The 143,819-nt window shown below is 47.5% G+C and overlaps 1 protein-coding gene and 1 long non-coding RNA gene across 2 annotated transcripts; one reads left to right on the top strand and one right to left on the bottom strand.

The window, feature by feature from the left end:
* Nucleotides 1-18,617: 18,617 nt before the first annotated feature.
* Nucleotides 18,618-22,629, bottom strand: LOC129644993 (uncharacterized). The gene is made up of 3 exons (XR_008711108.1): nucleotides 22,535-22,629; nucleotides 22,277-22,440; nucleotides 18,618-18,809 (listed from the first exon to the last, which is right to left on the bottom strand). It is a non-coding gene; the product is annotated as an uncharacterized LOC129644993 (long non-coding RNA).
* Nucleotides 22,630-38,817: 16,188 nt separating this feature from the next.
* On the top strand, nucleotides 38,818-125,242 carry SPSB4 (splA/ryanodine receptor domain and SOCS box containing 4). Its single transcript, XM_055569526.1, has 3 exons — nucleotides 38,818-39,418; nucleotides 54,970-55,816; nucleotides 123,776-125,242. The coding sequence occupies exons 2-3, from the start codon at nucleotides 55,123-55,125 to the stop codon at nucleotides 123,901-123,903; spliced, it is 822 nt and encodes a 273-aa protein (XP_055425501.1). The 5' UTR covers nucleotides 38,818-39,418; nucleotides 54,970-55,122; the 3' UTR covers nucleotides 123,904-125,242.
* Nucleotides 125,243-143,819: the final 18,577 nt, after the last annotated feature.

Below are 143,819 nucleotides of genomic sequence, written 5' to 3'. Positions count from 1 at the left end.
TATGTCATTCTTTCAAAAGTTGTGCCCTGACCCTTTCTCTCCTGTTACAGTACTACACTTCGAAAGCATCAGTTCTTTGGTGCTCAACCTTCATGGTCCATCTCACATCCATACACAACTACTGGAAAAACCATAGCTTTGACTAGACAAACCTTTGTTGGCAAAGTGATGTCTCTTCTTTTTAATACGCTATCTAGGTTTGTCATAGCTTTCTTCCAAGGAAAAAGCGTCTTTTAATTTCATGGTGGCAGTCACTTTCAGCAGTGATTTTGGAGCCTTTGAAATTACCCAGCTCATAAGAACTTACCATGTCACATTTTGGGGCTCCACACTCATCCTCTGCAATGGCCCACACTCTATCTGAAGAGTGTACTTCTCTCTGACTCTGAATAAATCCACTTCTTACCTATGACTGTTTCTCACTGATTTCTTGCTGCAATGAGACATCAAGAACCTGAGCTTCATTAGGTTCTGAATCCAGGTCTGTGACCTCAGTGGGAAGACAGTGGGTTTTGGCCAGGTTTGAGTTCCAGCCACTGCGGTCAAGTCCCAATTTGAGGTAAACAGTTTCATACCAGAAGTGGAATTGCTGGATCACATGGTAAATCTATTTTTAATTTTTTGAGGAACCTCCAAACTATTTTCCATAGTGGCTGTACCAATTTACATTCTTACCAACAGTGTATCAGGGCTCCCTTTACTTTGGTGGATTTTTTCCAAGTTAGACTCAAGCACAAGGAGATCTTGTGAACAGAGGGAGGGACTGGAGAAAGGTAAGATGGAGAAAGAAGCAAATAGATTCAAATAACTGGTGGAGGGGAAATAGTTCCATTTTCATTTATTTATTTATTTTTTTGGCCTCACTGTGCAGCATTGCAGAATCCCAGTTCCCTGACCATGGACCAAACCCACATCCCCCCAGACTGGACACACAGAGCCTCAATGACTGGACCGCCAGGGAAACCCCTCTGTTTTTAATTATATACATAATATGAGGCTTTGAATGTTTAGATTTTAATATTTCAAATAAAATAAGTGAGGAAAGACACTCCCAAAGGAAAAAGATCATAAATAAGCAGATTTGTCTTCACAGAGAAAGACATCAAATGAGCTCCTTGTAGAAGAATTTTATCTTCACTGTGCTTTTGATCATCATTAATTGAGATGGTTGGATAGCATCACCAAATCAGTGGACATGAATTTGAGCAAGCTCCGGGAGATAGTGAAGGATGGGGAAGCCTGGCATGCTGCAGCCCATGAGGTCACAAAGAGTCAGACAAGACTTAGCAACGTAACACCAACAAGATAACCCTGGGCAGCAGGTAGTATTATCACAGCACAGCACAAGAAATGAAAGCTCAGAGAAGGTAAGTGTCTTGTCTAAAGTCACATGGCTAACCAGTAGAAGTCAACTCATATCTGAGTTTTTCTGGTTCCAAAGTCTGTGCTCATTTCAGGGCTCCTGGTCTCCCATGAGACATCAAACATCCTGTGATCAACCTGCTTGCTCACTTGATGTCAGTAAAGAAGGCCCTTAGGGCCAAAGTCTCCATCTCGTGAAGTGAGGAGTTCTCATCCCACTGCGCAAGGCAGTCCTAAGGCTTACGTGAGATAATAGATATGGAAGCATTCTAAAAAATATAAAGAGCAGCTGTTCTCTGTACAGGTGCTGCTTTTATCCCAGGAGCCCTGTTATTGGTTTTAATTGGCAGCATTTACAGTCTAGGCATGCTCCACAGTGACTCAGGCCTCTCCCCCATAGACATGGGGAGGAATGCAGCAGCTCCAGTCAGAGTGCTGGTAGCTGATGTAAAGCCCCCAAGAAGGAAGGGATGAAGATAAAGAGGCAAAGGCAGCCCCAGCAAGGGCAGGAGGGATGATGAGCATCCTAGCGGCAGAGCCAGAGAGGAGGTCTGACAGCAGAAAGAGAAAATATGCACACAAATGAAAGGAGGGAAGCCATAGGAGAGAAGCCATTTTAGCATCTTGACCTTCTAGTGACCTTGGATGCTCACAACACACACACACACACACAAACACACACCCCATTGAGTGTCCCTACTCAGCGTGTGGTCCAGCATGTGCTTTTTCTACTATTAAATAATGATCTCCAAGATCCTTCTTTATTTTCCCTTAAGTATAAAAAAGGCTGATTTATACTTCTATTAACATTCTGTATTTGTGTACAGATACCAATTTTATTGCCCATATTTTAAACTGATTTACTTATTTTCTTATTATTGAGCTGCGAGAGTTCTTCATAAATTCTGAATATAAGTCCCTTTTCAGATATGTAAATGGCATGTATTTTCTCTGCATTGTGGCTTGGCTTGTCATGATTTTTTTTAATGTTTATTGATGCACCATGTCTTAGTTGCAGCATGAGGGATCTTTGGTTGCAACATGTGAGATCTCATTTCCTGACCAGGGTTTGAACCCCTGGTCTCCTGCATTAGGAGCACAGGGTCCTAGCATCTGAACCATCAGGGCAGTCCTGTCTTTTCGTAATCCTAACAGTCTTTCAAAGAACAGAAACTTTTCATTTTGAGTAAGTCCAATTGACCGATTTTTCTTGTAGGGTTCAGGCTTTTTGTGCTCTCTTAAGAAAAGACTTTTGGCTTAGGACTTCTCTGGTGGCTCAGTGGTAAAGGATCCACCTGCCAAATGCAGGAGACATGGGTTCAATCCCTAATTCTGGAAGATCCCACATGATGAGAAGCAACTAAACCCTGAGCCACAACTATTGAGCCTGTGCTCTAGAGCCCAGGAGCCAAAACTAGCAAGCCCTTGTGTTGCAACTACTTACAAAGCCTGTGCACCCCAGAGCCTGTGCTCCCTAGAGCCTGTGCTCCCTAGAGCCTGTGCTCTGCAGCAAGAGCAAACTCTGCAATGAGAAGCCCGTGCAAGCAACTGCACAGTTAGTACCCACTCTCAGCAACTAGAGAAAAGCCTGAGCAGCAACGAAGACTCAGCACAGCCATAAATAAGTTGATTAATTAATATAATTAAATATAATAGAAAAGAAATCTTGGCCTAAATGTTAAGTCAGAAATATTTTACATTAACTCTATGATTCATTTTGGATTGATTTTTGTATTTGGTGCAAGTTTAAGATCATGGTCCTGTTTTTGGTGTTTGTTTTTTAAAAATAGTGTTTTCTCCATTGAATTACCTTAATAATTTTGTTGAAGAATAATTGACTATATACGAATGGGTCTATTTCTAGGCTCCATATGTCTGTATGATCTGTGTGTGTACCAATTTCACACTGTCTGAATTATGATAGCTTTATAGAAAGTTATGAAACCAGGTAATATGAGCTGTTTAGATGGGTTAACTATTACAGATTCATTGTTTTTCCATATGAATTTTAGAATCAGCTTGTCAATTTAAAAAAGCCTCCTGTAATATCGATTGGGATTGTATTCAGTCTATACATCAATTTGAGGGAACTGAATCTTAGTAATGACACTTTTAATTTATGAAGATGGTGTATCTGTTTATTTAAGTCCTCTTTACTCTCTCTCATACAAATCTTGTGCATTCTTTAAACATTTTGTCCCTATGTATTTTGTTTTTTATGCTCTTATAAATGGCACTATTTTATAAATTTTGATGTACAATTGATCATTAATGTTATGTTAAAATACAATTGATTTTTGTATTATGACTTTGTGTTTTCTGATTTCACTTATCTCAGTTAATAGACTTAATAGATTTCTTTGTTGGTTCTTTGGGATTTTTTTCCTGGATGATCATGTCATTGGCAAATAAAGATAGTTTTGTTTTTTTATTTCTGATTTAAATGACTTTTGTTTTTGTTTGTTGCCTCACTGCTCTTGCTAGGATCTCCAGTATGATGTTGGTAGGAATGATGAGAGTGAACATTCTTGTTCCCATTCATAGAGGAAAGACTTCAATTTTTTACCAAAGGTATGCATTTGCTTATTTAACTTATATGCAGAGTACATCATGCGAAATGCCCAGCTGGATGATGCACAAGCTGGAATCAAGATTGCCAGGAGAAATATCAGTAACCTTAGATATGCAGATGACACCACCCTTATGGCAGAAAGTGAAGAGGAACTAAAGAGCCTCTTGATGAAAGTGAAAGAGGAGAGTGAAAAAGCTGGCTTAAAACTCAACATTCAAAAAATGAAGATCATGGCATCTGATCCCACCACATCATGGCAAATAGATGGGCAAACAATGGAAACAGTGAAAGACTTTATTTTCTTGAGCTCCAAAATCACTGCAGATGGTGACTGCAGCCATTAAATTAAAAGATGTTTGCTCCTTGGAAGAAAAGTTATGACCAACCTAGACAGCGTAGTAAAAAGCAGAGACATCACTTTGTCAACAAAAGTCTGTCTAGTCAAACTTAGGATTTTTTCAGTAGTCATGTATGGATGTGAGTGTTGGACTGTAAAGAAGGCTGAGTGCCGAAGAATTGATGCTTTTGAACTGTGGTGTTGGAGAAGACTCTTGAGAGTCCCTTGGACTGCAAGGATATCAAACCAGTCAATTCTAAAGAAAATCAATCCTGGATATTCATTGGAAAGACTGATGCTGAAGCTGAAACTCCAATACTTTGGCCACCTGATTCGAAGAGCTGACTCATTGGGAAAGATCCTGATGCTGGGAAAGATTGAAGGCAGGAGAAGGGGTTGGCAGAGGATGAGATGATTGGATAGCATCACCAACTCAATGGACATTAGTTTGAGGAAACTCCGGGAGATGATGATGGACAGGGAGGCCTGGCATGCTGCTGTCCATGGGGTCACAAAAAGTCGGACACAATTGAGCAACTGAACAGCAACAAATCAGTTTAGCTGTAGGTTGTGAAATTTCCCTTTGTCCCCTTCTAATTCTTGATTTGCTGAGCATTTTTATCCTAAATAATTGAAAAAAAAAAAAAAGAATTTTCAAATGCTTTTAGCGTCTACTAAGATGATCACATGGTTTTTATTTTTAACCGGTTGATGTTGTGAATGATCTTGATTGACTTTTGAATGTCCAGCCAATCTTATATTCCCGGGACAAACCTCACTTGGTTGACTTGGTTGTGATGTAGTCTCTTCTTTATATATATATGTGTGTGTATATATATATAATTTTATTTCTTTATTTATTGGTTGTGCTGGGTCTTCATTACTGCACAGAATTTTCTCTGATTGTGGAGAGTGGGGGCTACTCTCTCTAGTTGAGGTAGGTTGGCTTCTCTTTGTGGTGGTTTCTCTTGCTGCGGAGCACACACTCTAGGGAAGGTAGATTCCATAGCTGTAATTCCTGGGCTCTAGAGCACAGGCTTAATAGCTGTGGCACATGGGCTTAGTTGTTCCATGTCACATGGGCTCTGCCCAGATCATGGATCAAACCCATATTTCCTGCATTGGCACTCACATTCTTTTCCACTGAGCCACCAGGGAAGCCCCTGCAGTAATCTCTTCTTTAATAGAGTGTTGCATTAAATATGTTCATTTTTTAAAGGATTGTTTATGTTCATATTGGTCTGTGGTTTTCGTTGGTTTCTTTTGGCCATGTCTTGGGCTTTGGTATCAGGGTGATGCTGGACTGGCTCCTAGAATAAGCTGGAAGAGTTTGTGTAGAGTTCTAACATACAATTATAATAGCTGCTTTTAAAATCCTTACATGCTCATTTGAATATCTGAGTTATCTCAAGGTAGGTCTTTTTTCTTGATAATGGGCTAAATTCTCCTGACCTTCATATTTCAAACACATTTGGATTGTATCCCCAACGTTGTGCACCTTATTTTGTAGAGACTCAAGATTCTGGTTTGTATATTTATTCATTTGTTTCTTAGCAGATGATTATCTTTGTTGGATCCCTCTCTTAAGTAGTAGCTCAAATCTCAGTTCACTTCTTTTTCCCCGATGAGGCTGCTCACCATCTGCCCTAGGCATATATGGGTCAGTGGTTCTAGAGATGTGAGTGGAGATTGGCACTGAATTTGGGACTTCCTCTCCCCAGCTCTCTCCTTTACAGGATCTGCCTTCAGTTTTCAGTAGCTAGTTGCCTTGAACTCTATCTTCTACTTTTTCAGGCCCAAAAGTGCAGGCTTTCTAGCAGAGATTTACCTACCTCATGTGGAGCTGACTTAGGCTTACTTTAAAGCTAATACCAATAAATATGTGTAACTCACCTTGTGCCACGCATTTTTTTCTTAGATTCATCCTCAGAATCTTCCTGCTTTGGTTCATTCTTCAGTGTCTTCAGACCTTTTTTTTTTTTTTTGGTACATTTTTCTGAAGTTTTAATTGTTTTCTCTGGAAGGATCAAGTCCTTTGGCCCTATTGGCAGGGAAAATATCCTTTCTTTCTTTGTCCATATACTTGTTCCTTTTAATTTATTTTAAGTTTTGTAAACATACATCTCGAAGAAGGCAATGGCACCCCACTCCAGTACTCTTGCCTGGAAAACCCTATGGACAGAGGAGCCCAGTGGGCTGCCGTCTATGGGGTCGCACAGAGTCGGACACGACTGAAGCGACTTAGCAGCAGTAGAAGCAGCAAACATACATCTGACAAAATACTGCCCAGTTTAAAATGAAATTTTCATTTTGCCGAATTCTAAAAACCATGACATCAACAAAAATCTAAGATATAAAAAGGCCTGTTGACAGCCCTTCTGCTTTTCCACAAGAAAGTGTTCATTCTTGTGTGTTCCAACAGTGCTGAGCAGGAAGCCTTTTGTGGAATGCTTTTCCGTGATGAAGGCAAATTCTTTAAAACAAATGTTTTTTAAAACTTTATTTACTTATTTATGGCTGTGGCGGGTCTTTACTGCCACGTGGGCTTTTCTCCAGTTGCAGCAAGTAGGAGCCACTCTCTGGTTGCGGTGCTCAGGCTTCGCACCGTGGTGGCTTCTCTTGCGGTGGAGCACAGGCTCGAGGGTACACAGGCTTCAGTAGCTGTGGCACACAGGCTTAGTTGCTCCATGTCACGTGGGATCTTCCTGGATCAGGGTTTGAACCCGTGTCTCCTGCATTGGCAGATTGATTCTCTACCACTGAGCCACCAGGGAAGCCCCGAAGGCAAATTCTTTAGCTCATATCGCATTGGAAGAACAGAGACGGGCCATGTTTGGTAAACAAGGCCATGCTTCCACAAGGGAAGACACCCCCGACCCTCCTACCCTCCCCTGGGTAGGAGCTTCATTTACTCATTAAATATTTACAGAGCACCTACTGTTTGTCAGACAAGGTTCTGGAGACAGAGATGTGATTATCAGTGACTTACTAAGGGAGCCAGGCATGAAACAACACCCAGGTATAGGATTTGAAACTGTGATTAAAAGTTATGCCCTGAGTTAAAGCATAGGAAGTTACTAGAGTGAATAACAGGGTGCTTGGTACAGCCTGAGAGGTCTGGGAAGGCCTCCCTCGGGAATGAGAAATCATCAGAAAGAAGAGTAAAACTTAATGAAGTGTGTGTGCTAGTGGGCCTAGTTCCAGGAAGAAGGAAAAGTACATGTGAAGACTCGAGATGGGAGAGGGAATTGGAAATGTGCAGGAGGGAGAGACCCAGGTGAGCTAGATTGTAGAGGACCAGGAGGGAACGGAGTATAAGATGAAGGCTTTAAGCTCATGAAAGTGCACAAACTGTGATCTGATCACTCGAACTCAGTGTTCCAGTTTTGTTGTTTTTCAGTCACTCAGTCATGTCTGACTCTTTGCGATCCCAAGGACTGCAGCAAGCCAGGTTTTCTTGTCCTTCACCATCTAACGGAGCTTGCTCAAACTCATGTTCACTGGGTCAGTGATGCCATCCAACCATCTCATCCTCTGTCCCTTCTCCTCCTGCCTTCAATCTTTCCCAGCATCAGGGTCTTTCCCAGTGAGTCAGTTCTTCCCATCAGGTGAACAAAGTATTGTAGTTTCAGCTTCAGCTTCAGTCCTTCCAATGAATATCCAGGATTGATTTCCTTTAGGATTGACTGGTTTGTTCCTTGCAGTCCAAGGGACTCTCAAGAGTCTTCTCCACACCACAGTTAGAAAGTATCAGTTCTTCGGCTCTCAGCCTTCTTTATGGCCCAACTCTCACATCCATACATGACTACCGGAAAAACCATATCCTTGACTAGACGGACCTTTGTTGGCAAAGTGATGTCTCCGTCTTTTAATATGCTGTCTAGGTTGGTCATCGGAGAAGGCAATAGCAACCCACTCCAGTACTCTTGACTGGAAAATCCCATGGGCGGAGGAGCCTGGTAAGCTGCAGTCCATGGGGTCGCTGTGTCAGACACAACTGAGCGACTTCACTTTCACTTTTCCCTTTCATGCATTAGAGAAGGAAATGGTAACCCACTCCAGTGTTCTTGCCTGGAGAATCCCAGGGACGGGGGAGCCTGGTGGGCTGCCGTCTATGGGGTCGCACAGAGTCGGACACAACTGAAGCAATTTAGCAGCAGCAGCAGCAGGTTGGTCGTAGCTTTTCTTCCAAGAAAAAGCATCTTTTAATTTCATGGCTGCACTCACCATCTGCAGTGATTTTGGAGCCCAAGAAAATAAAGTCTGTCACTGTTTCCATTGTTTGCCCATCTCTTTGCCATGAAGTGATGGGACAGGATGCCATGATCTTCGTTTTTTGAATGTGGAGTTTTAAGCCAGTTTTTTCACTCTCCTCTTTCATCTTCACCAAGAGGCTCTTTAGTTCCTCTTCGCTTTCTGCCATAAGGGTGGTGTCATCTGCGTATCTGAGGTTATTGGTATTTCTCCTGGAAATCTTGATTCCAACTCATGCTTCATCCAGCCTGACATTTTGCCTGAAGTATTCTGTGTATAAGTTAAATAAGCTGGTGACAATATGTATATTGTCACCTTGATGTACAGCCTTGACATACTCCTTTCCCAATTTTGAACCAGTCCATTATTCCATGTCTGGTTGCTTCTTGACCTGCATACAGATTTCTCAGGAGGCAGGTCAGGTAGTCTGGTATTCCCATCTCTTGAAGAATTTTCCACAGTTTGCTGTGATCCACACAGTCAAAGGATTTAGCTTAGTCAATGAAGCAGAAGTAGATGTTTTTCTGGTACTCTCTTGCTTTTTATATGATCCAACAGATGTCGGCAATTTGACATCTGATTCCTCTGCCTTTTTTAAATCCAGTTTGTAAACTTGGAAGTTCTCGGTTCACATACTGTTGAAGCCTAGCCTGAAGGATTTTGACCATTCCTTGCTAGTGTGTGAAATGAGTAAAATTGTGCAGTAGTTTGAACATCCTTTGGGACTGGAATGAAACTGACCTTTTCAAGTCCTGTGGCCACTGCTGAGTATTCCAAATTTACTGGCATATTGAGTTCAGCATTTTAACAGCATCATCTTTTAGGATTTGAAATAGCTCAGCTGGAATTTCATCACTTTCACTAGCTTTGTTCATAGTGATACTTCCTTAGGCCCACTTGACTTCGCATTCCAGGATGTCTGGCTCTAGGTGAGTGATCACACTATCGTGGTTATCCAGGTCATTAAGAGCTTTTTTGTGTAGCTCTTCTGTGTATTCTTGCTACCTCTTCTTAATACCTTCTGCTTCTGTTATTCTTCTTAATATCTTCTGTTTCTGTCCTTTATTGTGCTCATCTTTGCATGAAATGTTCTGTTGGTATCTCTAATTTTCTTGAAGAGATCTCTGGTCTTTTCCATTCTATTGTTTCCCTCTATTTCTTTGCATTGTTCACTTAGGAAGGCTTTCTTATCTCTCTTTGGTATTCTTTAAAACTTGCCACTCAATGGATATATCTTTCCTTTTTTCCTTTGCCTTTCATTTCTCTTTTGAACTGTGATGTTGGAGAAGACTCTTGAGAGTCCCTTGGACTGCAAGGAGATCCAACCAGTCCATTCTGAAGGAGATCAGCCCTGGGATTTCTTTGGAAGGAATGATGCTGAAGCTGAAACTCCAGTACTTTGGCCACCTCATGTGAAGAGTTGACTCATTGGAAAAGACTCTGATGCTGGGAGGGATTGGGGGCAAGAGGAGAAGGGGATGACAGAGGATGAGATGGCTGGATGGCATCACGGACTTGTTGGACGTGAGTCTCAGTGAACTCTGGGAGTTGGTGATGGACAGGGAGGCCTGGCGTGCTGCGATTCATGGGGTCGCAAAGAGTCAGACACGACTGAGCGACTTATCTGATCTTATCTGATTTCTTCTTTTCTCAGCTATTTGTAAGGCCTCCTCAGACAACCATTTTGCCTTTTTGCATTTCTTTTTCTTGCAGGTGGTTTTGGTTACTGCCTCCTGAACAATGTTACAAACCTCTATCCATAGTTCCTCAGGCACTCTGCCTATCAGATTTAATTGTCACTTATATTGTATAATTGTAAGGGATTTGATTTAGGTCACACCTGAATGGCCTAGTGGTTTTCCCTACTGTCTTCAACTGAAGTCTGAGTTTTGCAGTAAGGAGTTCACGATCCGAGTCACAGTCAGCTCCTAGTCTTGTTTTGGCTAACTGTATAGAGCTTCTCCATCTTCAGCTGCGAAGAATACAATAAATCTGATTTCGGTGCTCACCATCTGGTGATGTCCATGAGTAGAGTCGTCTCTTGTACTGTTGGAAGAGGGTGTTTTCTATGACCAGTGTGTTTTCTTGGGAGCACTCTGTTAGCTTTTACCCTGCTTCGTTTTGCACTCCAAGGCCAAACTTGCCTGTTACTCCAGGTATTTCTTGACATCCTACTTTGCATTCCAGTCCCCTATGTTGAAAAGGACATCTTTTTTGGGTGTTAGTTCTGGAAAGTCTTGTAAGTCTTCATAGAACCGTTCCAACTTCAGCTTCTTCAGCGTTAGTGGTTTGAGCATAGAGTTGGGTCACTATGATAAGGAATGGTTTGCCGTGAAAACAAACGAGATCATTCTGTCCTTTTTGAGAATGCACCTATGTACTGCATTTCAGATTCTTTTGTTGACCATGAGGGCTACTCCATCTCTTCTAAGGGATTCTTGCCCTCAGTAGTAGATATAATGGTCATCTGAATTAAATTCACCCTTTCCCATCCATTTAGTTCACTGATTCCTAAAATATCAATGCTCACTCTTGCCAGCTCTTGTCTGACCAGTTCCAATTACCGTGATTCATGGACCTAACTTTCCAGGTTCCTGTGCAATACTGTTCTTACAGCATTGGACTTCACTTTCACCTCTAGAAACATCCACAACTGAGCATAGTTTTTGCTTTGGTTCAGTCTTTTCATTCTTTCTGGAGCTATTTCCCTGCTCTTCTCCAGTAGCATATTGGACACCTACCAACTTGGGGAGTTCATCTTCCAGTGTCATATCTTTTTGCCTTTTCATACTGTTCATGGGGTTCTTGAGGCAAGAATGCTGAAATGGTTTGCCATTCCCTTCTTCAGTGGACCACATTTTGTCAGAACTCTCCACCATGACCCGTCCGTCTTGGATGGCCCTACAGGGCATGCCTCATAGTTTCATCGTTAGACAAGGCTGTGACCCATATCATCAGTTTGGTTAGTTTTCTCTGATTATGGTTCTCATTTTGTCCGCCCTCTGATGGATGAGTATAAGAGGCTTCTGGATGCTTCCTGATGGGAGGGACTTGCTGTGGGGGAATCTGGGTTTTGCTCTGGTGGGCAAGGCCACACTAAGTAAATATTTAACCCAATTTTCTGCTGATGAGTGGTGCTGTGTTTCCTCACTGTAGCTTGGCCTGAGGCCAAACTATGGTAGGGGTAATGGTGACCTCTTCCAAAAGGACTTATGCCAGCATGCTGCACCTCCCAGCATTGCTGCGGTCAGTGCCCCTGACCCCGAAGCAGGCCACTGTCAACCCGCTCCTCCACCAGGGACTCTCAAACACTCACAGGCAAGTCTGGCTCAGTCTGCTGTGGGGACACTGTCCTTTCTCCTAGGTCCTGGTATGCACAAGGTTTTGTTTGTGCCCTCCAAGTTTCCTCAGTCCTGTGGAAGTTCTGAAATCAAATCCCACTGGCCTTCAAAGTCAGAGCCCCTGGGTGTTCTCAGTTCCTCTGCCAGATCCCCAGCTTGGGAAACCTGTTGTGGTCCAGTTCAGGAATTTGTTTTTTCCTTCTTCTCCTGTTCCCTAGTCTCCTCCCTCTTTTACCCCTTTTACCCTTTTGTTAAGTCATTAAGAAAATGACTCATGAGTTACAGTCAAAACCTCAGTGTCCTCTCCCTGTCTCTGCCCCAGGCCATTGCGATGACCATTGTCAAGGTTTCTCGTATATGCTTCTAGAACGATTTCACAAACATACGTCTAATATACTGTATAGATATTTCTAAGAAACAATGGGTATATGAGGGGAAGGCAGATGTGGTTTTACTTGCAGTATTTCACACTTTCATTTGTTTCACTGGACAACACATGTAGAGACTTTTCCAGGTCAGCACAGTTGGTCACACACAGGTTTTTTTCCAAGGGTTGCACGGTACCCCAATGCATAGATGTGACATTATGTATTTACTCAATCTCTGATTGATGGATATTTTAAGCTCTTACTGTTTTTCATTGTTAGAAACACTGCAGCCCGAAACACTCTTATAAAGACATATTTGGGCACGTGTGTGAGTATATGTATAGGATAAATTCACTTCTGAAGAATTTCTTGGTGAAAAGTGTGCACCTTTATAATTTTGAAAGGCATTATCTAATTGTCCTCTGGAGATATTTGTCCAGGGCCCTTTTACCATTAAAATGTTCTATAGACATAGCTTAGTGTCAGGGGCCTAGGAAAATGTCTGAGCACTGAACAGTATAGATTAGCTTTCTGACACAGGAAAACTGCAAATTTGAAATCAATAAATATTTAATTAAATATCTCTACAATGTATTACTTGTAATGCTATTATTCATACAGAGTTCATTATATTTGAAAACAATTTGTAGGTTATATATTTTGCTTACTTTGCAAAAATTCACAACTATGTATAATGACTGTTGAGAAATAGGCTATTATAAATTAAATAGCTTATCATAAATTGAACAACTCATCATAAGGATTACTTCAGTTCAGTTCAGTCGCTCAGTTGTGTCTGACTCTTTGCAACCCCATGAACCGCAGCACGCCAGGCCTCCCTGTCCATCACCAACTCCCAGAGTCTACCCAAACCCACGTCCATCGAGCTGATGATCCCATCCAACCATCTCATCCTCTGTCATCCCCTTCTCCTCCTGCTCTCAATCATTCCCAGCATCAGGGTCTTTTCAAATGAGTCAGCTCTTCTCATCAGGTGGCCAAAGCATTGGAGTTTCAGCCTCAACATCAGTCCTTCCAATGAACACCCACCTAAAGGACTGATCTTCTTTAGGATGGACTGGTTGGATCTCCTTGCAGTCCAAGGGACTCTCAAGAGTCTTCTCCAACACCACAGTTGAAAAGCATCAGTTCTTTGGCGCTCAGCTTTCTTTATAGTCCAACTCTTACATCCATACATGACTACTGGAAAAACAATAGCCTTGACTATACGGACCTTTGTTGGCAAAGTAATGTCTCCGCTTTTTAATATGCTGTCTAGGTTCAAACGGTAAAGTGTCTGTCTACAATGTGAGAGACCTGGGTTCGATCCCTGGGTTGGAAAGATTACCTGGAGAAGGAAGTGGCAACCCACTCCTACTCTTGCCTTGAAAACCCCATGGACGGAGGAGCTTGGTGCAGGCTACTATCCATGGGGTCACAAAGAGTCGGGCACGACTGAGCAACTTCACTTTCTAGGTTGGTCATAACTTTCCTTCCAAGGAGTAAGTGTCTTTTAATTTCATTGCTGCAATCTCCATCTGCAGTGATTTTGGAGCCCAGAAAAATAAAGTCTGACACTGTTTCCACTGTTTCCCCATCTATCTGCCATGAAGTGATGGGACCGGATGCCATGATCTTTGTTTTCTGAATGTTGAGCTTTAAGCCAACTTTTTCACTCTCGTCTTTCACTTTCATCAAGAGGCTCTTTAGTTCCTCTTCACTTCTGCCATAAGGGTGGTGTCATCTGCATATCTGAGGTTATTGATATTTCTCCTGGCAATCTTGATTCCAGCTTGTGATTCTTCCAGCCCAGCGTTTCTCATGATGTACTCTGCATAGAAGTTAAATAAACAGGGTGACAATATACAGCCTTGACGTACTGCTTTTCCTATTTGGAACCAGTCTGTTGTTCCATATCCAGTTCTAACTGTTGCTTCCTGATCTGCATACAGATTTCTCAAGAGGCAGGTCAGGTGGTCTGGTATTCCCATCTCTTTCAGAATTTTCCACAGTTTATTGTGATCCACACAATCAAAGGCTTTGGCATAGTCAATAAAGCAGAAATAGATGTTTTTCTGGAACTCTCTTGCTTTTTCCATGATCCAGCGGATGTTGGCAATTTGATTTCTGGTTCCTCTGCCTTTTCTAAAACCAGCTTGAACATCAGGAAGTTCACGGTTCACATATTGCTGAAGCCTGGCTTGGAGAATTTTAAGCATTACTTAACTAGCGTGTCAGATGAGTACAATTGTACAGTAGATTGAGCATTCTTTGCATTGCCTTTCTTTGGGATTGGAATGAAAACTGACCTTTTCCAGTCCTGTGGCCACTGCCGAGTTTTCCAAATTTGCTGGCATATTGAGTGTGGCACTTTCACAGTGTCATCTTTCAGGATTTGAAATAACTCCACTGGAATTCCATCACCTCCACTAGCTTTGTTCGTAGTGATGCTTTCTAAGGCCCACATGACTTCACATTCCAGGATGTCTGGCTCTAGGTGAGTGATCACACCATCGTGATTATCTGGGTCATGAAGATTTTTTTTTTTTTTAAGATCTTTTTTGTACATTTCTTCTGTGTATTCTTGCCACCTCTTCTTAATATCTTCTGCTTCTGTTAGGTCTCTACCATTTCTGTTCTTTATTGAACACATCTTTTCATCTAACACAACTGTGTAGAGAGTTGTCTGAATCTTAATACCTTCATCAGGCTTCCCAAGGAGTTCCAACGATAAAGAATCTGCCTGCAATGCAGGAGTCCTGGGTTCAATTTCTGGGTCATGAAGGTCCCCTGGGGAAGGGCATGGCAACCCACTCTAGTATTCTCACCTGGGAAATCTCATGGACAGAGGAGCCTGGTGGGGTACAGTCCATGTGGCCACAAAGAGTCAGACACAACTGAGCACTATACCTTCATCAACATTTTGTGTTTTCTTTCTTTTTTTTAATTTGTGTATTATTTTTGGCTGTGCTGGGTCTTCGTTGCCACATGCAGACTACTCTCCAGTTGCAGGGAGCAGGCTTCTCATTATGATGCCTTCTCTTTTTGTGGAGCCCAGGCTCTAGAGTGAGTGGGCTTCATTAGTTGCTGTTCCTGGTCCCTAGAGCACAGGCTCAACAGTTGGGGTGCACAGGCTTCATTGTTCACTGGCATGTTGGATCTCCCCAGACCAGGGATTTAATCCATGTCTCCTGCATTGGTACATTCCACTGTGCTACCAGGGAAACCCAACATTTTGTGTTTTCAAAATTATGAATCTATGTCAACCTGATATGTAACATTTTTGTTCTTTAGTTTCATATTTATTTAATTATGAGTGCAGTTGAGCATCTTTTCTGTGTATTTCTATGCCATTTTCCTCTTTACTGTGAGCTAAATTGTTGTGTTCCAGGTCCATTTTGCTATTGGAATTTGATCCTTTCTGTGTCTATTTGTTAGGTCTTTTATATAATGAGGACTATAGCTCTTTGTTACTCACATGGTGTTGCGAATATTTCCCTCCAATTTATTCTTTGTTTTTAGCCTGCTTTATGATCATTTATGTGTGTTCTCTTTTAGCCTCTTTTATACATTTTCCTAGTTAAATTTAAAGTTTTCCTTTATGGCTTCCTGCAGGAAGTCCAAGAACAAAAGGAAGCATTGAATGGTTTTTAAGCAGGAAAGTGATATAATCTGATTTGTATTCTAAATGTGGCTGCTGCCCAGGGAACTGAAGATTGGACTCTCAAGAGGGCAAGATTAAATCCAGGGAGAGTGGTTAGAAGGTGAAAGGTGATGGCGACCTGGCTTGAAGAGGATAAATGGGAGAAAGATCAAGAGGCAAAACCAGTGCAGCTGAAGATGGAGAATAAGGCAAGGGCGGCAACAAGGACGAGTCTCAGATTCCGGTTCTGATTTTGGAAAGGAATGGAGCAGCCACTCTCTGACATAGCAAACACTAAAGGAGGACTAGGGATTTATGTACTTATTGTTTGTTTATTTCAGTGAGGGTTGGGGCTTAGGTTGCTGAGACTGTGAGGTAGGATTAGGACATGATGAGTTGAAGTGTTGTTGACATATCTGGTGGAGAAGGAGAAGAGGCAGTTGGATCCACGGTGATGGAGCATAGAAGTGAGACATGTAACAGGTGTGTTTCCACTTTATGAGTTTTGGTTTCCACATTCAGCATCAAAGTTCAACAAACCCCTTTGTGGTCTTGACTCACCAGGTTTCACTCGAAAAGTTCAATTTGGGTCTAGAAGTTGGCATAGATTTAAGGAATTGCTAAATGATTTTCCTGCTGAGAAAAAAAGAGCTTTTGGTTTAAGCAAAAATACACACCCATCTTAACAGTGAACTGATGGCCCTAAATTTTTTTAAATTTAAAAATAATATCAAACATACAGAAAAGCTGTGAGAACAATACAAAGAATGCCCTCTTTAAAAAAGTCACTCTCCCTAGTGCTAGTTACCTGTTTTTGGGTTTAAAAACAAAACAAAAGAAAACTGCTGCCAAACTTGGTGGCTTAAAACAGCAACCATTATAGAAGGTATCATGATTTTCTGTGTCAAGAATTTGGGCAGAGCTCAGCTGGGTGATTTCTGTTCCATGCGGTGTTGACAGAGGTCATGGAATGCTATTTAGCTGGTGGACAGAATGATCTAAAGAATCTAAGAGCGCTTCACTCACAAGCCTGGCACCTTGGCGGGGAGAGCAGCAAGGCTGAGCTGAGCGGGAAGTGTCAACAGGAGCACCTATGCATGGCCTCTCTAGTGCGATGGTCTCAGGGAGCTGCTAGATGTCTTATAGCAGCTCAAGGGCCCTGGAGAGAGCTTTCCAAGAGGCCCAGACTGAAAGGGCAAAGCTTCTCATAACATAGTCAAGGAAGTCCCAGAGTCGCTTCCCACCAGCCTGGTGGTCTAACAACTGACTAAGACCAGCTCAGATTTAAAGATAGGAATTTGTCTGTCTCCCCAGTGGTTCAGCAGTAAAGAATCTGCCTGCAGAGTAGGAGAGGTGGGTTTGATCCCTGGGTCAGGAAGATCCCCTTCAGAAGGAAATGGCAACCCACTCCAGTGTTCTTGCCTGGAGAATTTCATGGACAGAGGAGCTCCGAGGGTGGGCTACAGTCCACAGGGTCACAATGAGTCAGATACGACTGAGCGACTAAACAACAAGCAACCCAATCAGAAGAGTAGCAATAAGGGTGTGGGCATCTCTATTGTACCACAATTCACCAGTTGTTGGTATTTTGCCATGTTTGTGTCATAATTTTTCTTTCTGAACTAGTTGAGAGTAAGTTGCATACATCATGCTTCTTTATCCTTGAATACTTTCCTATGTATTAATAATTGCTAAAAATAAAATAGTCTTTTTTTTTTTTTTTAGCTGCACTGAGCAGCATGCAGGATCTTAGTTCCCTGACCAGGAGCACTTTTCCTGTGCTCCCTCTGCATTGAAATGCAGAGTCTTAACCCCTGGACCACCAGGGAAGTCCCAAACAAAAAATTCTTTGATGGATCTATAATCCATATGATAATTGTCCAAATATTATAATTTATAACAAACCTTTTTCTGGTCGAGGATCCAATCCAAGGTTGTATGTTACATTTAGTTATCAGGTCTCTTTAGCTTCCTTTAATCTGGAATGTTTCCTTACCCTTTCTTTTTCTTTTATAACTTGGACATTTTTAAGAGTCATGCCAACTGTTTTGTAGGATACCCCTCAATTTAGGTTTGTCTGGATATTTCCTCATTATTAGTTTTAGGTTAAGTACTTTGGGCCAGAACACCACAGAAGTGCAAAATATAAAGAGGCAGCAAGGTTAATTTGTCCCATTATTGGTGGTGTTAACTTTGATCATTTTATTAAAAGGGTGCTTGCCAAGTTCCTATTTTTCCTTTTCTAATTAATAATTACTTGGGGGAGAGATTTGTTGAGACTGTAAATATCTTGTTCCTCATTAGACTTTCAACCACATGTTTTAGCATCCCTTGATAATTTTTGCCCAGCTCTTTTACTAGGATGGTAGCAAAACAGTGGTTTTCTAAAACTGTCATTTCTTCTGCATTTTTCTACAACAGGGGAGAGCTGTCCCTAGTGCATATATATACGGACTTGGATGAACTTATAGATTCTAGTTATTAATATATTCCGTTGGTTATAACCCATAACTGTCATACATTTGGATGCTTACTGCCTTTGGGTGTCTCCTTGTACTTTTGATCTATTCCTATTACTAATATGTCTTATTTTCTGTCACAGTCCACGTTGCAGACTCACCTTGTACTTTCCCTGCCCCAATCCTTGAATCAGCCATTACTTCAAGGACCCCTGCTTTTTTTTTTTTATAACAAAGAATGCTCTTTATTTTTAAATTTTATTTAAAAAAATTACCTTTAATGAGAGATGCCTCATGGCTTGTAGGATCTTAGTTTCCAGACCAAGGATTGAACCTGCACCCCCTGCCTTGGAAGCACAGAGTCTTTGAATCGTCAGGAAGTCCAAGAATGCTTTTCAGAAACGAAAACTGTGTGCTGGAGTGTGCTCATTGCCAATTATGTTGACACTTCAAGGTCCTTTCACTGGGCAAAGCTAGAAATACAGTGACGTGAAAGTGTTAGTCAGTCGTTTCCAACTCTCTGCAACCCCATAGACTAGCCCACCAGGCTCCTCTGTCCATGAAGTTCTTCAAGCAAGAGTACTGGAGTGGGTTGCCATTCCCTTCTCTGGGGGATCTTCCCCACCCAGAGATGGAACCCGGGTTCTCCATCACCTGCATTATAGACAGATTCTTTACCATCTGAGCCACCAGGGAAGCCCAAAGAGTCATGCTCTAGTCTCTAATTCCCATCAAACTCTGTGGGGCTTTGCTTGCTTTACTCCATTTCAGGTTTGTTTCTTCCATAGTGAGAACTCTGATTCCTAACATTAGTATATTCATTTATTTGTTCAGATCTAAAAACATAGAAAATAGTTTCAGAATCCTTGTACTCATACTATTACAGCAAACCAAATCTACTAAGTAAAAGATTGTTGCTGCTGCTAAGTCGCTTCAGTCGTGTCTGACTCTGTGCAACCTCAGAGACGGCAGCCCAGCAGGCTCCGCTGTCCCTGGGATTCTCCAGGCAAGAACACTGGAGTGGGTTGACATTTCCTTCTCCAACGCATGAACGTGAAACGTGAAAGTGAAGACGCTCAGTCACGTCAGACTCTTAGCGACCCCATGGACTGCAGCCCACCAGGCTCCTCCATCCATGGGGTTTTCCAGGCAAGAGTACTGGAGTGGGGTGCCATTGCCTTCTCCAAAGTGAAACGCAAGACTTATTTATTTATGTGCGTAGTTGCAAAGAGAGGCTGAAACCTATCAAGATTGCTCCTTGGATATATTGTTACTGGATTAAAACTATCATTCTGGTAATGCCAAAAGGATGGGGGACCTTTTTGGTGGGCAACCAATAATGATTGCCACAGTCTATCAGGGTGTTATTTGGAGAACATTGTGGGAAGGGAGTGAGGTGAGTGAGAGGAGCCTAAACTGCTAAGGGATTTCCCTGGTGGTCCAGTGGCTAAGACTGTGCTGCCAATGCAGGGCCTTGGGTTCAAGCCCTGGTTGGGGAACTAGATCTCACATGCCACAATTAAGAGTCCGCATGCCACAGCTACAGATCCTGCATGCTGCTACAAAGATCAAAGATCCCACGTGCCACAACTGAGACCTGGCACATCCAAATAAATGAATATTAAAAAATGAATAAATGAACTGCCAAAGTCCAGCGACAAGATGGTAAATACTGGAACCAGGGAAGCCCACCATTGCCCATGAAATCATCTAACCCTTCGAGAATCTTACATACTCTAGTCTGTGTCAGGTCCCTGGATAATACATGTCAAATGTATAGCCTCCTATGTCAGAAGAACGCTAGTTGTGTGACCTTGGAGAAGTCATTAACCTCTCTGAGCCTCGCACAAATCACTTTGGCTCCAGGAGAAAGGGTGTCAGCCTGTACATGATGGTGCACAGAAAATTCCTCCAAATTTGCTTTTAATCAATTGTTTGGGCCAATAGCATGCTTTTCTTTCATCGGCAATTACATATTGTTTTAAACGCTGCAGGAACCCCAGGTCCTTTTCATAGATGCCACTGTAATTGCAGTTTTCATCTTAAACCATTTTATTTTCAGAGAGAATGAGAGACTATGTCAAGAATGTAATGAGATGATTCAATGAAAAATATGAACTGCTTGACTACCACACAGGTAATAGCTGATAAAAAAGTCTCCAGTGGCAATGGATCAGGTAGTGTGAAGCGGGTAACTTTTAGTTGTGTGGGTGGAATATATTCTGTTATTTAATCCCCATGTGCTCAAGGCCAGCCAGCCTCAGTGATGACCTGACCTGGCTTTCTCTCAACGGAGGGAGTGGTATCCATGTCAGTAGTGGGGTGTAGAGGCAACCATCGGAGCTTTGAAGTCAGTCAGACCGGTATTGAGATTCCAGATTATTTATTACTGTCTGATACTTAGCTGGTAAAGAATCTGCCTGCAATATGGGAGACCTGGGTTAGATCCCAGGGTTGGGAAGATCCCCTGGAGAAGGGAAAAGCTACCCACTCCAGTATTCTGGCCTGGAGAATTCCATGGACTGTATAGTACATGGGGTTGCAAAGAGTTGGACACGACTGAGTACCTTTCACTTTCTCTTTTCACTTGGCTGTTAAATGGAGTTAAGAAATCTGAGCCTGTAAGATATTATGTGCCTTTGATGAGATAATAAATGGTGAAAACCCAGCACAGAGACACACAGTAAATGTGCTTTTCCCTCTACCTCCACAGCTTCGTGGATTTCCTTCTGTGCCCTGACAAAGTCTTATTTATCATATCTTCTCATCCCCACAATGCCCTCAGCCAGCAATGAGGATTAGACCACCAAGGGATGAGAGCAGAAAGGAGAAATACTTTCTCCTGAACCACACCTGGTATGTTTTTCAGGACTCGAGGAGCACTGAGTCATTAGCTTTGCCCTTTAAAAAAAAAATTTGGTTTTTTTAATTTATTTCTTTTTGTCTGGGCTGGGTCTTTGTTGCTGCACAGGACTTGCTGTAGCTGCGGTGAGTTGGGGCTACTCCCTAGTTGTGGTGTGTGGGCTTCCCACTATGGTGGCTCCTCTTGTTTTGGAGCACAGGTTATAAGCATGGGCTTCAACAGTTGTGACTTGTGGGCTCTAGAGCACAAGCTTAGTAAGTGGGGCTCACAAGCTTAGTTGCTCCAAGGCATGTGGAATCTTCCCGGATTAGGGATCCAACCATGTCTTCTGCATTGGCAGGCAGGTTCTTCACCACTATGAACCACCAGGGGAGCCCTGCTTCTCTCTTTATAAATAAATTTAGTAATGTTTTTAAGCACCTGTACAGTGCGCAGTCTCTGTATTGATCTTTATGGATGAACCAAAGAAGCATAAGATGTAGTCCTTGCTTTCCAGGAACAAAAAAATCCCACTAAGGGCCCAAAATAATTATTATAAAACAAAAATAAATAATTATAACCCAAAGCACACACAGACCTAAGTTCAAACCCTAGCTCTGCCACTTATTAGCTTTGTGACCTTGAACAGTCACTTAGCTTCTCTGTACATCTATTTCCTCACCTGTGACACAGAGCAACCTGGTGAGGCCATCACAAGGTTTAGAATAGCTGCTCCATGTAAGGGACCTGGCACAAGGAAGGCCCTTAGAAAATCCGAGTTCCTTTGTCTTCAAACCATATGGTAGATAAATAGAAGTTAAACTGAGGACCTGTTACAAAACTGCCTGTAAGTCATTGTCAAGTGAAAGGCCCTGAAATAAAGGCTCTTGGAGTTTGGGGGAGGAGAGAACTGTTCAAGTTGAGGTGGGTGGAGGATATTCTTTCATGAAGAAGGGAAGTGCCTAGCATCCTGTAAGGATGGACTGATTTGCTCAGATACATCATGGGAGCCTTGTTTCCTGCACAAAGATAAGGGATAAAGATTTGGATGCCTAAGACAAGTGGCACATGGAAGACTGAAGAAAGTCATTCACTTACCCACCCAGTGCCCAGACTACTGATATTGTTTGTCCTTGAGCTGCCAGTTCTCACTGTCCATCTGTCTCAATGCCTTTGAGTCCACTTTGAATGCATTGTCCCTCCTCATGCAGTAATCAGAGTCCACTGGGCAATAGCAAATGAGCCAGAGGACAGGTATGTACCTAGGAGAAAGGAAATGCTAATGGACAGAGATGTGTTCACCCCAGTGCTCTTCACAAAGTATTGCTTTGAGCAAAAATATACAGAGAAACTTACTTGCAGATGTTCATAACAATCACCAGCTATTGTAAATTATGTTTTGTTCCCAAGTATCAGCTCCTTCGGGCTTCCCTGGTGGCTAAGATGGTAAAGAATCTGCCTGCAAGGCAGGAGACCCGGGTTTGATCCCTGGAAGGGGAAGATCCCCTCCAGAAGGAAATAGCTACCCACTCCAGTATTCTTGCCTGGAGAATTCAATTGACAGAAGAGCCTGGAGGGCTACAGTCCATGGGGTCACAAACAGTCAGACATGACTGAGCGATTTCCACCACCATCACCATCAACTCCCTCTTCTGTAAAAGAATCATACCTCTCTTCTTTGCCAGAACTCTCCAAGGATGGAGTATAGTTGTATCCCATTGACTTTAGGATAGCCAATCGAATGTGAGAGGATGTAACAGGCAGCACATCAGAGCATAAACATTAAATGCATCTCATGATTTATTTGGTCTCATGTTCTTGTCTTCTTAGATGATGCTACTGTCAATCTGCATCCTAGAATAAGAAAGCTTGGTGCTCAAGGGGAGCTAAGCACAGCCAAGTCATGACAGATAAAGACCAGTAGACCAGAACACCCGTGAGCTAGATGTGTTTGTTATTGTAAACCGCTGAGGTGTGGAGGTTGGTTGTTGACACAGCAAAAGCCGACAAGTACATCAACATTAACTGAACACTTGTTCAGTGCTGACACTATCCTGAGCATAGATGTGTGTTCTCTCATTTAATCTTCACATTAATCACGCAAGGTAGTGTTTCATCCAGTGTTTTCTATTGTAAACATCAGAAAATTACTCTGGCTGTGTACAAAAGGAAGTACAAGGGGAAGACTTCTGCTTCCAGCCAAGAGGGAACAACAGAGGCTGGATGTGCTCTCATACCCGAAAGAACTAAAAAGGATATGAAATATATAAAACTGTGGTTTTTAAGATATTAGATGATAGGCAGTGAAGGAGAGTAATCTCTGAGACATGGGAGCTTTCAGGTCATGGTGCAAAAAAAGGGGAAGCCTGGCAGAGCTTAGTGATCTCCTTGGTTTGGGAATATGGAGCTGAGAGCAAGAAGGCCAAGGCAACTAAAATTTTCAGGGAAGCATACTGGAAAGGAGAAAGCTACACAGAGAGAGAACCAGGGAGATTTTCAAAAGGTGCCCCTCAAAGATGCAGTTGAGCACAGGTCAGAGCACGCATAAGAGGAAATTCTGTAAGGCGTGGCAAGTAATACCAATGAAACTAGAGGGAACAATCCCTGGAGCTCACCTAAAACTAGAAATAACACCTCTCCCCACCAGCCAGAGTGGACATCAGGCAAAATACAAAAAGGGTCTTACTCCACAGTGGGAAAAAAATTACCAGGCATGCCAAGAAGCAGGTACCTACAATCCCATAACCCAAAGGGAGGAGAAAAATCAATCCACTGAAACGAACCCAGAAATGACCCAGATAACAGAAGTAGTAGATAAGGACATTTTGAAAAGTATTACTGTATTCATATGTTCAAGATTCTAGAGGAAGGATTGAATATGTTAAATAAAGACATGGGAGATATAAAAAAGGTCCAGGTTGAATTTCTCTTTTTTATTGGAGTATAATTGCTTTACAATGTTGCATTAGTTTCTGCTGTACAACAAAGCGAAGCAGCTACATGTATACCTATTCCTTTTCTCTTGAACCTCTCTCCCACCCCACCCCCATCTCACCTCACTAGGTCAACACAGAGCACTGAGTTGAGCTCCCTGTGCTAGATAGCAGCTTTCCTCTAGCTAGCTATTTTACACATGGTTCAGTTCAGCTCAGTTCAGCCGCTCAGTCGTGTCCGACTCTTTATGACCCTATGAATCACAGCACACCAGGCCTCCCTGTCCATCACCAACTCCCAGAGTTTACTCAAACTCATGTCCATCAAGTCAGTGATGCCATCCAGTGATCTCATCCTCTGTCGTCCCCTTCTCTTCCTGCCCTCAATCCCTCCCAGCATCAGAGTCTTTTCCAATGAGTCAACTCTTCACATGAGGTGGCCAAAGTACTGGAATTTCAGCTTCAGCATCAGTCCTTCCAATGAACACCCAGGGCTGATCTCCTTTAGGATGGACTGGTTGGTTCGCCTTGCAGTCCAAGGGACTCTGAAGAGTCTTCTCCAACACCACAGTTTAAAAGCATCAATTCTTCGGCGCTCAGCTTTCTTCACAGTCCAACTCTCATCTCACATCCATACATGACCAATGGAAAAACCATAGCCTTGACTAGATGGACCTTTGTTGGCAAAGTAACATCTCTGCTTTTCAATATACTATCTAGGTTGGTCATAACTTTCCTTCCAAGGAGTAAGTGTCTTTTAATTTCATGGCTGCAATCACCATCTGCAGTGATTTTGGTGCCCCCCAAAAATAAAGTCTGACACTGTTTCCACTGTTTCCCCATCTATTTCCCATGAAGTGATGGGACCAGATGCCATGATCTTTGTTTTCTGAATGTTGAGTTTTAAGCTAGCTTTTTGACTCTCCTCTTTGACTTTCATCAAGAGGCTCTTTAGTTCCTCTTCACTTTCTGCCTTAAGGGTGGTGTCATCTGCATCTATGAGTTATTGATATTTCTCCTGGCAATCTTGATTCCAGCTTGTGCTTCTTCCAGCCCAGCGTTTCTCATGCTGTACTCTGCATAGAAGTTAAATAAGCAGGATGACAATATACAGCCTTGACGTACTCCTTTTCCTATTTGGAACCAGTCTGTTGTTCCACGTCCAGTTCTAGATGTTGCTTCCTGATCTGCGTATAGGCTTCTCAAGAGGCAGATGTAGTGTATCTATTTTACACATGTAGCTATCTATTTTACACATGATACCACTATAATGGCAGAGAGAAAAGAGGCCTCTTGATGAGGGTGGAAGAGGAGAGTGAAAAAGACAGATAAAACTCAATATTAAGAAAACTCAAATCATGGCATCTGGTCACATCATTTAATGGCAAATAGAAGGGGAAAGGGTGGAAGCAGTGACAGATTTCCTCTTCATGGGCACTAAAATCAACGTGGATGATGACCACAGCCCTGAAATGAGAAGACGATTGCTTCTTAGAAGGAAAGCCATGAAAAACTTAGACAGTGTATCCAAAAATAGAGTCATCACTTTGCTGACAAAGGTCCATATAGTCAAGGCTATGGTCTTTTCAGTAGTCATGTACAGATGTGAGAGCTGGACCATAAAGATGGCAGAGCACTGAAGAACTAATGCTTTTGAACTGTGGTGCTGGAGAAGACTCTTGAGAATCCCTGGGACAGCAAGGAGATCAAGCCAGTCAATCTTAAAGGAAATCAACCCTGAATACTCATTGGAAGGACTAATGCTGAAGCTGAAGCTCTGGTACTTTGACCACCTGATGTGAAGAGCTGACTCTTTGGAAAAGATCCTGGTGCTGGGAAAGATTGAAGGCAGAAGGAGAAGACGGCAACAGAGGATGAGATGGTTGGATGGCATCACTGATTCAATGAACATGAACTTGGACAAGCTCAGGGAGATGGTGAGGGACAAGAGGGCCTGGCATGCTGCAGTCCACAGGGTCACAAAGAGTGGACATGACTTGGTGACTGAACAACAACAATAAGTGTATACGTGTCAATGTTACTCTCTCAATTCGTCCTACCATCCCTTTCCCCAACTGTGTCCACATCCAGGCTGAATTTCTAGAAAGAAATCTACAATGTACGAGATGAAAATACACTGGGTGGGATTAATTGCAGATCGGACATAGTAGAAGGAAAAGTTAGTGAAACTGAAGACATAGAAGCGGTTGAAAATGAAGCACAGAGAAAAAACAGATGAAAAATCTAAATGGAATAACAGCTAGCTGTGGGGCAATTTCAGGCAGCCTGTGCAAGTAGAGTAGGGGTCCTTGAAGGATATTTGAAGAAATAAAAGCCCCCATATTTCTCAATATGAAGAAAACTCTAAACACACAAATCAAAAAAGTTTAAAGAAACTCAAACATAAGACACATAAAGAAAACTACACCAAGGCACATCATAATTGAATTGATTAAAACCACTGATAAAGAAAAATAATTGAAAGTAGCCAGGGAAAAGGAGGGAACATATTACATACAGAGGAACAAAGAGGATAACAGCAGGTTTTTTGTTTTTTTTTTTTGGTCAGAAACAATTTAATATAAAAGACCATGCAGCAACATCTTTAAAGCAATGGAAGAAAAAATCCATCAACCTAAAATTCCTTACTAAGAAGAAAGCTTTCAAAAGTGAGGATAAACAAGGCTTTTTCAAATAGACAAAAGCTTTAAGAACTCACCACCATCAGACCTGTACTATAAGACCCATACAGGTTAAAAGTAAAAGGATAGAAAAGATATATTATGCTAACACTAATTTTAAAAAGAAATGAAAGCATATTTAACAATAGCAAACAAAAGACATTTCAGAGCAGTGAGTATGAGCAGGCAGAAAGAGAGTCGGTTCATAAAGAAACATAACACCCCAAAAGTATATGCGCCTAAAACAAGGCTTCAAAATACATGAAACAAAAAGAGAGAGAACTGTAAGAAGGTGCAGACAGATTCACAAGTATACTTATATACCCTCTCTTAATGATTGACAGAACAGATGGGCAGAAAATAAGTAAGAATATAGAAGACTTGAATAACACGGCTAACCTAATGTCATTGGTATTTCCAGAGCAGTTCACGCGATAGTAGCAGAATACACATTCTTTTCAAGGGCACTCAAAACATTTATAAATATTTATAAAGCTCAACTGTATTCTGAACCATAAAATAAATTTCAGTAAATTTAAAACTATTCAAGTTATAAGAAGAATGACCACATAGAAATGTTAGGAACCAATACTGGAATGATGTCTGGAAAATCTTCAAATATTTGGAAACAAAATAACTAAATTCTAAGTAAGCTATGTGTCAAAAAGAAAAAAAATTACCATGTTTTTTGAACTGAATGTAAATAGAAATACTATGTTGCAAAATTTGTGAGATGCAGTATTTAGAAAACAATATATGGCACTAAAGGCCTGTATTAGACTAGAAAAATGGTCTAAAATAATCAGCTTTGCACCTTAAGGGAAAGAGCAAATGGATGCCAAAAGTAAGCACAAGAAAGGAAAGAGAGCCAAAAAAGCACAGAGAAAATAAATGAAAACAAAAGTTGATATTTGAGACCATCAATAAAATTGATAAACTACTAGCCAAACTGAACAAGCAAAATAAGAAAGAAAAGGCCCAGAATACCAGTATCAGAAACAAGAAAGCTGACATCACTACAGAAATTCTCATGTAATAAAAAGATAATAAGGAAAAATTATGAACTCAATGCCAATATAGTCAACAATTACCTGACATGACAAATGTCTTGAAAGATATAAACTACTATAGTTCATTCAAAAAGAAACACAATAGTTCTGTATCTATTTCAATATAATTGAATTTCTGTTTAAAACTCTCCCCGTAAAGAAAACTCCAGGGCCAGATTATTTCACTGGTGAATTCTACAAAACATTGAAGGAGAAATATTATCATTTCTATATTTATTTTTTCTTAGAAGAAAGAAGAATGTTGTTAACTCATTCTTTTCTTTCTTTTTCTCTTTCCTTTTTAGTGCAATTTGTTAACTTATTCTTGAAATCCAGTCTTCGTTTGGTGTCAAAGCAAGACCAAAATATTACAAGAAAATAAAAGCACAGACAGTATCCGCATGAATATAGACACTAATGGAAATCCAACCATGTAGTAGAAGGACAATATATCACAGCTAGGTGGGATTTATCCCAGGAACGCAAAGCTAGTCCCACATTCGAAACCCAATCAGTGTAATTCACTCTATGACTAGATTTAAGAAGAAAGAAAATTGGGAAATCACAGAATGACTGGGAAGGCTAGAGAGCAAGATCCAGGAAAAAGATACCATAAAAAAAGGCAGGAACAACAAAATTAGCAACAAATGCAGGGCTCAGAAATACAGCTGGAATCACACTCCAAACCCAATCTACTGAGCTGCCATTGACAGCCCTGGTCATTGGATGTAGGAGTGGGTACCACAGCTGATGGCATCCTTGGGGGCTGGATGTTGCTGCTGCCAATGCTTCCATCAAAATGAATTCTCCGCCCTCTTTGTTTTTTTTGGAATAGCTGGTTCCAGCTTTGAAAACCCAGGAGGAAGGGTGTGATTAGCCAAGCTGTCAGGAAGACTGGAAAAGGGAAGGTAACAGAAGGAGTTCTTAGTTGCCAACAGTAGAATCCACTCCACCTATTTCATGCAGGTGAGGACTTAGTGAAGCAGAATAAATAGCGTACAGAATCATTGGGATTGTTGAAAACTAGGCTCCGGATGGAACTTTCAGGAAAATAATTCTGTCGACAGAATGGGTCTGGTAAGGGAACGTCTGCCACAAATGAGATGAGGAAGCTGCCACTCTCACTCCAATTCCAGAAAACAGCTTCCTCTACTTTCCCAGAAGTACCAGCCAGAGGGGATTCCGTAGGCCTAGAGAATGTTCTAGAGGAGCGAACTTCTGAATCTGACTGGTATGTTTGTCTGGCAGAATCCAGATCACAGCCGCATCCAGGGCAAGGGAGGCTAGGACATGAAGGGGTTTTATTTGCTTGATTTTACCAAAAATAAAATGCAATGAGCAGTTGCAAGAAATTTGAGAGCTATGAGTGGGAACTGGGCATTTTTTTTGCCACGCAGCCTGGCATGTGCAGTCTTAGTTCCCCGACCAGGGAAGGAACCTGTGTCCTCTGCAGTGGCAGTGCAGTCCTAACCACTGGACCACCAAGGAAGTCTGATGGGCACTGGGCTTTTTGTTCATCTGTAGGAAGCAGAGTTGTTTGAATTCATGTGGAGGGGAACTTCTCAGGCTTGGAGAGGTGGTTCAGCTGCTCAGTATTTCAATGTGAGAAGTGCCACTAAAGAAAGGTACTTTTAAAAAAGTCTTTCTTGAACTTGTTACAATATTGCTTCTGCTTTATGTTTTGGTTTTTTGGCTACAGTCATGTGGGATCTTAACTCCCCAACCAGGGATGGAACCCACACCCCCTGCATTGCAAGGCAAAATCTTAACCAGTGGACCACCTGGGAAGTCCCCTACATAAAGGTACACTTATTAGTTCCATTTTCCAGGCATTTGGTAACTCATGAGAGATCACAATATGAAGAAAAAACATTTGCCAAGCCCTTATAGACAGCACCTCCTTTAATCCTTACAACTCTATGGGGTAGACAGTATCTCTACCATTTTATATAAACATGAGGATTACAGAAATTGATTAAAAGGCTAAAACCCTGTGGTGTGACCCTGCTGTGATCTGTCCTCTGTCTGCCACCTTATTCCAGTGTACCAGGGTCCAGGACTCTGGACATAGCTGTGCATATGCATGCCTGTGTGTGTCCTTAATACCTTATCCTGCACCAAGTTCAGCATTCACTGGATGAATTTGGGTGTCTGTCACTGAGTCACACCTGTCTACTTTGTCTACTTTCTTGCTACAGATTAACTATGGGGTGCTCAGTCCTCTGGACACCAGTAGCTCTGCTTATCTAGGAGAAGGGGAATGGGATAACCTGAGATCTGCAACTATGTCAGTATGCAAATCATTTGTATGCAAATGAGTCCAAGGAAATAGTGTTGGGGATCCCTAGGTCAATCATTGTGGTAACCTGTAAATGGTGCAAATTATTTTCGGTGCATTTGACCCTTTGTGGTTGGACTGAAACAGTTAAAAAAAACAGACTGTATTTTTAGAGTAGTTTTAGGGACACAGAAGAGCAGAGTGGAAGGTACAGAGATTTCTCATACACTTCCTGCCGTAACACATGCAAAGCCTCCCGCATTATCAGCATTCCCCACCAGAGTGGTACATTTGTTACAGTGATGAACCTACACTGACATATCATTAGCACCTAAAGTCTATAGTTTGTCTTACGGTCACTTTTGGTGTACATGCTGTGGGTTTTGACAAATGCCTAATGACCTTTATCTACCATGATAGCATCACACAGACTGGTTTCACTGCTCTAAAAATCTGTGCTCCACCTATTCATCCCTCCCTCCCTCCTAACCATTGACTAACAGTGATCTTTTTACTGTCTCCATACTCTTTTACCTTTTCCAGACTGTCATATAGTTGAAATCATACTATATGTAGCCTTTTCAGACTGGCTTCTTTCACTTTGTAAGAAATACAAATTTGAGTTTCCTCCATGTCTTTCATGCCTTGAGAATTCGTTTCTTCTTAGTACTAAATAATATGGCTTCCCTGGTGTTTCTGACAATAAAGAATCTTACTGCAATGCAGGAGACCCAGGTTCAATCTCTGGGTTGGAAAATTCCCTGGAGAAGGAAATGGCAACCCACTCCAGTATTCTTGCCTGGAGAACTCCATGGACAGAGGAGCTTCACAGGTTACAGTCCATGGGGTGGAAGAGAGTCGGACATGACTGATTAATATTCCATTGTATGAATGTACCACAGTTTGTTTATCCATTAGCCTACAAAAGACATCTTGTTTGCTTCCACATTTTGGCAATTATGAATAAAGCTGTTATAAACATCCATGTGCAAGTTTTTGTGTGAAAACTTCAGTTCCTCTGGGTAAATACCAAGGACTGTGATTGCTGAACTATATAGTTAAAGTATGGCAGAAAGTGAAGAAGAACTAAAGAGCCTCTTGATGAAAGTTAAAGAGGAGAGTGAAAATGTTGGCTTGAAGCTCAACATTCAGAAAACTAAGATCATGGCATCTGGGCCCATCACTTCATGGCAAATAGATGGGGAAACAGTGGAAACAGTGGCAGACTTTACTTTGGGCTCCAAAATCACAACCATGAAATTAAAAGATGCTTGCACCTTGGAAGGAAAGTTATGACCAACCTAGACAGCATATTAAAAAACGGAGACATTACTTTGCCAATAATGGTCCATCTAGTCAAGGCTATGGTTTTTCTAGTAGTCATGTATGGATGTGAGCGTTGAACTATAAAGAAAGCTGAGCTCTGAAGAATGGATGCTTTTGAATTGTAGTGTTGGAGAAGACTCCTGAGAGTCCCTTGGAGTGCAAGGAGATCCGACCAGTCCACCTTAAAGAAAATCAGTCCTGAATATTCATTGGAAGGACTGATGTTGAAGCTGAAACTCCAATACTTTGGCCACCTGATGCGAAGAACTGACTCATTTGAAATGACCCTGATGCTGGGAAAGATTGAGGGCAGAAAAAATAAAAATAGAAAAAATAAAAAGATTGAGGGCAGGAGGAGAAGGGGACGACAGAGGATGAGATGGTTGGATGGCATCACCGACTCAATGGACATGAGTTTGAGTAAACTCTGGGAGTTGGTGATGGATAGGGAGGCCTGGCATGCTGCAGTCCATGGGGTCTCAAAGAGTCGGACACAAATGAGCTACCGAAATGAATGAATGAATGATAGTAAGAGTGCTTTCGTTTTATAAGAAAGAACCAAAGTGTCTTCCAGTGTGGCTCTACCATTTTGCGTTCCCCACAGCAGCGTGTGGGAGTGCCTGTTGCTCTGTATCCTGGCCAGTACTGGTGCCATCAGTGTTCTGGATTTTGCCCGTTTTAATAGAGCTGTAGTGGCATCTCATTGCTTTGATTTGCATCTCCCTGATGACATTTGATGTGGAGGATTGAAACGGTTTTTAGAACTTCTTTGGATGGGCTGGCCCATGCTAGACAGTGCATCAACAAGTCCACCTATGAACAGGCCCAAGAAAATATTAGCATGGATGCAGGGGGGAAGCTGTTTGGGAATGTTCATAGCAGCACTGTTCCTAATAGCCCCCAGACTAGACTCAACCTCAACATCCCTTGAAAGGACCATGAAAAATAAATTGCTGGCAAAGATGCTTTCTTTTGACCAAACTTGAATGTCTCCTCTGCTCATCCAGGCCCGGTCTTTGGCTTCCCTCTCCATCCCTGTAGAGCTTGAGTAAGAATCTTACTAAATCAGTTGAGCAAAACCCTCCCACACTTTTGTATCTGACAACCCTCAGTATCTGATCAAAGACCTCATCCCTCAGGCTGGTCTGCCTTCAACAAGGACCCTGTTGAGTCAGTCTAGCAAGAATCCATCTTACCTCTGGGTTTGCTTCCAGCAATTTTCCATGCATGGACCGCACCCTCCACCTTGCTCCTTGGCTGTAAATCCCTACTTGTCCTTGTTGTACTCAAGTTGAGCCTGATGTCCCTCCCTGGCTATGAAACCCCACTGTAGTCCACACATCACCACCCACACATCACCACCCGCCCACCCCCCCAATTCCCACCAAAGAGTCTTCCTTACCATCTTCAGCAAGTGTCATGAATAATTTTTTAACATTGTGTTTATTCACATGATAAGCTACCATAGCCAAGAAAATGAATGAGCTACAGTTGCGTGCATATCATTATGGATGAATCTTGTTGCGTTCAAAAAGCAAGTCCTAGAAAACTACATACAGTATAGCATCTTTTGATAACAGTCAAAAAACAAGTAAAACTGAATAATGTTTAAGCAAGGGCTTCCCTCGTAGCTCAGTTGGTAAAAAATCTGCCTGCAATGCAGGAGACCCGGGTTCAATTCCTGGGTAAGAAAGATCCCCTGGAGAAGGAAGTGGCAACCGACTCCAGTATTCTTGCCTAGAGAATTCTATGGACAGAGGAGCCTGGTGGGCTACAGTCCATGGGGTCACAAGGGTCGGACAGGACTTAGCAACTGAACCACCACCACCATACAAATATATGTATATACACAAACTGGCCTTTCCAGGTGGCACGTTGGTAAAGAATCCACTTGCCAGTTTAGGAGATGCTAGAGACTCACTTTCCATCCCTGGGTCGGGAAGACCTCCTGGAGTAGGCAATGGCAAGCCGCTCCAGTATTCTTGCCTGGAAAATTCCACAGACAGAGAAGTCTGGCAAGCTACAGCCCATGGGGTCACAACGAGTCAAACACAACTGAGCAAATGAACACTCACTCACATACACACACACACACACACACACACACACACACACACACACACACGACACACACACCCAGTTGACCCCTGGGATTGATCCATACAAGTTCACTTATGTGTGAATGGTTTTCAACAAATATGTTCTACGAAATCTGTGGTTGGTTGAACCTCTGAATGTAGAACCTCAGACACAGAGGGCCAACTCTAAAGTTATATAAAGATTTTAAACTGTGAGGAGATTGGCACCCCTAACCCCTGGATTTGTTCAAGCATTAACTGTATAGATATTTGAAAAAAATAATCTAAGAAAATGAAAAGTCTTAACAATCAGAAGAGTAGTTTTATGTGACAAGGAGGCAGAAAGATGGGCTAGGATAGTAGCACATGGGAGATGTAGGTGCCTTGGGTTGGATACCACGTGCTTACATATTTAATATTATGAACACATATGTAAATACATAAGGGCCATGCATGGGTTAATGATGAAAGTGTGTCATGAACCAAGGACTATGATTAATTCAATTCTCAGCACTGATCTCAGAAAGAGAGGGAGGGAGGGAGAGGAAGGAAGGAAGTGGGTAATGGAGATAGGTTTTCTTCCTCCCAGCCTCTTTCTTTCCTTCTTTCTGTCCTGCCTTCAGTCATTTCTTCCATGAACATCTATTGGCTGTCTGCTGCATACCTGGCATTAGGTTGGGTGCCAGGAGCACTGGGGTGAAACAGACACAGTTGTGCCCTTAGCAGAGCCACTGTCTGCTGCGGGAGTCTGACAGTTCCCAAAGGGTTTGCAAAGTGCAGTGACAGAGGGAAGACAACACGCTGCTGTGGGGCTCCAAGAAAGGGGCCCTAATCCACAGGGGGAGGGGTCCTGGGGAGGACCGTGTTGCTTAGAGAAATTAGTGAGATGTAAATGGAAGAGAAATTAGTGAGATGAAAATGGAGATGGGAGGTGGGAGTGCAAAAGCTATAAAGAAGAAAAAGACAGCTCTGCCCTGGAAGTGCTCACATCTTGGGGGAGGAGAGGATGGCAAGAAAAGAGGCAGCAGGAACAGTGGAATGGGGACCCTGGGTGGGGGACCAGGCAGGAGGGCACACACAGGACAGCGGACCCTGAGCCCATTGTGTTGGGAAGGCTTCTTGGAGCAGAGGTCGTGCAGACAGGCAGAGAATCGGAGTTACCTAGGCAAAATCCGTGCCAGGGAGCAAGGTCAGCGTGTTCGAAGGCTGGTGTCAGGGAGGAAGCGTGGCTCGCTGGAGTAGCTCAGGGGGTCTTGGTGTGGCTTGGCCCAGAGCAAAGGTGCAGGAAACTGAGGCTCGTGCCAGATTCAGCTAAGAAGTGGGAAAACCATCCTGCGGGCCATTCTCTGAAGGGGGTGGCACGGGTGACTTTGAGAAGACAGCTTTGGCTGCAGAGCAGAAGTGAGAAAGCAGAGCCATTAGGAAGGAGACAGTGGTGCATAAGCTGCAGAGGGGCTTCCCAGGTGGTGCTAGTGGTAAAGAACCTGCCTGCCAATGCAGGAGACTTAAGAGACTAAGGTTCGATCCGTGGGTTGGGAAGATCCCCTGAAGGAGGGCATGGCAACCCACTCCAGCACTCTTATCTGGAGAATCCCATGGACAGAGGAGCCTAATGGGCTACAGTCCATGGGATCGCAGAGTCAGACAATACTGAAGTGACTTAACACGCATACAAGCACTAGAGGGGACCAATCTCAGACAGGACCGACCCACGCCCTAGGCTAGGCTCAAACGAGGTTTCCTCTGAGGGAGGGCGGAAGACACGCCACCTGCACACATCAGAGTCCTCCTCCCTATACACCTCCTCGGAGCAAGCCTCGCTAGCCAGAATTTCTCAGGTCTGAGAGTTTTTCCTCAACTTCTATTAAACTACAGTTGATACTGCGAAGGAGACCATGTTTGCTGAGACCTAGTAAGTGGATTCCAAGTCAGCTGGGAGAAAGAGGCAGGCAAATGGTGGGGTTCACAGCTTTGTATTAAATGTATTTAATTAGTTTCCTTTTGGTTGCTCTGGGTCTTGGTTGCTGTACGAGGGCTTTCTCTGGTTGCAGCAAGTGGGGGCACTCTTCATTGTGGTGCACAGGCTTCTTATTGAGGTGGCTTCTCTAGTTGCAGAGTTTGGGCTCCAGGTGCATGGGCTTCAGTAGTTGTGGCCCACAGGCTTAGTTGCTCTGTGGCATGTGGGATCTTCCCAGACCAGGGATTGAACCTGTGTTCCCTGCATTGGCAGGTGGATTCTTAAGTATTGGCCCACCGCAGAAGTCCACAGTTTTGCATTATAAACAGCGATTCTGGACCCCTGACAATAGCAGCCCCTCCGGCGGACCTTCTGCTCCAGGCCTAACTTTGCCTTAGCCCAAGAATTCCAAGAATGCTGCAGATCTTTGTCTACTGCTGAGAAGTGGAAGAAAAAGATTTATTGAGTACCTACTCTGTATGTAAATGCTACAACACATGACCATACTCAGGAAATCCTTCTGTCCCCATTTTATAGTGAAAAAGCTAAGACTCAAAGAGCCTGAATTGAAATTAAACCCAGAGGCTGCCTAGCCATACCTGTGAAATATGTGTTTTCTTTGGAGTGAGACTGGTTAGTTCTTCAAGGGTTTATTTTTTGAATCGCCCTTGGGTAGTTAAGAACATCTTGCATGAGTTATCTATTGGTGCACAACAGATTACCCCCGAAAAAGAACAGCTTAATACAATGAACATTTATTCTTTTACAGTTTCCGTGGTCAGGAATCTGGGCACAGTGTAGTTGAGTTTCTCTGATTCAACGTCTCCCATGAAATTGCGGTCAAGGTGTCAGACAGGGCTGCCTTCTCATATGAAGGCCCAGCTAGGACTGGAGGGTGGGATCAGCTTCTAAGTTCACTCGCACGGTTGCTGGCAGTCTCTGTCCCCACCACACGGGTCTCTCCACAAGGCTGCTTCAGCACACAGCAGGTGGCTTCTTCCAGAGAGCTAATTCAAAAGAGAGAGAGAACATGCAAGACAGAGCGTGCATGCTCAAAGCCGAAGCCACGATCTTTTATAACCTAATCTTGGCTGGGCCATCCATTACTTCCACATTATTCTCTTGGTGAGAAGCAAGTCCATGAGGCCGGCCACACCTAAACGGAGTGGTTACACAAGGGTATGAAACCAAGGGGCAGAGATTGCTGGAGACATCTTAGAGGCTGCTTACCTCAACGTGAAGTTTTATTAAATAACACCCAGGCTATTCTGACTTCTCCCAAAACGACAAGTCATTCTGCTTGGTATACAAGGGCAGGAGTATTTTAGGGACACTTGGAGGGGTGGTGTGTCTACATCTTTGGGCCTAAGGCACATCTGGAGAGGTCAGCAGGTTGAACCTATCTGGATCCCCCAGGGAAAAATTAGTTTCTCAAACTGTGACCATTGTTCATTCCCTATCTTGTCCTTGAAGCTGTTGTGATATTTCCTAGCAAAGAGGGCAAGAGATGGGCATATCCCTCCCTCCCCCACCCAGTCAGCCAGGTGGAGAAACCACTGAAAATCTTTCAATTCCCTTTGGCTTCTGTATCTTTTCCCCAAAATTTTCTCTTCTTGCCCCGCATCTGTGTCTATTGCCCCCTCAGTAGCTTGCAGAATAGGTGCTCCAGGAGTTTCCTGATGGGGGATAGAAAGGACTGCTGTGGAGACCCCCCAAATACAGTAAATGTGAGTGCAGGTCAGAATGCCACTCAGGTCAATTCAAAGTACATTTATTCAACATCTGTTCTGGGTGGGTATAGAGAATTCAGGCACGTATAAAAAGCGTTCTTGCCCTTTGAAGGGGTTCACAGCTTTAGGAGGGAGACACGTACAAACAGGCAATGACAGAACAGTAGGAAATAAATACTTGATCAATACCCCCTTTGGCTGTCCACCCAATGGCTAAACTGGTTTGTGAAGCGCCATCTTTTGCTTGGACTGTATCAGGAGTTCCAAGCTTGCTTTCCTCCATCCATTCACTCCGCTGAGAGATCTTTGAAGAATGTAAATCTGGTAATGCATTACTTTGATTAAAGGCCTCAACTAATCTTGAGGAAAGATCAAACTCTAGTTGACTTCCAAGACCCTAGCCACTGTCCATCCCTCCAGCCATATCTTACCTTGTCGTTTACACTCCCGTCCATACCAGAGGCTCCATGCTGTATGGTATCTAGAGAGATGACCACCCTTCCCCTGTCTCCAGGGCTAATTCATGTAGCCCCCTCTACTAGGAAGCATTTACAGATTGCCCTTCCCAGCCTGAAAAAGGAGCCCCAGAGCTGCCATCTGTTTCCCTAGGTTGAGTTACCTTTTACTTGTCTGTGTGGCAACCCACTCCATTGTTCTTGCCTGGAGAATCCCAGGGACGGGGGAGCCTGGTGGGCTGCCGTCTATGGGGTCGCACAGAGTCGGACACGACTGAAGCGACTTACCGGCGGAGGTCCCATATGAACCGGCGCTTTGCCCCTAGGCCGTTTGGTATCCGGCGTAAGAGAGGGCTGAGGTCAGACCAGATCATTGTGGAATGAACTAAGCTCACCTCTGGGAGCACAAAAGGCACCCAGACCCGTAACTGTCAATTTTCCAGAGAGAGCACAGATGCTACAAGCACCCTCCTGGCCTCCGCTCTGGCCACGCCCTCTTCCTCCGCTTCAGGCTGGCGGGCAATCGGGCGGCCCACCTCCAGTCCTGGCAGCAGGCCGAGTAGAAACACCTCTTTGCTCCTCGAGTGGTCGGGGTAAGGCTCCGAGAAGCAGGAGAGGTATGAAATTGTACTTTAGAAGATGAGCTGGAATCTGATCTTTAAAAAATAAAGTGTAGACACGCTCCTGAGGAAGAGGTCATTAAACCAAGATCTTTCCCCGGCTGCTATTTCCCACACAAGATGCGTAAAGACAGCAAAGCTGCCGAAAGACTGTCTCCTCCGGCTCAGGGGCACCCACCCTGGCGCTCCCGGCGCGCTTGAATGAATGGGGGTGGGGGGGCGCGCATGAATGAGTGCGTGAGTGAGGGAGTGCGCGGGCTAGCGGGCGGGTGAATGGCGACCGCGCCGACTCGGCACGCGGCCGCGGGCTCCACTTCCCTCTCCCGCCAGCTGGTGGCCTCGGAAAGGTGGCGGCTCCGGCAGCGGCCCGAGCTGGGACGGGCCGGGGCGCGGGATGGTGGGGGAAGGGGCGTTCCCGGCGGCCGCGCCTTCCGCGGCTATTGGATTAGTGGCCTTCAGGGATGAGCTCAGCCGGATCGGCTTTCAGCTGCAGCCTCTGGGCCGGCCGGGAAGGCTGGGAGCGGGCGGCGGCGGAGGAGGAGGGGGAGGCGGCGGCGGCTGCAGCATCCAGAGCTGGCCGCGGCGGCCGGCGCGCCCCGCGCACAAAGACGCCCAGCCCCTTGGGGAGGGCGATGAGCGCACCGTAGCCCGGACCCGGGCCCCAGTTTCGAACACCAATGCGTGCGCCCAGGGCGAGGGGGAAGACGCCGGGCGCGCCAGGGGCGGGCGGCAGAGGCGCGGCCCGTGCGCCTTGAGCTCGGGACTCGCCGCCCTCCAGGTCCAGCGCGGAGCTTAGGAACCGCTGGAGCGCAGGCCTTGGCGCGCCCCCGGGATCCGCGCAGAAAAGACGCTTCCCCTCTCCCACCCGACCTCCTGCGCCCTCTCGCCGCGCTGGAGCGCCAACTTCCCCAAGAACGCTCCAACTCCGGGCCACCCTGCTGGGCAGAGGGGGCGCTGCTGCGGGGCTCGAGCCGTGAGGACGCGCCCCTGGCCCCGGGGAACAAGCCGGTATCTTCGGGGTCGCTCGGGCGCCCCTGAGCTGGTGGCAGCGCCCGCAGACGTCTCTCCTCGGAGTCCAGGACCTGCCAGCGCTGGCGATTCCTCCAGGGCAGGCGCTTGCCCTCTCTTTTATGGTGAGTATTCTCCATCTTCTGGTGAGAAGCGCGCGGGAGCCGAGGTCTGGCCGCGCGGACCTCGTGCGGGCCGGCACTGGCCACAGTCCGCGCTCCTGGCGTCGGTCCGGTCCAGATCCCCGGGAATTCCTCTCTGCGGACTGTGGCAATCCGAGCTGGTTAGTTTGCCTTTGGGCGTTTGGGGCCGGCCCCTGGTACCATGGGTTCGAAGCCCGCTGCTTTTCTGCGTAATGGAGACAGCACAAAAAACTAACCCCCCCCCCCACCCCGCCCCCGCCGGAGTCACCCTGCCTGGGTTTAGGTCCATGATATGTCATTCACTGAATGAGTGACCTTGGACAAGGAGCCAAACCTTGATTTCTTCATCCGTAGAATGGGGGTGATAATGGTACCCTTTTAATAGGGCTCTTAGTAGCATCTATGGGGTGGTTGTCGTAATGTACGTAGACCTGTTCCTGACACATAAGAACCACTCGATCAAACGTTAGCCAGCATTATTATTAGCTGTGTGAGCCCAAGCGTGTCATCCAACTTTCCGGAGCTGCAGCAGTTCTTTCGTCGATGTATTGGGGACAGTAATTTCCAGGAGTCTGTTCGTCCGGGTTGGGGGGCGGGGGCAGTTCAGAGCGATGGAAATCAAGCGCCTGGCACGCAGTGGATACTGGTGAAATGGGGGCTGTTGTCACTGTTTACTCTTGACGCTGGATAGTGAGGCTGGTCGCCCGGTCCGAGCGCTGCTTGGGGCCAGCTCCTGGCCTTGCTTGGAGACAAACTTGGCGATGCTTTGGAAGGGAGGGGGTCGCGTGCAGAGTGAGTCACGGGCAGGGGAGGGGGGTGGGGTCTGGGAAGAAGGGAGGAGGCCAGAGCCTGGAGCGCGGCAAATGTGTCCGCCCTGGTAGGGCAAGACGCGCCACGGGCTCAGAACCAGGAGGGGACGCCGAGCCCAGGACCTCTCCCTGGAGGGAGAAGAGGGCTTGAGGGGAGAGGGGGGGAAGTGGCCGCTCCCGCGTCCGGGATGCAGGAGCATGGGCTGTTACGGACTGGCAGAGAGAGGAGGGCACTTGTGGGCCGTAGCGCTAGGAGACGGAGAGCTCTCTGGAATAAGCTTGATTGAGTTCGAATTCCGCCTCCACCATCAGCCCGCAGTGTGACCTTGGACAAGTACTCTAATCTTTCCTAGCTCAGTTTCCTCGTCTGCCCCAGCCTCCTCCCGGGGGAGTTTAGGGGTTGAAGGAGTTCTCTCCTCTCTAGGAATCAGAGCCTCCATCCTCCATCCACCTTCCGTCCTCCTGCAATCGATGAACATAAATCAGGAAGACGTGCCTGAGCTTGGGGGAAACGCTATTAAAAGGAGAATACAGGAGCTGCCCGCCCCTCCCCCTCCAGGCGGTCATTGCACCTAAGGAAGCAGCACCCGTGCAACACATCTCTCCCGCCTCTCCCTCTCTTTCCCCCTTGATGCCCCTCTCCTCCAACCCAGTTCTGCAATCTCTGTCACTGAGACTGATGGGGGATCCTTCTTCATCCTCCACAACTCCATTTTTCCAAAAGTGCTGCTGATTAATGGAGTTTGTAGAAAGACACGGTGTTGGTAGCTTGATACAAACATGTTTGACACAAGACACCATCCTCCTGAGACACATACCCCTCTGATAGATTCCACTTTACAAACTTCCTTTAAAAGTACCAATAAAAGGAATTTAAGCCACCTTGGGCAAACAACAAACAAAATTCTGCTTGCTGACCATTCTACTCAAATATCTCTCCAGGCTGTATTTCTATTTTGCTTAAAAGACTGGTAAACTCAGTTATATGAGAAGAAAATCTACAGGGACATCATCAGAAACAGTGAAAAGACATGACAAACTGGGAGAATTGTCACTCCTGTCACAAAGGGCTCATCTCTTTAATGTGTAAAAATGTCCTCAAGTCAACAAGAAAAAGACCATTCACAGTTCACATGCACAAAGTAAAACTGAAATATCAAGCATATGACAAGTTGCTCTACCTCATTTTTCTTGAATAAGAAAAATTTAAGTTCAAACTACAAGACAATTTTCACATATCACATCAGCAAATAATAATCATTTATCAGAAACATCTTTTAAAAATATAATATAGATCAAATCCCTCCTAGTCTTAGAATCTCCTTGAGGCTGCCCAGGAGTAAGATTAAGGTGCCTCCAAAGATCTTCACGACCCAGATAATCACAATGGTGTGATCACTGACCTAGAGCCAGACATCCTGGAATGTGAAGTCAAGTGGGCCTTAGAAAGCATCACTACGAACAAAGCTAGTGGAGGTAATGGAATTCCAGTGGAGCTATTTCACATCCTGAAAGATAATGCTGTGAAAGTGCTGCACTCAATATGCCAGCAAATTTGGAAAACTCAGCAGTGGCCACAGGACTGGAAAAAGTCCGTTTTCATTCCAATCCCAAAGAAAGACAATGCCAAAGAATGCTCAAACTACTGCACAATTGCACTCATCTCACATGCTAGTAAAGTAATGCTCAAAATTCTCCAAGCCAGGCTTCAGCAATACATGAACCGTGAACTTCCTGATGTTCAAGCTGGTTTTAGAAAAGGCAGAGGAACCAGAGATCAAATTGCCAACATCCACTGGATCATCGAAAAAGCAAGAGAGTTCCAGAAAAACATCTATTTCTGCTTTATTGACTATGCCAAAGCCTTTGACTGTGTGGATCATAATAAACTGTGGAAAATTCTGAAAGAGATGGGCATATCAGACCACCTGACCTGCCTCTTGAGAAATCTGTATGCAGGTCAGGAAGCAACAGTTAGACCTGGACATGGAACAACAGACTGGTTCCCAATAGGAAAAAGAGTATGTCAAGGCTGTATATTATCACCCTGCTTATTTAACTTATATGCAGAGTATATCATGAGAAACGCTGGACTGGGAGAAACACAAGCTGGAATCAAGATTGCCGGGAGAAATATCAATCACCTCAGATATGCAGATGATACCACCCTTATGGCAGAAAGTGAAGAGGAACTAAAAAGCCTCTTGATGAACGTGAAAGTGGAGAGTGAAAAAGTTGGCTTAAAGCTCAACATTCAGAAAACAAAGATCATGGCATCCAGTCCCATCACTTCATGGGAAATAGATGGGGAAACAGTGGAAACAGTGTCAGACTTTATATTTTTGGGCTCCAAAATCACTGCAGATGGTGACTCCAGCCATGAAATTAAAAGATGCTTGCTCCTTGGAAAAAAAGCTATGACCAACGTAGACAGCATTTTCTTTCTTTCTTTCTTTTTTTTTTTTTGATAGACAGCATTTTCAAAAGCAGAGACATTACTTTGCCAACAAAGGTCCGTCTAGTCAAGGCTATGGTTTTTCCAGTGGTCATGTATGGATGTGAGAGTTGGACTGTGAAGAAGGCTGAGCGCTGAAGAATTGATGCTTTTGAACTATGGTGTTGGAGAAGACTCTTGAGAGTCCCTTGGACTGCAAGATCCAACCAGTCCATTCTGAAGGAGATCAGCCCTGGGATTTCTTTGGAGGGAATGATGCTGAAGCTGAAACTCCAGTACTTTGGCCACCTCATGTGAAGAGTTGACTCATTGGAAAAGACCTTGATGCTGGGAGGGATTGGGGGCAGGAGGAGAAGGGGATGACAGAGGATGAGATGGCTGGATGACATCACTGACTCAATGGATGTGAGTCTGAGTGAACTCTGGGAGTTGGTGATGGACAGGGAGGCCTGGCGTGCTGCGATTCATGGGGTCGCCAAAAGTCGGACTCGACTGAGCGACTGAACTGAACTGAACTGAAAGACCTACAGGTCTGGTTCCTGCTACCTTTCACGCCTTTCTCACTGTTTTCCTCTCTTATTAACCTCTACTCCTGACCTTTCTGCCTTTGCTCCAACACTTAGAAGACTTTTTCCTTGGCTTTTATCAAACCTGGCTCCTCCTCACTTGGACAGGCCTGTCCTTGGGGAGCTTCACTTCTACTCCAGAAAGTGACCAAGACCTGGGCCAGTGCTGAGTTCCCCTCCTCTCTGGGAAAAGACCTAGTTCCCTTCACCCTACAGGGGCTACTTGATTCTCCCCGAGAGAATGATGCCTGACGTGGTTACATAGCCAGGGTCTTCAAGCGCCCCTTCTTTGTTGGTATAGGAAAGAAGGGTCTCAGGCAACCTCGCAGCTAGAACAGGCCACAGGGTGCAGAAAATCAGGGGGTGTGGAAGTACCTGAAGCAAAATTACCAGACGTCTCTGCCTCAGAGTCATTTTTAAAAACTAAGTATATGAGTGCATACACACAACTGATGTGAACATAGCCATACACACTTGGCAAGAAAGATCAACAATAAAAAATAAAATAGCAACACATTTGATTTTTCTTTTTCAGTTTTTATTTATTTTTGGCTGCCCTGGGTCTTTGTTGCTTTGCACGGGCTTTCTCTAGTTGCAGTGAGTGGGGGCCACTCTCGGTATGGTACGTGGGCTCCTCATTGCAGTGGGTTCTCTTGTTGCAAAGCACAGGTTCTGGATGCGTCGGCCTCAGTAGTTGTGGTGCGCAGGCTTAGTTACTCCCTGCCATGTGGAATCTTCCCCAACCAGAGCTCGAACCTGTGTCCTCTGCATGCGCACGCGGATTCCTATCCACTGCACCACCAGGGTAGTCCTTTATTTTTTAAATATTTATTTATTTATTTGACACCAGGTCTTAGTTGCAGCATGTGGAATCTTAGTTCCCTGACCAGGGACTGAACCCCGGCACCCTGCATTAGGAGCTCAAATTCTTAACCACTGGACCACCAGGGAAGTCCCCAGCAACACATTTTAAATAAAATATTTTGAATAAAATATGGTCCGTAAATAAGGCTCACAGGGGGTACCTGTTCTGAAGCTGTAGGAAAAAGTCATCTCTGTTGAGTCCTTTGGGAAAGAGGATTGAAGACCCAAATCAGGAGTCATGAACCTTCCTGGGCGGTGTGGACTGCGTGTGATTTTTTTGCTATACATATTGAGTTAATCCCCATTTAAAATGTGTACTTTAATTATGAGAGAACAATGTTGTTTGTTGTTGAAAAGGCAAACTGTACAAGAGGTGTGGAGCGGAAGTGTCTTCTGCAGCCCGATGTAGCCAGTGGTAGCAGGTGCTGGTAGGAGGCAGAGGCTGGGGGGTGGGTGCTGGCCTCGCCAGCAAGAAACAGAGCCCATGGTACAGAAGACAGCTGGGGATGCAGGATGAGGCCACAGGGCAATGGAGGAATGCCACAGAGGGTGCCCAGCCCCACTTGGAAGTATGAGGAGAAGGAATATCAGTCAGGCCAGGGAAGGTGAGAAGGATCCCAGGAAAAAGGATGGGCAGGATAGGATTTGTGAGAGGAGTCTACTGTGACCGCTCTGACGGGGGCCATGCTGGGAGACTGACTGGTATGGGAGAAATAAGCAAGGACAGGTCTTGGGGATCCTTATGTATCAAGGAAAGGGGTACAGCTTCTCCCTGGTGAAGCCACCTGGAGAGCTGAACAAAAGGTGAGTGGGTGCCTCTGTTAGATTCACCCTGTGGCAGCATGGATGGTGGCTTGGGGCACCACTGGGAGACCCTTGTAGTAATCCAGGCAAGATCTGAACTAAGGGAGAGCCAAAGGCACTGAGGGAGACCGAGAGACAGGGAGATCCACGGCAGAAAAGAGGACGAGCAGAGAGGAACCAGGTTTGCCAGAGAAGAGAAGAAAGAGGCTGCTTTCAGCCCTGGGCGTGTAGATTCTGAGGTGCCTGCGGCCCCTAAGCCGCCATATCTGCTATCTAGGATGGGTGGGCGTGTCCACAGGGAAAGAGGCCTCCTGGCTTTACAGCGTCATTTGAAGGAACAGCTAGTCTGGGGTGATCTGGGGTGGCCAGAGGCTTCCGAGTAGGTGGGTCTGGTGCTGAGGAAAGAGAGCAAGGCTGGAGACCCAGTTTGAGAGAATCCGCAGAGGGCTGGGAATGCCAATCACGAGAGAGGGGGCACGCAGAGAGGGAGCAGCAGAACTGAAGAGGCAGCAGTGGGGGAGCCCCATTTATGAGGCAGGCCAGGTGCACCCTGGAACAGAAAGCTGCAGGAAACTGCCGGAGCTCTGCACCTCCGTGTGCTGGTGTGCGCAGAAGGAGGGGCCCAGAGCAGCTCCCAAGTCCTCCACCCGGCTTTCAGAGGTGTGAAAAGTCACTGATGGGTGAGCCTGGAGCTCTGCCTTCTCCAGAAACCAGTCTGTGGCTTTGTTCACAGAAACGTCTCGCCTGTCAGCCACATTCTGTGAGATGCCACGTCCCATGGCTTTCTGGGGCCATAGTGGCTCCCTGCTGCCTAGGGCTCCCTGTCTCTCCTCTCTCTCTCTCTGGGTCTCTCTGTCTCCCCATTTCCTTCCATCCCCTCTTCCTCTCTAGTTGCGCCCCCACCCCACCCCAGTATCTCAAAAATGCTCCCAGAGACACCTGAAGCTTAACAGAAGGACCTTCAGAAATTCCAGCAGGTTCCTATTATGATCTCCTAGACCAAGCCTGAGGCACGCAGTTTCCATTTTCATTCAGGCATTGAGATTTCAGACAACCAGTTATACCAAGCGAGCAAAGTTCGGTTAGGGAGATAAATGACAGGCTAGACATGAAGGTCACTGTGTTTTCTTTCTTGAAGTTTTTCCTTGAGGGTCCTGTTACACCTCACTCACCCCCAGCCACTTTCTCCTAGGTAGGTCTGCTGCAGCCTTACAGAGGCCAGCTGTCCCACAGAGCCACCCACACATGCTTGGGGCACTGGGGCAGCTGGAGCAGGAACCAGACTCTGCCAGGAAAGCACCTGGATGTAGGGCCTCTGGCCTCGCTGCCTTAGAGGTGTGTCTCTTTCAAGTGACCTTGCAGAGCAAGCTGGCTTGGTCACTGCCTAGCAAACCTTCTTCATCCCATCTCCTGCGCTCTTTGCTGACTGACAGCCTGAGCTTCCGCCTTGGGGGCTCCTGGCTCTGTCACATGTGGGAGGATTCCCATGGAAACCCCACAAGAAGGAGAGGCGCAGGGAAGCCTCATTGATTCATGCTCCCAGAGGACGGGCGTGAGACGGTTCCACCTGGAGCTGGACAGATGGCTCTCTTTGTGAGCTCCTGGTAAGAAAGGGCCTGCCCCAGCCAAGTGTCGCTTGAGCTCCATGCATGTCTAGAGAGAAAAGCTAATGGACGCCAGTGAATAAAAGCTTGGGGGTTCTTTGGCTCATTCACTATTGGCAGGTTCACTCTCAAGGAGCATCTTTTAATAGAATAGCCTCTTTGCTTAATATTTATACCAAGAAAATCTTAGGAACATCCCCGTCGAACCAGGTCCAAGTAGGTACCATTGGCACCATTAGGCAGAGGTGAAAACTGAGGGCTGAAGATGTAAGTGATTGACTCGCCCAAGCTCACGGTGCTCTGCTCTCTCAGTCATGCCTCAGTGGAGGCTCTTTCCGAGGCAGCAGGTTGCTTTTATTTCTGTGCTCATGCTTTCGCTCCCACTACTTTCCCTCTGAGCCAGAGCCCTGCAGAGTCCCAAGGACTCTGGTGGCGGACCCAGCCCCTGCTTTTGAGTTGTCCCCTGTCTCAGAGGGAGGGAGGTGGCTGAGGAGACATCAGTGATAAGTCTGTGATGGAGACAGGTGCAGGGGCTCTCAGAGCACAGGATGACGAGCTCCCCAGAGGCACTGATACCCGAGTTGAATGAATTACCCAGGTGAGTATATGTGGGAGGGGTGTGCAAGGGAGAGGGAATGGGTGAAGGCGGCAGAGGTTCAGGACACGAGTGTGTGGGCCCCTGTGGTGCCTGTGGGGAAATTCACACAGCTTAGTGGGAATGCTGTGAGGGGCTTCATAGAGGGAGATGGGCCAAGAAAGCATTGTGGAGCTTTTGTGGGGGGAAGGGTTAGGAGAGGCTTCCCTGGTGGCTCAGTAGTAAGAATCTGCCTGTCAATGCAGGAGAGAGCAAGTTTGATTCCTGGATCAGGAGGATCCCCTGGAGAAGGAAACGGTAACCCACTCCAGCATTCTTGCCTGGGAAACCCCATGGACAGAGGAGCCTGGCGGTCTACAGTCTGTGAAAGAGTCAGACACGACTTAGCAACTAGACAACAATAAAAAGGGTTAGGAGTTTGTACTTTCTTCTGAAAGCCCTGGAGAGCTGTGGGGGATTTTAAGCAGGGAATGTGATTAGATCAGCTTTGCATTTCACAAAAGCTGTCACATATGTTTGAAAGCAATAATCAGTCTATTATAGGGATTCAAGTGGTATCAAAATGCACTTCTTTTTACAGTCCTTGTCATTATTCAGACTTGTCACTGAGTCCGACCCCTCTGAGCTCTCCTGGACGGGAAGTGATCAGGTCTTACACTTTCCTGAAGCCTCACATCTCCAGGGAGGCACCGTTACCACTGGTTAAATGAAGGAATGAAATCCACCCCCAGCCCCTTCCCTAGCAAGTCCAAAGCCAGAGGCCACATTGAGGGGAGGGCATTTCACCCAGTCATCATCAATCCTGCAGCAGTCCTGTCTCTTGGGAGACCCCATGCCTGACTAAGTCCAGCAGACAAGACTCCGAGAATGGGATTTGGGGTCCTGGGCCTCTGAAGAATTGAGTATCACATTTTGCAAACAGCTGAGGCTCCTTACGAAGTGCGACATCCACGCTTTGTGTCTCCTCATTTCCCTCTCGGGCTGCAACACCCGCCAGGGTCCTGGGAAGGGCAGCTGACAATTTGAGTTTTTGTTTTCTTGCTCAGCCATCACTGAAGCCCCAGGGCAGATCCTTCCGGATAATGTCATTAAGCATCCCCATTCAAACATGGCCTAAGAAATTAAGTTTGGTTTGAGGAAATGTGATGGAGGCACTGTTCAGTATGCCCTCCGCTTGCTGGGTTGAGAGCTGATGTTACTCCTACCAGGAAGTTAGACCCTGTTGTATCTTGTCTATGCCTAGTCCAGTGCCATGTGCTGTGGTGGAGATGAGAGGAGAGATGTGACAAGCCCTCACTCCCTCTGGCTGGAGAGAGGGGGCAGGGGCTGAGCCCGACTTGTCCACTACTGCATGCCCCTAGCTCTCAGCAGTAAAGAACCTGTCACATGGTAGCCATCCACCAAGTCTTTGTCGAATGAATAGATGAGAGCTGGAAGCAAGAAGGGAGCACAGCAGTATCTAACAAGGGGCAGACTGGATGTGACCCAGGCCCAGAGACTCAGAGATGGTGACTGTGTTAGTGGGGAACAAGGTCCCGTGTTCCCATCTTCTGACTCCAGCCCTGGACCTTTTCCTGCCAAATCCTCTAGAAAGAACAGAAAGCGAGACCTTGCCGAAGGCCAGAATCTCCTCTTCACACCATACATGTACTCTGCCCTGTCTTCAAAGCACCATGCTTATATGTGTGCTTGGGGAGAGGAGGGGGGTTATGAAGAAGCCCAGGGGAAGCTTCTTGTCCCCAGAGCAATGTCCCTTGAGGTAGGAAAAAAAAAAAAAAACAGGATAGTGGACCAGAAAGTCCTGGCTGACTTAGGAGGGACAGGCACCTAGAGGCCTGGAGGATCAGGGCAGGCTTCCTGGAGGAGGTGGGGCTCTCGGGCAGAATTGGGAAGGTGAGGAAGGAAGGTCTGGGGCCGCAACTGTGCATGGACAAAGACATGAAGATTGACGTGTCACCCTGGTATAGAGGTTGGGACTTTGCGTTAGTAACTTTCTGTCTCCCAGCTCTGGCCTTGGCCCTGTCTTTAGCTGGTCATGCTGATCCTGACCTCTGCCTCTGACAGCTTCCATGGGAATAAGCCCAAGTAACTCAGCCCCTCTTTTATTCATTTGTTAGTTTAGTCACAGTTGTAGGAGACTGCAGGAGCTGGAACTTGTCTGGGGCGAGGACTGCAGAGGCAATGTCCCACTGGGGTGCTGGACAGGTATGGGCAGAGTGGATCTGGCTGGGAGCTGGGCACCCGAGAGAAAGTCAGAACCTCCTATTGTGAGCATTTACACTGATCTCTGTCCTTTGTTGCTATGAACCACTCTGCCCTTTGCTTCTGTAGCTAAATCCTAGCGCATACCCTTTTTCCTTTTTTTGCTTTTTATTTTTGGCTGTGCAGGGTCTTCAAGGGGGAACATCAGCTTTTTCAAGTTCGGCGCTCAAATTTAGTCATGTCCGACTCTTTTGAGACAGCATGGACTATAGTCCACCAGGCTCCTCTGTCCATGTGACTCTGCAGGCAAGAATACTGGTGTGGATTATTATTTCCTTCTCCAGGGGCTCTTCCTGACCCAGGGATCAAGCCCACATCTCCTGCACTGCAGGTGGATTCTTTACTGCTGAGCCACCAGGGAAGCCCTTGGGATGCATTCAGGTGGTTAAATGGCTAGGGCAGAGGACACGCACAATTTAAAGAAGCATGTAACATTCACCCGGTGCCTCCCAGGTACCTGTGCCATTCCAGACAGGTGTCTCCCCTGATCCTTGCAAAGACAGGCAAGGTTAGCCCACAGAGTGCTTTTCAAACCCGTCTCAGAGAGGTTAAGCCCTTACGCAGGGCCCAGTGGACAGGAAGGGATTGAACCCCTGCCCTTTGTTATATTGTGCTGTCACTAGCTTTCCTTAGTGAAAGACCATTAGTGGACATGAGCACTCTGCTGTGATCCTGTCTTGTGGGGAGCAGCAAAGGGGTTGCTGTGTGTCCACCTCACTATTGCCAGTGGGAGTAACTTTTGAGGTCCCCACCTGCCACTAATGGGGCAGAGGCTTCAAGGCCAGAAAGGAAAGCAGCCAGACCTCCATGACCTGAAAGTGACTACTTTCAAACCCAGTAAAGGTGTCTCTTCAGCTGTTCCAAAGTTGGCCTAGTGTACATAGGATAAAGCCATTTGCCTTAGAAATGTCCTGCGTGGGCCACGGAGCTGCTTATAGTCCTGCACCACCAGAGGCTCTGTTCTTTCCATTTGTTGTGTTTTAGTTGCTAAATTGTGTCCAATTCTGCAGCCCTGTGGACTGTAGTCCACCAGGGACCTCGCCCATGGGATTTCCCAGGCGAGAAGACTGGAGTAGGCTGACATTTCCTTCTGCAAGGGATCTTTCCGATCCAGGGATTGAACCCATGTTTCCTGCATTGGCCAGCAAATTCTTTAACACTGAGCCATCAGGGAAATCCTGGTTTTTTATTAGATCTTTTTCTATTTTATTATGCTTAATTTATATATTTTCACTCTTCTTCATGCACTAATATGAGTACACCAGCCGTGATTTCCTCTGAGCTCTACTTTAATAGGATCCCTCAGATTCTAATATATGGAATGTTTTCTATATTTTATTTTCTAGATACTCTTCAGTTTTTATGTAGGGCTCTTTTTGATCCAAGTTGTTTAAAATAGAGTTTTTAAGAATGTCCAAAGATAGAATTTTGTCATCCATAATTTTGTGATTAATTTCTAGCTTTTCTTCTGTATTCAGTTCAGTTCAGTCACTCAGTTGCGTCCGACTCTTTGCAACCCCATGAACCACAGCACGCCAGGCCTCCCTGTCCATCACCAACTCCTAGAGTCCACCCAAACCCATGTCCATTGAGTCGGTGATGCCATCCAACCATCTAATCCTCTGTCATCCCCTTCTCCTGCCCTCAATCTTTCCCAGCATCAGAGTCTTTTCAAATGAGTCAGCTCTTCGCATCAGGTGGCCAAAGTACTGGAGTTTCAGCTTCAACATCAGTCCTTCCAATGAACACCCAGGACTGATCTCCTTTAGGATGGATTGGTTGGATCTCCTTGCAGTCCAAGCAACTCTCACGAGTGTTCTCCAACACCATAGTTCAAAAGCATCAATTTTTCGGCACTCAGCTTTCTTTATAGTCCAACTCTCACATCCATACATGATCACTGGAAAAACCATAGCCTTGACTAGTTGGACCTTTGTTGACAAAGTGATGTCTCTGCTTTTTAATATGCTGTCTAGGTTGGTCATAACTTTCCTTCCAAGGAGTAAGCGTCTTTTAATTTCATGGCTGCAATTACCATCTGCAGTGATTTTGGAGACCAGAAAAATAAAGTCAGCTTCTGTATTATCAGACTGTATATTATTTCTGCTTTTGGGGAGAGGTTTTATTTGTGGCCTAATATATGGGAACTCTTTTAGAAATGTATATACATTAACTGGCTTTCCTGGTGGCTCAGAGGTAAAGAATCCACCTGCAGTGCAAGAGACTGCCTGCAATGAAGGAAGCATGGGATCAGTTCATGGGTTGGGAAGATCTGCTGTAGGAGGGCATGGCAACCTACTCCAATATTCTTGCCTGGAGAATCCCATGAACAGAGGAGCCTGGTGGGCTACAGTCCATGGGGTCACAAGGGTCGCACACAACTTAACAACTAAACTTCTTCCACTAACTACTACTATACATAAATTAAATCTGTCTTATTAAGTATGTAATTTTGGTTTTTCTATGTTTTTACTTAGTTTGGTCAGTTACTCTGTCATGAGCTAAAAGAGGTGAATTAAAATCATCTGCCTCTACTGGGTATCTGATCTTCCTTGTATTTTCTGTAGCTTTTGCTTTGAATTTTCGTGTTGTTATTTAACGTAGTCAGTCTTCAATTGTGGATTATATTCTTTCTTGTTATAAAGTGTTCTTTGTCTCATTTAAAATCATCTGCCCTTAATTAACTTTAGTTGGAGAAGGAAATGGCAACCCACTCCAGTATTCTTGCCTGGAGAATCCCAGGGACACAGGAGCCTGGTGGGCTCCCATCGATGGGGTTGCACAGAGTTGGACATGACTGAAGTGACTTAGCAGCAGCAGCCTAATATTAAGGTTACAGTACCTGCTTAGTTTGAGGTTGCTTTTATTTGGTATATATTTGCTTTTCCTATTATTTTCAACATTGTTGAATTACTTTGCTTTGGGAGTGTCTCTTAAACATGGCATATGGTTGAGGGTTTTGTCTTGTTACCTTAAAATCCTTAAAATCTTTTCTTTTTAGGAGTTTCCTATGGCCATTCATTGATATATATATAGGGTTTTGGTCTTAGTTTTATGTCTTTGTGTTTTTGCTTCTATTGCTTTTTAAAGCAAAATCTTTCGGTGTATGGTCTGTTTTATTTTGTGCTGTGTTTTTTATGACAATTTGGAAGGTTTGTGTTTTATTTTGAGTTCTTCTGGAGGTTGCCTTTGAACTGTGTAAAATGTATTTAATCTTTTTTTTTGAAGCCTGTACTAGTTGCCTCCCTTATGAAATAAGTGATCACAAAATTAGTTTACAGATTTGGTCACAGTTTTCATCTGTTTTGTGACAGCTTTTTTCTGGTGAGTTTTCTTGGTTTGCCATCTTTTTTCCTGTTCTTTTCCTCATTTCTTTCTTTTCCAGTATCTTTGACTATGTCATGTGCTGCTTCTCTTTGGAAGAGGTGAACCTTCCTGATCAGCATTTTGCAGGCGGTGTGTGTAGAGGAAGTGCTGTGAGGTGTTTTAGGAGAGCAGGATTGCTTCCTGGTTCGTGGTAACTTTGTTCACAGGCCTGTGGCAACGATTTGTTCTAGCTTCTACCCAGTCAGCAGGGCTCTATAGCCATGGGCTTCCCGCAGTTCAGGCCCTTCTGCTACTCGGCCTCACAGCACACTGCTTCCTGTGAAGATGGCGGACGGTAGTTTTCTCCATTAGTCCCATCCTCCTTTTTCCCCTATAGTGTCAGAGGCAGATCCCATCACTGGACCACACACCCTGTACCCATTGGTCTTGATTAGGAATCTTCGTTTTCCTTCTTCAGGGAGTGCCAGCTACTGGCTGACTCTGCCATCTTCATCAGCCATCTGCAGCCACAGGTATCTTCTGGAGGTGTTCACTCACACCTCGTTTGATCTTCACTGCTTTTGGCAGCCCTTAACCGGTTTTTTGGCAGCCTTTCCTTATAAGTTGTGGTTTGGATTACAAATGTGTTCTGGTTTTGCTGAAGATAGAATCTGCATTCCTGTTTCTGTTTCTCCTTTATTTTGGGTGATTTTGGATATGAAGAGGAGTAACTATTTTGCTATCTTAGAAATGTCTAGTGTTGCATATTTTTACGTATGCTGGTATCCCCTTAGATTAAACATTAGCCAGAGCTCTCTGGATAAGGTTGGCATGTGCTGAAGCTGAGGTCTGACAATAGAAAGGAAAGAACATAGAGCTGAGAATAAGATTGGAAGGTTCAAAAAGCAATGCTCACTATTGCAGCCAGTGCTGTATGGCACTTTGGCTGGGACTGTACCACTATTTGGGTGCGATGGCGTGGCCAGGCAGAGCAGGGCATGGGAAATGTCTGCCTCCTGGTCTGTCTCAGGGGAAAGTGTTCTGAACCTAGCAACTCTCAGACCAGGGAGGGGAAGACGCATGCCTTTGCTCTAGATGGGCTGCAGGGCTCAGCTCTCCATCTCTCCCCACACCCAGGGTCCATCCAAACACCCCAAGAACCCTGAACTCTGGCTGGTCTCTTAGTGATGGTGGCCAAGTTCTCCTCCCTGAAAACCAGGGTCTTGTCTCAGAGGAGGTTGTCCAGAGTCAATGTTGTTAATGGGGTTTATACGCCCAAAGACAGAGCTTGCCCATCCAAAGGGAAGTGGTACATGCAAGATGTCTAGAAGACAGAGCCAGAAAGGAAAATCTGCCGGCAGAGTCTCAGGTTTGGCTTCTGATATTGTCTCTTAGCTTCCCATACCACTTGGAGGGAATATTTTATTCCCATTTTATAGACTGGAGTCTTAGACAGGCTAAGAGAAACTTCCTGTGGACGCACAGCTAAGAGATGGAGAGAGGGATTTACATATAGTTCTCTCTGGCTCCAGAGCCTGAACACCAACTCTCTCATCACCTTGCTTCCAATTCACCTTACCATGGAGACCTCACCCTATCCTCAGATGCTTGCCTTATGTCCTTGTTCATGTCCCTGGGTGACCTTGATGAATCTTTGCTCAGTGTCTAGTTTCTCAAGACTGATTGCACTTGAAATGCTATTTAAGCTCCCCAGGGCAGCCAAGGATAGGAACCAATGGACCATACCCTAAACATCTCCGATGTCCCTGTCTTGAGCACCCTGTTCCCCCTACCTAGGGCACAGGGCTTGTTTCTTGGGACCAAGTGCACTGGAGTTCTCTATGATTTTGAGCAAATCACAACTTCTCTGGGCTCAGTCCTTATTTTGAAAATAAAATAGCCTGTGATTTCTCCAAGAGCAGAACACAAACTCTGAAGCCAGATGGCCTCAGTGTGGATCTTGGCTCAGCCCCTTCTTAACTGTGAAACGTTGGTTAATTAGTTATCTCCTCTATGACCTATGCGTTTCTCATCTATAAAATGGGAATAATAATGAATGTCTTATTGGGAGGGCTTAAGGATTAAATGAGTTAATAAATGTGAATCATTTAGAGCAGTGTCTGGCAAATGGTGAATTCTAGATAAGTGCCATATATCATTCTATTCATTAGTTATTATTATGAATGCATGCCCAGGGCCCAGCCAAGTCATGGGCATAGATGGCTGTCGAGGCTGCTGTTATAACCCGTGTCCTTTGCTTCCTTCCAGGAGCTTGGTTCCCTGCCCCAGCCCCGTGGAGGCTGTGGGCGTGTCCGGTCCAGACGCCTGGTTTCCAGCCCCGTGGCCCATCCCTGGCTGCGGGGAGCGGAAGCTCCCAGGAGGTAGCGGTGGCCCGCAGCGGCCCCTTCCCGGCAGCAAGCCATGGGCCAGAAGCTCTCGGGGAGCCTCAAGTCGGTGGAGGTGCGGGAGCCGGCGCTGCGGCCGGCCAAGCGCGAGCTGCGGGGAGAGGAGCCGGGGCGGCCGGCGCGGCTGGACCAGCTGCTGGACATGCCGGCGGCGGGGCTGGCAGTGCAGCTGCGGCACGCGTGGAACCCCGAGGACCGCTCGCTCAACGTGTTCGTCAAGGATGACGATCGGCTCACCTTCCACCGGCACCCGGTGGCGCAGAGCACGGATGGCATCCGCGGCAAGGTGGGCCACGCTCGTGGCCTGCACGCCTGGCAGATCCACTGGCCTGCGCGGCAGCGGGGCACGCACGCAGTGGTGGGCGTGGCCACGGCGCGGGCCCCCTTGCACTCAGTGGGCTATACTGCGCTGGTGGGCAGCGACGCCGAGTCCTGGGGCTGGGACCTGGGCCGCAGCCGCCTTTACCACGATGGCAAGAACCGGCCCGGCGTAGCCTACCCTGCATTCCTGGGGCCTGAGGAGGCCTTTGCGCTCCCTGATTCACTGCTCGTGGTGCTGGACATGGACGAGGGCACACTCAGCTTCGTCGTGGACGGCCAGTACCTGGGTGTGGCCTTCCGTGGCCTCAAGGGCAAGAAGCTCTACCCGGTGGTGAGTGCCGTGTGGGGCCACTGCGAAGTCACCATGCGCTACATCAATGGCCTTGACCGTAAGTGCAGCCTGCTGTGGGGGATTGTGTGGGTAGGGGCTGGGCAGGGATGGGTCCAGAGGCTGCCAGTCCCTAGTGGAGCTGGAGAGGGAAGGGAGTTTGGAGGGAGGGGAAGCAGGTGAGGCCCCATCCGCCGTCAGCACTTGGGATCATCTTGCAGCATGGACTGGTGGTGAGGATGTGGACCCCGAGGCCAGGCTCCTGGGTTTGGATCTTGACTTTTTTCTGCTCACTTGGTGATCTTGGGCTGTGCCTCAGTTTCCCTCTCTGCAGAAGTGACTCAATGAGAGTAATCTAGCTCAGGGTTGTTATGAGAAATCAAATAAGATAATAATAATGTGAAGTGACCCTGATGCTGGGAAAGATTGAAGGCAGGAGAAGGGGGCAACAGAGCATGAGATGGTTGGATGGCATCGCCGATGACATCAATGAACATGAGTTTAAGCAAACTCCCTGAGAGGATAAAGGACAAGGAATCCTAGCACATTGCAGCCCATGGGGTCACAAAGAGTCGGACATGACTGAGCGGCTGAACAACAACAACGAACATGAAGTGCTTAGGACAGTGCTTAGAACTGTCGGTGCTAGTCACAAACCTTTCAGTCTCTGTAAAGTGAGAGTGAAATTGCTCAGTTGTGTCCTACTCTTTGCGACCCCATGGACTGTAACCTACCAGGCTCCTGTGTCCATGGGATTTTCCAGGCAAGAGTACTGGAGTGGGTTGCCATTTCCTTCCCCAGGGGATCTTTCCAACCCAGGGATTGAACCCAGATCTCCCACATTGCGGACAGTCGCTTTACCGTCTGAGCCACCAGAGAAGCCAGTCTCTGTAAGGATTGTGCCAAATGATGTCTCCTGTGTACCTGGCTTCAAGTTCACAGCAGGAGAAGAGAGACAAGTAGAAGACAGAGTCTCTGCACTTGAATCTCTTGCACTCAAGTTACTGATAAATAATAAGTATTGATAGTAACTATCATTTATTGAATACCTGCTGTATGTAGGGTCTGAACACTCAAATCTAGGTCTTCCTGCTGAACTCTCTCTTAAAGGGGGGCATCTCACTGACTATTGCCTCATGGGAATGAGAGCCAAAAGTTGTGGAATCTTCTGACTTCTTTCCAGAGGACCCAGCAATCTAGATTTTGTGCAAACTATTCCCATTTTTCAAGTTGGCAGCTGCTAAAGACACCGTGTGGACAAATAGAACTCCCTTGCAGGTTGCAGATAAGCCCATAGGCTGTTGGGTTTGACTCCTGACACCTCTAAGGCCTTCTCTCATTTAATATACACAGTCATCCTGTGCAGCTAGCTTTAAAAAAAACCCTGGTAACAAAAACGGTTGTTGATTTTAGGAGGGAGTCACTCAAGCAGGGTGGCCCCTGGACAGAGGTGCACATGACTGTCTGCCCCCCATTGAATTCCTGCTGAGTGGAGCCTGGAGTTGGGCACTTGTGGGCTTGCACATACCTTATCCACTTGACTTATACCCCTGATGAAGCTCCTGAGGTGGGCATTTAAAGCCAGAATTCCAGCTTATTAACTTTAAACCAGCAATATAACTGCCCCCTTTTAGAGAAGAGGAAACTGAAGAGCGGAGCTTTCCAAGAACAAGAACCCGGGCCTACCTAATTCTCTCAGCTCTGAAGCCCATTCTTTTCCCATGCTCCCCACTTTAGCTGAGGGACTGAGAGTAACACTCCAGGAAAGAGGTCAAGGACAAGATTATACTCAAGTAAAATTGACATTGACTTGAGCTAGGGTGGGTTGACCATTTTCAAGGGTGACAGGCCACCAGGACATGGTTGCTGTGCTCTATTCTGTGGTTTAATTGGCAACACTTTTGCTCACATTTCATTTCCGTGGTTGTTGAACTAAGATTGACATTGAATGGCAAAGTGTTGTTCTGTTTTTTCTCTGATTGACTGGTTAAATAAAGAAAAGATGAATATTTGTCCTGAGATGGGCTAGCTTAGTCACCACAGTGCCTAGTGGAGAATGCTGGGTGACATGGCAACCAGGCAAACCCCAGTGCTGAGAAAACCAACAGCAACAGCAAATTTTATTTTTGTTAACAAATACTCTTGTAAAATGGAACTGGGAAGTCTACTTGCCAGAACTGCTCACTGGACTAGAAGGATGGCCTTGATGTACCAAGGCTCTGGGTTCTGACATGCCTGGTTTCCCACTGCATCCTCAATGCTCAGTGGTTTTGTGTCTTTGGTGAACCACTCTAATGCCTCAGGACTCATTTTACTCATCTGTAAAAGGGAACAGTGTCAGGTCCCTTTCATAGCTGCTGTGAAATCTCATGCCGTGGCACCAGTAATATGATAGCTGGGATGAAAGGCTGGCATTGATACCCAGCAGAACTACCTGAGCCAGCAATTGGGCCCCCAAGGTGGGCTTTCCCTTGGGTATTGATTCCACTTGGGTATTACCTGCTGCTTCATTTTTAGCTACAAGCTAAGGTGCTAACAGGGTTGCAGCTAGTGGCTCCCCCACACAGGATAGGATCAAGAGCAGTCAGGCCTTGATGTTCTGCTGAGGGCAGAGTCTGGATGGGAAAGGATAGTCGTGTCCTGACATCTGGGGCTTTTGGATCCTTCAGGTGGCTGGAGACGCTTGGTGAGACTGAAACTTGGAATGTTCCATCCTCCCCTTTGGCAGTGATTTTTTTCCAGTTGGCAGAGGCTAGAATGCCCATCCAGGAGGCAAGGGGAGGCCAGGATGTCATGTCATATGAGCCTTGGGCATTTCGCATTGGGTAACAGGACTGACTTGAGTACTATGATCCTGGCCTCTTCTCAGATAGGAGTGATGTTTTCTATCTTGGGCAGGGTGTGATTCCCAAAGGGGGAGCTCAGCTTTTCTGGGCTTTGAAAGACCCATGGTCCATGGGACAAGACCTGACTATAGTGTGGACCACCAAAGGACAGGCCAAGGGGAGTCTGACAGGGACTGGTGGGGAGGGGATTGTGCAATGCCTATAGCTAGTAACCTGGGCTGAAGTCCAGTGGATTCCTGGGACACTGAGAGGGGTTTGGCCCTAGGGAGTCCCTGGGTGACCCAAGATGGATTTCTGAGTATGAGAAGTCTGAGCAACACTGCTTGTGGACATGAAGGCAGGTCCCCAAATTCAGCCCTGACCAGGAGATTAGGGGACTGCAGTCACAGAGAGAGGTTATGGAGCAGAGAGGCAGATGGAGTTCCTCTCTGGGATGGATTGATTCCCCACAAGATCACGGTGGGGAGAAAAGATGGGCTTAGAGTCTGGCCCCAGCACTCACCAGGAGGCCGTGGACAAGGATTACCTCCTTCCTGTGGACCTCAGTGTTCTCCTTTGTGAAACAGCTGTGGTAAAGCTCGCCAGCACAGAGCAAGCCCACAGCGACGGCTGCTCACTGCTTTGATTAACTAGGTGAGCTGGGCCAGGTCTGGGGGTTCACCTAAGGATAAAAATCAAAGTGGCCTCAATAAGGCCTTCTCCAATATGTAGGAAGGAAGTTAATGGACATCATTTTCTCAGTTTTTTTAATTTTTACAACTATAAAAGCAAGACTTAGAAAGAGCTAACTGCTTGTGACTCTGAAGTATGTGTTTGTGGAGGCTAAGAGCTCCTGGAAGCGCATTTTCCTATTACAAATGTGTTCTTCGGCTACACCCTGGAGCAAAACAGATCAGCATCTGGGGTGGGGGGTTTACTATAAAGAACTACAGGATGCCCAGGGACTCTGCCATTTGAGTGAGTCGAGAAGCACAGAGCCGAGGCCGGGCAAACTGGCAAGCTGGCTCAAGGTACCTGTGTCCCGGGCCAAATAACAGCAGTGACGCCATCACCCATAACTGACACTTCTCTGGTACTTAGTGTGGGCTGGGCTAGATTCTAAGTACTTTGCACATTTTAATTCATTTAATGCTTGTAACAACTCTTTATAGCTAACCACCTATATGATCATCTTCATTTTCCCATAAAGAAACTGAAGCCCAGAGAGCTTGAGTAAGTTGCTAAAGGTCACATAGCTAATAACAGGATCAAACTGAGGCAGGCTGGTCCAGTGGGTTCCTTGTGCAGATGTTTACAGATAAAAGGGAAGGAACAGGAGAGGCTGCTCCATCAGGCTGGGTGGCTACTCAGCAAAGGATGGAACCCTTTCCTTTGGCAGTGAGTTCGGAGGAGGCCCTGAGAATCTGTCCCTCCCACTGGTTTCACCTCCAGCCCTCAAAGGTCTTGGCTTAGCACAGAGCTCTGCGGGATGTTCTGAAAAGTTTGTTGCATAAAGACAGCCCCAGCAGTGTCTGTGAATCAGGCGTGCTTTGGTCGCTCACAGGAGAATGTCACTGAAAGCATCCCAACCACTGTGAGGGTTGTCCCTGGAGTGGGCCCGGCCTTTGGAATCTGCTCCAGGCTGGTTTCCGGAATTGTTCCCCGGCCCCCGGCTCCTCCTTCCGCATGCTGGCGGCCAGGAGGCCTGACAGAACAGCTTTGTCTCCTGTCTTGGAATTCTTGGGTGGTAAGTAGCATGTGAGGGCTTTCCAGATGGCTCAGTGGTAAAGGACCTGCCTGCCAGTACATGAGACATAAGAGATGGTTCGATCCCTAGGTCGGGAAGATCCCCTGGAGGGAGAGCACGGCAACCCTCTCCAGTATTCTTGCTTGGAGAATCCCATGGACAGAGGAGCCTGGCAGGTTATAGTCCATGGGGTCACAAAGAGTCAGACACCACTGAAGTGACTTAACACACATGCACAAGTAGTACGTGAGTGACCGAGGAAGAGGAGAGGGGCCTCAGACACAGAAGCTTTGATTTGGGAGTCGTGTAATTCTATGTATGGAGGGGTACCAGCTAGGTTCTATGCCCTAGGCCAAGTGTTTTACTCACTTTTTTTTTTCAGTCCACACAGTGAACCTAGAGGCAATGTTATTGTTATTCTCCCCATCTTATAGATGGGGAAACTGAACCTTGGAGAGTTGAAGAGTTGGCTCAAGGCCCCACAACTAGCCACTGGCAGGGCTGTACTGAAGCCTGGGGCACTCCTGCACCTTGCCTCCTGCAGCCTGGGCCAGCCCTGCTTCCACTCTGCCTACCAGTTCCAAAGAACAGGTTTCGAGCCCGGGACTGACTTTCTGGGGGATGGGGGGCGGGAACCTCTAGCATCTCAGGCCTGATAAGCAGGGAGGGCTTGTCCACTTTCCTCAAACCAGAGACACTGTGGTTCCAGACGTCATTCCTAGATGGTTTAATTGATCTGCCAACAAGTATTTATTGGCGCAACAGCTCCTCAAAGAAGCCCTGGCGGCCAGCCAAGGCTTCTGGTATTGATGAAGGCCAGAGAGAGTTTTCTACCAGGATGACTGCAAGGACACTGTCCCCTTGCCAGAGCTGTCTGCTCTGTACTCACGACCTTCCTGCCCAACTCCCGTGTGTCTCCTGGTGGCACGGTCCTCCTAGCCGTCCTGACATCCGGACTGTGCTTCTCCTCCCTCCTGACTCAGGTCCAGGCCTCGTCTCCCCTTTGACCAGTGCCCTATCACTCTGCCCTGACTCCGTCTCACCCCAGCCCTCAGCCCATGGCTCTGTCCCCTGAGCCCCCAATTCAACACTGAGTCCTCCTCCCGCTTCACTCCACTCACTACTTTTCCACATGTGTATGCCTTCTTTCTCCAGGTGGGTGTGAAGTTCCCCAGGGCACAGATGGTCACCCAGGAGGCACGTGTGGGGAAACGGGCAGAGTGGGGGCTTTATTTACTTATCTTTAAAATAATTTTATTTAGTTTTGGTTATGCTGGGTCTCCATTGCTGCAAGGACTTTTCTCTGGTTGCGGCGAGTGGGGGCTACTCTCTAGTTGCTGTACTCAGGCTTTTCATTGTGGTGGCTTCTCTTGTTGTGGAGCACAGGCTCCAGGGAACACGGGCTTCAGTAGTTGTGGCATATGGCCTCAGTAGTTTTGGCTCCTGGGCTCTAGAACACAGACTCGATAGTTGTGGGGCGTGGGCTTAGTTGCTCTTCGGCATGTGGGATCTTCCCAGATCAGAGATCAAACCCGTGTCTCTTGCATTGGCAGGCAGATTCTTTACCACTGAGCCACCAGGGAAACCCCAGAGGGATTTAAAAATATGTGTGCATTTACTTTTGAAAGGTAAACGGTGCATGTGACAACAAATTTAAATGTTACAAAAGACTGGTAAAATACCCCCATCCCAAAGCTCCCCAGCCTCTTCCTGCTGGCAACCACTATCGTCACTCTTGCCCGTGTCCTTGCAGAAGCCTCACGCCGGCGTGATCTTACGGTGAACGTTGCTCTGCATCTCATTTCCCCTCTTAGTAGATCTTGGTGATTTTTAAAATATGATTAACGTAGCGCTGCCTCATTCCTTATTAACAGCTGCGTGGGTTTCTGTGTAATGGTTGTATCATAATTTGATTATCTAGACCCTTACTTTTGGACATCTAGGTAATTTCCAGTCTTTGAGGGTACACTTTTGATCCTGATTTGAAGTTTTATTTTTTACCCCTGCTGGCTAATTGACATCCTCGAGCCTTAGTTTTTTCCCCTCTGTGCAGTGGGAAGAATTAAATATACCTTGCAGAGTTGCTGTGAATATTAAGATTGATGCAGAAATGCAGCATGCACCAGCATGCAACTCACATTAGGTGTGGGATGGAGGGGAGCCTTTGATATGACAGTATTTCCTGTGTTACCCATCATGCTGTGCCAATGCTGAGCTCGTCTTTGGCAGCTGATGAATGCTTATGAATGGTTTGGTTTCTGGTTTAAAATATAGCACAGTTGCTTTAATTTTGTATTAAGATGGCTTCGAACTCATTGTTGGACCATGATCATTTGATTCAGTCAGTTCAATCAGTCTTTATATGGGATGCATGTCAGTACAGTGAGGCCACTGGGCCCTTTCTTGCACAGAGCCGGTCCATGTGCTCTGCTGTGCTTAGTCACTCAGTCGTGTCCGACTCTTTGCAACCCCGTGAACTATAACCAGCCAGGCTCCTCTGTCCATGGCGATTCTCCAGGCAAGAGCAGGTCCATAAGAAGTGTGTTTTGCTGATTTTTGTTTTAACCTTTCATTATTTTGTTATTATAGTTAGACAATGGAAACTCAGAAAAACAACAGGAGTTTCTCTCAAGTCAGTGAATAGCAGAATGAAACTCTTAAAAGATGTCTTTCTGGGCTTCCCTGGTTAGGAATCCAGCTGCCAGTGCAGGGCTCACAGGTTCCATCCCTGGTCCAGGAAGATCCCATGTGCCATGGAACACCTAAGCTCGAGCACAACAGCACCTAAGCCTGTACTCTGGAGCCCATGAGCCACAGCTACTAAGCCTGTGTGCTGCAACGACTGAAGTCCGTGCACCTAAAAACAGTGCTCCTCGACAAGTGAAGCCACCAAAATGTGAAACCCACAGATCGCAACTAGAGAGTAACCCCGGCTCACTGCAGCTAGAGAAAAAGCCTGCAGGCAGCAACGGCAAAAATAGATAAATAAATGAAACACGCCTTTCTTATCACAACATACTTTCTGTTTTATTTATTTACTTATTTATTTTTTTAACTTGCTTGTTTTGCTGTTTTGTTATTGCTGCTGCTGCCACTGCTAAAAGTGGCAGTTCTTTGAGGCCAGAAGTGCATCCTAGTCTCCTCAGCCACCCCTGCAGCAGAGTACATAGCAGGTGCTCAAGCGGTGCGTGTTACTGTGCTGAGCTCCCACCACCTGCTTGGCTTTTCTCTTCTCCACTGCGGTGAGGCTGGAGTCATAGTTGGTTGGATGGGAGTGAGCAGGGCTCAGAGCTGCCGCCTCCTTGAGGCCTGACCCCGGAGCGACCCATTTCCACCCCTCATTGTGCGTCATGCACCGCACATCTGTCCCCGTACCCAAGCCAAGCAGAGGCTGCGTGATGGCCCAGCAACTCAATTCAGGGTCTCAGCATTCAGAAACTGGCCCCTACCCTTTGTTTTCCACAAAAAGGAACAGACTTTCAGCTGAATAAAAGGGCTTCGCTCAGACAATGTGGCCCTGCTTTGAGAGTTCTTTTCACACTTCACGTAGTCATGAGTAGGGTCATGACTAGTAAGTCCTGCCTGCAGAAGGGAGCTTTTTGTTGTTGTTGTTAATGTTTATTACTTTATTTATTTGGCTGCATCGGGTTTTAATTGTGGCATGAGTGATCTTTCGCTGAAGCACACTCACTCTCTAGTTTTGGCATGTAGGCTTAGCTCCTCAACATGTGGGATCTTAGCTCCCCAACATGTGGGATCTTAGCTCCCCACCCAGGGATCAAACCGACGTCTTCTGTATTGCAGAATGGATTTTTAACCACTAGAACACCTGGGAAATCCCGGAAAGGAGCTTTGAAACGCAGGCCCATTTGGTACAAGGGTCACCATGGCCACTGGGGAGCTGCTGTCGGCTTTCTTGGGGGGCAAAGCCAAGGGTCATGGGAAGAACTGCAGCTTGGGTCTCCCAGCCTTGGCCTCAATTAGGACTTGGCTGCTAGTTAGCTCTGACCCAAATCACCACCCCTGAGCCATAGTGTCCTCACTGTAATAGTAACAGAAATTTACTTTGCCATAAGGCATCAGGTTCATAGGTCACATATAGAAAGTGACTGGACTGGTGCCTGGCCCATAGTATGTACTGAAAAAGGTGGGTTTAAAAATTACCAGTTTGGACTATTACAGCTCCCATGCTGCTGCTAAGTCACTTCAGTCGTGTCCGACTCTGTGCAACCCCATAGACAGCAGCCCACCAGGCTCCCCCATCCCTGGGATTCTCCAGGCGAGAACACTGGAGTGGGTTGTCATTTCCTTCTCCAATGCATGAAAGTGAAACGTGAAAGTGAAGTCGCTCAGTCGTGTCCGACTCTTAGCGACCCCATGGACCACAGCCTACCAGACTTCTCCGTCCATGGGATTTTCCAGGCAAGAGTACGGGAGTGGGGTGCCATTGCCTTCTCCCATAGGTTGGTAAAATTCTTTAGTGTTATTAGACGTAGAAGCAATTATTGTTGTTAAATGTGGATCCACGTTGTGAACACTGATGGATTCCACACAAGGGAGGTTTGGGGAAGTTTATGTCTCTTTTCTCTTTGAGATACGTGATGGAAATGCCACCAGAGGTTCAGAGGCCACTGTGAGTTTGTCACAAATGAGCTGGGAGCACTCAGCCTTCCTATGAGCAGTTTTAAAGGTTTCCAGGTAAAGTGTCTGCTTCACACACTCTGTAGCTTTCAGTGGTGAATTGCCCGGTGAGTGTTTTCAACACGGATGTCCAAACATGCAGTGTCCTCACCAGTTATGTCATGTGTATATTCAGCAGAGATGAGCTGTAAGGTGGTAGGCCTGAGGGGCAGCGTGTGCCTCTGAGCAGATGACTGCTAGGCCTGGCTGTGGACTGGGCACTACTGGACCTTGAAGGAAAGGGAAAGGGATGGGGCGGCCAGTCTTCACCTCTTAGGGACTGGCATAGGGTGAAAGCACCCCCACCTTGGGCGTTAGGGCTGGAACTGCCATTGGACAGCCCATGTAAGACCCACATTTTACAGATGGGAGCTGAATGGACCAGAGAGCTGGGAGGAGTTGCCCAAGGTCACCTGATAATTTTAGTGGCAGAACCAGAGCTAAAACCCAGACCTCCAATGCCCACTTGGCAATGCACCTCACCAGAAAAAAGAGGCTGAGATTCAATGCAGTTTATGAGCCTGCATTGAAAAGCCCAACATCAATGAAGGAGGACACAGGAGTTTAGGAGAAGCAGGATGGATGGGGGTTAAGGGCCTTTGGAGCTTGGGTAGAGTTTAGAATAGGTGCTCCCCCACCCCCACCTCCACCCATCGGAAGACCCTCCTTGGCCTCTCAGTCCCTCCTACATGTCAGACACCCGACCCCTGCTCAGACACAGACCAGGGGGTTCAGCACCATCAGGACGAGACGTAAGTGACTTCTCGACTGACTACCTGGATGGCCTGGGCGTAGGTTTCCTGACTTCTCAAACCTGTGCAGTGGATGTGATGCTGGGACTTTCCCATAGACTTGCTGTCAGCGGAGCATCTCAGACCTTCGTGTGCACTCAAGTCAGCTGGGGATCTTGTTAAAACCAGCTTCTGACATAGCAGGTCTGGGCAGGGCTCCGGGCTGTGCCTTTCTGACGAGCTCCTGGTGATGCTCATGATGAGGCATCAGGCAGTCTGTTTAGCAGAAGGGTTTCCTGAAGGAGGTGTCAGCAGCTGCCACTGTGTTTGAACACCCTCAACTACAGCACAGCCAGCCTGTTTGTTCTCACCCCTGCCGATGGGCATCGGTGAGACTGGGGTGGGTGCCACTGGAAGGGGCAGTGAACTGGGGGTATGGGCAAGGCCTCCACATGCAGGGCCCTCACTCCCCTTCCTCCCCATCCCCTCCCCCTGCCTAACCCCACTCTGATCCTGCAGCCCAGCTAATCCCCTTGGCCTATGCTGACCTCTTTTCTTTGTTGGAAATGGCCCACTTCCCCCGCCCCAGCAAGACCCAGGGTTGCCTAGCCTGGCTCTCTGCCTGCCGCCCTCCCTCCTGGCTGATGCAAGGGCGAGTCCTGTGCACCCTTCATCCCACCCCCGCTCCCAGCAGCCCAGCTGTGCCTGCTACATAAGACCCTTCCCCTTCCCGCCCCACTTCTCTCGTGTCCTTGTCTTCCCCCACCACTGCGGGACTCAGTTTATGTGTCCTGAGACCCAAATTTTCAGTTGCCAGCGAGATGTACCCAAGTGAATCCGCACTATCATCCATGAATTTCCCGTGAGGGTAACTTCTTTTGGGAAGGGGTTACTGCAAATAGAAACAGCTCTGTGTTAAACAGCCCTCAAGTGAGCACTTAACAAGAGACCAGACGCTGCTTAGCACAGCGTGTGCATCATCTGACTTAAACCACCACAGGCCCCTGCCAACAGCTAGTGAGCATCCCATGCACGTTATCCCATTTCATCCACGGATGAGAAGGCGTTGCTATCCCACTTCCCATGTGAGGAGACTGAGGCAAAGGGTCATGAAGAGCCTGCTCAGGGCAGGAGCTTGGGAGACAGCCAGCCTGCAGATTTGAACCCACACCTCTCACCTCCATGACGCTCGGGGTCATGTGAGTCTTCCGTAGCTCTGTGGGTGGTCCCAGACCTCGGTGCTCGGGTGCTCATCAGAAGGGTTTCCCGACGCTGGTGTCGTCCGCCCCCACGGCCCCAGCCTGTGAACACCCTTACACCGACAGCCAGACCATCCATCCTCACCCCTGCCCGTGGGAGTGGGTACAGTTGGGCTGGCAGTGGATGGAGTAAGCACGTTTGCAGGAGGGTATTTAAAACATGGGGAGAGCAGACAGCCTGCTGGGCTGTGCCTGCGGCCGGGGAGCCGGCTGACCCTCCCTGTCTCGTCACTTGGTTGGGGGCGGTTAGCATGAGTTACGGCTTAGCCCAGACACTAATAAGGCTGCTTGTCTGAGGCCTTCCATAATTCAAGTTAAGGCTGTGCCGTTTAATGGCCCTTCTTCATCAGATCTTCCAGGACTCGGTGCCTCCTTAATGATTTATTTGCTTGGGATGAAATTAAGCCGAGACAGCGTGAGCTTGGAAAATACCGCTGAGCCAGTTCTCCCCAGTTCTTCATCCTTCGCAGCAGCCACTTTCCATAAATAGAGCTGCGAGCCCCGCGTCGTGACCCGCCTGCCGGGAGCCCCATCCCCCTCCTCCCCCCACCGGGTACAGGCTGCCCCATCCTGGGCCCCCGGGACCACACTTGACGAGGCAGCCCACCCGAGGCTGTGACCCCAGCAGAGACGTGGTCCTCCCCGCGGTGGAGTCATTAGAGTAGAAGCATGAACCCATCCGAGTCAATCCATTAGAAGCCACAGCCGCCTTCCAGATCTTGTCCTATTGGTTGATGTTTCTCTCTCAAAATGCACCCACAGGGGTGTCCTAGGATTAGAGCAGTTTTGCCCTGGTGTTCAGTAAGGTGGACGATAGCTTTCTGCCTGTGTTCAGCCCAGGCTGGGAGGGCCGCATGGGATCTTCTCCTTGAGGGTGGCTACCTCTGGGACAGGGGTCAGAGTCACAGCCCAGGGCCATTCAGAGTTCACCTGGGGGCCAAGCTCTGAGAATGTGGGGGGGTGAGGGGAGATTTAGTTGAGGCTCCCTTGGACCGCCAGTCCTCAGGAAGGATCCAGGTTGCCTCCAGTAAGAAGGCAAGTGTGTGGTGGTGCGAGTGGTGGGTGGGCCCAGAAATGGGATGTTCTCCGGCAGCCCACTGCTCCCTCCACTGCACATTTGCCCCCAGACCCCTTCCCGCCCCACTATGCCCCACCTCTCCTGTGTCTTGTCTGTTCCCTCATAATTTGGGCATCCCTTGGGGTTAGCTCACCATGGCCCTGACACCGCCCCCTGGTCTCTGACCACTTCCGGCTCACTATTAGCCAACACGCTATCTTCCCAGGTCTTGGTTTAAAGTCCTGAGAGTCTCCGATGGGCTCAGCGCTTCTCAGGTGCAGATAGAGGTTCCCCCTAACCCTCTGATTGGTACTTCTGGCTCGGGTCCCACCTGCTGGTTCCCTTGGTTGTGGGAGTCCTGGAGCTGGTCACTTAGCGCATTTGCCTGACCTCAATGTCCCTCAGGGAGAGTGTGAAAACACGGATTTTGGCTGTCTTTCCTCTGCTGAATCCATGGGCCCTGGAAGGAGTATGTGTGTGTGTGTTACAAGCTTCCCAGTTGCAGTGGATCTTGCCATCAACCCAGCACTGGCTGGAAGTCAGCTGATCAGGATTCCTGGCTAAAGGAGGCTTCTTGGGTTAGTAGGGGTGCAGTCAAGTAGTGAGGGGATATGGATGGCTAAGCAGTAATGCCCCAGGTATACAGGTACTGGTTGTTGGGAGGTGCTTGGAAAAGAGGGAGGGCGGACTGGGAGCCAGAAAACCTAGCTTAGCCTCTCCAGCTTGGCAACCAACTGTGTGACCTTGGGCAAGTCACCTCCCCTCTCTGAGCCTTTGTTTCTCCATCACAAGAAGGAAGGGATTAGACAAGATGACCTGGAAGGGTCTCCATTATTCTTTGCTATCTAATATCCAGAGTGCACATTTGATTTTTTTTTTGATGACAGACTTTACATACCCTCTGGTCCAATACAGAAGCCACCAACCAGGTGTGACTATCTACATTTAAGTTTAAATTAATGAGAAACAAATTAAAAATCCAGTTTTTCAGTTGCACTTGCCACACTCAGTGACTCCAAAGCCACAGGTGGCTGGTGACTACCATGTCAGACAAGGTCAGCGTAGACCATTTCCATCATCAGGCCAAACTCTAGTGGACAGCGCTTCTTGAGTGCCACTGGGAGGACTGGGGAGCCCCATGGAGAGGGCATAGGCCACTGTTTCTGCATCCAGGGCTGCAAGGAGGTTCAGCTCTCCCATGAGCTATTCCAGGACCCAACTCAAGGATGGGGGTCAGGAAGGACGCTGGACTAGGCAGCAGCAGGAGGACCAGGAAGCCTTAAAGAATGTCGTAAGTCCTGGGTGGGGAAAGCCAGGAGTGGGGCACTGACAGGAGGTATGCCAGGAATGCGAGGAGGAGGGCCAGGGCGCAGCAGGGGTCAGGAGCTCTCTTGGGGGGAGGGACAGCTGCAACAGAGAGGCAAGAACCCAGGACCCCCAGGCATGGGTTGGGGGTGCAGCAGAGCCCCTGACTAGATCTGTGTCCTTGGAGCATCCCTGAGCCAGCTGAGCCTCCTCCTCCTAGTGGGTGAAAGGGGAGGAATGAGAAAGAGGATTGTTATGGAGATGAAATAAAACAGACTCTTGAGAGCCCTTTGTAAATGGTGGCCTGGATCAAGGTAGAGACGCTTCACAAGACGCTGTTGATGGTTCGCTTCGACTTGTAATAATCATAGCTGCCTCAGTGGTGGTTTTAAGGTTCTGAGGTGTCTGTCCTGTCTCTCCATCTGGGCAGCAGGCTCTTTGGAGAAAAGGAGGGTTTGTTCTTCCCTCGTCCCTGCATGCAGGCGGCTTCTGTCCACACCATCCCTCTGCAGCTGGGCAGAGCAGCCCTGGTGGCTGCTGCGCAGGGGCCATGGCTCTTGCTTCTTCCTCCTGACCTGGTGGCCTTTTGCCGGCATGAAGTCATTCCCCTGGAGTCTTCCAACAATTTTCCTTGTCCCTAACACACATGTGTGTCTGCCTGGATCTGGTTGTCGTTTTCTGAACCCATAAGCTCCTCTCGGCTCTGACCCCAGCCCCAGTATATAAACAATCCAAGGGCAGAGGTCAGAGGCCAGGGCAGGGGTGCACTTGGGGTGCTCTTGGCAGGAAGTGGCCTGGTGTCTAGTTTCACGATGAAGTGGACTTTCATCTGCATTCCTCACTGGGAGGTGACATGTCTGGCTGACTGTGGATAATGGATTGCCTGCTGCACCCCAGCCCTGGATGGGTTCATGGCTCAGGTCTGGCTCTGGCATTTCATGAAGTCCCCACCAGCACACACAGAACATAGAGATGGGAGTTGAACCCCCCCAGAGCCACTTGTCATGACACCCGATTGATGGGTTTCCTGACGGAAGTGTTCATGAAGATAAGTCAAAGTAAACATTTGCTGAACACCTCCTTGCCCCAGAAATGCTATATATATATATATATATATATATATATGCAGTTCCATTAACTCCTTTTTGGCAGGTCATGTTAACATCCCCATTTCATGGATAGGAAAACTCAGAACCGGAATGTGGACCCTAATCTGTCTGATTCTCAGGTTCAAATGTCCTGAAGGTCCCCTTTCTCACCCCTGGTATCTTCCATCTGATCACAGTGAGGTTTTTCAATGCCTGAAATGCTCCTTGCACTCCTTGCTTAGCCTCAGTGTGAGAATCTGAACTTCTCTGGGTGAAGGCTCAGGGCCAGATTTTGCAGAGCGCTATGACCTGGGCCAGACACACAATCCTTCTGAGCCCACGTGCCCTCACTAGACAGTGGGGGCACCTTACATATCCAAGGAGCTGGAGGGGTGGCATGCCAGGCACACGGCTGCCCCCAGGTTGTTTGGAGGGGTCCCAGGGAACTGTGCTCCATGGTTATCTGAGGAGACAGTCCCCATGCTACCCATTCCCACCACCCCCAGTAGAACCCTGGGCAGTACCTCTCTTGACCCAGGACATGTCCAGCAGAGGACATGGGGAAAGCATCAGCACCACAGGGGCCCATGTTCTCAGCCTTCTGAGAGTACAGATGGCTCTGCCCTGGGGAGTGGGGGCTCTTTGCTGCACCCCTTTCTCAGGGCAGACTCCAGGAGATGTACCTTATATGTGCCCTCTCTCACCAGAGCTGGCTTCTTACCACTCTGTTACAAGAGTTGGCCCTGGGTCCTCAGGCCAGCATCCGCATCTCACCAGGCAGATTTGACCTCCACACTTTCACCTATGGCTCCTTGCCCGGATGCCATCTTCTCCATCTGCCTAGTGCGATCCTTTCTCCAGGCTCTGAGAGATGCCTGCGTTGTTTGTAAAGTGCTCCTGGTGACCTCAGTTGGTACTAACAACTCTGCTCTGCACGGCTGGAGTGCACTTGGGGGCATGAGGGCCTGCAGGGCTTTCTAACTCAAAGTTGAAGGCACGACCACATTCTTAAAGACCAACGCTCCAGCGTCTTTCTCTGTGGCTCCCTCTCATTAGACTCTGGTCCCCACTTACCTCTCCACCTCTGGAACATTCTGGGGACCCCGCAGGACAGGGAAAAGCTCTGAGGTCGGGTAGAAAGCCCGGGTTTGAATCCTAGCTCTGCCTTTCCTGGCTGGAGCCTCTCTGTCCTTCCCATTGGTGTCATCATCTGGAAAGTGTGGCTGATGATGGCCATGGAGGGTGGCAGAGAGAGGGCAGGGGACCTGCCAGCTTGGCAAGCCCAGCTCAGCGCTGTGGGTGGGGCTGCACTGGGGTTCATTCCTTTGCTCTCCCAGATAACAGCAGCCCCACATACAGCCCAGACAGTGAGCACACAATAAACACTTCTTTGCTTTTCCAGTACTGTCTTTTTTAAAAAGATTAATTTATTTATGTAATTTTTGGCTGTGATGGGTCTTCCTTGTTGCACACAGGCTTTCTCTAGTTGTAGCGATCAGGGGCTACTCTCTAATTGCGGTGCTCGGACTTCCCATTGTGGTGGCTTCTCTTGTTGCAGAGCATGGGCTCCAGGCACGCAGGCTTCAGTAGGAGTGGACCATGGCTTAGTTGCTCCATGGCATGTGGGATCTTCCAGGACCAGGGATCAAACCAGTGTCCCTTGCGTTGCAAGGCTGATTCTCGACCACAGGACCACCAGGGAGGCTCTCCAGTACTTTTTTTTTGGCGATGTTTCTCTATTAAAAGCAACTCGAGACCCTCAAGGCTGAGAGCAGAGGCCCAGTGTTCACTCAGTCTCTGAGGGGCCCCTCCTGGCTCTTCCCTCCTCCTCCCCCACTCCCATGCCTTGGCCTCCCTGTGCCCTCCCTCCATGCCGCCCGGGTGGCTGCACCGGCCTATAAATCAAACCTGTCCCTGGAGACCTCTGACCCAAACCAGATGGCTGTACAACGCCGGCACAGAGGCGGCTCAGCTTCCAACGATGCCTGACCCCTCCCCTGCCCGACCTGGGGCCTCGGAGATTCTTCAGGCAGCTGCCCTGTCAATCACTACCAATTGGGGATTCAGGCCTGGCAGCAGCTGGGGGCTGTGACCTCTCAGAGACACTTAGAGACTATCTTGAAGACATTCCATTAAGCCATATAAAGAGCTCTTGACAGTTTGTGGTGTCTGCTTTCTATGCCACAGGTAGTCGCCTGGTCCAGTAGCCTGAGCTAGTATACTCTGTGCCATGGTCTTCCTCCTCCTCCAGGAAGCCTTCCCTAGCTACCGCCGCTGCTGGAGCTTCTGTGGCATAGAATGTCTGACCCTCCAGGCACTCATTCATACCGTGTTTATTCTGTCTCTAAGCATTCATTGTGCTTCCTCTGCCTGGGCTCATGGGGAAGCTTGGACATTGCCTTGCTGCCAGGACCTTGCTCCCTGAGACAGCTAAAGCTAATTACAAGACAGGGTGAGCAAGGGACGCAGAGCACCATTAGAATTCAGAAGGTGGAATAACCTTGATGGCAGTATAACCTTGGAATCCAGGACAACTTCCCAGACAGGAGCACTCGAGCTGTCTTGAAGGATGAGTTGGTGTTCGCCAGGTAGAGGAATGGGCAAGTGTGTTTCAGACAGAGAAATGTTTGCCGTGGGTACCAGCTCGGGGTGTGAGGAAGCTTGATATATTCAGCAGCCTACAAATTGGAGAGCAGGCAGAAAGTATACCTGGAGGATGATGGGAGCTTACAGCTATATCCATATGAATTAGGTTGGATTGTGTACAACCCCAAATTCCTAATATCCAGCTTAAACATGAGTAGAGGTTCATTTCTCTCTCACTTAAGACAAGTCTGGAAATAGGGAATCCAAGGATATTGTGGGACTCCATGAGGTAATCGATGCCTCAGGCTCCACCTGCTTGCTGCTCTACCTTCCCAGCTTGTGATTTTTTGTCTCAAAGGTATCTCCTGGTTCAGAATAACTGCCAGACCTCCAGCCTTGGCACCTGCATTCCAGGAAGTAGGATGGAAAAACAGCTGGAGAGCACACTGTCTCTCTTTAAAACGTTGTCTCAGAAATGCCCTACTATGCTTCTGCTTAAAGCTCAGTGTTTAAAACATTATCACATTCCACTCTTAGCTGCAAGGAAGCTGAGGAATGTAGTTCTGATCAATAGGTGCTGACTAGAACATTGTTCTGCAGAGGCTCTGGAGGCTCTACCTTGGTTTTGTGGGAAAGAACACTGCTCACTTAATGATGTCTCCCTTCATTGTGGGCATGGAGCCAACAGCATGCTTCCCAGTGTTCGTCTTGCTGGTCTGCTGCCAGAAGGTCCTCTCCCCAGGGATTCCCAAGGTGTTTGGTACAGTTCTTGCAAAAAGAGCCAGGCACATGGCCAGCCACTTTCCAAAGCCCCAGAGCTGAGCAGAATTCTAGGTGAAGGGTTTCTTGGTACTTTGCAGTCTGATCTTGTATCTGATCTATCGCATTCTCCAGACGTCCATTGCCCTTTAGCAAGCCTAGAGTCTGCAGGATGGGCTGTGCCATGAGAACATGGACTAGGAGGATGAGAAAGGAATACAGGGTCACCGAGGTCACTGCAGCCTCATCCCCCAGTGAGAGCTTTTCCAGAAGGTAATAATACAGAAAGAATTTGAGGAAAGTTCTGAGCTATTTTATTTTCACAGCTGGAAATGCATTGTCTCCTGGTTTAATTTTACACCCGCTGAGTGTCAGAGCCCTGGTTTCCTTAGCTGTGAACTGGGGTTAATCCTCCCTGTCTTGAGGGGTTGTTGGAAGGATCACAGGAAGTACAAGACGGCAGAGGAGGGAAGAGACAGAGGGCAGCACAGGCTCTGGCCTCAAACTGCCTGGGTTCCAGGTCTGGCTCCGCTGCTGGTTGCTGCGTGACCTTGTGTGTGTTACATAACCTCCCAGTTCCTTTGTCCCTGTATCCATGAAATGGGGATGATGATGATACTAGTACCTACCTTGAAGGGCTGTTGTAAGGCTCATACATATCATATTATGCAATAAAGGGCTTACACACCTGGCGCATTGTCTGCGCATGTAGGAGATAACAGGTCCAAAGGGCACAGTGTTTGGGGCCAGGCAGGCCTGAGTTCCCTGGTGGCTCAGCTGGTAAAGAATCCGCCTGCAATGCAGGAGACCCGTCTTCAATCCCTGGGTCGAGAAGATCCCCTGGAGGTGGAAATGACAACCCACTCCAGTAGTCTTGCCTGGAGAACCCATCGGCTATAGTCCATGGCATCTCAAAGAGTCAGACATGACTGAGTGACTAAGTGCCACCACCAGGCCTGGGTTAGTATTCTGGGTAAATGACTCCTTTGGGCTCTAGTTTCCTCATTTATAAAGCAAAAATAATAGGACCTGCCTTGCAGGGTGAGGGTTAGTGATGGAATCGCTGTAAAGTGACACGCAGGACACAGTCAGTACATCAGCACTATGCTGACGGTTATAATAATACCAGATCCCAGGCTCCGTTACATCTCTTCCTCTTCCTAAGAACACTAGACAGCTAGGTTGCTAGTGACATTCTTCCTGGAGAAAGGGAGACCTAGGGACTTGCCCAGGGTCACACAGCTGTGAAAATGAAGCTGAGATTTGACCTCCTGAGTTCGCTGACCCCCAGCCCAAGTGGCCCTGCATGGGGATGTTGGTTCTAAAAAGGAGGAAGCCCTGGGTTTAAAGGGAGAAAGGCTGGGGGTGGAGGCCACCCAGCTTCAGGGACAGCTGCGCCAGAGGTTCTAGGTGACACAGAGGACCAGAGCTTCCGAGCCCTTGTAGTCAGATTCGCAACCAGGACCCTGACCCTGACCCTCACCCACAAGCTCTCTGGGCCCGTCTTGGAGGAGGCTGTCCTTGTGGGGCTCCCATGGCAGGAGTGTGACTGTGGAAGGGAGACAGTGTGGGGCTTGCTCCCTCAAGCTTTAGATCTGCAGGTAGGTAGTGGGAAGCGTGGGAGGGGCTGGAGGAGCATGGTGAAAGCCAGGTTTCTGCAGGAGTCCCTGTTAGCAGAGGGTTGAGCGTGAGGATCATGGGCAGACAAGACTAGAGCAGAAGGTGGAGGAAGGCAGGCCGCGTAGGGAGGTGGACCCAGAAGGAGGGACCCAGCAAGAGTGGGAAGTCCAGGGTGTGCTGGTGGGGCCCCCAGTTTTGGGGTCCCAACAAGGTCAGGCACTGTGCCAGCTGCTTCACATCCATGATCTTGGTTGATCCTCAAATTGCGCTGGGAAGCAGGTGTGACGTACCCGTTTTCCAGATGGCAGAGCAGAGGCTCCAGAGGTGCAGGGGCTTGCCTGAGGTGATCGAGCCTGGAGCGGCAGAGCTGGATGGGGGCCCAGAGCCGAGTACTAAGCTGGCCCTGCCAGGCTGAGTGGGCAGGTGGCATGGGGCTGGGTGTGGGGGAGGGATGGTGAGCATCTCCAGCCACCTCCTTGAGGAATCCCCTTCCTTGTCTGTGGGGGGGATGGTGGTGGTGGGACTTTTCAGCACTTCCAACCTTAAAGGATAGACTGTTCTTTAGGAAGCAAAAGTTTGGTCGTGCTCAGTGAGCAGGAAAATGGAAGTGACCCTGGGGCGGAGATTTAAGGCCCTGTTGGCTGCCTGGGCAGCCTTGTTTAATAGCTGGATGGCAGCAGTGGCGGCAGTGATGAATCTGCTCTGCACTTTGGGGTGGGGGCCCTCCCTCCCCTCTGAGCTCCACCTGGACCCCAAACTCCTTACCAAGGCTGGCTCGGAAGTGCGCTGGTGGTTGCCCCTCCCCGCTCCTGACAGCAGAACTAATAGCACCAGCTCCCAGGGGAGGCATCACCTGTGTTCCGTGGGGACGCACAAAGAGGGCACAAAGCTATAGGAACTGCATGAATCCTAAAAACTAAAGCTGTAGGAACTTGGTGAGCACTAAAATACAACACTGGGAGGCGGTGCTCCAGGCTGGTTATCTCAGCGGCTGGAGAAGAGATGAATTCCCTGCATCTTTGTGCTTCCTTTCCTTTCCAAATCCACACTCACGAAAGGATAGAATTATGAAAAGTCCAGGCGTTCTCCAGCCATCCGCATTTCGTGTTTGATTCTTGGGGAGCCCACCCCATTCCCTGCGCCCCACACTGGTGGGCTGTCCCAGCCCGGAGCTTCCTGCAGGGCAGCATTCCTCTGCTCTCCCCTAGCCACAGGCGGCCACTCTGCTGGATGTGGGTTCAACCTCGAGGGCTCGCCTCAGCCACTGGGGGCACAGGGATCAGTGGATGCGTGTCCCCAGCCTCCAGTGGGACAGTTCTATACAGGCATGTTCTACATAGCTGCTCAGAGGCTCTGAGCAGGAGCCCCCATCTGTGTCCACTTATTAACACACCCTCTCTAGTCTTGCCTCCCTTTCCTGTTTCACTCTTCCCTCGCCAGCAATTTTATTTCCTGAGATCGCCTCCCCCTCCCCAAACTACCTGCACCCAAAGTTTCGTCTCTGGGGACCCCCAACTAAGACAGGCCCACTCTGACCACTTTTCTATAAAGCATCTCAGACGTGTTCTAGGCATATGCAAGGGCATCTGTGTCCGGATCCAAATACTGGTTTCCAGATTCATATCTTGTTCCTTTATGCTTGTCTTATTTCATGTACTCAATAAATTTACTAAAACTAAAAAGAAAAAAAAAATCATAAATGGGACCATTCTGCAATGTGCGTCCTTTTAACTGCACAAGACACTTCTGGGAGTTTCATGTGTCGCTTGGTGCACCTAGGAGCCCTTGCTGGTGATCTCAGGCCTGCTTATGGGGGCACCCACATCCCTTAAAAACAGGACCAGCTAGAAGTTCCTTCAAGGAAGGGGAGTGTGTGACAGATCCTTGTCCTCGTCCAGGGGTCAGTTTCACTCCATAAACACTGGCTGAGCGTTCTCCACCTCCCCCAGCAACCCAGACCTGGGTGGGGGCCTTGCAGCTGCAAAGATGGGCCAACACGGTCCAGCCCATATGTCCAGTAGGAGTGGAACCGTCTAGTAGGAGCCCCAGGTTCCCACAGACTGCAGACAGGGACAGAGGGCACACAGGAAACAAAGGTATCCAACCGGGGAGAGCCCTGCAGAAGAAGGGACTTATGCCAAGTAGGGCAGAGCCCGAAGGAGCAAGGCAGGCTGTGAGGACTGCTGGAGCAGAGGTGTGGAGATGTGAAAGCTCATGGGGGGGTGGGGAGGGCGGGACAGTGAGCCGGGGTGTTTGTAACATCTGAGCCGATCATCTTCTCGACTGCAATGAATTCTTCAGTTGCAGACTTCCACAAGCAGGCCTCTGTCTGCCAGCAGCCTCGGGGTCAGGAACCAGATGAGACGATGGACGCACTTGGACCGAAGCCCATACTTATCCCTTAGGAAATTTGTCAAAAGCCAGTTATCTATGAAAAACCAATTTTCAGGGATTTCACAGAAATCTTTTCAGAATTTGTGGGTGTTGACAGCTGTGCCATTAATCAGCTTGGGATGACCTTGGGAAAGTCACTTTAGAGTTTGCTTGGAACTGCTCTTTTTTTTTCTTTAAAGCAGCTAGTGAGATGTAGGTACATCCGCTATGTGGGAGGGATGGAAACGTGCATGAACACCAGTCTTGGGTGATGCTGACCACCCCCCCACTTTTTTTCTGCTCCTGCTGCCCTTCTGGACTTCTCTGTCTTTCTCTCCCACCGCCTCCCAGACTGGGAAGATACAAAGGGTCAGTCCAGAATTTAGACCCCAAGTCTACTACCGTATGACCCCAGGCAAGTAATTTTTTAAGAACTCATTCATTCTGCACATATTAATTGAGTACCTTATATGTGCCAAGTACTATTCCATGCCCTGGGGGTACAGAACTTCAGGGACAAAACAAATGAAAATTCCTATCCTTATGAAGCTTATATTTTAATAGGTGGAGACAAGAAGAATCAGCCAGTAAGTGGGACTTCCCTGGTGGTCCAGTGGTTAAGAATCTGCCTTGCAATACAGGGGACACAGGTTTGATCCCTGATCAGGGAACAAGGATTCCACATGACGTGGGGCAACCGAGCTTGTGTACTGCAACACTGCAATGAAAGATCATGCATGATGTAACAAAGAACCTCTGTGCCCCAACTAGGACTGGACGCATACAGATAAATAACATTTTTTAAAAAGAGATTCAGCTAATAAGTGCACTGTTTGTGGTGATGAGTGTTATGGAGAAAAATAAAGCAGAGATGGGGCTGGAGTGTGTTGGAAGAAGCTGGAGTTGTCAGTTTAAAGAAGGTGGTTGAGGAAGGCCTTGTTGAGAAAGTGACATTTGAATGAAGAACTTGAAAGAGGAGCAGGAATGAGCCATGTGGACATGTCCAGGAAGGGCTATCCAGGCAGAAGCAACAGCAGGTGCAAAGGCCCTGAGTCACATGGTCACCTGGAGAGAGGAGAAAGGAGGAGCAAAGTGAGGCCAGAGAGGAGCCAGGTAGGGATGGGCAGACCGAGAATGACCTTTGGCTCTCTCTGAGGTGAGGAGTCACTGCAGACTTTTGAGGAGAGGAGTGACCTGATTGTCTTAGGTTTTAACAGGGGCACTTTAATTGTATTCTTGGGAATCAATTGTAGGGGTGCAGGATAGAGGCAGGGAGGCCAGCTAGGAGGCTGTTTCAATACAAATGAGAGATGCTGGTGGCTTGGATCAGGATGGGAACAGTAGAGGTAATGAGACGTAGCTGATGCTGGATGTGTTCTGAAAGCAGGGCCAAGAGGATTTGCTCTAGGGGGTGAGGGAAGGAGTCAGGATGACCTCCAGGTTTGGGGCCCCAGCACCTAGAAGGATGAAGATACTTTTATTTGAGTTGGGCAAGACTGTAGGTTAGGGGTGGTGGTCAGGAGCTCGACTTGGGACCTGTGAGGGTTGAGATGCCCACAGGGCATCCAAGAGGAGGTGCTGCATAGGCCATGGTGTTTATAATCACGAGACAGTGTGAAATCTCCTGGGGGATGCATGTCACTACTGAAGAAAAGAGATTCCAGGACAAGCCCTAGGGTACTGTAATGCTCAGAAACCAAGCCTCAGTCTTTCCTTCTGTAAAACAGGGATAAAAACCATAACTACTGATACCTCCTAGAGGCTGTTGTGGAGATTATGTGAGATGGTACATGTAAAGCCTCTCATCCTCTGTTGCCCCCTTCTCCTCCTGCCTTCAATCTTCCCCAGCATCAGGGTCTTTTCCAATGAGTCGGCTCTTCCCATCAGATGGCCAAAATATTGGAGCTTCAGCTTCAGTATCAGTCCTTCCAATGAATGTGAAGTGAGTGAAAGTCACTCAGTTGTAGGAGATCAAACCAGTCAATCCTAGAGGAAATCAACCCTTCCAATGAATATTCAGGGCTCATTTCCTTTAGGATGGACTGGTTGGATCTCCTTGCAGTCCAAGGGACTCTCAAGAGTCTTCTCCAGCACCACAATTTGAAAGCATCAATTCTTCGGCACTCAGCCTTTTTTATGGTGAGATGGTTGGATGGCATCCACTCAATGGACATGAGTCTGAGCAAACTCCAGGAGATAGTGAAGGACAGGGAAGCCTGGCGTGCTGAAGTCCACGGAGGCTCAAAGAGCCGGACATAGCTTTAGCGACTGAACAACAACAACAAAGCCTCTAATAGTAAATAGCATAGTGTAGGAGTACCATAAATAAGAGTAGTTATTAATGATAGAAATTATTGTCTCAACAAACATAATTCATTTTATTTACAAGTGCATTTCAACTTTAAAATCCACTTTTTAAAAAATTATTTTTGACCCTCCGAAGTGTCCTGAGCAATAAGACAGGACGTATTTATCCCCATCTGGCAAGCAAGAAGCCTGGGGTTCAGGGAGTTTTAAGAGAGGTGCCCGGCTCTCTACCGCATGTTAGCGACAGAGCCAGGGCTCAAGTGCGGACCCCAGACTCCAGCTGCTCTGATCTTTTTGCCGCAGCCTGTTAATGCTGGCGAACAACTTAGTTAAGCAGAGCAGGTGCTGCGTGACTGCAAGAATGTGGATGCCAACTCTGCTCAGGACAAGCCCCAATGGCCATGCCCACTGCGAGCGGTGCCAGGGGCCCAGGCTCAGGCTGAAAGGCCGGGGACACGGGCTGAAACCTACAGCGATAGTGACATGGCAGGGCACCTTCCTTCTGTGGGAAGACTTCCTTTTTAAAAGCAGATGTAGAGGTAGAGCTCCTTCAAATCCCAGCTCCTTCAGCAAGCCTGGTTTTCACTGGAGCCAGCCCACCCCACTGCTGCTGCTTGTCTTAGGGGGTCAATATATCGTCCAGCCCAGCCGTAAACAAGCTTTGGAATAAGCCATGAACCCAGAGTTAGCCATTTGGGCATGAGAAGCCTGGGTTGCCTTTGAGTCGAGCTGTTATTATTCAGTCGCTAAGTCTTGTCTGACTCTGTGACACCATGGACTACAGCATGCAATGGTCCCCGTCTCCTGGAGTTTGCTCTGATTCGTGTTCATTGAATTGGTGATGCTATCTAACCATCTCATCCTCTTCCACCCCCTTCTCTTTTTGCCTCCAATCTTTCCCAGCATCAGGGTCTTTTCCAATGAGCCGGCTGGCTGTTCGCATCAGGTGGCCATAGTATTGGAGCTTCAGCTTCAGCTGAGTGGGGTTCAAATCTCAGCTTCCTTTGTCCCCAGCTTGGGAGGCCTTGTGTAGTTATTTCACCTCTTTGAGCTTCAGTTTCCTTTCCACATGGTGGGGAGGGAGGCTTGATTCTTAGCATCGTTCATGGACTGGATATAAAGTATGTGGCACAAAACAGGACTTGATAAATAGTAGACGATATCATTATTAGCAAACCAAAGGAAGACTTCCAGGGTGAAATCAACCTGCGTTCAACCAAGCCCTGCTCCGTCATTAAGCATATCTTCCGTTCTCGACTGTCACGAGGGGTTGATTCGGACATTCTGCGTGGAAGGCCTTCGTCACTGATACAGTTAGCACCTCTATGCCCCTGTGCACCAGGAGTGAGCCTGGAGACAGGGACGCGGCTAGACTCTGCTGAAGCAGCTCAGGCAGATCCTGGCTTTGCCCATGGGTCGGTCCTCTGGAGGAGTGGTTGGCCCAGGGTCTCAGTCCCCTGCTGTGGGGTTTGAAGCATTTCCAAGGGCCTCCCAAGTAGACTGACTGCTTGGAGTGAGCATCCAGCCCTCAGCTCCCCAGGAAAGGAAGAGCAGGGAGGAAAACAGGCAGGATGAGCGGCCTGGTAGTGACCCACAGCCGGGAGAGAGAGGAGGCATGCCCCCTCCATTGGGAGGGCGCCCCCTCCCATGTGCCAATGTATGCTCGAGAGTGTATCGGCTCCTTCACCCCTGCTCCACTGTAGGGAGGGGCTGCTCTCCCCGCTTTAAGGGGATCAGAGAAGTAAAGCAACTTGTTCAAGGTCACACAGCTATTTCCAGGACAGTCTGATACTCAGGTTTTGCTCTTTCTCCTCTGCCTCCCTCTCTCAGCCCTACTCAGAGAGGGCTGTGGGCCCCACTGTGGCTCTGAACAGAGGGAAAGTAGGGCTAAGCCTGACCTGCCTGGAGATGAAAGGTATTGGATCCCCACTCAGAAGGGGAAGAGGAGGGTAGGAGGCCAGGCAGCTCCACCGATGTGGGAACATTTGCAGAGGTCATGTAGGGCGATGAAGCTGTTCTTTTTCATAATAGAGTCTGTAGGGAGAAATCAAGGCTTCTTGGAACTTAAACCTAAAAATGCCAGCTGGCCATAATGACAACAACAACAATAATAAAATATGTAGTAATGCCATATATTGTGGTAAGCACTTTTCCTCTTGTAAATCGTCCCAGCGATCTGCCAAGCAGACATTACTCCCTACTTTACAGATGAGGTAATTGGGTTCAGAGAGGTCACTTAACCTGCCCAAGGTCACCCAGCTAATAAGTGACAGAGCCAGGATCCAAACCAGAGTCTCTGTCATTCCCAGAGCATGCTTATTCTGCTGGACGAACAGAGGTGTAATTTAATCATCACAAGGTTCCACCTTAGATGGCAAAGAGGAGGCCCAGAGAGGTTAAGCGGGGCTCGAGGCCACAGCAAATTAGTCACAGCTGGGGAAGCTTCCAGATCTCCAGAGCCACCTTGCCACCCTGCGGTACTGGAGAAGGGCCATGTGCCAGCTGCCGGGCCCCACTGCATACTCCGCTCCCCATCCCTCCCCCCACACACATCGATCACACACACGTACACATTTTTACCGGCAGCTCAGCTTCTTCCAGAGGCTCAGACCGGAAGCCAAGCTGAGTGTGAAGAGCCGTTTGCCCACTCCCTCAGTCACCCAGAGCCTGAGCCACCCCTTCAGAACCCCAGCCCCCTCCCTTAATCGCACGTGAACCTCCTGTGTGACCTTGAGCAGGCTCTGGGCCATGTTCTTCCTAGGCCATGTTCTGGGAAGTGGAGGGCAGCAGCACCCTCTTTCTGGGACATCAGGGGGCTTTGGTGTGGTGGTGTCTATAAAGAAGGCACCCGGGTGCCCGGCATGCCGTGGCTGTTGAACAAATGCCACCCTGGCCTGGCCAGGTTCCCTTTAGTTACTGATAGCTGGCCATGCTCACCCTGTGTCTGGAACAATCTTTGTGGTAGCCTGGCTGCCCAGGTCCAGCTGGAGTCCAGTGTCACCTTATGCTGTGGACACAATCATGCCCATCTTCCTCTTCCTCCTGTGGCCCCTCCGGTGGCAGCCTCTGTTCTCCCGCTGGCCAGCCCCAGATGACGGGCACTGTCCACTGCTCCCTCTACTGCAGAGTCGGAGTTTAGGAGCTCAGTGAATCACAGAGTTCATGCTCTGGCCTTGGGCAGGTCTGTGCTTCCCCCATGGGCACCCCGAGGAGCGACTCTGCCAGCCTTCACCAGGCCGGCAGGGCAGGACGGGGCAGCTCCTTGTCCCCACACTCACCTCAGAGGCAATGGGGCAGTAAAGCTGCTCCTTCCACACACTCTGTGCTCTGAGCTCAGGAAGGGCGGGCAGAACACGGCAGGCTTCTCGGAGGAGGCGATTTTTGAGTTGGCCTGAGGAGAGCATGACTTGGATCTTGTGCTTGCTCTTGGACTTTGCTTAGCCCACCCCAAAAGTCATATAAAAAAACAAGTAGAAACTCCTCTTTCCTCACAGGGTGAGACTAGGGGAGGCCCTGTGAATCCCCGGACCCTCTGTCCTCCATTTCCTGGCCCTGTCCTCCATTCCTGCACTGGCCCTGAAGGCTCCCTTTGGCCGTGGTAGCCAGCTGGAGCTCCAATACTTTAGCCACCTGATGCAAAGAACTGACCCGTTAGAAAAGACCCTGTTGCTGGAAAGATTGAAGGCGGAGGAGAAGGGGATGACAGAGGACAAGACAGTTGGATGGCATCACCGACTCAATGGACATGAGTTTGAGCAAGCTCTGGGAGTTGGTGATGGACAGGGAAGCCTGGGGTGCTGCAGTCCATGGGGTCGCAAAGAGTCAGACATGACTGGGTGACTGAGCAAACAAATTGCCTGCTCTCCACCCCCTGCGAGGGAGCAGCACAGTCACTTCTGGAAGTGGGGTGTGAGCACCCCTGCCCCTCATCCTCAGGTGGGGTCTCTCAACGCAGCTTCTGGCCCCGGGGTCCCGCTGCTGGCTCTCAGCAGTGGCTGGAGTGAGAACACTTTCCTAGTGTCACCTCTGCCCTCCTGCCCCTTGCTGTCTTGTCCCCACCCTACATGGTTTCCCTGCGGCTGCACTCTCCCTCTCAGAGAGCAAGGGGGCTTACGCAGTGGCCTCAGGGGCCAGCAGGGAAGCATTTTAGGAGAAAGCATGTCAGATAAAGTCTTGACTGTCTATCTATTCTGACTAGCCTGTTCCCACTTGAAGAATGCACACCTCTGCCCTGGGGCCTGCCTGGAGGTGGCAGTGGGCACAGCAGACCCGGCCCGTCGGGGTCCGCTGTACCGAGTGTTGCAGCGTGCGAGGGCAGCGCCCCAGGAGAGGCCTGCTCCGCCGCCCAGACTGCGGAGGGCATGTTCAGGAAGGGATTTCCGGGCTACTCTGAGGCGGAAAATTTGAGACTGTAAGCTCCTCAACAGCTGTGTCCTCTGTATTGTTTGGGCGGCTGCCTGGAGCACCATGGCTACAGGATGAATACAAATGCATAATGGAAGAGGCTGTCCTGGGGCTCAGAACAGACTTATTCATCCCTCGCTCCCCCACCTGCTCCCTTCCGGCTCCCCTGAGACTTTGCTGGGACTTGATGTTGTCAAAACTCATATAAATCCTAATGTCATCAGGCTCTGTTGGCTGTAGAGCCCCAGACATCAGGAGGAAGGAGGGAATTCTCACTTTTCTCTGCGAGGGGAGTGGCTGGGCATGGCCCCTGCCTACCCAGACTTCCTAGGAAGCAGCTGGGACCTGGAATGTGGGGATGGCTTGGGACCCTTGGCGCCCTGGCCCCCTGGACGATTTCAGGTAATCTGCCTACTGCTTTCTGCTTAGGAGGCTGGGCTGGCACTGAAGGCAGAGGGACTCCCAAGATAGGGAAGAACTAGGAGGCAGATGTGGCATTATTAAGATCTTGGGTTCAAACTAGAAGCAAGTCTGGACTGAGTCTGTGCCTGGATTCAGGAAGCTATAAGAAGAGCGTAGCGGAGGTAGAAATAACACCCAGGACAGAAGAACTGGAGGTGTCTTCTGCCTCAGCCGGAAGCTTCTTATATGCTCTCCTCTGAAAGAGGAAAACCTGGACTGTGATGACCACCCAGGGCCAGCGGTAGAAGCAGCTTAATAGGTTAATAAGACAGCGAGTGAGTTTAGTAACCAGAGGAGTTAGATGGTACACTGCCTAGTCAGGACTTCTCTAACACAAGTTATAGTGGGACCTCACCTCCTTTCTTTTGATACAGTCTCTGTTGTGCTCAGTCACTTCAGTTGTATCCAACTCTTTGTGACCCCATGGACTGTAGCCCGCCAGGCTCCTCTGTCCATGGAATTCTCCAGGCAAGAATACTGAAGTGGGTTGCCATGCCCTTCTCCAAGGGATTGTCCTGACCCAGAGATTGAACCAGTGTCTCCTGCATTGCAGGTGGATTCTTTACCACTGAGCCACTGGGAAAAAGCAGGCAGCTATCATTGTCCAGTCTCAGGGAGCTTGTGACTCTTTTGCAGAGAATTATGTCACAGAATAATATGTCCTGCCAGCTGGATTTACTTCCAAGGCCTGAAAGCAGGCCTTTATAGGCATCCTTGATGGGTTCCACCTTACTGCACTACACCAAATTTCCTAGAATATGGAGTGCGTTTGGGTTTTCTGTTTCTATGCTCTGTATTATCTGTCTTTTCCAGCTTGTGCTTGCTTACATGCATGGTAAAGTCCGTAACAAACATGTTAAAATGTACAACATCTTACACTACATACAATGAATGTGTGACTGTCAGTTGAGTTGCTCTTGACTTCTTGCCACTGTACTTTTTATTTTGGTAAATATTTGATTAAGCATGTGTTAATTTTAATTTTACAACTTTCTTTCAGTAGCTTTTGAAGCAATAAATTCACCCCAGGTCTCAAACTTTTTTTAAATCCCTTGAAAATTTTGTGGTTCGGAGCCTTGTGCCTGTAGTGCCCCAGTGATTAAAACAGGTCTCCCCTCTCCTGGGCAGCTGCATCAGCATCACGGATGGCCTTCCTTAACCAGGCGTCTTTGGTACCTGGCTTCCAGATTCATCATCCTGGAATATCATTTCTTTTTTTTTTTAATGAATTTTTTTTGGGGGGCTGTGCTGGATCTTCATTGCTTCTGGGGCTTTTCCCTAGTTGCAGGGAGTGGGGTCCATAGAGCACAGGCTCAGTAGTTGTGGCATACGAGCTTGGTTGCTCTTCGGCATATGGGATCTTCCCAGATCAGGGATCGAACCTGTGTCTCCTGCTTTGGCAGGCAGATTCTTTACCACTGAGCCCACCAGGGAAGCCCAGGAATACCATTTCTTTTTTGTTCCATTCTTTATTGAAAGTCTGCATAGTTAAGCAGAACCAGGCCAGACCACTAGCTCCTAGTCCCTGTGTGACCCAGTGGCCCCTGCCCTAATGTAGGGCATCCTTGAAGTCAGGCCCGGGCCTTTCTTAGCCCCCAGACCCACCATGCTGATTCCTCCATTTCCACCACTGTCACTGCTCTTACCCGCCCTGTTGCTGCTGCTGCTAATTCGCTTCAGTCATGTCCGACTCTGTGCGACCCCATAGACGGCAGCCCACCAAGCTCCGCCATCCCTGGGATACCCTAGGCAGGAACACTGGAGTGGGTTGCCATTTCCTTCTCCAGTGCATGAATGTGAAAGGGAACTCGCTCAGTCCAACTCTCCGCAACCCCATAGACTGCAGCCTACCAGGCTCCTCCATCCATGGGATTTTCTAGGCAAGAGTACTGGAGTGGGTTGCCATTGTCTTCTCCACTTACCCACCCTGAGAAGGGGAAAACTTCAGTGATCCTGTCCTGGGGCCACGACAGGCTTTTTAAACAAGACTATGTTTCCAAGGCTTCCCATGTTTCTTTCAGAAGACTCCCATTTCCCAAAGTATCTACCCTTTCTCAGGAGGTCTCCTAAGGACTCTGCTTGGACTCTCTGCTTGTCTCCCATGAAGGACAGAGGTTGGTCTCCCTCTGTTCAATGAGGAGGGATGGGTCAGGGGTGTGCAAGCAGCTGTATTTTGGAGGGAGAATCAGATGGGGAGCTGGGGTGTGGCTTCTGCCGCAGGACACAGGGCCCTAGGGGCTCTGATTAGATGGCAAAGTGGTATTAATAATATTGAAAAGTTAAAATAATTTTAAAGTAAAATAAGAATAAATTATTGATAGTAACTGTGACCTTTCAGTGAGTACCCAGTACGTTTGAGACCCTTTACCGAGCCCTTTGCATACATTGCCTTTTTTAAGTTTTCACAATATTCACATGAAACAGAAACAGGCTCAGAGCAAATGCCACCAGCATCCAAGGCCACACAGGCTGGGAGGACAGCCCAAGTCTGTCTGGCTCTCAAACCCATGCCCTTCCTTCCCCACCAGACCACTTTCCTACAAGAAGCAGCTTTTTTGCCAATTCTTGGAGAAATGCGGCATTCCATTGACCCGTGGTCTAGGCCTTCCCCAGGACCACATGGCTTTAATTACTGTAATGCCGTGATTAAAAATGTTTCAATAGCCAGTAGTACAGCTCCTGCCTCATTACTGTTTCCTCTAGTGTTTTTCTGTTTCTTCTTTTCTGTTTACTTTTCCAGACAAACCTTAGTTAATCATTTTGGTAAGGTCCCCGAAAATCCTATAGGTATTTTAATTGAGATCATACTGCATTCATAGATTATTTTAGCGGATAATTGGCATGTTTTGAGTTATTGAGTACGCCACTGCAAGCATAAAAATATGTCTTTCCATTTTTCCAAGCTTTCTGATACGTCCTTTCGCATGATTTCAATTTTTACTCTTACAGGCCTTACACACACCTCGTCGTGTTCAGCCCTAGGTAGTTCATCATTTTTGTTGTTGTTATGGAAGAAATCCTGTCTTCCATTATATTTCCTAGCTTGGTATGTGTCTATCGGGAAGCTGTTGATTTTTGATTACCAGTGATTTTCTGCCTCACTGAATTCTTGTGTCTCTAGTAGGTTCTCTTTTGCTTCTCTTGGGTGTTCTGGGTCTACAAGCATATTGTCTGCAGATAGTGACAATTTTTCTTTCTTTCTTTCTCTTATCTAGTTATTTGGCCAGTACTTTTAGAACAGTGTGTGTACAGGTAGTATTGGTGGGGTAATATAATTGTTAATGACTAAATAATTTGTCGCCATTTGGTTATGTCATAATATAATTAACCATCCTCACTCTCGTACATTTAGGTTGTTTCCAATTTTCCCTTTTACAAGTAATGCTTTATTTGTGCTTGCTGTCCTTTTTATGTATATCAGCAGGGTGGATCATTAGGAGTAAAAATAATGGCTCAAGAAATAAGACCTGCTTTTCAGATTGCTGATACTGACTGCCAGCTGATTTTCCAGGATTCTCTAATGAATTAAACTAATATATATATATATATATATATATATATATATATTTTAAAGCTTAGAACTTTTGGTTAGTACCTTGCAGAGTCTCAGGGACTGTATCCTTAGAGGAGATTTATCTTGTGAGCTTGGTTGTTAGTCCTGTTGCATAGGTATTTTATTGTGAACTCAGGTTTAGTTAAGAACAAGAGATTGGAGCATTAGAATGGGCTGGTGCTGAGGCTGTGGGCCTCTTGGGGCCCCCGATCTGAACCCACTACAGCCTATGTTTACCTTCTGCAAATCTCCTCTGTTAGAGTCTGTCGTAAACTATGCGCTCATCAGATATGCGCCCAACATTGTCTTGGCTGGTTTTGCCCTGGCCTGAGGAGCATACAGCAGCGCTGGCTGTCAGCCCCACAGCAGCCATGTGGCCCCTGCTCTGGCTCCCAGGGCTCTGCCCACCCACCCCGAGCTGCCTTTTGCTTGAAGTCTCACTTTCTTTCGTTGCTCTCCAGTAATGTCTTTAGGACCCTTGTCAACCCAATTGTGCTGCAGTCGGATGCTGGACTGTGTCCTTTTCTTCCCTATCACTCTGGTCTTCCCTCCTGGTCTTCCCTTGCATAAAGTAAAATAGAGCATTATGGGTTGGCTTGTGTCCCCCTAAAATTCTTGTTGTTAAAGTCCTAACCCCTCGTACCTCAGAAGGTGACCTCACTTGGAAGTAAGATGCAATGAAGATGAAGTAAGATGAGGTCATGAGAGTGAGCTCTAATCTAATATGACTGGTGTCCTTATAAAAAGCAGAACACAGAGACACAGCTGCTAGGAGAATGCCACGGGAACACAAAGACAGAGATCAATGCGGTGTGTTTACCAGCCAAGGACCACCAAAGGTCGGCAGCAGACCACCAAAGGTTGGCAGCGAACCACCAAAGGCTACGGGAGAGGCCTGGAACAGACTCTGTCTCTCTCAGTCTCAGAAGGAACCCACCCTGCTGACACCTGGGTCTTGGGCTTCCAGCCTCTGGAACTGTGAGACAGTACATTCCTGTTGCTTAAGCCACCCAGTCTGTGGCACTTTGTAACAGCAGCCTTAGCTAACTAATATGGAAGGTGAAGCCTTGTCTGCTCAACACAGGTCTCCATGTGCTCAGGAATGAGGCATCAAGAGGGCCTGAACAGGCAGAGAGGGACAAGAAGGGGGCAGAGCCTGTAGAGGGGGTACCCTGGCTCCCAGGACTTAGCTGGCCTGGGTGTGAGCCTGGAGCCTAAAGAGAGAAGGTGAGGGTGCCCTTGTTACCCACAGAGGGAACCACGGAGTATTTCTCTGGGGAACACCTGTTGTTCACGCTTGCTGTATGAACCATCAAGGAGTCCCTGTGAAGGGGTCAGAGGCCCCCCCTTTCCAGGGCGCAAGTCAACTAGCTGTTACCTTGGTGGTGGAGGTACATGGTGACCAAGCAGGGATGTAACTTCAAGGAGGCAGAGGATGGGCTTCAAGAGGCTGCAGCTCTGCAAGTACAAAAGGGCAGCTGGAAGGTGCATGGGGCTGCCCTTGTCCATGCCCCCCAGACTTTCCAAGGCTGGCAGTTGGGGAGGTCTCAGTGGAAAAAGATGGGGGAACTTGGAAGTCATCCGCCACCCCCCTCAGACTGACACATGTGCCCTAGTGGCCTGGTCCGAGTGGTCCAAGGGTGGCCCTTTCCTCTCTGGCCTCTGCAGACCTTCAGGCTGGGAGACTAGGGAAGACATGTCTAAAGACCTGGGAAGCCAACCTGGCAGGGCCGGAAGCTGGGAACTTTGTTTCCATGGCAGCAGTTCATCTTCAGCTTTGGGGACGCCTTCCCAGAGGCCCCTGCCCAGCACCTCGCTCTGCAACCTGGAAGTCCAGCTGCCTAGGGTCAAGCCCACCTCTGCCACAGCAAGTTCTGTAACCTTGGCCCAGTTGCTCAGCCTCTAAACTTCCATCTTCTCATCTGAAAAATGGACATAGCTCCCACTTTTCAAAGTTCTCTTGAGGATTCAATAATATAAGACATATAAACTGCCCAGCACAGTGCTGGCACCCTGATGTGGTCACTGCCAGGTAGCTCTTGTTCATGTTGCCCAGTCAGGTCCAACTCTTTGCAACCCCATGGACTGTAGCCTGCCAGGCTCCTCTGTCCATGGAATTCACTAGGCCAGAGTACTGAAGTGGGTTGCTATTTCCTTCTGCCCGGGATCTTCCTGACCCAGGGATCAAGGGAAGATCCAAGTTAGCAGCGGATTCTTTACCACTGAGTCACCAGGGAAGCCCCAGCTCTTATTACTACCTGCATAATACTCTTCAGATGACAGATACCGAGGTCCTTTCCACCTTACGGATATTTCCCCCTTCCTTAAGCTGAATAGCAAGCAGCACACTAAATACAAGATGCATGATGATGCACACCCATCTCAAGTTCATCACTGTAGGTTATCTGCTGTTCATTTCCACTCACCAGTCTTTGCTCACAAGAGATGTTTCAGGATTCTCCCAAAGCATTTTACAGGGATGCTTGTATGTTCATTGAGCTTTGTTGCAGGCAGTACTCCCACTCAAGGGCCTTCTCCTCTGAGAATACTTCTTTTGCCACACATTTAGTGCTTTTTCAGTTGTGCAGTGGCAGGCCTCAGAAAATATGAAATCTCTGAAATTCTGATAGTTTAGTGGTTCATTGATTTATTTACTCCTTCATCAAAGAGCGGGGCTTCCTTGGTGGTTCAGATGGTAAAGAATCTGCCTGCAACACAGAAGACCCACAGAAGATTGAACCAGAAGACCCAAGTTCATTCCCTGGGTTGGGAAGATCCCCTGGAGAAGAGAATGGCAACCCACTTCAGTATCCTTGCCTGAAGAATTCCATGGACAGAGGAGCCAGGTAAGCTACAGTCCATGGGGTCACAAAGAGTCAGATACGACTGAGTGACTTTCACCAAAGAGCAGGAATGACTTACGCAAGAAAGTTGTATACAGGGAGAAGAGCAAGAAATTAGTTTTGTTTTTTGGTCATTTTATTTTTTTTTTTGGCCATGCTATGCAGCATGTGGGATCTTAGTTCCCCAACTAGAGATCAAACTCATGCCCCCTGCATTGGCAGCATGGAGTCTTAACCTTACTGGATCACCGGGAAGTTCTGTAATTAGAGTTTTGAGAAGGATTGGGGTCTGGGGACAGCTCAGCATGGCTCGAGCTGGAATGAAGGGTGTGACTGATTAATAGCAAGTATTTACTCATCACGAACCATGTACCAGGCATGGTGCTAGGTACTAAAGATAAGGCCATGAACAGGCAGCTCAAGGCCCCACCCCATGGAACTTAGAACTCAGCATGGAGACATGTTACAGCCAAGTACAGAGATTATTCTGTGGTTCCTGTTGTGTTAGGTGGCACACCAGGGAAGCAGAGGGTGCTGAGAGTGTGAGGGGCCTGGTCTGTCTTAGATGTCAGAGAAGGCCAGTCTAGGGACCCTGTAAACTCAGAGTTGAAATTAACTAGCAAAGTGTCTGCTATGTGGTGAAAGTAAGATAGGGTGTTCCAGGTGGAAGGAACAGCATGTGCAAAGGTCCTGAGGCAGGAAGGAGCCTAGGACAGTTTAGGAATGGAGATCCAGGTGGCACACATGGAGTATGACAGGAAACAGAGCTGGTCGTGGGGGCAGGCAGGGTCTCACGAAGGTTAAAGGAAGCAAGCAGGAAGTAAAGCTTGATGTACCTAAGAATTTTGAATAACGATAATTTGGGGCTGTGGGCAAAATTGCAGGTTTACCAATAGTGCCCAAGGCCAGGTGGCCAAGTGTTACCTTTGAGATGCCTCATGGTTATAATGGCTGGAGGAAAGCAACATCATGCACTGCTTAGCAGAGCTCATCAACCTCAGGGCAGCCAGGCCACCCTGCCTGTGGGACAGAGGCCACACCTCTGCCTCCACGTCCCAGCTGGGCTCCAAGGGCCTCATAGGCCCTTCCTTCCTCTGTTCCCAGATCCTGACAGTGCTATATAGTCATTGCACCCAGCTTGCCCTTGGTGCAGCGCCCCTCTATTCCCAGGCCTTAAAAAGAGGATTTACTGCAGCCCAGACCAACTATAGTAACTTGCAAGAAACCAGATGTTTCCTTAGTAGTCACGCCTGTTCTGTATGCCACATAAAGTTGCTGGATATCTCTATTTTCCCACGAACCAGAGATCAGATGCAACAATTGTTTGCAACAAGGCTTTCGAGATCCTTACCTGCCCTAAAGGTACATCCTCTGGAGACAGCAGTCACTAGAGACCTGGAGCCACAGACACTGGGAGCCCATGTTGAGACCAAGCCTGCTCCACCTGCAGGCCCAGCCACCCCTTCAGGATACAGTTGATTCTGAAGTAAGAGCTGATGGTAGAGCTCTGGGATGAGCCACATCCAGGTCACACGTCCCAGAGCAGGTCAGCTGGGTCCTGTTTCTGAGCTTCCCTGGGTCAGGTTCTGTATGGGCACAGGGGACCCTACTCATCACCCCCAAGGACGCATCAGCACAGGAACAGTGCATTTATGTGTCACTCTCAGCTCTACATAACACCACCCCTGAGAATGAACAGAAAGACTTACTTAAGACCTTGAAAGGAACTCTTCTCAGATACTATTTGCTGTTCATCCACACGCTGCTTCCATTTACACAGGCTCTGCTGTCTGCCTCCCACTCCCTTTGCAGAATAGAAGCAGTACATGGGAGCCTGGGGGGTACGTGAGGTCAGAGAAAAGCACACTAAGGGTACCCCCGGCAGCATGGACCCCCTGCCCACATGGAGGGACACTTGGTCACAGCAAGTGAGAACTTCTGAAACAGCCATTTGGGGCCAGTCAGCAAAAGGGGTGGGACAACCCCCACCTTGGGAACAGAACAGAGCCAGGTCATGGTACCAAAAGTGGCATTTTCTTTTCTAATCCTGAATCCTCAAAAATGGATTCCATTACATTTAGGGATAAATCCATTAAGAGGAGGGCATAATACCATTTGGCAGTATCTACATGTATCAAATAATTGTGGTTCACCTTAAACTTATGCAATGGGTGCACGCGTGCTAAGTCGCTTCAGTCGTGTCTGACTCTTTGTGACCCTAATGGCCATAGGCCACCAGGCTCCTCTGTCCACGGGGATTCTCCAGGCCAGGATACTGGAGTGAGTTGCTGTGCCCTTCTCCAGGGGATCTTCCCAACCCAGGGATCAAACCTGCATCTCCTACACTGCAGCCGGATTCTTTACTGCTGAGCCCACCAGGGAAGCCCAAACTTATACAGTGCCATCTATCAATTATATTTCAATGAAACTGGAAAAAAAATTTTAATGAAGGCATACCAATGTATTTTAGAAAAACTGCCACCCAAAGAGATCAGACTAAAGGTAAACTGGTACTTAAATGGATAATTTATCAGAAAAATTTACTGATGTTGAAAAAGCGCCTTCCCTAAGTTTCAAATAAATGAGGTGTCAGTGAAATAAATCACTCCAGCATTAAATAATAAGAGGCACCCCAAGAAGGTATGATTCATTATCTAACAAGGGGCACGGGCAGGGAGTGCTGTCAGCTCCTGAAAGGGACTGGTTTCTGTGGGCACAGAGTGACAGAGGGGTTGGGTGAGAAGAGGACGTTGCGCGGGGCTGGGAAGGGGCGTGCATGGGTGGATGGGACAGGGAGAAGCGGTCCAGGCAGGCCAGATGGGGGAGCAAAGGCAGGGAGGCTGGGAAGCACAAAGTCAGTGGGCGGATTCCCTGAGGGAAGCCTCCTGGGGACAGATCACGACCCAGACACACTGCTGACATCTCCCAAGCGGGGTCTGCTGACCAGTCCACAGAAGCTTCTTTGAGGGCCTCCCTGCCCCGGAGGATCTCCCCTGCAGGGCCGACAGCTGGCGTTGTTTTTGGCAGCTCAGAGTCTGGAAGCATGTGGGAGGAGATGGCCAGGCCTCATGGCCTGCACACAGGTGGCTGGTGTCAAGCGAGCAGGGCTTGTCTGCAGACCTCGCTGCCCAGACCTGGGCAGGGCCACCCATCACAAGCAAGCCTTTGTGGCCCCGGCTTACAAAACCAGCCAAATATTTTCCCTGTTGCTTTATGAGGTGCTAGCTCTGCCCATTCAACCCGGGAAAAATAAAGCGTCACATAATTTGCTCCGTTGGAGTTGAGAAGTTTGAAGTTAAGAGAATTCTGTGCCCCTGGAAAGGCCTGTCAGCCCGAGGGGGAGGGGCGGTCCCAGGACCCCTGGAGGGGTGGAGGGCACCAGCCAAGCCAGCTGCAGGTTCTGCAGACAGAGAGAGTGAGGCCCGGAGCTTGGGAAGTCAGTCCTCGAGCCTGTGTTAGAAGAGGAGAGACCCTGTTCCCCAAGAATCCTTTTTTTTTAATTGGACTATAATTGCTTTGGACATCCCAGGTGGCGCTAGTGGGAAAGAACACCCGACCCCCACCCCCCACCAATGCAGGAGATGTAAGAGAGGAGGGTTTGATCTCTGCTTCAGGAAGATCCCCTGGAGCAGAAAATAGTAACCCACTCCAGTATTCTTGCCAGGAGAATCCCATGGACAGAGGAGCCTGTCAGGCCACAGTCCATAGGGTTGCAAAGAGTCGGACCTGACTGAAGTTGACTTAGCAGGCACGCACGTAATTGCTTACAATGTTGTGTTAGTTTCTGCTGTACAGTGAAATGAATCAGCTGTATGTATACATATATCCTCTTCCCCTTGGACCTCCCTTCCACCCCACCCGCACAGAGCACCGAACTGAGCTTGCTGCACTATACAGCAGCTTCCCCCAGCTCTCTGTTTTACACATGGTAGTGTATATATGTCAGTGCTCATCCCCCAGTTCATCCCACCCTCCCCATCCCTCACCCTGAGACTCTTTTGTACAGCCACACTTTGGGGACCGTTAGCCCGCTGCTCACCGGTGAGGTCAGGGAGCTCCCTGAGAAAGTGAATGGGGATTGTCCTGCAGACCCTCCTCACAGAGCAGAGAGGATTCTAGAAGGGCTTCAGAACCGAGGTGCATGATGGGGGGAATGATGTGCACTGAGGTTGAAAAGCATCAGACTTGGACAGCGAGCAGGTGGGCAGCCGCGGACATCCTGGCATTCCTGCAGGGCTTCCAGGGAGTTCTCACACCCCCTACAGACTCCCTACAGTTTCACTGGTAGACGTGCCTCCCTTCCGCCTCTAATACGAAGTGTCCTTTATCGAGCGTTTGCCATCTCATGCCGGGCACTTCAGTAGGTGCCTTCATTCCTTCAGCTGAGACCTACGGAACACTGCATGCTAGCCCTGGTGATGCGGCAAGGAAATTCCTCACAGCAGCCCTGTCCAGAGTAGGAGTGAACCCATGGTTACAGAGGGGCTGTGGAGCTCAAAGAGGAGTGACTTGCAGAGACACGCATCTGAGACCTCCACTAAGACACGGCAGAGCTGGGTTTCACACAGGCCAGTCTGACTTCAAAGCCTGGCTTCACTCCCTGCTCAGCAGGGTTAGAAAGAGGCAAGCAGTTGGTGAAGAGGAGACAATGTATGTAGCCTGCCTATAATCTTTTGGTTTGTCCCGGAGGTTCTATTCAAGTTAATCATAATTTTATATGCTGATTATCGTTTGAGACGATGCTTTTATGTAAAAGCAAATCCACGAGGCCCGCTTCCTGCCACACAGAAATGTGGTGACTCCATATCGCCACCTGGTGGCAGAGCCTTGTCATAGCGGGAAGAGATTTTGAAGAGCAAAGACTTAACCGGACAACAGCTGCTGAGAGTGGGCGGGACTCCTTGTTGAAAGTGAGAACTCATGGGCTCTAGTCCATCTCTGGACCCGCCTCGCTGGCACTGAGCCGCTTCAGCTCTCCGGACAGCAGATCCTTGGTTGTGCAGTTCCTGCATGGACTGGTATTCCTGGAGAGCCCCTCTAACAACAGACGTTCCGTGGCTCTTCTCTGTCTCTTTTTTAAAAAATGATAGCTGTATATATATTTATTTGGCTGCGCTAGGTTTTAGTTTTGGCATGTGGGATCTAGTGCCCTGACCAGGGATCAAACTCAGGCCCCCTGCATTGGTAGTTCAGAGTCTCAGCCACTGGACCACCAGGGAAGTTCCTGTTGTTGCTCTTATGTTGCAGTAAACTTGAAACAAACAAACAAAATGCTCAGGTAGTTTTTGAAGCACCAGAGGGGAAGCCGATTTGGGCAAGTGGGACTTTCTGGAGCCCTCAGGCCACTCTGTAAAGGTGGCACCTATTCCTACAAGTGAGCAGCTTGGCCCGCTGACGGCTCTCACTCTGGGATCCTCTCAGACTCCAGGCCATGATGAACACTGGGGTACATGTGTCTTCTTCAATTATGGTTTCCTCAGGGTATATGCCAGTCAATCTTAAGGGAGACCAACCCTGAATATTCAATGGAAGGACTGATGCTGAAGCTGAATCTCCTGTATTTTGGTCATCTGATGTGCACAGACAACTCATTGAAAAAATCCCTGATGCTGGGAAACACCGAGAGCAGAAGGAGAAGAGGGTGTCAGAGGATGAGATGGCTGGACAGCATCACCGATGCAATGGACATGAACTTGGGCAAACTCCAGGAGATGGTGAGGGACAGGGAGGCCTGGTGTGCTGCAGTCCATGGGCTTGCAAAGAGTCAGACTGGCCAACTGAACAACAACAGGGTATATGCCCAGTAGTGGGATTGTTGGGTCATATGGTAGTTTTATTCCTAGTTTTTTAGGGAATCTCCATACTGTCTTCCATAGTAGCTGTATCAATTTGCATCCTCACCAACAGCACAAGAGGGTTCCCTTTGCCTCACACCCTCTCCAGCATTTACTGTTTGTAGATTTTTTGATGATGGCCATTCTGACCTGTGTGAGGTGATACCATGGTGTATTTTTGTTTTGCATTTCTCTAATAATGAACAATGTTGAGTATCTTTTCATGTGTTTATTAGCCATCTGTATATCTTCTTTGGAGAGATGTCTGTTTAGATCTTTTGCCCACATTTTTATTGGGTTGTTTGTTTTTCTGGTTTTGAGCTGCATGAGCTGCTTATATATTTTGGAGATCAATTCTTTGGCAGTTGTTTAGTTTGCTGTTATTTAATAATGTGCTTTTATCACTGTGACTACTCCTGGGCTGAATCTGGCTTCAACTTCACCTGTATCCAGGGTTCAGACACTGTCACCAGGATCTAGATCGGGTTTCTATTTCTCAGCCTGATCTTGAGTGGCCTCAGCCTGCAGCAGCTTGAAACAGGATCTCAGTTTCCCAACCAGAGATTGAAGTCAGGCTGCAGCAGTGAGAGCGGTAAATCCTAACCACTAGAGTACCAGGGACCGTGGCCAGTGACAAGCCCCTGGCCCAGCAGCTTTGGAGAAATGAATTTCCACAAAGAGATGGAAAGTAGTAAAACAAATAAAGTGTTTATTAGGAGGAAAAAAAAAGAGTACTTGTGAATAGACACACATGGGCGGACTCAGAGAGTCATGTGCTGGTGGTAGTTTAAATCACTTAAATGGGGCATTGTTTCTGGATTTCCTTTGGCCAGTCATCTTACTTTGGCTATGAGTCCATATTTGGTCCTCACCTGTGTGTGTGCATCTCTTAACCAAGATGAATTCTAGTTAAGAGGCCGATGGGGAGTTGACATCACTTACTATGGGATGATGCCCCCTCCCTTGTTGACCTCAAAGGGCTTCCCAGGTGGTGCTATGGTCAAGAACTACTAATGCAGGAAACACAATAGACCCAGGTTCAATCCCTGGGTCAGGGAAGATCTCCTGCAGAAGGAAATGGCAACCCACTCCAGTATTCTTGCCTGAGAAATCCCATGGACAGAGGAGCCTGGCAGGCCACAGTCCATGGGGTCACAAAGACTGGAATATGACTGTAGCAACTTAGCCTTTCGGCACATGTGTAGTTGGGAAGGTCTCCTTCACCTCAAGAATGAGAAATGTGTGCTGTCTTGATCTTCTAGGGCTTCCCAGGTAGCACTAGTGGTAAAGAATCTGCCTGACAGTGCCAGAGATGCCAGACACGGGTTTGATCCATGGGTAGGAAAGATTCCTGGAGAAGGAAATGGCAAGTCACTCCAGTACTCCTGCCTAAAAATTCCATGGACAGCTCCAGTCCCCAGGGTTGCAAAGAATCTGACACAGCTGAGCACTTAGCACCTTTATCTTTTATCTGGACAGGACTCAGCTCCTCCTTGTTCCTGCTGTTATCTATATCTTGGAGTATCTATCCTCAGGGGACAAACTCCAGCTGCTCAGCCTGCGGCCCAGCTATGTCTTGTCTCAACCCCTTCTTCCTTCAAGCCTTAGGGGTGTCTTATGTGGCTTTAGGTCTTCATACTCTCAACCTACATGAAAAGACATGAAAAGTAAAGACAGCGATTCCACATCAATGCCACAGAGCATCATCCTTCAGCCCCTCCTACACACATTCTGGATGGAGGCCCATGGTTGGGCTCTTCTTTCTAGGGTCCCAAAACAACCACAGGAGCCCCTTGGGGGCACCCTTCCCTCCTGATCCAGCATGCTTATGCCCTGGAATGCATTCTGATTGGCTCCATTTGGGTCACATGACCCTCCCTCAACCAATCACATGGCCACTGGATTGGAATGTGCTCACTGTCTCAGCCCCTGTCAAAGGCTCCACCCATGGGGCTGGGAGGGGGCCAAGTCTCAGAAACAAACACACTCCACAAGGGAATCCAAAGATGTTTTACTAAAGGATGAAGTAAAGAATGCTGGAGGCAAAACCATCAGAAATCCATTAGTAACTAACGTAAGGGTTAGTAGAATGAAGGTTTACAAATGATTGATCTTTCAGATAAATCAGGGTGATTATCAGGGCTGTCTTTCTGATAGCATCACTTCATTCGCCTGGGAAGTTTCGTTTGGTAACAACTGTATCCTGTCCTCTCGTGCTGCCATTCACAGAGGACAGTCACTCTGAAGACAGATTTCAGTGGTGACTTCAGAGACCTGAAAGAAGAGAGGTGTTTCCTTAGGGTTTCAGGATTTACACATGGGCCTTGCAAGTGAATATCTTGGGCTTCCCTGTAGCTCAAACAGTAGCTCAATGCAGGAGACCAGGGTTCAATCCCTGGTTCAGGAAGATCCTCTGGAGAAGGGAATGGCAATCCGCTCCAGTATTCTTGCCTGGAGAATCCCATGGACAGAGAAGCCTGGCGGGCTACAGTCCATGTGGTCGCAAAGAGTCGGACACGACTGAGTGACTGACACACACACTTGCATGTGACTGCATGTGACTGTTTTGCTATAACCATTGGAGCTTCCTTACACGTCCTCCTCTGCTCTCGGACGTTCACTGGGAGACTTGTTTATCTAGAGTGGGCTTCTCTCACTGTTCTGCCCTGCTGGGGCTGATGTTTAAAATTCCAGATAGAAAATATAAAATAAAATTCCAGATAGAGTTCCAAATAGGCAAGGCTTTAGGGACCTGGTCCAAGCCCCCTCCACTGGTATACATGGGGACCAGAGAGGATCAGGGGGACCCTGGGCTAAGTCCCTCATGGGACTGTGGATGGGACCCATGAGGGTCAGGGCCTTGCTGAGTTTCTCCAGGCAGTTAAATTGCAGAGCCAAGACATTCCCTGGGAGTGCTTTCTCTGGGGTGCCTCATTAGCATGGGATTCCTGAGCGTGCAGGCAGGAAGGCAACTGAAGTGAAGGCCTGGATGACACCTTTGTGGTGAACAGTCCACAAAATCAGTTTTCCCCAGTCAGGCAGGCCCCTCACAGTGGGGTTGCTGGTACCTCTACTGCAAGTACTTCTTCCTACAGCTTCCAGATGGCGCTAATGGTAAAGAACCCATCTGTCAATGCAGGAGACATGAGATGCAGGTTCAGTCTCTGGGTGGGGAAGGTACCCTGGAAGGACAATGGCAACCCACTCCAGTATTCTTGCCTGGAGAATCCCATGGGCAGAGGATCCTGGAGGACTACAGTCCATTGTGTCACAAAGAGTAGTGACGAAGCACACATACTAAATATATTCATTAGGCTTAATTAAAACAATAATGGTAAGTCCCCTGCCCACCCGTTTCCAGCCACCCTCCCCAGAAGCAACCAGCGCTTGTCAGATTTCTCACATTTTCTTCTGAGATATTTTTCCAAACGATACAAACAGCAGCATTGCCCTCGCTGCTGCCCTGCACCCTGCTTTCTTCACTGCCTGGATCTTAGAGGTGACTCAGCACACAATGGGCATCTTCCTTCTTCTTGATGCTGGTGGGAGTTCCGATGCCCCGCCGGTGCATTTAGAATTTGGAGACCTTTCGCCCCCACTGCTGTTAGTGGAGAAGGCCAGAGGCCCAGAGGGTGGAAAGCTCCCCCTGCCCCACGTCTCCCAGCTGTCTAACGACTGATTCAGGACTGAAACTCAAATCTTCTGCCCTCCCATCTACCAAGGGCCAGCCAGGCCCACCTCTCTACCTCTCCAGTCCTCATTTGTCAGACCAGCGATTAGAAAGGGGTGGGGGTGAGGCTGCCGTTTGGGGCGGTCATTATAGACCATTGGTGGACTTAGCTCCACCTCTTACGGCGTGGTTCCAGACTTCCTAGGAACCTTCAGCCGTGTGCCCTCCCCACCGCCTGTCCCTTCGCCTCCTCCTTCCCACCTTTGCGGCAGCAGCCCTGCGTCCAGCCTCTGCCCCAATCCTAGCTCAGCAACGGTCACTATGACAACGCGGGCCTTCCTTCCAAAAGTGGCATTCCAGGTATTTTATTTTGAGCCCCAATTAAGCAGGGCAGGCTGCCGGCAGGGAGCGAAGCAGGGAAGTGTGTTTTATGGCCTGTGAGAGAGCCCAGGTGCTATTTATAGCTCCTTAATCGGTGTTGCTAAATGGGGTCTTAATACAAGTCCTGAGGCAACTGCGCATTCTCATCACGGAGAATCTCCTCCCCGCAGCCTCTCTCCCTCCGTCTGGTCCTTCTCGGAGGCACCGATGCCTCCTCTGTGCTCAGCAGCTGTCAGCAGGCTGCCTGGCCCTGCTGACCCCTTCTTGACACAGGCGGGCCCTTTACAGCCTTTGGAGATATTGGGTCCACAGCTGTCACTTCCATCAGGAACCTGGAGTCCTTGTGCAGCTGTTTGTCTCAGGGCTGGGATTCTGCCCCCCTCACCGCGCTCCCCGACCCCATCCTCTCCATCAATGCTCGGCTGGATCAGGGATACCTATGACTCAAAACATCAGCTGCTGCTGCTGCTGCTGCTGCTAAGTCGCTTCAGTCGTGTCCGACTCTGTGCAACCCCATAGACGGCCTCCTACCAGGCTCCCGTCCCTGGGATTCTCCAGGCAAGAACACTGGAGTGGCTTGCCATTTCCTTCTCCAATGCATGAAAGTGAAAAGTGAAAGTGAAGTGGCTCAGTCCTGTCCGACTCTTAGCGACTCCATGGACTGCAGCCCACCAGGCTCCTCCGTCCATGGGATTTTCCAGGCAAAAGTACTGGAGTAGGGTGCCATTGCCTTTCCTGCAAAACATCAGAAACATCCAGAAAATCTTTTCCATGCATACCTCATTGGTTAACAGTCATTTCAGTTATTTAAAAGGAGCAAGGTAGCTATTACTGCCTCCACCCACTCCCTCCCTCCCTGTCACCATTCTTTACCCCAGGGGAATTCATGCCCAGCATGGGAAAAGGTCAACTGATGTCACTGCCAGGCACCACTGGGAGTTTTACTTGTGCCACCTGATTCAGTCTTCACACTGGTTGTTTACAGAGAAGGAGCCTGTACCAGTCAGGATGGGCCAGGTCTTGCTGCTGTAATAGACAAGCCCCAAGTCACTAATGTCAAACAACCAAGATTTATTTGTCTTTGCCCTTGTGCATGCTCATCCCTGATCCCCTGGAAGCTCTATTCTGCAAAGTCTGTGTCCTCACTTCAGGTCCAGGGCAGAAGGAACAGCCCCTAATGGTCACCAACCAGCTGCTAAAGCTTCTAGCTGGAAGTGACACGCACTTCCACTTATTAGCCAAAGTAAGACTCATGGTCGCACCTAACTTCAGTAAGTGGGGAAGGGCATGGTGACCCTGTACGCAGAGGATGAGAGCTAGAAAATTTGAGAACAGTCCTCTAACAACCTCTGGAGAAGTCGAGGGGTCAGGGTGAAGCGATTTACCAGAGTCCACAGCTCATAAGTGGCAGAGCAGGGAGTTCAGCACTCAGCTGTTTCTCCCAGAAGTCTGTGCTGTTTCTCCATGTTTAGATGGGTGCTCTCAAGACAGACCTCTGGCTTGAATCCTATCTCCAGTACTCACCAGCTGCATCACCCTTGCTCAGCAAGCCACTCCTCCACTTAGAGCCTCATTTCTCTGTCAGATGAAGATGCTAGCACAGGGCGATGTTCTGAAAAAAACAAAACTTCATTTCTAAGTTTAGGGCAAACTCCTTTGACGGCCAGATCAACCAGCACTGATGTGAGGCTATTTTTAGTAATTTCTATTTCACTCAGCGTGAATATTCATAGGTTTTGCTGTAGAAATATCAAGGTGTGTGATTGCAAGCACTGCCCCAGTCCCCTGGGATGTTGGGCAACAAATGGCATGTGCCACCTAATTACTGAGCTCTGAAACTCTCTGAATTCCCAAACCACCTGTCCCAGGGTTTTGGATAAGGGACCACAGATCTGTCACACCTCCCTCAAGGGGTTGTTGTGAGCATGAAGGGAGAATGTGTGAGCATGTGTTAGAAATTCGGAGCACAGGCCCAGCACACATTTAAGTGCACACTCACCGGGGTTGTGCTGGGTCACTAGCTTGCACTGATGAGGCAGGAAAGAGCTGAAACCAAAGCAGGAGTACAGTGGGCGCTCCTGTTAGCACATGATTGAAATCCCTCCATCACCCTGTTCCTGAGCATTCTGTCCTAGTCAGTAGAAGTTTTTTAGGACCTCACAGATCCTTGAGTGTGCTTGTGGAAGGATTCATGCTAACAGCAAATAGGATGCTTGTGCAGGTCCCCAGAAAAGACAACATACTTTGTAAATCTAAGGTATTGTTCTCACTCATTAAAAGCAAAGGGTATGCTTTTGCCAGCCATGGGACGAGAGTCTGAGGTTTTGTCTTATCACTCACTTCTTAGTATCTCACTCAGAATCGTGGACTTTGCAAGAGGGTTCCAAAACCCTATTTCTCCAAAGTTCCCAAGGCCCCACCATAAGGTTGGAAACTGGAACCTCACCCTCTAAGCAGCTTCCTTCCTATCTGCTAAATAGACTGGGGTTCTGTGTAAAATTTCATTTGGCAAAAGGATTCTCATGCTTTGGCAAAGAGACCTGCCCTTCCCCTTCATAGAGGCTGAAAACTGTCATCGTGGGTGCCCCTTAGACTCGAGTTAAAACTGCCTGGGTTGGAATTTCAGCTCACTAGTTGTGTGACCTTGGCCTGTTATAATCCCCCTGTGATACACTTGCCTCATCTATAAAAGAAGATGTTGATGATTGTGGGAATTAAATAAGTTAATTTATGAAAGTTCTTAAAATAGTGCCTGGTACAGTACACACACTAGAAATGCTGTTATTATTATTATTATTATTATTATATATGTTATTATGTTATTAACATCACAATGAGTTTGTGGCAGAGTCAGACCTGGATAAGACTTCAAGAGTCTTATCCAACTTATTCCAAGTTTTTGAAAATAAGAAGTGAGGACATGGAGAAATTGCTGATGGGAATGTACAGCAATGTGACTGCCGTAGAAAACAGTCTAGCGGCTCCTCAAGAAATTAAACATGGAATCAACGTGACCCAGCAGTTCCACTTCTAGATGTATGTGTGTATGTGTGTGTGCATGCTAAGTCGCTTCAGTCGTGTCCAACTCTTTGTGACCCCATGGACGGTAGCTCGCCAGTCTCCTCTATCCATGGAGATTCTCCAAGCAAGAATACTGTAGTGAGTTGCCATGCCCTCCTCCAGGGGATCTTCCCGACCCAGGTATTGAACTCGCATTTCTTATGTCTGCTGCATTAGGAGGTGGGTTCTTTACCACTAGCGCCACCTGGGAAGCTCTAGGTGTATACCTGAAAGAAATGCAAAGATTCTTAAACAGATACTTATACACTGATATTCATAGAAGCACTGATCACAATAGCCAAAAGATGAAAATACACCCCAAAATGTCCATCAGTGGATGAGTGAATATGGGTATATCATACAATGGAATATTATCAATATTTAGCCATTAGAAGGAGTGAAATTCTGATACATGCTGCAACATAGTTCGGTTCAGTTCAGTCGCTCAGTCGTGTCTGTCTTTGCAACCCCATGAATTGCAGCACACCAGGCCTCCCTGTCCATCACCAACTCCCGGAGTTCACTCAAACTCATGTCCATCTAGTTGATGATGCCATCCAGCCATCTCATCCTCTGTCGTCCCCTTCTCCTCCTGCCCCCAATCCCTCCCAGCATCAGGGTCTTTTCCAATGAGTCAACTCTTCGCATGAGGTGGCCAAAGTATTGGAGTTTCAGCTTCAGCATCGTTCCTTCCAAAGAACACCCAGGAGTGATCTCCTTTAGGATGGACTGGAACATAGATGAACCTCAAATACATTATGCTGACTGAAGAAAGCCACATACAAAAGTCACGTATTGTATGATCCCATTTAACAGAATAGATCAGTTCATAGAAAAAGAACACAGATTAGTGATACCCAGGAACTGGGGGAAGGAGGACTGTGGAGGAAATGCCTAATGGATACAGGGTTTCCTTTGAGGGTAATGAGAAGGGTTTGGAACGAGACAGAGGTGGTGGTTGCATAACATTGTGAATATGCTAAATGCCACTGAGTCACTTTAAAGTGGTTCCTTTTATGTTATGGAAAAGTGTTAGTCGTTCAGTCTTGTCCGACTCTTTGCAACCCCATGGACTGGATTCCTCCTGGCTCCTCTGTCCATGGGATTTTCCAGGCAAGAATATTGGAGTGGGTTGCCAATTCGTACTTGAATGTTACGCAAACTTCTCCTTAATTAAAAAAATAAAATTCAGTGCAAGGAAGTTGTCCCCAGGCTTCAATCAACAGGCTAGCTGTGTGCATGCAGGAAATATCCCAGGGGTGAACTTAATCACTGTGAGCATGGTACGGGGGAAGCACCTTTCACTTCCCAAGACCCCCCGGAAGCTGTGCACTTCTCAGATTGAGGGCGTCTGACTCATTTCCAACTCTCCAGCACCTGGTTTGGCACACAGCAGTTCTTCAAGAAATGCAGGATTCCTGAGGATCATCAACAAAAACAGAATGCACAGCAGTCTGCCCTCCCCACCCTCTATGAAGTTTTGTGTTGGCAGCTCAGCCTCCGTGTTTGTTTTCCTCACTGAGAAATAACCCAGGACGTGGTACCATGTCTATACTCACTGAGTCGGCCCAGTGAGATGATACATCTAAGCCGGACCAGGCTAGGCTCAGCCCAGAGGCAGGGCTCAGCAGAGGGCAGCTGCTACTTGCTTTGGTTATTATTATTGTTATTTTAATCGGGGAAGAAATCTTTTAGTTCCCCACCTTTCAGTCAATTCAGTTCAGTCTCTCAGCCGTGTCCAACTCTTTGCAACCCCATGAATCGCAGCACTCCAGGCCTCCCTGTCCATCACCAACTCCCGGAGTTCGCTCAAACTCATGTCCATCGAATCGGTGATGCCATCCAGCCATCTCATCCTCTGTCGTCCCCTTCTCCTGCCCCCAATCCCTCCCAGCATCAGGGTCTTTTCCAATGAGTCAACTCTTTGCATGAGGTGGCCAAAGTATTGGAGTTTCAGCTTCAGCATCGTTCCTTCCAAAGAACACCCAGGACTGATCTCCTTTAGGATGGACTGGTTGGATCTCCTTACAGTCCAAGGGACTCTCAAGAGTCTTCTCCAACACCACAGTTCAAAAGCATCAATTCTTTGGTGCTCAGCTTTCTTCACAGTCCAACTCTCACATCCATACATGACTACTGGAAAAACCATAGCCTTGACTAGATGGACCTTTGTTGGCAAAGTAATATCTCTGCTTTTGAATATGCTATCTAGGTTGGTCATAACTTTCCTTCCAAGGACTAAGCGTCTTTTAATTTCATGGCTGCAATCACCATCTGCAGTGATTTTGGAGCCCAAAAAAATAAAGTCTGACACTGTTTCCCCATCTATTTCCCAAGAAGTGATGGGGCCAGATGCCATGATCTTCATTTTCTGAATGTTGAGCTTTAAGCCAACTTTTTCACTCTCCTCTTTCACTTTCATCAAGAGGCTTTTAGTTCCTCTTCACTTTCTGCCATAAGGGTGGTGTCATCTGCATATCTGAGGTGATTGATATTTCTCCCGGCAATCTTGATTCCAGCTTGTGCTTCTTCCAGCCCAGCGTTTCTCATGTTGTACTCTGCATGTTATTTAAATTGGGAAAGAAGTCTTTTAGTTCCCACCTTTCAGTCAGTTCAGTTCAGTCGCTCAGTCGTGTCCAACTCTTTGTGACCCCATGAATCAAAGCACGCCAGGCCTCCCTGTCCATCACCAACTCCTGGAGTTCACTCAAACTCATGTCCATCGAGTCAGTGATGCCATCCAGCCATCTCATCCTCTGTCGTCCCCTTCTCCTCCTGCCCCCAATCCCTCCCAGCATTAGAGTCTTTTCCAATGAGCCAACTCTTCGCATGAGGTGGCCAAAGTACTGGAGTTCCAGCTTTAGCATCATTCCTTCCAAAGAACACCCAGGGCTGATCTCCTTTAGGATGGACTGGGCCTCTCAAGAGTCTTCTCCAGCACCACAGTTCAAAAACATCAATTCTTTGGTGCTCAGTCTTCTTTATGGTCCAACTCTCTGTCTAGGTTTGTCATAGCTTTCCTTCCAAGGAGCAAGTATCTTTTAATTTCATGGCTGTAATCACCATCCTCAGTGATTTTGGAGCCTAAGAAAATCGGTCACAGCTTCTACTTTTTCCCCTTCTAATTGCCATGAAGTTTTTGCCATCACCTCATATAATTGCCATTTCTTATTTGTACTTTTGAGATCTATCCCCTAGCAACTTGCAAGATTATTAATAACTTTATTAATACTGTATTAATAATACAATATTATTAGGTTGTTATTATTATTCAAGGTCAAGGGGATCTGGTTTTGCCACACCTTGAACTAAGGGATTTTTCTGCATTTTTCTCAGCTCACAATCAAAAAAGTTGATTTTGTCCATCATTTTTCCCTATGAATATGTTTTTGTTCATAACCCTCTACTATCTGCAACTCCTTGTCTGGAGTAAAATAAGAAATGTGAAGTTGTCTGATTTTACAGGAAAATGGGGATTATAGGCGGCTTATACCCAATGCAGAAGTGTTCTGGGCACTGAGGGGTGTCTTGTGAGGAACACAGACTCTGGAGCCCACGGCTCTGCCTATGCCCAGAAGGCATGAGCCCTCTCTGCATTTGAGCCTCCTTGGCTCTAATGTGGGCACACAGGGCATGTGCAGAGGTGCTGAGGACTAAGCAGGCTCCCCAGGGGCGGTGCTCACCCAGCACCTGCGGCGTGAACTCCGTATCTGCTGCAGTGGTGGTACCAGTGCCATCCTCCAGTGGGGGCCTTTGCAGTACCCCCGACTCCTGTCGTCCTCACGCTGGCACACACCAGCCTGGTACCCACATGGAGAACTGGAGGGGAAGAGGGAGTGGGTGTATCTGGTGAGATCTGCCCAGTCTGGACTCTCAAAATCCACGCTGAGACCGCAGAGAGAAAACGGGTTTTTGTGAAGCTCGGGTTTGCTTGTTTGTTTTTACATATAATTGTGGATATTATGGCCATGGACGGACAGTGAGCAAATTTCTGGGTCCACTGGAGTTTGTGCCTCTGTGGTTGGATCAGACCTTCTGGCAGCTCATGGGGGATGAGCTGCCCCCGAGTGGCAGGTCCCAACTTCCCATCACTGTGGTAGATAAGCTTCACTCCACAGTAGAGGCGGCACTGCCAGTCTAGGGCTGTGTCTGGGCCTAGAAATATTTTGTGTGGCCATCCTAAATTACAGTAACTCAGACATGTCACATAAACATTTTGAATTCTTGGCTTTTTTGGAAAGGGCAGGGAATCTGGTAAGGGGGGCCCACATTCCTGCTGGGAGCTGAGGTCTGAGCTGAGCCGTGGCCCCTGGCGTGTGCGTCTCTGGTGTCTGTGGGTGCCACCACCCTCCCCCTGCCCGCCGCTTCCATCTGCTCCACACTGGTCCCTTAGGGTACCTGCCTGGCCGTGAGGCATTGGAGTTTGCAGCCTCTGGTTTAAAACACAGATGTACTTGTGATACGAGAAGAGGTTTCCATTCATGCACTGGTGGTCATTAGCTTTTTAAAAAGTTGTTTAAAAACAAGAAGTCATTTGCCTTGAAACTAGAAGTAGAAATAGAGTGGTCGTTTCTAAATTTACTAGCTATTATCCCTTATCAGAGCTCTTCACATACTGAAAATATTCATTTGCAGATCTCATCATTTACCACTTCTTAGTAGACACAATCTTCTTCTTCCAGAGCTATTTCATAAACACGGGATTCCTCTTGAGTCTGACTGGATCTTTTGACTAAGGGAGCGGGGAGCCAGGGTGAGAAACCTCGGCAGACTCCGTCCAAGAAGCCAGTGTACTCATCAGTTTCACTTAGCTTAAGAAAAACAAGCTTCCCCCATCCTCCGCTGGGCCTGTTCTGAGCTCACACTGGGAAAGGTCAAATAAACACAATCAATCCATTAGATGGCCTTCGTATTAAGCCCCTGGGGCTGATGCTGTTTAGCAAGAGGCTGAAGTGATGCTGTTTCCCAAGTGGAAGGAAGTTGGCCTGACCTTGGCGATTTGCTAGAAAACAGGAGTCAACTGTGCCAGTTGGCCTGAGTCGTTGGGAGGAGCGTAGTCCCAGGGCTGCGTGGGAAGGGGTGGGTGGTTCTGTGGTTGGACCTGGAACGGGGAGGCCCCCTCGTGTGGTCTGCACCTGTTTCCTTCTCCTGTCCAAGGTCTGCAGGCCAAATCCCGGACAGAACCAGGTGGATTGGGCAACCCATTAGTAACTAACCCCATAGGCGGAGCGCCTCACCTGGGCCACCTCACAGCTTACCTGCCAGCCAGGGCTGGACTTTGTTGGGCCAGGGGCCTGTCAGTGGTCCATTCAGGGGCCTCTAGTGCACAGATAGCAAGCTAGCACCACCGCCTAGAGCTGGGCCAGGGTCAGGGCTCGGGGCAGGAGCACTGCCACCGAGCGGTGGAGTCGGGAGGGCTGCCTTTCCAGTGCGGACTGTCACGCCACCTCCCAGGAGAGTTTGACTACAGAACGTGCCCCGAACCACACTGCCTGAATTCCAGTCCCATTTTCACCACTTAACTGCAGCTTTCAGCCGGTTACTCTGGGCCTTGGTTTCCTCAGTCTATAAATGGGCTCTCATGATAGCAGCTGCCTCACTGGGCCATAGAGAGGAGTACGTATAGTAAGATATAAAGTCCTTGGGACATCTCATGACATAGGAAGTACTAGGTAGGTTCTTGCTCTGACTGTTCATAACTATGATTATTTCCAAAAGTCCAACCAAAGGGCCCAGTAAGAACACCAAGATGGGCTTTGAAAACCTACCAATATTCATGCTTCTGATGAAAAGACTGGAAGGAACGTCCTCCAAAGTAGAAGAGGCAGATGGACAGGGCTGGATCAGGGTCCCCTGGGGCTGGGTCCAGACCCCTGCTCCTAATGCACTGGCTGCTCTGGCCTGCTCAGGCCTCTGGTCGGAATTATCTGTGGCTGTCAACATGCAAGCATCCCACACGGGGTGTCAGGGCCTAAGCTCACCACACCAGCTGCCTCTTTTTTTTTTTTTTCTCCACCTTTTCCTAAAGGACTAACTGCTCTGAAAACAAATATATGACCCACATATGCCAGGTCCTATGCTGGGTGCCTCTGCCACCCTCTCATCCTCTCCCTGCTCCCCCGTGAGGCAGGGGTTGTCACCCTTGTAAAAGGAAGCATCTGCCATGTGAGACCAGGATTAACTCCACATCTTCTCACCCCAGACCTGTGCTTCTCCTTTCTAGTGAAGTGATGTCTTCTCCCGAGCTATACTACGTTCTCAGCAGACGAGAGTGTAATTACCCATCAACTAGAATTTAACTGTAATTCATCTTCCAGCCAAGCTCTCATTTGAGCCAGACTGAGGCCAACTCGTGATTTTCCTCATTAGCTTTTGCCCTTTTTCCTTTTTTTTGTTTTTAACAACTTCTGATGGGCTTCTTGGGTGGTGCTAGTGGTAAAGGACCCACCTGCCAATGCAGGAGACAAAGAAACGGGGGGTTTGATCCCCGGGTTGAAAAGATCTCCTGGAGGAAGGCATGGAACCCAGTCCATTTTTCTTGCCTGGAGGATCCCATAGATGGAAGAGCCTGGCAGGTTATAGTCAACAGGGTTGCAAAGAGTTGGACACAACTGAAGCAATTTAGCATGCACACACGAACTTCTGATACACAGCATTGGTTGTTTGTTTATTATTAACCATAACCTTTGGTTGCAATACACTATCATCATTGATCCCATGCATAGTCCTCTTTCATTCTGCTGTGGTGATTCCTATATTTCTTTCTCTCTAATATTATGCCACCATGAATCCATCAGCCAACTTAGGACTAGAACATTGACAACCAGGCACCTCTGTGCCTCCCTGGTCCAGCCTTGTTAACTCCCTACACCCTGCCTCAAAGCCACCACTCCTGAATTTTGTATTTGCCATTCCTTTTAGATTTTTTTAGGCACATATAGTATGTGTCTAGATAATGCCTTGTTTAATTTCGTTCTCAGACTTTCTAGTTTGCCCACTTCTGTTCCCCTACCACACTGTGTTCATTACCATGTGAGTAGTGAAAGTGTCAGTCACTCAGTTGTGTCCGACTCTGAGATCCCATGGACTGTAGTCCACCTGGCTCCTCTATCCGTGGAATTCTCCAGGCAAAAATACTTGCCTGGAGTGGGTAGCCATTTCCTTCTCCAAGGGATCTTCCTGTCCCAGGGATTGATCCAGGGCCTCCGGCATTGCAGGCAGATTCTTTACCATCTAAACCACCAGGGAAGCCCGTTCATTATCATAATTTTAAGTAAACCTGCTCTCAGGCTGGCAACTCCTGCTCTCCACACACTCATTCTTCTTTCAAAAGAGACACTTCAGGAGGAATGGGGGTCCCATCCCTGAGGGCCCCGACCTTGCCCTGGATGGGATGAGTACCCTGCTCCCTGCTTTGGTCTGCGCATGTTGGACGTGCTTCGTTCAGTAGGGGCAGCCGGGTTGTTCCCATGGCTGCAGCAGCAGAGAAAACTTAAGGGTGTTGGGATGACCCATGGTGTAGGGTGCGCGCCAGCCAGGCCTCCTCCCACTCCCCCAGGGCTCCTCTCCCCACATGACCAGGGGCTGTCCTAGCCCAGGGGCAGTGTGTCCAGCCATCATGCGGCTCCCTGGGGCAGGCTCCAAACTGAAAACAGTCAGATTTTATGGGAAATTTTTCAGCTGAGTCAGGAACATCCCTCCAGCTCTAGACCAAGGAGCTGCGCAGAGTGTTGCTAATTCTGTCTGCCTGCAGGAACCTTGCTGGAGGCTTCTTGAGCTGGGTGGTAGGAAAAGGCTACTTTTAAATTCGTTCCTTGCACCAGAAGAGCTGGGCCATAGTTTACTTTGTAGAGATGAAGGCTCACAGCAGCTGCCTCCCTTGCCCCAGACACCAGCCCCCCTATTCTCGTGGCCCCAACCCCCACGATGTCCAAAGCAGAGCCATGGGGCTGGGCACAAGGACAAGAGCCAGTCCCTGCCTGGGGGATCTCACAGTCCTCAGGGGCGAAGACGACGTCACCATGACGTCAGGTGCTGCCCAGGATGTCACGTGGGGTGGGTCCATCCCCAAATGCTCCCAGTCACCCAGATGGGCACTTGACTAAGACCCCTAGGGTACAGCCATTTCCAGTGAGAAATGGACACCGACTTATTTTAATTTAACAGACTAGATTTTCTCCAACAATTGATTGTTGTTCCTTCAAAGTATCTGCTGGAAAACTGTGAACTTTCCCCATGTTACACAAGAGAGATTCTTTGAACACATCTTAGAGGTATGCCTTCAGAGGCAACAAATATCCTTCTTACCCATCAGTGGAGCTAACTCTTATTCAGCTAAGAGAGCTAAACTTCTCTTAATTGCTGCCTCCTCCAGGAAGCCGTCCTGGACACTCCCAGGCTGGCTTAGACGGCCCCTCTTACTGGCTCCCACAGCTCCCACTACAATTCCTTCTCTTAAGCATAGACCCCACTGGGCTTATTTCAGTCTCCCTGTCCTGTCTGTCATCCCATGAATCTCTGGGTGTCTGGCTGTGTACTCAGGACCTGCAAAGCACGTCTATACATAGAAGTCTGATGAATACATGCATGAGTGGTGAGCATGAGTTGGACAATCCTCAGAGTCCACAAACATGACATTAGAACTCGGGTATCCCTCCAAACCCTTCTTGAGAAGGTTTTCATTAAAACAGTGATGTCTTTTGTGCCTTGGCTTCTCCATCTTCAGGATGGACCAGTGAAGTTATCTTCCATGGTTCAAGTTTGCTGCTGAAGCAGACTGGCCTTGGCCTTGTACTAGGGTGGAGGCTGAACTTGGAATCCTCTCCAGTACAGCTTCCCACACCCAAGCCAGGCTCTCAGAAGCTGGGCAGGAGATGGGAGCATCTTCCTTCTCCCCACTCTCTCCCAACCCCAGCACATAGAGGCTTCTCCAGGCTGCCTCTGCTTGGAGGTTGAGACGCCTCAACAGGGGCCAAGGCCATGAAGCCCCCAGGAGGGAACTCCCCAGCACCCTCCTGGAGCTATTCTTTCATTCTCACAGCTGAGGGAGTGCAGCAGCTAACACCTCCTGGCGTTGGCGAGGCCAGGCATGGCTGCAGAGTAAGCAGAACAGCACCTCCAGCCCTACTGAGATCTTGGCCAGCAGGGCAGAGAGTATCAGTGGAGGAAAAATCCATAGACAGAGGATTCAGGTCAGCAAATCCCTTGTTCTTTTGACAGTTCTGTGGCTAAAATGAGCCTCACCTGGTACAGCCTCTGAGCTGCCAGCCTTGCCTTCCAAATAATAGCAGGTTGTAACCAGCTAGCCTCGGGCTTCCCTGGTAGCTTAGCTGGTAAAGAATCCATCTGTAATGCAGGAGACCCCCATTCTATTCTTGGGTTGGGAAGATCCTTTGGAGGAGGGATAGGCTACCCACTCCAGTATTCTTGGGCTTCCCTGGTGGCTCAGATGGTAAAGAATCCACCTGCAATGCAGGAGACTTGGATTCGATCCCTGGATTAGGAAGATCCCCTGGAGGAGGGCATGACAACCCACTCCAGCATTCTTGCCTGGAGAATCCCCAAGGACAGAGAAACCTGGTGGGCTGCATGCATTGGCTCTAAAGAGTTGGAGGTGACTACCCACGCACCAACCAGCCTCAGCATCACCTCCCCCAGGAAGCCTACCTGGCCTGTGCCAACAGCTTGGGAGCCACGACCCTGAGTTTCCAAGCCTCCCCAGCATGTATCTCACAGGTCTCCTTGGCCTTGCCATTCACTTTTTCTTGTGCACTGAAGCCTAATTTGATTGGGTTCAGTCAGAGTCCTTTCACTGCCAAGATGAAATGCGACTTATGTTCCGCCAAGCGTCAGCTGGTGGAAAGGACCCCCAGCCATCTTGCCAATCCACTTGCCACACTGGCAGAAGCTAAGGCCCTGAGGAGGACGGGAAGGCCGCTCTGCCAGATGGTGGCCGAGGCCAGCCAGAGCCCAGGGCTGCCAGCTGCTCGGTCACTTCCCAGTCAGCTGTGAGGTGGAACGGGACACACGTGACCTGAATGCCAGAGTCTTCTTGTGCCCAGCTCGTTGTCCAGCCCCCAGCCCTGCACTTCCACTCCTCGGCCACCCCATCCCACCTGCCTGCCTCCCCCCATACTCTTCGTTCCCGGGAATAATGAATTGTTCAGCTGGGTGAGGAGGGGGGGCGAGGAAAAGCAGTGCTGATGGGCTGAGCAACAGAGAGCGAAGTAATGGTCATGGAGGGGAGGGGAGAGGCGGAGGCTGATAGGCAGTCACTGGGTTCCTGGAAAGGACGTTGAGGGGCGATGCTGAGGTCCGTGGTGTGGCCCAGGACATAGGTTGGAGGAGCGTGGCCCTGAGGATGAGGCAGTCCAGAACCAGGAGGTTGAGTGATTGAGAGGGTTGTGCCCTGGAGGAATCCATCTTCAAGGGGTGGCAGGTATTGGTGGCGAGGGGACCAAGGAGGCCAGGCCAGAGCCCCAACAGATGAGGGGCTAGAGGCCAGCAGATGACAGCTTTGAGGATCAGGAGAGGATGGAGCCAACTGGTATGAGCCACAGAGGAGCTGGGACTTCTTACAGCAGATGGAGGCTTTAGAGCTTGGTGTGTGGCTGACGAAGCAAGGGGTCCTGCCCACCTCCTGCCCTGAGTCACCAACAGCCCCCAGGGAAGGCTGAAGGGTCAGGGGTGTCCTGGGAGAGGATGCTGGGTTCAGTTAGGGTGGGGTGCCATATCTGTGTGAAGCAGCACTTCCAGAGGGCACAGTGGAAGGTCTGAGGCTGGGGGAGCCGGGGCCTGGGGTCAGAGGTCAGGAGGCATGGAGCACTACGCGGGGCAGCACTTTAGAGACACGACAGCCGCTGGATGGAGGCTTTTCCAAGCATCACAATCTAATGGGTCTTCATATCACCTACTCTACCTTCCTTTGCTTCTGTGTTCCATTTACTCTCCCCATTTCCTGGAAGCTTGTGCCATCGTGTTTCTTGAATTCCTTTTTCATTTTGCTGGAGTATCTCCTGAAGTAACTTTCAGGCTGGGTGAGCAGAGACTCTTCTTTTAGAGCCACGGAACACATCTGAAAATGCAGCTGCTATTCACTCCACGGCAGTGTAGTTCCCCTCTGCTTGGGAGCACCGTGGAGTCTTTAGGTGAGCATCATTTGCTGCTGAGTCCTGGGTCAGGGAGCTGGTGGGTGGGCCAGCCCCTCGGGCACTTCCACCTGATAGACGTGTCTGTGCCCGTGATGCTTGTTGGCATTGAACAAGCATCTGTTCATCTGAAGATGCTGCTTTTGTCCCAGCTGTAGTCACAACCTTTTTTTAATTGGAGAAACAGTGAAGCTTGCTAAGAGAAAACTCCAGATGCTATGAGCTTTCTAGATGTAAGGCGAGGTCTCTGTTGGCCGTGAGAGGGCTAGTTGGTAGAGGGGTGCTGTATTTTAGAAGTGAGCTGGTAATGACACATCCCTCCATTTGTATAGTTAGCTAAGTGGGTTGACACCTGACAGATGCAGTCCTCGAGGGTGGGGGAACCACCTCATTAGGGAGGAGGCGACACTTAATTTGAGTCCTGAAAGAGGACCTACAGATGTCTGGCAGGCAGTACAGGGAAGGGTGTTCTAGCTGAAGGAACAGCATGAAGGGAGGCCTAGAGGCATGCAGGCAATGCTGTGAGTCCTTAGACACCAAAACCGTAGTCTGTGGAAAGTGGTTAGTACAGTGTCTGACATGCAGAGTGTGGGTGTGCTTGCCCACATGTGTGTCTTCTCTTTCTTTCCCTGAAAACAAAGTGTCTACTCAAGTTCAGATTTCAGAGCTGTCACTGAAAGCTTCCCCCATCTGCTGACCATCGTCTAAACTCTTTCGAAAGAATTTCATATCTTGACCTTTAAAATGTTCATCTTTTTTTTTTTTTCAAAATATGATTGCAGGAATGGGGGTAGGGTGATAATTGGTATCTTGGCATGTCCCCACCATCAGCAGAGGAGGCTTCTAGGGACCCAAATAAGGAGCTTAAGGCACCAAGTGCCTAGATCTCCACTGTTTCCTTCACATAGACCATCAAAACCAGAGGAGCTAATGCATCCATTTTATTGACAAGAAAACAGAGCTCGTGGGAAGTTTTGTAGGTCACGCAGCGGGTAAGTGGTGGAGAATTATCGAAAATTCAGCTCACTGGAGAACTTTGGAAATGATTGCCTTGTGATATTTTTAGCACGGAACCAGACATCCAGCCCTGGCTCCAGTAAGTCTTCATAAAGAGTAGAGCATTGTCAATTAGGATGACGTACTGGGGCATTTTTAGGACCATAATAAGTAAATTATTTACTATTTTTAAAGGCTCCTCTTGGGCTGATGACATAAGACATACTGTAGAGAAAACGCCTTTGCAGCAAGAGGCATGTTGTGTCATACCATCATCACAAGGCATAGATAGAGGTGTTGCTACTCCCGTTTTACAGATGAGAAAACTGTAACTCTGGGAGGATGAGCCAGCTCTCTGGACCACTGGTGGTGAGAGCAGGAGCTGGGATTCCAAGCCAGCCCCTTCCACCGACTTTGTCTGTTGAGGCCAAAAGGTGGGAAGGTGGGAAGGTGCCCACCAGGGAGACAAGGCATTCCTAACTCAGCCAGTGATTAATTTTTTTAACATAAACTTGAAGTATAACATATAGGATGAAAGTATACTAGTTTCAGGTGATTAAGCCTGATGGTTTTTACAAACTAAACACGCTAGTATTGCCAGAACTCAAAATCAAGGAGCAGAACAATATCCAGTCCTCCCTAGTCACTGCTCCCCACCATGCCCGATTTCATGCCCAATGTCACCACTGCCCGATTTCATCATCCTGCTATTGAGCTCTATACAGATAAGGTTTCACCATAAAGTACTTTCACTTCGAATTATTAAGAGTGGTTCATCCATTTTTTTTTTAATGTAATTGTGGTTCCTTTGGGCTTCCCAGGTGGTGCTAGTGGTAAAGAACCACCTGCCAATGCAGGAGACATAAGAGACTTGGGTTCGATCACTGGATTGGGAAGACCCCCTGGAGAAGGAAATGGCAACCCACTCCAGTATTCTTGCCTGGAAAATCCCATGGACACAGGAGCCTGGCGGGCTACAGTTCAAAGGGTCACAAGAGTCAGACACAACTGAAAGCGATTTAGCATGCACACACATGGTTCCTTCATTCTCATGGCTGATTAGTATTCTACTATAAGAAGAGACTGGGGCCTTCCCAGGTAGCTCAGCTGGTAAAGAATCCACTCGCAGTGCAGAAGACCTGGGTTCGATCCCTGGGTTGGGAAGATCCCCTGGAGAAGGGCATGGCAACCCACTCCAGTATCCTTGCCTGGAGAATCCCATGGACACAGGAGCCTGGAGTCGCAAAGAATTGAACACGACTGACCAACTAAGCACACACAGCATGAGAAGAGCCCACTAATCACCCCTGAGAATGAACAGCTTAGCGACTAAACACCACACACACTGCACCATAGGAAGACACAGCTTGTACGTGCACTCCACCACGGGTGGAGAGTAGAATTCTTGAAGCATCCAAGCACATGCATTTTGGTGAGCCTGTATATACCAGGGGAGGCTGTGGGCCATAGGTGCAGTCTCAGTAGACACGCCCAGTTTTCCAGAATGGTTGTGCCCATTTACACACCCTCCTGAAGCCATATGCGCGCTCCAGTTGCTTCACATCCTCACCAGCATTTACCACTACCTTATTTTCACTTCAGCCATTGTTGTTGGCATATAGCAGAGTCACATCATGGTGTTAATTTGAACTTCCCTGATACTTCTTGAAATTGAGCACTTTTTCATGTATTTATTGGTTATTTGGAAATTCAGTTTTGCAAACAATGATTCCTTTTTAAATACATTTTTGTCAGAAAATATTTCTGAGAGTAGCTCCCACGCTGAAAGATGCTGCATTTCTCTTCCCACCTGGGTGATCATTTCTAAGCCTTGACATCTGGCAGTTCTGAGAATGGCTCCAAAGCCAGAGGGAGCAAGAAAGAGGACCTGGGGGATGGCCCAGACCACACTGGACATCCTCAGAGCTCTGGAAGCTCCACAGCCATGGCAGGAACTTTCTCTGTATGCTTTGGGGTTGCTGTGAAGTCATCAGTTAAAGTTCCCTCAGAAATTAGGAGAGATGGTTTACATTTCACATTGAGGGCTAAAGGCACACTCTGAACTCCAGCCCCTCTTGCTTGCCTCTCTTCTTTTGGAGTTTGGGCTCTGGATTGATTTCAGTGACTATGGAGGAATGGGGAAAAACAGAGCTCTTTCCCTCTCTTCAGCTCCTAAGTGGGCAGGGAACACACAGAATTGAGTTTGCTGACCAGGCTTAGCATTCTGGACATTGAAGACCTAGTATGTGCCTGGAGCTTTAAAGCTCTTACAAAAGCTCTTAAATCCTGGCAGTGATTGTCAAACCTTAACAGCTCCAAATTTTCCTGTTTCAAAATGCAAACCCATCTCCCGTCACTCAAAGAAAGAATTGCTGTCCTCCCAGCAGTGCTTAGTCGCTCAGTCATGTCCAACTCTTTGTGACCCCATGGACTGTAGCCCGCCAGGCTCTCCTTCCCATGGGGATTCTTCAGGCAAGAATACTAGAGTGGGTTGCCATGCTCTCCTCCAAGGGATCTTCCCAATCCAGGGATTGAGCCCTGGTCTCCCACATTGCAGGTAGATTCTTTGCCATTTAAGCCACTGGGGAAGCCTGGCCTCCCAGCAGACCCCATCTCATTAACAGCCCTGCCCAAGCTCATCCTCACAAAGGGTGACCTGGATGGGGAAGAGATAGTCAGAGGTGCCAAATGTCTGACACCTACTATGTGCTGGTTACTGTGCCAAGTGCATTATACTTTCTAACTCATTAGCCCTCATCACAAGCCTCTTGCCCTGTTCTCAGGGGGTTTACAGGAATATGGGGAGCTAAGCCAGAAACCTTGCCAGTTGAGAGCAATTTATTTCAATAGCTTGAAACAGCTACAGAAGACACACCCCAAAGTAGCAAGTCAATTCATTCATTTAATAGACAGTTTCTGGGCCATCCCCCTGTGACAGGCCCAGGCTGGTGGTTGGGGGCCCTAAGACAGATGTGTCAGGCTGATGTCTTTTAAATTCACCATCTCCTTGTAATTGTAATTTAACAATGAATAAGGAGATAAAAGGGACAGGACAACTAAATGCAACGAATGATTCTTAGCTGGGCTCTTTGGCTAGAAAGGACATTTTGAAACTGTGGGTGATCCTTGAATGGGGCCTGAGTATCATTAATCCATGGCAGTGGTGGCACATAATCTGGTTTAATGGCTGCACTGTGGTACATACAGGAGAATGACCCCATTGCCCATTTGTTAGGACATGCACACTAAAGTGATTGGGGGTGACTGGGCATCAGGTTGGCAACTTACTCTCAGATGGATCAGGAAAAAAGTTCTTTGTACCATACTCACAAACTTTCTGTAAGTTCATTGTTTTTAGAATAAATGTTTTAATTTTAAAAATTTAAAAATAATGTTATGTATTTATTTATGGCTATGCTGAATTCTTGTTGCTCTGAGGGCTTTTCTCTAGTTGTGTTTGGCAGGGGCTGCTCTCTAGGTGTAGCGTGCTGGCTTCTCACGGTGGTGGCTTCTCTTGTTATGGAACACGGGCTCTAAGTGCCTGGTCTTTGTAGTTGCAATACAAGGGCTGGGTTGTTTCAGCTCCTGGGCTCTGGAGCACAGGCTCAGTAGTTGTGGTGCACGAGCTTAGTTGCTCCATGGCATGTGGGATCTTCCTGGATTAGGGATTGAACGCATGTCTCCTGCATTGGCAAGTGGATTCTTTACCACTGAGCCACCAGGGAAGCCCTAAAAAAAAATTTTAAGGTAAAAAGAAAAAAATGAAATATAAAGTCCTTGCCACGTTTGTCTGGGCCAAGGAAGAGAGCACTTCCAGTCAAGGTGGTGCCCAGGCCTGTTCCACCAGTACACCAAGAGTGGGGACCAGTTTCCCTAGCTCCTGCTATGCACCATGCCCAGGGTGAGGCACTATGCTTTTGTCATTTCCTTTAATCTTCTCTGGGAACCTGGGGATTGTTGCTCCATTTTACAAGTGAAGAAACAAGTGCTCCCAGTGCCAGACAGAGGCACAGATAGAGTTAGCAGAGTTGGAGCTTGAAATCAGGGACTTCGAATTCCTGGAGATCCCCCAGAGGGTGTATGCCAGAAGAGGGGGGTGTCTGATGGCCCTGAAGAATGCGAGAAGGGGAATATGGCTGGCAGGATCCATGTTGAAATGGGCAGGTGTGAGAGCAGAAAAGGCGTCTTGGTGGCAGGGCAGCCCCTTTCAGTTCAGTTCAGTTCAGTCGCTCAGATGTGTTGACCCTGTGACCCCATGGACTGCAGCATGCCAGGCCTCCCTGTCCATCACCAACTCCCAGAGCCTACTCAAGCTCATCTCCATTGAGTCAGTGATACCATCCAACTATCTCAGCTTGAACATCAGGAAGTTCATGGTTCATGTATTGCTGAAGCCTGGCTTGGAGAATTTTAAGCATTACTTTACTAGCTTGTGAGATGAGTGCAATTGTGCGGTGTTTGAGCATTCTTTGCATTGCCTTTCTTTGGGATTGGAATGAAAACTGACCTTTTCCAGTCCTGTGGCCACTGCTGAGTTTTCCAAATTTGCTGGCATATTGAGTGCAGCACTTTGAAAGCATCATCTTTTAGGATTTGAAATAGCTCAACTGGAATTCTATCACTTCCTCTAGCTTTGTTCATAGTGATGCTTCCTAAGGCCCTAAGGCAGCCCTTTATGTGGATGCAGACCTCATGGTGGGAGAGATGGTCATTGGTGACCTGAAAAGTGGTCAGAGCCAGAGTAAGAGTCTTCGGACTGTGTGAGCCTGGGAGGCAGGAGACCCTCTCCTTCTTCATACTTTAAGTGATCTTTCATTACTGCATGGTGTTTAAAGGAAGCAGCGTGAAGCTCCACATACAGGCTTTTGTTCTGTGCTTGTCCAGACAAGCCTCTTTCCCTCTGAGTCTTAGTCTCCTTTTTTCTGAAGTAGATGGTGTCAACTCTAAATGAAATAAGCCTAACATAGCAAAGGGGCAATAGAAGCTCAATAAGTGTGGCTAAGATATAAGACAATTTTCAGTTTCTAGCTGCCTGAGTCCAACTCCCAGCTTTGCCATTTACCAGCTGTGTGTCTTAGGACAAGTAACTTACCTCTTCTGTATTTCTATTTCTTCCTCCTTAAAATGGGGATGATAATAGCGCCTACCTGATTCCCATGTGAGTGGATACAGTCGTATCTGACTCTTTATGACCCCATGGACTGTCGGCTCCTCCATCCATGGAATTCTCCAGGCAAGAATACTGGAGTGGATTGCCATTCCTTTCTCCAGGGTATCTTCTCAACCCAGAGAACGAATCCAGGTCTCCTGCATTGCAGGCAGATTCTTTACTCTCTGAGCCACTAGGGAAGTCTAAAGAGCACATGAGTTGGGAAAGACAAAGAGCTTAGCACAGCACCTGGCCTCATAACACACCTTCAGTAACAGTAACTACAACTGTATTTCATCTTTCCTGTTGCCTGGTAAGTAAGTAGCAATTTCTCATTAAATAAGGACTTAAGGTTTTTTTCTCCCTAATGTCCAGTGGCACAGACAGCAAGCACTGGTTCTACAGGAACTAAAAGGAGATCATGGGAAGGTCAAAAGGTCAAAGATGGGACAATTCAGGTGGAGAGGCAGGGAAAGGGGTCCACAGAGGCCTAATTTTGGGGACAGTGCAAAGCTTGGATGGGAACCAGGTGGGGAAAGGGGGAGGAGAGCTGGGTGCAGGGGTGTTGCTAGGGGGGAGATAAGGACATCTCGAGGGGGGGTGTCAGGTGTTGGCCCAAGCATGTTGACCATGTGACCACAAAACTCTGGGTGAGGGAAAGAAGGGATGTCTGGGCCTCCCTGGTCAGCCTAAAGAGTTTTTATGAGGATGGAAAGAGGATACAGAGCTGAGAGCATTTAAAACCACCAACACTCCACCCAGATATGCCACCAGGCATCCTCGCCCCACATGAAGGACGGCTAGGTATGCTCCTGTGTGTGGCTCCCAATGCAGCAGTCAAGTCTGGCTTTGATTTTAAGGGTTCTTCCCATTAACTCTGCAACTCCAATAAATGAAAATTCCTATAAAATGCACTCTCAACACTCCCCCATTCTTTCCATTCCCTTGTGATATTATTCCAATCACAGCTCTTGTGTTAGTGCTTATCACTCACAGTTTTATTGTATCTTAGCATGTTATAGAATGCTTTTTAAACATCACATGTTCTATTGACCAAAAGAAAGTGCTAAGATGCAGCTGCAGGCCTCTAGCATGTTCCTGTGGGCTTGGGAAAACTAGGGTTGCACGAGCCACATGAGACAGCAAATGGCAGCATCCTCTTCATTCCTGATCCAGATGAGTAGCACCATGCCCCTCTCTCCAGACCTCCCAGCCTGTCCTATCTTACACCTCTATGCTTTTACCTGTTCTCTCTGCCTAGAACACGACTCAACTCACATCACATAAAACTCCTATTCACCCTTCAAAACCCCATTTCAGGTATCCTCCCTTTAAAGCTTTTCAAACAATGGCCTGGCTTCTGTCCTTGTGCATGTAACATACTGCATATGTTACACTCTACTACAGTTATTCATGTGTTTAAACCTCCAGACATCAAGCCTTCCTCCACTTTCAGGGCTGTCTTTGGCCTTGGCTTAGAGCTGTCTGTACTGAGTCCAATCAGTGAGCCTGATCGGTATCCCCAGAGTCCGATCAGAGGGCCTGGAAGAGAATAAGAGTTTCATAAGTGTGTCTGCAATAAACCTAGTTAAAACTTGGTCCTATGTCCAGAGGTTCCATGGTGGATGACTTTTAATTCATGAATTTTTTTTCCAGAAATAGACATTAGAAGAAAATGCATTCTTCCACTGACTATCAAAGGAGATTATGAGGAGACGTTTGAGGGTTTAAAGACATTCCAAATAGCCCCCGCCCCACCTGTTTCTAAGAGGATACACCCTAGGTCAGCTGCTCTAACTTTTATCATGACCTGCAATGAGAAGTATTTTTTGCATTGAGACATGATAAACACCTACATCGGAAAGAGAGCTTTCACGGAACAGCATGCCCTTACTATGGGCATGCCTCTCTGTTTTGTTCTTTTCTTTCCCTTTCTTTTCTTTATCGCTGGTCACCACCCAATGAATTGATTCCATGAGTCTTTAGTCTGTTGCACCCACAGTTTGAAAAACACTGCTCTAAGCCTTCAGTTTCTCCTAATATGACCATAGAAAGCTTCTCAGAGGAGCTCAGGGCCCCGAAGGGCAGTCCCGGGGCAGGTATCTGGGACTGTGCATGGGGTGGATGGGAGAGATGTGAGGACAGGCTCTCATAAGACTCTAACCCTCCTCCCTCTCCTTGCAGCCGAGCCCCTGCCACTGATGGACCTGTGCCGGAGATGCATCCGCCTGGCCCTGGGCCGCCAGCGCCTGCAGGACATCAGCTCCCTGCCCCTGCCTCAGTCTCTCAAGAACTATCTGCAGTACCAGTGAGCCGGGGGCAGCGGGGGCACCCACAGCCTGGGCCTGTCCCTTCTCGGTCACACAGTGCATCAGGAAGGAGTCTCCCTCCCCACCCTGGTTCACCGGGACATTCAGTTCTTTGAAAGGCCAGGACGTCTTCCCCAGTTTGGAAACACAATGTCTGTTGCCAAAAGGATTTGCTGCCTTGGAGGCCACCCTCCGAAGTCAGACACCTCTTTGGAAGCCAGGAAGAGCCGAGCCCGCGCCGGGTTGGAGATTCTGCCCCGCTGAGCAGGACACAGCGGCCACTGATATTGATCCGCTAGCCTGTTTCCTTATTCAAGAGAATGAATAAAATATTTGGGCAGGAGACTTTGTGTGGTGGCCCCACTGCAGACAGGGCCAGGGGAAAATTGGCCCGCTCTGGGGAGAACTTTGCCTCTGAATAATGAATGGTGAAAGCAGCTTGATGCGTGCCCTTTGGGCCCCCGCCCCTCCCAGAGCAGCAGGATTGTCAGGACACTTTCAGACGCTCTGCCCCTTTGAAAGACTTGTGACCCAGGGATGCCCAGCTGTGGAGTTGGCGAGCGGACAACGCAGTGTTGAGACTCGTCCCAGCTTACCTCTCTGAATGTTGTTTACCTCCCCTCTCATGCGTTCCCCTTCCCAACCCTGACCCCCCAGGCTCTGGAAGCTCCAGGCACCTCTCTTCAGGGAAGCTGAGTCTGACAAATTCACCCCAGGGAATGAGTGTCTCCTTTATTATTGTTGTTATTTTAAGTAGTGATGCATTTTAAAAGAAGAGTGTGGTGAGGGCAGTACTTAGTCCACAGGTGCTATTGGGGGGCTTGGGGGCCTTGTGACACCCAAGGGGGTGATGTCCTTGGCTGGGGAGCCTTCCCGGGGGGCTGAGGGTCTCCAGGCAACTGTCCATTCAGGATGCAGCCTGGCTGCCACAAAGCTTTATTTGAGCGCATTATTTTTTCACTTGAGGAGACTCAACGCAAATTTGCTTCTGTCTCACGTGTGTGTGTGTGTCTGTGTGGGTGTGTGTGCGCGCCCGCTCATGCGTGTGTGACGTGCTGTGTATTTATCAGCTTGGGGCCACGGGACAGCCTTGTAAGTGGAAGGGTGGACATGGGGCACCTTCTCCACCAGCCTGGCCTGTCCTCCCTGGGGACCCATGCTGCTGCCGCCACCACCACAGAACATCTCTTGTGTTCCCAACATTCCCTGCCCAGACCGATTTTTAACTGGAAATTGTCGCAACAGTGGGACACCAGAGCCTCAGACGGCACTGCCTCCTGCCACCTTAATGTGAATTGACTGATGAATGAAGAGCGTTTCTAATAAAGTCTGTTGTTCAGTCCTTCAGCTGTTTATTCACTGCTTTTTGGGGAGGGGCTGGGAGAGCGTCCTCTGTCAGCCTAGCTGCCAAACCCTGAGAAGGCAGGCCTGTACTTCCCTCTCCAGGCACGTCCCATCTCTTCTGTCTGGTTGTCCCCATGTGAGCCCAGACTCTAGGCATTTTACAAAGGCCTGCCCCAGCCAAGAGAACGGGCCTGGGATTGGGGGCCATATAAGGCTAACTACAATGGTGGAAAAACAGGCCAAATTATGGATGCCAGCACTGTGATATCCATTGGATGGCTCTTCAAGGTGCACAGGGTGGAGCAGGATAAACCCAAAAGGCCAACAGTTTCAAAGTGACCCAAAAGTGGGGTTGGATGCAACTTTGGCGGGACATGCCATCTACAAGGAGCAGTGCAGATTGCCAAAGGGTGAGTGTGTGGGTCAGCCAGGCTCAGAGTTGGAAGGAAGTCAGGAGCCAGTTCAGGCTGGGTTCTAGGCCAGGACTGGTGCAGTATCCATTCAGCAGTACAGGCCATCAACATGCACTCTGCCAGCCTCTGAGGACCGTGAGCTCAAGCAGATCCATCCCCAGTGGAGTCATTCATGGCACAGCCTAATGAAGGAAGAGGGAGCTCTTGAAGGGACTGGAGCAGATAGAGCCTGAAGGGAGGGCTTCCTGGAAAAGGCACTTCACAGCTGTTTCTTTAGGGAAGACAGCCCTGGTGAGGATAGACCAAAAGAACCAGACGTGCTGCACCACCCCCAGGACCCCAGGCCAGGACTCAGCCTCAGGCAGGTCTGGGGTGTAGAAGGCAGGCGCTGCCTCAGGCTTTGGGGTTAGAGGCCTGGGTTTGAATCCAGATTTATATATGCCGTGACCTTGGATAAGTCACCCCTTCTCTACACAATATATGGGCTAGACCAGGTTACCGGAGGGTAAGGACCCTTTTCTCAACTCATAAGATCTCAGTTTCAACACCAGCTCTCCAGCTCGACTGTATCCTGCTCATGTAATTCCTTTCCCTCAGCAGTGTGCTCCCAGTCCTCACTGCATGTTCTCCAGGATCACCCTTCCCAAAGAGCTCTGAGCCACTCTCTTCCACGAAGCCTCCTAAACCCACCCACCAAAGTCCACCTGCTCTGAGAGTCAGTTCCTTGTCTCCCGGGCTGACGATGCCTCTCCTGGCACCTAGGACCCCTGCTCAAGCACGTGAACTGGAGCCCCTCTCTGCCCTGTGACCTCATTTGCTTTTGGTCCATGAGCCTTGGAATGGTAGGGCCTGGGCCTGCTCCTTCCTACATAGTGCTGGGATCAAACACATGGACTCAGCAAAGGCCTGGTGGCGGGTAGAGGGGTCCCATCTACAGTTAGGGTGCCCATGGAACCTGCAAGGAGAATCCGGGGAGGGGAGGCAAGCGGGTGGCAGGGAGGACTTCCTGGATCCTCTGGAACCTCAGGCCTCTGACTCCCTGGCCATTCTGCAGGCATTGTTGGGCATTTGCATGCACCCAGCACTGCCTAGGGACAGGAGGGAGGTGTGGGCTGTCTGATGGAGCTCACATTTTAAGGAAAAGGTGATGATGCAGAAGCAAAACAACTGTGAGATGACATCAGAGGGAAAAGATGAGCTGGGCCAAGGGCACCAGAGTGGGGAGCAGAGGGATCCCATTGCTGAGGGCAACCAAGGAAGGCCTCTGGAGAGATGCTGAGTTCTGGAAAAACACAAGGGAGCCAAACAAGTGATAGGGAGTGGATGGTGGGGGCCCCTCTCGATGAGGGGAACTTCCGGCTGCCCCAATCTGCTCCAAGCGGGAGGTTCTGCGCCGCTGTGAGCTGAGCTGAGGTTGAGAGCCCCTGTTTTCTCTGCCCCAGGTTCCCATTCAGATTGCCTGTGTATGTGCGACACACGTCCAGGCTTCCTTGTGTGTTGGTACCTCCTACACACACACTTGGACTTCTCTGGTGGCTTAGTAGTAAAGAATGTGCCTGCCAAGCAGGAGATGTGCTTTCGATCCCTGGGTCAGGAAGATCTCCTGGAGAAGGAAATGGCAACCCACTCCATTATTCTTGCCTGGGAAATCCATTGACAGAGGAACCTGGAGGGCTACTGTCCATGGGGTCCCAAGAGTTGGACATGACTAGTGACTGACCAACCAACACACACACACACACACACACACACACACACACGACAGCCTTTCCCTCGTGGACACCCTGGGCACCTCCTTACCACCCAGGGCCAGTGTCCGTCATCCCCCAGCCCCTGGCCCTCTCACCCCTGGCATGTTCTCCGAGGTTCCTGACAGACGCACTTACTCAAACAGTCCTGCTAATCACTTTTTAATTGTCTGCAAAATAGCATACGGTGGGCTGGGTTCCCCACAGACCCGAGCCCTGCCGAATGCCCTCCCATCAGCCCCACCAGTCTCTCTTTACCCTCAATGTCACATTCCCAATTTCTGGAGCCACCCCTCCTTCCCTTACTTTCTTCCCATCATGACAGCAGTTGGCTACTTTGGCGGGGGGTTTCTTTCACCAAGAAACAACGGCTTCATCACCTTACGATGTCACAGCCAAAATGGTAGCAGGCGACAGGTCGCAGAGTCACATGGCAATTGATCTGTGCCAGGACAGTTTTACCCACTCCCCGGGACCTCTATCCAACATAAGTCACACCTGTGCCTCAGCAAAGGGGCAAAACAGCCTGTGCATTGCTCCCCAGGTCCGCAGTGAGGAGAGAAAATCTCCACTTTTAATCTAAAACACAGAGAGTTGGACTGCTGTTCTCTCTAGTTCTGGGGGCCTGGGTCCCATCCCAGTCTGTAGATGGGGTTTCGTCATTCTACTTAAAGTATGTGTGTGATTTAATGAAATTGAGCCCAACTCAGAAAAAAAATCAAGTAATTGAACAGAAAATCCAGATTTCTGACCTCTTAAAAATTAGGGAGATATGGTAAGACCAAGCCCGCATTCCTTGCTGGTGATGCTGGCAGAGGCTGAGTTGTGACCGCCCCTTGAGAAGGGGCCCTTGTTCTGTGATCCACCCCTCCCAAGACACAGGGGACCTCTAACTGCCAACCTCCCTCCTGGGCATTAACTGTCTGAGTTGGGGTCAAGGCATCTGCATTCGCCTCTCTGGACTATCCCCAGGACATACATCAGTGGGTAAACACACACGCACACACACACACATGCACAATCAAACCAAGGGAGGCTTCACAAAGGGCGTCTGCTGGTTCTGGACTTGACTTTGAAATATCTCACATGCTTAGCCACTGATGTCCAAAGAGCTCACAGGCATCAAGGATCTCTCCCCAGACACCAGACATGCCCTGAGTGTCTCTGGTTAGACCGTGAATTCCTTGAGGACCAATTCCTTGGGTCCTCCTGTTAATGAGCTGTATTATATGACTATACAAGCCTGGTTGCATGTTAGAATCCCTTGAGGAATACTGTAAAAACTCCCAGGACCCAGGTCCTTCCCCAGACCAATTAAATCAGGACCTCTGGGGGTGGCGTCCTAGCCTTGGTAGTTTTTAAAGCTCTCCAGGTGAGTCCAGGGTGCAGACAGGGTTGAGCCCACCTGGATGAGGTGCTTGAGTCCATCATCTCAGTGAAGACGGGGTGATGTTAGTGAGCATGTACAGTCTTCCCTCAGTATCCCTGAGGGATTTGTTCCAGGGTTCCCCAGAGATACCAAACTCCTCAGATGCTCAAGTTCCTTATAGTATAAGATGGTGCAGTGAGGTCAACCCTCCTATTTGCGGTTCCACATGAGCAGATTCAACCAACTGCAGATGGATCTGGTTGGTTGACTTGCAGGCTGCAGAACTCCTGAATACAAAGGGCCAACTGTGTGTTATAGAAGAGAAAAAAGCTGACCCAGCCCACCCAGCGTTCTCCTAGAGGGGAATATTTTGAATGGCGCTTGTCACCAATGTGCCTAAGTCCAAAGCCAGGGAGTCCTCCTCCTTTTCCCTTCCTTTAGTGATGCTGACCCGGTTGTTTTCCAGAGCCAAGGAGGAAGGACCAGCTGGCTTTGCCCTGATGCTGCACAGCTCATGACGGATTGATTCCAGCCCTACTTATCCTCCCTGTTCTGTGGGGCCCAAGGTATGTGGAGAATTTCTCAGAGAGTGTTGCATGACCCGTCAGAATAACTGAAGAATAACTAGTGTGAGACAGACTGAAAATGGTTTGGTTTTGAATGGAAGAATTTGAGATAGTGAGACCTGGCTGTAATTTTCCTAATATTTAGCCTAATATTTCCTAATATTTAGAAACCTTGCTTTCTTACACAAGATGACACATTTGGCCAATAACAGTGGTGCTCCCTCCACTTTCTTGATGGATTTGGGAGTGAATAAGCCAACTCTGGAGTGGTGACAGTGTCTTCCCTTGTTTTTTTTCTACACAGTAAATAGGGCTCTTTTGTATGAGGAACCCTGGAGTTGCTGAGTGCCCAGCCCACCAGCCCATGTGGGGGGATTCAGGTACACAAGTCCTTTTTCTTCCAACCAGCACAGAGGCCTCAGATACACTTCTTCTACGCCTAGGGGTTTTTCCATTCAACAGGGATAATGTATTGATGATTTGTTGCACAGGGATGGCATTTAAAGGAAAGAGTTGCCATTCAGTCATCACTTTGAGTCAACAAATGGCTCTGTGTCAGGCCTTGTGCCAGACCCAAGGGGTGTCTTGCTCCTGCCACCCAGGGGCACCCCCCACGCCCCAGCAGAGGGACTGAGATGCAAATGGGTGGATGCAAAGCCCAGTGCCGGCTGATGGTGTGAGCAAGGGGCCTAGAGAAAAGAAGGCCCAGCAGAAGCAGTGCATGGAGGTGGGAAAGGGCTCAGAGTGTGATAGAGATCGCCCAGGTGATAGAGGATGAGCTGAGGGGGGAGCAGGAGGCAGGGGGCAGTGATGCAGGATGAAGGCTCGTAAGCTGCACTCAGGAATAAGGGCTTGGAAGGGGTCGGAGTTCCAGGAGGACACAGTCAACACACTCCAAAAGGAAGCTGGGACTTCCCCGGTGGTACAGTGGTAAGAATCCGCCTGCCAACGCAGGGGACACAGTTTCGATCCTGGGTCTGGGAAGATTCCACATGCCACAGAGCAACTAAACTCACGCACCACGACTACTGAGCCCAAGTTCTAGAGTCCGGGAGCAGCAGCTACTGAAGCCCATGTCCTCTAGAGCCTGTGCTCCACAGAGAAGCCACCACAAGGAGAAGCCTGTGCATCACAACAAAGAGTAGACCCCACTCACCGCAACTAGAGAAAGCCCCTGCAAAGCAACGAAGACCCAACATAGCCGAAAATAAATAATTTTTTTAAAGGGAGAATGAAGAGAGTTAATAGAAAGGCATCATACAGAGGTGGGGCAGGGCTCGGGAAGCCAACCATTGAGAGTGAAGCACCCTGGGCTCGCATGGGTGGCTGGGGGAGATTGTTATGTCACTCAGTCTGGGTGGCTAAGAGAGGAAACTAACTGGAAAGGCAGGGATCTGTAACTATAAGAGAGCCAGCCAATAGGAGCTATGGCCTTAGATGAAGGAACACTCTGTGCCAACCACAGTCTGTCAGGGAGAGAGCAAGGGCATTAATACTCTGACCCATCTCTTGTCCCTCCTCCAATCTCCATTAGTGTCTGCCCAGTGGCTGAAGCCCTGAGGAGCATAGCAAACAAGGGGATCTGATTGGTCTTGTCCATAGAGGTCCTTCAGAGCAGGGCAGAGAAGGAAGAATGTGGATCTATATGAATCAAGAGAACATTCCATAGACTTGATCCTATAGATCTAAAAAATTCTTTTTTCAAGCAAAATTGTAAAGATCCAAAAGCTTAGTGAAATAGATAAAAGCCAGTTTGTTCCAGATATATGTGTTGGGGGTGCTTGCAAAGCCCCCCTCCCCCTCCGTGCCTCTCCCACCTGAACATCAAATGCTAAGCAGCTGAAGCATCTCCAAGGAGCCTTAGGCTACCATCAAAATTGTATTTTTCCCAAGTATAACGCAACCGTGTAACAGGAAGCAGCAAGTGCAGGGCCTGGACTAGATTTCTTAAATGCTGCTGCAGGAGCCAAGGCAGACATGAAGCAGAAAAGATATTTAATCTATGCTTTTGTACAGCCTTCCTGGAGTGTCTGTGGAAGGGGGCTTAGCAAGCAGGCAAAAGTAGAGGTGGGGAAATCAAGAGAAAGTCTGTTGGTCCCAAGAACCAGGAAGGCCTGAATGAAGACCTTGGGAGTAGGTGTTTGGGAAGAGAAAGCTGATGCAAAAAGCCCATGTCCATAGCTTGATGACTGCATGCATGCCGGAGTTAGGTGGGGGAAGGTGTGAGGACACTCGCCATCCATCCATTAGAAAAATAGGCATTAGGGCCTGCCATGTGCCGGGCCCTGCTGGTGGTGCTGAGGAAACCACAGAGAAGAAAATGAATAAAAGTCTCCACCCTTGTGCAATTTATCATCTAGTAGGAAAGGAACACAAGCAAGTAAGCTGGTGATGGTACCAAACAGGGAAGAGACATAGGGAGCAGATAGAGAAGTTGCTATAGCCGTGTGTTTGCAGATGTCTATGGAGAAGGAAATGGCAATCCACTCCATTAGTTTTGCCTGGAGAATTCCATGGACAGAGGAGCCTGGTGGCTAAAGTCCATGGGGTCACAAAGAGTTGGACACGACTGAGTGACTAACACTTTGCAGATGTCTAACAACCAGCTCTCTGGGGAAAAATTTAAAAGCCTGATTTGAAGTGTTTGTTGTTTTCCATAGTATAAATACTCCACCACAGCCAATTTCAAGCTTCAGTATGATGTCCCTAAATGCAGAGTTGGGAAAAGATGATCAGTGGCCAACCATTAAATATTATTTCTGCCATATAGATACCTAAATGTCAGTTACCCATAGGGCAAAGATGCATGCTTGAGCATGCATGCTCAGTCATGTCCAACTCTGTGACCCCATGGACTGTAGCCTGCCAGGCTCCTCTGCCCATGGGATTTCCCAGGCAAGAATACTGAAGTGGTTTTCCATTTCCTTCTCCAGCGGATCTTTCCAACCTAGGGATCAAATCCATATCTCCTGCACTGGCAGGCAGATTCTTTACCACTAGTGCCTCTTGGGAAGCAGGGCAAGGTTGATAGTAATATAATTAAAAGTGGTAAGTTTATGGTTTTTATTATCTTTGTTTCCAGTATAATTTTTCAAATTGTAAGTTTATATGATTGAATTTTTAATAATGTTGTAATCAATAGCCAGCTTTCAAAATTCCTGAAATTTTAACCATCAGCTATTGCAGGCTAGTATGAACGAGCTCCAGGATGCCACCAGTCTGCTAGGATTGGAATTACCCCAAAGCTATTCTGTGGTGCTGGAGAAGACTCTTGAGAGTCCCTTGGACAGCAAGGAGATCAAACCAGTCAATCCTAAAGGAAATAAACCTTGAATATTCATGGAAGGACTGATGCTGAAGCTGATGCTCCTGATGCCAAGAGCTGACTCATTGGAAAAAGACCCTGATGCTGGGAAAGATTGAGGGCAGGAGGAGAAGGGGACGATAGAGGGTGAGATGGTTGGATGGCATCACCGACTTGGTGGACATGAGTTTGAGCAAACTCACAGAGATGGTGAAGGACAGGGCAGCCTGGTGTGCTGCAGTCCATGGGGTCACAATGAGCTGGACATGAGTTAGCAACTTAACAGCAACAGTGCTATTCTGATCCACCAGGTGGGAGCATATTTTGACTGTCCTAAGAGTAAAGTTGTCTCTATGCTGAAATGCCCCTTGCAGAGTGACAAGGAGAAGCTGAATTAGAGTAGACGAGAATGAGGAAGCCAAGCCTGGATGAAGCCTTCCCAGCATTGACCCAGAGTCTGACCCGGCACAACCAGAAGTTTATGTATCTGGCCACTCCTGAACAACCACCAGGTACATAACATTTCCAGAAACTACACAAAATAGAAATACAAGATCTTAAACAAAAATGCAAAGCAAATCCAAGATAAAAGGTTTATCCTGACCAAAGTTGGTTTGTTTCATGAGTTGATTTAAAAATCAAAAAATGATGCAATTCATCATATTGACCAAGTAAAAGAGAAAAACCATTATCATCTCAGATTTAAATGTAAAAAATTTGCTAAAATGCCACCCTTGTTTACAATTTAAAAAAACTCAGTAAACTGGGAAGAGGGAAACATTCTTAATATAGTAAAAGAAATCCACAAAACACCTACAGCTAATATCATGTTTAATGATAAATTATTGAATGCTTTCCTCTTAGCCAACAAACAGGAAAGATTGCCCACTATTTCTATGCAACATTATATTGGAAATCTAGGCAGTCCATAAGACTGTATATGAAATTACAAAGTATTAAAAATTGGAAGAGAAGAAATACAACCAACATTTGCAGATGACATTCGGTTCAGTTCAGTCGCTCAGTCGTGTCCGACTCTTTGCGACCCCATGAATTGCAGCATGCAAGGCCTCCCTGTCCATCACCAACTCCCGGAGTTCACTCAAACTCATGTCCATCTAGTTGATGATGCCATCCAGCCATCTCATCCTCTGTCGTCCCCTTCTCCTCCTGCCCCCAATCCCTCCCAGCATCAGAGTCTTTTCCAATGAGTCAACTTGTCGCATGAGGTGGCCAAAGTATTGGAGTTTCAGCTTCAGCATCGTTCCTTCCAAAGAACACCCAGGACTGACCTCCTTTAGAATGGATTGGTTGGATCTCCTTGCCGTCCAAGGGACTCTCAAGAGTCTTCTCCAACACCATAGTTCAAAGGCATGAATTCTTTGGCCCTCAGCTTTCTTCACAGTCCAACTCTCACATCCATACATGACCACTGGAAAAACCATAGCCTTGACTAGACGGACCTTTGTTGGCAAAGTAATGTCTCTGCTTTTTAATATGCTGTCCAGGTTGCTCATGACTTTTCTTCCAAGGTGTAAGCGTCTTTTAATTTCACGGCTGCAGTCACCATCTGCAGTGATTTTGGAGCCCCAAAATATAAAGTCTGCCACTGTTTCCACTGTTTCCCCATCTATTTGCCATGAAGTGATGGGACCAGATGCCATGATCTTCGTTTTCTGAATGTTGAGCTTTAAGCCAACTTTTTCACTCTCCTCTTTCACTTTCATCAAGAGGCTTTTTAGTTCCTCTTCACTTTCTGCCATAAGGGTGGTGTCATCTGCATATCTGAGGTGATTGATATTTCTCCTGGCAATCTTGATTCCAGCTTGTGCCTCTTCCAGCCCAGCATTTCTCATGATGTACTCTGCATATAAGTTAAATAAGCAGGATGACAATATACAGCCTTGATGTACTACTTTTCCTATTTGGAGCCAGTCTGTGTTGACCATGATGGCTACTCCATTTCTTCTAAGGGGTTCCTGCCTGCAGTAGTAGATATAATGGTCATCTGAGTTAAATTCACCCATTCTAGTCCTTTTTAGTTCCCTGATTCCTAGACTGTTGACATTCACTCTTGCCATCTTCTGCTGACCACTTCCAATTTGCCTTGATTCATGGACCTAACATTCCAGGTTCCTATGCAGTATTGCTCTTTACAACATCAGACCTTGCTCCTATCACCAGTCACATCCACAACTGGGTATTGTTTTTGCTTTGGCTCCATCCTTTCATTCTTTCTGGAGTTATTTCTCCACTGATCTCCAGCAGATGACATTATTGTATACATAAAAACAGATCTATAGAAAACTAGAATTAATAAGAGAATTAGAAAGGTCACTGGATTCAAGAACAATGTTTTTAAAATTGTATGTCTACATATTAGCAACAGTTAGAAAATGAAATGTTAGCAATGTCATTTATGTAACAAAAAATAAGAAAATCTAATGAGATAGGTGTAGGACCTCTACACTGGAAACTACAAAACAGTGTCAAGAGATATTGAAGAAGAGCCAAATAAGTGGAGCAACATACCATGTTCACTGAAAGATTCAATGTTACTAAGATGTCAGTTCATCCCAAAATGACCTACAGAATCAATGCAGTGACAATAATAATTTTCTGAGTTGTGTTGTGGAAATTGACAAGTTGATTCAAAATTTACTTGGAAATGCAAAGGACATAAAATAGCTGTAAACAATAAAAAAAAAAAGGGAAAAGAATCTCCATACTGTTCTCCACAGTGGCTGTATCAACTTACATTCCCAGCAACAGTGCAAGAAGTTTCCCTTTTCTCCACATCCTCTCCAGCATTTATTGTTTGTAGATGTTTAAAATGATAGCCATTCTGACCAGTGTGAGGTGACACCTCATTGTAATTTTGATTTGCATTTCTCAAATAATAAGTAATACTTTGGCCACTGGATGCAAAGAACTAACTCATTGGAATAGACCCTGATACTGGGAAAGATTGAAGGCAGGAGGAGAAGGGGATGACAGAGGATGAGACGGTTGGATGGCATCACCGACTCCTCGATGGACATGAGTTTGAACAAGCTCCAGGAGTTGGTGATGGACAGGGAAGCCTGGTGTGCTGCAGTCCATGGTGTCGCAAAGAGTTGGACACAACAGAGTGACTGTATGGAACTGAACTGAGCATATTTTTATGTGTTTGTTGGCTATCTGTACATCTTCTTAAAATAGATAGCAAATGGGAATTAGCAGTGTGACATAGGGAGTTCAACTCAGTGCTCTGTGACAATCTAGAGGGCTGGGAGGGAGAGGGAGATGAGAGGAGTTTCAGGAGGAAGGGGATGTAGGTATACCTGTGGCTTATTCATATAGATGTATGACAGAAACCAACACAGTATTTTAAAGCAATTATCCTTCAATTAAAAAAATAAAAAAAAGGAAAATAGGAGTAGGAGGACTTATATTATCAGATATTGAACCTCACTGTAAAGATATAAATCATTTGATTTGTATAAGGATAAACAAATAGACCAATGAATAAAAAAGAATAGACCCTGCTAATATGGTCAATGGATTGTGTTATTAAATTCAGTGGGAGTGGGAGGGAATGGTCTTTCCAATAAGTGTTGCTGGGTCAATTGCATATCCTTGTGGAAAAACACACACACACATCTTCCCTCTAACTCACGTCATAGACAAAAAATTCAATTGAAAGTGATTATAGACCTAAACATGAAATGTAAAGCAACAGCAGCAAAAATTCTAAAAGAAAACATTAGAAAAAATCTTCATGTCCTTGGGGTAAGCAAGACTTCTTTAGCAGAGTACACAATGCAGTAATCATAAAGAAAAAGTCACACATATAGATCATCATTAAAATTAATAACTTCTTCATCAAAAGACATATTAGAAAGTAAAAATGCAAGGACATAGCCTGAGAGAAAATGATTACCATATATATAACTGACCAAGAGAGCATTACTATTCCTTACAGCCCCAAACCGGAAACAACCCAAATGTCCATCAACAGGAAAAGAGATAAATATGTGGAGACAATATTCATACAACGGAAAAATGCATAATGATTGTTTTGAAGAGAAGTGGACCACTACTATACACAGCATGGATGAATCTCATAACAATGTTGACTAAAAGACACAAAAGAATACATAATTCCACCTAGGTGAGTTCAAGAACAGGCAAAAGTGAGCTCTGATTGCAGAAGTCAGAAGAGTTTTACTTCTGAGGGGGCTTTGTTATTGATTTTGGGGATACACATTAGGGAGCTAGCTGGGGTCCTAGAAAAGTTCCACATTTGTATCCAGGTGATGGTGACATGAATACGTATGGCTGTAGAAATTCATCAAGCTATATGGTTAGGATTCCTGTACTTTTACGTATGCTGCTGCTGAGTTGCTTCAGTCGTGTCCGACTTTGTGTGACCCCATAGACGGCAGCCCATCAGGCTCCACCGTCCGTGGGATACTCCAGGCAGGAACACTGGAGTGCGTTGCCATTTCCTTCTCCAATGCATGAAAGGAAAAAGTGAAAGTGAAGTCGCTCAGTCGTGTCCGACTCTTAGCGACCCCATGGACTGCAACCCACCAGGCTCCCCCATCCATGGGATTTTCCAGGCAAGAGTACTGGAGTGGGGTGCCATTGCCTTCTCCGACTTTTATGTATAGCATACCTAAATTCAACAAATAAAAAAGCAGGGTGGGGGGAGAAGCAGTATCAATAATATTTCTGTTTTCAAAGTTATTTCTTTCCCACTAAAAATACTTTGGATTCAATGTAGTATTTCCCTTGGCAGCAACCAGTAGGGCTATTGCATCCGAGAAGGTGGATGGTTCCACAGTAGGGGAAAAGGAAAAGACAAGAAAAGAAAGAAAATCGGGTGGAGAGATTTTTGAAGGTTTTGAAGAACAAAGAACCCCATTGTGAAAACATCTCCAGGGATGAATATGAAGACATCTCTGATATCTTGGAAGCACTCATGGGAACACAGCATCTGTTGGGTTACTTCCCATATCAAGTAGTCTCCCGTAAAGCAAGTGTGGATGCCCGTAAGAGTCCGACTGCCCACAGGGGACATGTTCTAGAATTTCAGTTTTCCATCTAAAAATGCACATTCCTTTCCTGGATAACAGTCATGTTACACAACAGCTCCTGGGATTTTCACAGAGAGTCTAATAGAATATCACAACTCACTAGCTACAGAAAAGCAAGTTGGATCTTTTTCTTTGTAAACAGAGAAGATAACCCTTTTTTTTTTTTTTTCTTTTCTTAAGAAAAAATCTCTTGGCAAGTTGATCAATGTGTGGGCAGAAACTCCAGTACATCCTACATTCCTTCCCAGCCCCTCCAAGATTTTCTGATGAAGTTGCCAGGACTGGTTCTGAATTACTAGAAATTTGAAACAGAGACTGCAAATAACATGATTCATGCAGAAATACAAACAAATATTTCCAGATAAAATAGCCTGATGTCGGGGCTGGAGGCACAAGGAGTGGGTGGGGATCTATAGATGAAATAAGGTAGGCGATGAGTTGAAAATTTTTGAAGCTGAGTAATTGCAGCCATAAAATTAAAAGACACTTGCTCCTTGGAAGGAAAGTTATGACCAACCTAGATAGCATATTGAAAAGCAGAGACATTACTTTGCCAACAAAGGTCCATCTAGTCAAGGTTATGGTTTTTCCTGTGGTCATGTATGGATGTGAGAGTTGGACTGTGAAGAAAGCTGAGTGCCGAAGAATTGATGCTTTTGAGCTATGGTGTTGGAGAAGACTCTTGAGAGTCCCTTGGACTACAAGGAGATCCAACCAGTCCATTCTAAAGATCAGCCCTGGGATTTCTTTGGAAGGAATGATGCTAAAGCTGAAACTCCAGTACTTTGGCCACCTCATGCGAAGAGTTGACTCATTGGAAAAGACTCTGATGCTGGGAGGGATTGGGGGCAGGAGGAGAAGGGGACGACAGAGGATGAGATGGCTGGATGGCATCACTGACTCCATGGACGTGAGTTTGAGTGAACTCCAGGAGATGGTGATGATGAGGCCTGGCGTGCTGCGATTCATGGGGTCGCAAAGAGTCGGACACGACTGAGCGACTGAACTGAACTGAATGGAAACATGAGAGTTTATTATACTGTTCATTCTACTCATTGTTTAAAATTGTCCATAATAATAATAATAATAATAAACGGATTCTTTGCAGGCGGGTTGATATGGAAGGATGGACATTTACATCTGAGCATGTGAGTTAATAATTAGTGAGATCCTGATTATTGAAATCAACTTGCCATTTCTAACCAATCTTTAAAAATGAAAATAAAATTCCTTCATTTGATCTCCAGATCACTAATAATTTCCCATTATCAGTGTTGTCTTCACTAACTGGACTCTAAACTTGGAGTTTAATAGCTTGTTGTTTTCAATTTTTGGATCACTAATGAACATATTTGATTGTTATGTGCTTTTTAAAAAACCTAGTTTCTTTAATTATTTTAGGAAGTGTCCATATTTTTATGTGCTGCATTAAAATTATTTTAGGAAGTGTCCATATTTTTATGCGCTGCATAGTTTATTCCTTTTTACTGCTAAGTAGTGAACACAACAATTTGTTTATCCGTTGGCCATTTATGGACATTTGAGTTGCTTCTAGATGGGGTTATTACAAATAAAGCTGCTCTGAATATTCATGTGTGGGCATGTGCTTCCTTTTCTTTTGGGTAAATATCAAAGAGTAAAATGCTGGATCATATAGTAGGTGTATGTTTAACATTTAAAGAAATTTCCACATTGTTTGTTGTGTCATTACCTTCCCAGTGTGTGAGAGTTCTACTTCCTTCCCATCCTTGATAGGATCAGCTTTTTTTTTTTTTTTTAATAAGTTTAGGTGTGAAGTGGTATTTCACTGAGTTTTTCATTTCATATGTTTGTTTACCATCCATGTGTCTTCTTTTTGGAAATGTCTGTTAAATATTTTGCCTATTTTTAATTGGCTTTGTTTGGTTTTTATTATTAAATTTTGAGAGTTCTTTACATATTCTAGATCTGATATCCTTTATCATACGTATGTGTTATTTTCTCCCAGTTTGTAGCCTCTCTTTTCATTCTCTTAGTAGGGTCCTTTAAGAGCAGACATCTTTAACTTCAGTGAATCCAGATCATTCATCTGTTCTGTTATACACTGTGATTTTGGTGGGGTTTTTTGGCTACCCTGGGTCTTTGCTGAGGTGCATGGGGCTCTTCCTTTCTCTGCATGGGCTTTCTCTAGTTGTGGGAAGCAGGGGTATTCTCTATTTGCAATGTGTGAGCTCTCAGGCGTGTGCGGGCTAAGTAGCTATGGCTAGCAGGTTTAGAGCATGGGCTCTGTAGTTGTGGCATACCGGCTTAGGTGCTCCATGGTTCGTGGGATCTTAGTTCCCTGCCCAGAGATCGAACTTGTGTCCCCCACACCAGCAGGTGGACCTGTAACCACTGGATCCTCAGGGAAGTCCCTTTTTGGTGTCTTATTAAAGAAATTTTTGCTTTACCCCAGCTCACAAGACTTTCTCCTTTGTTTTCTTCTAGAAGTTTTACAGTTTTAGGTTTTGTGTTTAGATTTTGGTTCACTTTGAGTTAATTTCTGTGTATTCTGTAAGATGTTGATCAGAGTTTTCCCACTGTATAGTGCTTAGTGCTTAGTTGCTCAGGCGTGTCTGACCCTTTGCAACCCTTTTACTGTAGCCCACCAGGCTCCTCTGTCCATGGGATTTTTCAGGCAAAAATACTGGGGTGGGTTACCATTTCCTACTCCAGGAGATCTTCCTGACCCAAGGATTGAATCCACATCTCCTGTGTCTCCTGCATTGCAGGAGAATTCTTTACCCACTGAGTCACTGGGGATACCTAAAGGTCCCAGCACCATTTGATAAAAAGACTATTCTTCACCTAATTGCCTTTGCATGTTTGTGAAAATTCAGTTGTCTCTATATGTGTGGATTTTTTCTGGACTTTATCCTATTCTACTGATCTACTTGTCTATTTTGATGCCAATACTACACAGTCTTGACTATTGCAGCTTTATAATGTCATGAAACCAGTTAGTATTAGTCCTCCAACTTTGTCCTTTATGAAATTTATTTTGACTATCCTAGGTCTTCTGTTGCTGTTGCTGCTGCTGCTTCTGCTAAGTCACTTCAGTCGTGTTCGACTCTGTGCGACCCCAGAGACGGCAGCCCATCAGGCTCCCCCGTCCCTGGGATTCTCCAGGCAAGAACACTGGAGTAGCTTGCCATTTCCTTCTCCAATGCATGAAAGTGAAAAGTGAAAATGAAGTCGCTCAGTCGTGTCCAACTCTTAGCGACCTCATGGACTGCAGCCTACCAGGCTCCTCCGTCCATGAGATTTTCCAGGCAAGAGTACTGGAGTGGGGTGCCATTGCCTTCTCCAGGTCTTCTGTATTTACACACAAATTTTAGAATCAGCTTGTCAATTTCTCCCAAAAAGAAAATTTGCTTGGATTGCAATAGGGATTGCATTGGATCTATACATCAATATGGGAATAATGGCTTTTTAAAACAATATTGAGCTTTCCAATTCATGAAAAACATATATATCTCTTTTCAGGTTTTCTTTCAGTTCAGTTCAGTCACTCAGTCGTGTCCGACTCTTTGTGACCCCATGAACCACAGCACACCAGGCCTCCCTGTCTATCACCAACTCTCGGAGTTTACTCAAACTCATGTCCATCGAGTCGGTGATGACATTCAGCCATCTCATCCTCTGTCGTCCCCTTCTCCTCCTGCCCCCAATCCCACCCAGCATCAGGGTCTTTTCCAATGAGTCAACTCTTCACATGAGGTGGCCAAAGTACTGGAGTTTCAGCCTCAGCATCAGTCCTTCCAGTGAACACCCAGGACTGACCTCCCTTAGAATGGACTGGTTGGATCTCCTTGCAGTCCAAGGGAGTCTCAGGAGTCTTCTCCAACACCACAATTAAAAGCATCAATTCTTCGGCACTCAGCTTTCTTCACAGTCCAACTCTCACATCCATACATGACCACAGGAAAAACCATAGCCTTGACTAGACAGACCTTTGTTGGCAAAGTAATGTCTCTGCTTTTGAATATGCTCTCTAGGTTGGTCATAACTTTCCTTCCAAGGGAGTAAGTGTCTTTTAATTTCACGGCTGCAATCACCATCTGCAGTGATTTTGGAGCCCCCCAAAATAAAGTCTGACACTGTTTCCACTGTTCCCCCATCTATTTCCCATGAAGTGATGGCACCAGATGCCATGATCTTAGTTTTCTGAATGTTGAGCTTTAAGCCAACCTTTTCAGTCTCCTCTTTCACTTTCATCAAGAGGCTTTTTGGTTCCTCTTCACTTTCTGCCATAAGGGTGGTGTCATCTGCATATCTGAGGTGATTGATATTTCTCCCAGCAATCTTGATTCCAGCTTGTACCTCTTCCAGCCCGGCGTTTCTCATGATGTACTCTGCATAGAAGTTAAATAAGCAGGGTGACAATATACAGCCTTGACGTACTCCTTTTCCTATTTGGAACCAGTCTGTTGTTCCATGTCCAGTTCTAACTGTTGCTTTCTGACCTGCATACAGGTTTCTCAATAGGTGGGTCAGATGGTCTGGTATTCCCATCTCTTTCAGAATTTTCCACAGTTTATTGTGATCCACACAGTCAAAGGCTTTGGCATAGTCAATAAAGCAGAAATAGATGTTTTTCTGGAACTCTCTTGCTTTTTCAATGATCCAGCGGATGTTGGCAATTTGATCTTTGGTTCCTCTGCCTTTTCTAAAACCAGCTTGAACATCTGGAAGTTCACAGTTCACATATTGCTGAAGCCTGGCTTGGAGAATTTTGAGCATTACTTTACTAGCATGTGAGATGAGTGCAGTTGTGGGGTAGTTTGAGCATTCTTTGGCATTGCCTTTCTTTGGGATTGGAATGAAAACTGACCTTTTCCAGTCCTGTGGCCACTGCTGAGTTTTCCACATTTGCTGGCATATTGAGTGTGGCACTTTCACAGCATCATCTTTCAGGATTTGAAATAGCTCCACTGGAATTCCATCACCTCCACTAGCTTTGTTCGTAGTGATGCTTTCTAAGGCCCACTTGACTTCACATTCCAGGATGTCTGGCTCTAGGTGAGTGATCACACCGTCATGATTATCTGGGTCGTGAAGGTCTATTTTGTACAGTTCTTCTGTGTATTCTTGCCACCTCTTCTTAATATCTTCTGCTTCTGTTAGGTCCATACCATTTCTGTCCTTTGTCGAGCCCATCTTTGCATGAAATGTTCCCTTGGTATCTCTAATTCTCTTGAAGAGATCTCTAGTCTTTCCTGTTCTGTTGTTTTCCTCTATTTCTTTGCATTGATCACTGAGGAAGACTTCCCTATCTCTCCTAGCTATTCTTTGGAACTCTGCATTCAGATGCTTATATCTTTCCTTTTCTCCTTTGCTTTTCGCTTCTCTTCTTTTCATAGCTATTTGTAAGGCCTCCTCAAACAGCCATTTTGCTTTTTTTGCCTTTCTTTTCCATGGGGATGGTCTTGATCCCTGTCTCCTGTACAATGTCACGAACCTCCATCCATAGTTCATCAGGCACTCTATCTGTCAGATCTAGTCCCTTAAATCTATTTCTCACTTCCATTGTCTAATCATAAGGGATTTGATTTAGGTCATACCTGAATGACCTGAATCATTCAGGTTTTCTTTAATTTCTCTCAAAAGTGATTAGTAGTTTTATATAGTTTTAGCAGATAAGTCTTGCACAAATTCTGTTAGATTCATCTCTTTTGTTGTTATTCATTTGCTAAGTCGTGTCCAACTTAGAGATTCACATCTGAGTATTTAATATGTATTTAATATTTTTTGATGCTGTTAATGCAGTTTTTAGAAGAGTGGATGTATGTATAACGGGTTCACTTTGCTGTAACCTGAAACTAACACACACTGTAAATAAACTATACTCCAATAAAAATTTTTAAAAATATTTCCTACTTTGGTCATTGGTTGTTAGTATATAGAAATACAGCTAGTTTGTGTTTGTCTGTGTTCTTGTATCCTGCAACACTGCTGCACTCACTTATTAGTTCCAATGTCTTTTTTGTAAATTTCATCAGATTTTCTACATGCAGCCAGATATGTGACCTGCAAATAAGGACAGCTCTATTTCATTATCAGTCTGAATGCCTTT

This window comes from Bubalus kerabau, chromosome 2 (assembly GCF_029407905.1).
Source record: "Bubalus kerabau isolate K-KA32 ecotype Philippines breed swamp buffalo chromosome 2, PCC_UOA_SB_1v2, whole genome shotgun sequence".
NCBI classification, from domain to species: domain Eukaryota; kingdom Metazoa; phylum Chordata; class Mammalia; order Artiodactyla; family Bovidae; genus Bubalus; species Bubalus kerabau.
This window is presented reverse-complemented; position numbering and strand designations above follow the sequence as displayed.

Excerpts from the sequence above, each read along its gene's own strand:
- SPSB4 (XM_055569526.1), top strand. The coding sequence starts at position 55,123 with ATGGGCCAGAAGCTCTCGGGGAGCCTCAAGTCGGTGGAGGTGCGGGAG. Across the intron at positions 55,817-123,775 it reads CTACATCAATGGCCTTGACC|CCGAGCCCCTGCCACTGATG; the intron begins GTAAGTGCAGCC and ends CTCTCCTTGCAG.